At 47.1% G+C, this 124155-nt stretch overlaps 5 protein-coding genes across 8 annotated transcripts; 3 read left to right on the forward strand and 2 right to left on the reverse strand.

Annotated features, from left to right (window-relative positions):
• The first annotated feature begins 3553 nt into the window (after positions 1-3553).
• Positions 3554-13648, forward strand: RAD9B (RAD9 checkpoint clamp component B). The gene is made up of 7 exons (XM_090292352.1): positions 3554-3913; positions 5395-5501; positions 7938-8044; positions 8131-8195; positions 8703-8822; positions 11843-12080; positions 13422-13648. The coding sequence occupies exons 2-7, from the start codon at positions 5498-5500 to the stop codon at positions 13548-13550; spliced, it is 663 nt and encodes a 220-aa protein (XP_090148478.1). The 5' UTR covers positions 3554-3913; positions 5395-5497; the 3' UTR covers positions 13551-13648.
• Positions 13649-18618: 4970 nt separating this feature from the next.
• On the reverse strand, positions 18619-52174 carry PPTC7 (protein phosphatase targeting COQ7). Its single transcript, XM_090291216.1, has 6 exons — positions 51640-52174; positions 32029-32208; positions 25330-25528; positions 21851-21974; positions 20047-20176; positions 18619-19112 (listed from the first exon to the last, which is right to left on the reverse strand). The coding sequence occupies exons 1-6, from the start codon at positions 51872-51874 to the stop codon at positions 19054-19056; spliced, it is 927 nt and encodes a 308-aa protein (XP_090147342.1). The 5' UTR covers positions 51875-52174; the 3' UTR covers positions 18619-19053.
• Positions 52175-63939: 11765 nt separating this feature from the next.
• Positions 63940-65611, forward strand: LOC149996794 (ferritin light chain-like). The gene is made up of 3 exons (XM_090292406.1): positions 63940-63955; positions 64865-65169; positions 65480-65611. Exons 1-3 carry the CDS (start codon positions 63940-63942, stop codon positions 65609-65611), a joined length of 453 nt encoding a protein of 150 aa, XP_090148532.1.
• Positions 65612-68912: 3301 nt separating this feature from the next.
• On the forward strand, positions 68913-90887 carry TCTN1 (tectonic family member 1). Its single transcript, XM_090292372.1, has 15 exons — positions 68913-69200; positions 72459-72579; positions 74258-74388; positions 75392-75543; positions 77124-77211; positions 78623-78732; positions 81846-81866; positions 83987-84121; positions 84598-84723; positions 85096-85181; positions 85711-85851; positions 87073-87235; positions 89243-89368; positions 89817-89961; positions 90800-90887. Exons 1-14 carry the CDS (start codon positions 68981-68983, stop codon positions 89958-89960), a joined length of 1764 nt encoding a protein of 587 aa, XP_090148498.1. The 5' UTR covers positions 68913-68980; the 3' UTR covers position 89961; positions 90800-90887.
• A 211-nt stretch (positions 90888-91098) lies between these two features.
• On the reverse strand, positions 91099-114514 carry HVCN1 (hydrogen voltage gated channel 1). 4 transcript variants are annotated; one of them, XM_090292375.1, is made up of 8 exons: positions 114472-114514; positions 113481-113558; positions 109251-109290; positions 99285-99566; positions 95588-95692; positions 92995-93226; positions 91569-91681; positions 91099-91251 (listed from the first exon to the last, which is right to left on the reverse strand). In XM_090292375.1, exons 3-8 carry the CDS (start codon positions 109269-109271, stop codon positions 91186-91188), a joined length of 819 nt encoding a protein of 272 aa, XP_090148501.1. In that variant the 5' UTR covers positions 109272-109290; positions 113481-113558; positions 114472-114514; the 3' UTR covers positions 91099-91185. The 4 variants fall into 4 exon arrangements, with proteins under 4 accessions (XP_090148501.1, XP_090148499.1, XP_090148500.1 ...); XM_090292373.1 differs by lacking the exon at positions 114472-114514 and adding an exon at positions 114116-114357; XM_090292374.1 differs by lacking the exon at positions 114472-114514 and adding an exon at positions 113984-114032.
• Positions 114515-124155: the final 9641 nt, after the last annotated feature.

Here is a 124155-nt window from a genome sequence, read left to right on the forward strand (position 1 = left end):
ACTTGTATACTTATGTTCTTTCTTTGTTTTACTGTTGACTCAGAGACCGACTCCCTGATTCCTGATTCAGTTACAGTTGGTCTTAGCTGTTAATCATTTCCGGCTGGTTTGAGAGTCCCCAGCTTCTTTGTCGCCTACAGCCATAAGGTCTGGGGTGGAATCCTACTCTACCCCTTCCTTGCTGAGATCTTGGGCAAATTATCTTACATCCCTATGTCTCAGTTTCCCAATATGTAAGTGGAGGATAATGCTAGTACCTGCCTGCTAGGGTTTTTGTGAGGATTCAATGAGTTCTAGGAACTGTTGAAAAGTATGCTTGGAACACGCTCTAAGTGTTAGCTCTAGTTATATTTATTATGATTGCTAATATTTTATTTGAAGTTAGCAGGTAGAATTTTAGGCTTTAAAAAATCTTGTACTTGCGATATTGGCCCAAATCTTTTTCTTTTAATAGTAGGTGCTCAGTAAATATTTATGAAATTAATAAATGTTGATGTTATTAAGTTAAAAATTAGTAAGTTGAGGAGTGTTATCTCTAGTGAGACCGTTAGATTCAGACTGCTGTAGAAAGTTATCGCCCACGTGGACTCTGTTACATGGGCTCTGTATTCAAACCTAGATTCCAATTCTAGCTATACCGTAGGTCCTCACTTAATGTCACAGATAGGCAAATGACATATAGTGAAACCAATGGTACCACAGGCTGATTGATACAAACAAGACTTAAGTCACTGTTGCATCTCATCAACATATAATGAAATGACTTTGATCAAAGATCTGCTGTTCTTGTTAAAAAGCATGGTCTTGGAAAGTTGTTTAGCCTCCCCGAGCTACTGTTTCCTCTTCTGCCCCGAAGGGACACTGTGTGGATCAGAGGTGGTGCCTGTGAGCTGCGCCCCGCGGCCCCTGGCACAAAGGGCCCCAGCGTGACTGCTGCGCGCTTCTCCGCCCCCTCTCAGAGGAAAAGAGTTCAGAGCCAGATGGTCAGCTTTATATTCCCAAGGCCCCACCCGGAAATATCAGTCCCGAATGACAGATACTGAAGGAGAATCACAGATCCTGAGCCGTAGTGGGCAACCACTATCTTATACACAATTTAAGAAATTGTATTTCCAAAAAATGTGGGAACTTGACTGCCCGCTTGGTCAGAGGGTCTGACATGTTGCCTGGTGTCCACTAGGGGGCAACAAACATTCACTAAGGAATAGCGCTCCGCACTGCGCGCCTGCCAGATGCTAAATATAACTGTACTTATATTACTTTAATTTGGCTGTGAAACTTAAAGACTTTTTAATTTGTTAATTTTGCAGTTAAAATTAACAGGTTACTTCACTCTTTTTAAGGTATTAAAAGGACTCATAATGTGTGTTTTCAAGAAAGCCAGCCTTTGCAAGTAATTTTCGAAAAGAATTTGTGTAGTAATACACTAATGATTCAGCCAAGGTAAAGACTTCTCTGTCACTGTTCTCTTTTCTGAGTGTGGTATGGTCACGGAGTAAAGAATTAGTGTCTTAGAGCTTTTGAATCAGTTACTTTTTAAAAAGCTAACACTGGACATGGAGCAATCACTGCAGAATCAAGAGAAAACCTTTAAAAAAAAAAAAAAAGAGTAAGAGAGAAAACCTTAATAAAGATAATAGCAGACCAGCGGTTTTCAGCATTTTTCATCCCACAGCACACACAAACTAATTACTCAGATTCTGTGGCACACCAAAAAAAATAGTTTTTGCCTATGTGACCAAACAAAAGTATAATTTTGACTCATTTCATCAGATGACTATTGTGTTCACTACTGTCATTTTTTTTAACTAGTCAGGCATGGCATGTCTTAAAAATTATTGCGGCACACTGGCTGAAAATCGCTGTGGTGGGACATAACTGCCTGATGGCAGCAATAATAACTTAGTGGCCAAGGAAGTTCTAACAGTATTCCATCAGTAGCTTTCTTCATTGAGTGGTATCAAGAAAAAAATATATTATCTAATAATACTTTGCCTTTATATGATGCCTTCTGTCGGAGTCTTAAAACTCAGCAGAAGAAATTTTCAGCATTTTTGATGTGAACTGATTTTATCCTTAAGTGTTTCCATTTTTCTCTAGAAATGAGTCAGTGCACTCAATTGTTCAGGTAAGCGGTTACATTAAAACTTAATTACTTTGTGAGCCTAAACGTATTTTATCCTTGTTGGTTTTTAAATTAAAAAAGAAGTACATGCTCTCGAAACACATCTACAATTCATAGAAGATGGCAAAAATTTTTAAATGCAAGTCATTCTCCTCTACCTGCCCCCAGTATCCTACTGGCAGGGATAACATCTATTAATAATTTGGTGTATATCATTCTGGCTCCTCTTCTGTTTATAGTTGTCATGTTAAATTTATAGCCAATCTCTGTAACTCTCCCTGGTATTACGGTTATCTTTTTCCCCCACCTCTCAAATTTATATCACATTCTAGATAAATATTTCACATGGTTTTTTATAATACATATTATACATAGTTTTTTCAAAGAAAATATCGCACTATTGTCATTTGGCAACCTGCTTCTTTTAGTTTCTATGTCAGATCACCGTAATCAGTCTTACTCTTTTCAATGACTGTGTAATTTTTCCCTCTATGACCTCACAGTAATTTACTTACCCATTACCCTCCCCAGCTGATGCCTGAACCGCGGATAGTACCGAACCCTATAGGCACTATGTTTTTTCTTAGACACACATACATACCTATGATAAAGTTTAATTTATCAATTAGGCACAGTAGGAGATTAATAATAATAACTAATAATAAAACAGAACAATTGTAACAGTACACGGCAATAACAGTTATGTGGATGTGGCCCCTTGTTTCAGGTGCCCCCTTGCTCAGGTCTTCGTACAGGCTCAGCTCTTTCGGGCGCGTTATGTTGCCATCAGTCAGAATATGTTTTCTGCTCGTGTCTTCCACCCACAAATTTAATGCCTTTTCCATCTTAGCCAAGCACTTACCATGCAGTTGGCCATAACCTTTGCAGTTAGAGCTGCGAGCGCAAGACTGGCAGGAATTTCTTTTCCTCTTTACAGCTTCCCAGATAAAGCTTTGTTCTTACCATCGACCTTAGCAACCTCAGCACACAGCTTTCTCTCTCTCTTTGCTAAGTCCAGGAGAGCTTGCGCCCTTTCACTTAAAGGGAGCCCTTTACTGCTTCTCTCTGGCCTGTCTGAACTGCCGCATCACTGCTCTTGCTCTTTGGGGACATTATGAAGGAAAATAAGGGTGACTTGAACACAGGCACTGTGATACTCGACAGTCAAGCTGGTGACAATTGAGACAGTACTAAGTGACTAACGGGCAGGTAGCACATACAGCCTGGAGACGCTGGACAAAGGGATGAGCCACATCCTGGGCAGGACAGCACCGGGTGGCATGAGATTTCATCACGCTGCTCAGACTGGCATGCAATTTAAAACTTACAAATTATTTCTGGAATTTTCCAGTTAATATTTTCGGATCGCAGCTGACTGGAGGTAACTGAAACCGAGGAACGTGAAACCTCGGATAGGGGTACCTACTGTGTTGGTGAGCAGTAGGTTGTTGCCCGCGTTTTACTACCAGAAAGGAGCTGCCAGTGCTCAGGCAGTGCAGGGGGGGTCTCTTGCTGTGGAGGAGATTTCCCCACGTCTCGGAGCCTTAAAAACCAGACATTTAGTACTTCGTGCTAACGAAAGCAGCTTACCTGACGGGGGGCTGAAGTTAATCCCTCGGCCAGGACTGTGGTCTCATCTGAAGGTTGTGGGGGTCATTCTGAGCTCGCGAACATTGTCGTCGGGGGGCCTCGGAAGATCCACTTCCCGCTCGCCCGTGTGGCTCCTGTGGACCTCAGTTCCTCACCAGGAAACCTCTCGGTAGACTGCCTGGCTGTCCTCCCAGCATGGTAATGAGAGACAGACAGACCGACCGACACTGATACTCTCAAGATGGAAGTCATGGTCTTTTTATAACCTAATCTCGGAATTGCTTTCTTACCATGTCTGCTATTTTCTCTTTGTTAGAAGGAATCCTATCAGTCCAGCCCACCCCCGGGGGGAGGGGATTAAATAAGGGCAGAAATACCAGGAGGTGGGGGTCACTGGGGGCCATCTTCTAGGCTGCCTAACACACATAGAGTCCTTAGAATTGAAATTGCTGGTTCAAAAGCAAATTTTAAATTTGCGTACATACTGACTATCAAATTGCTATCTGGAGAGTTTGTACCAAATTACATTCCCACCAAAAGTGTAGGAGAATCCTTCTAAATAAAGCATATGATCAATCTTTAAAATGTTTGTCAACATAATAGGTAGAAACTGATATTATTAGAGTTCTTTGTTGTGTCTATTTTATTACTAGGGAGTTTGAGCATCTTTTCATATATTTATTAGCAATTGGTATTTTTCTTCCTTTTTGAATTTCACACTCACGCTGTCATATTTTGTATCAGGTGACTTGGTATCTTGGACAACATCCCCCTTATCACTGGAGAAGTTTCCAGCTGAGTTTGTAGGTCTTCCTGACATTGTGGCTTCAGGAAACGCTGCTGAGCTCATGTCTAGCATCAGGATAATATCAACCTTACAAAAATTCTAAGGATCTCTTTTTTATCTACCAACACCTCAATTTCAAAAGTAGCTCGGAACTTATAATGTAGTAGAAAAAGACAAATGACCTAACTTAAAAACAGGTAAAGCACGTGAATAGACATTTTTCCAAAGAAGATGCACACATGGCTGCTAAGTGCAAGGAAAGATGCTCAGGACCATTAGTCTCTAGGGAAACGCAAACCAGCAACCTGAAGTCTGGGACTTGTGTGGTCTGGGAGTTATATATTAATAAGGTTGGTTTTGAAAGGGAGCACAGGATGAAAGGGCATTTGGGGTGTCCAGACAGCCTTGAAAGTAATAGTTAATAATCCAGGACAGGTAACAAAGGGAAAGAGAATATAGGCAGCAGGCAGCCTGCAACCTCCACCTCTCAGCTGGGCCTCCGGCACCGGCCACCCCAGTTCCGTGAGAACAGCTCCGTTTTCTACTGTCTCCCTTAGGAGGATGATCCCAGGCCAATTAAAAATAGATACTTGTTACGTACAAAGAGAATTAGAGACATTTTCTGGTGTTTGGTTTATCCTGCAGCTTTCTCATGTTTACTAAGAATGTGTTTTACTATTCTCTTGGCCTTTAAATGAAGTTACAATTATTAAATATACTAAAAATATAGCAGCTCATATAGAAGAAAGAACATATAGTCCTCTGGGTGAATTTTTCTAAATCTAGGCCAACTAACCTATTTCTTTCTAGATTAAAGATTTCAGTCCCATTAGAAAGCTGTTTCTTTCTGTTTGTTTTTCAAATAACGTCGTATTTTTATTACGTTTCATAGAGTGCTTGCTGAGGCCATTGTGTTTTTTTCATCAAGTCAAGAGGAAGTTACTCTTGCTGTTACCCCACTGGAAGTTTGCATTAAGAGTTCTGATGAGGAATCCATGGGTAAGGGTTATTTCTGTCTGTCCTGGTGCTTTGATGTAACATTACTTCCTGGCTTTCTTGATTCCTAACCATTCAGTAAGTATTAGTGACATAATATTTATTTTTTTCTAAAAAGCAGTACGATATAGAAACATCATTAAAAATTTTAAGAGATCCAATCAATAATTAAACTACTTGGCTTTGAAATTCCGGTTGTTTTAAAATTAGGAGAATGGTTACTGATAAAAATATTTTTACAGTTAAGATTGTAAGGTCTGTTTCTCATCCTTTATCATACTTCGTGTTTAGTATAAAGAAAAATTAAGAGGCCAGTAGTGCAACTGAGATGATCTTTGACTACGTAAGAAAAAGTAAATTTGAATTAGAAACGTAAGCTATTCCGGACAGCAAATACATAGGGCAGAAAACGTAAGTGCTCCTCCACCCTTCCAAGAGTTATCTGGATGGAACGGAGAAACGAAGGCGTGATTAAACCAGGAGTTGTGGCACCCGGAAAATCCACTTGGGTCTTTTTGGCACAAGCTGTTTGAGACCCCCCTGACCTCGGGTGATTGTGTGTTGCTGGCACTAAAGAAGGAATACAAAGGGAGGGGCTGTGTTACTTGAAAGTGGAAAGCCAGGAGAGCCAGGGGTTAGGTGGGGTCAGATGACTCTTGCAGCGTTTAGTTTGTGCCGGGTTCCGTTCTAAATGGTTTGCGTGTCTGAATGCATTTGCTCTTCCTAACCTCTCTGTGATGTAGGTGCTGTGATGATCCCCATGTTCCATCAGAAGAGGATGCTATTAAATGAAGGAGATTATGAAATAGTATGCACAGTATTTTGATATTTTTTTAAATGCACCTAAAAATTGAATAAAATATTAGGAAACAAAATTCAACACCTCATTAAGGAAATTGTATACCATGGCCATGTGTAATTTATCCTTGAAATGCAATATTGGTTCAATGTTAGAAATTCCAGTAACATAAAACACTATATCAATAGGTTTAAGGGAAAAAATTATATGATTATCTCCATAAATGCTGAGACAGCCTTGTAAAATGTGTAACATTTATTCTTGATATAAAACACTAAAAAATATAGGAATTGATGGACACTTTAAAATATGATTAAATATATACTTTTCACATATACCAAAGCCAGTATCTTACTTAGTAGGAAAAGACTAATTGCCACTAAAATCACAGACAAGGCAAAGATACCTCCTGTCTCCTCTATTATTAAAAATTGTACTTGAGTTATTAGTCAGTGCAGTTAGATGCATCAATTAAAGGCACTAAAAGACCAACCATTTCTGTTTGCAAATGACATAATAATACACCTGGAAACTCTAGAAAGTCAATGATAAAAACAAACTCAAACAATAAAATAATTCAGGTAGCAGGATATAAAAGACGAAGAAAATGGCTTTCATATATACAAACAATAGGAGTGAGAGAACATAATGTTACAATAGCAACAGAAAGATGAAACACCCAGACATGAGCAATGGCTTGAAGCCCATGCGCAGCTCTAAGGAAATGCTGGTGCCTCGCTGACAGCCAGAGCTACCAGACGCCGACGTGAGAACGGGGCCTGTTATGGAAACCTTCGCTTCGCCGAAGGGCTGACGTTGGGTCGGGTTTCCCGAACAGGCCCTGCCTGTAGATGTGGTTATCATTCAGGGGCCTTGTGTAGCGGGTTTTGTTAAAAATACTGAATGATATTTAAGTTATATATGAGTGAAGAAGAAAACAGAGGATACGAGTCAAAATATAATAACTTGGTTCTATATAAACTATATTTATAAATAGTTCCCTTTAGAATAAACTAGTTTTTATGGTATTCTGGTTATTTCATTGTATATAACAAGCCACTCCAAAATATAGTGGCTTAAAATCATTTATTCTTACCTCTCCTGGTTCTGTGGGTTGACAGGGCTCAGCTGGGCGGCTGTCCCTTAGGGTCTCTCATGCGGTTGAGGTTGGTGGCTAGGTCTGGAATCATCTGAAGACATCCAAGGTGGCCCACTGACCTGGTAATTGGTGCTGAGAGCTCAGCAGGATTGGTACCCTGAGTACCTGCACACGTGTGGCCTCTTCATTAACTCGGACTTCCTATAGCAGGAAGTCAGCATGGTGGCTGAGGTCCCAGAGCAGGGGCAGCAGGAAGGAGGAAGTGGAGAGAGGAGAGAAGTGGGGGCTGCTAGCCTGCAAAGCCTGGGCTCAGAAACCAGCACCAGGCCACCTCTCCATACGGTACTGGTCAAAGCAGCCAGAGTCCGCCCCCCAGATTCTAGGAGAGGGCAGGTAGACACAGACCCCACCTCTCAGTGAGGGGATGTCAAGGAATTTATGGCGGCTCTAAACCTACCAGTTGGGCTATGTTTTTATCTTCACATTTAACGAATACCTCTGGAACTAATTTTATTCTTTATTTTCCTACAATATTAAACAGATTTGAACAATTCTGTACACAGTGAGATGTTTGTGGGTCCAGATGAGTTTGACTTCTGTCAAATTGGAGTTAACACTGAAATAACATTTAGCTTCAAAGAACTGAAGGTAAAGAACAGTTTGTACCAAATGAAAGATTTCACTGGTCGTTTTGAAGAAAGATTTCACATGTTTTTTTCTCCTTTTCCTTTCAGGGAGTGCTGATATTTTCAGAAGCTACACATACTCCTATATCCATTCATTTTGACTTTCCTGGGAAGTAGGTCCTTGGGAACTTTTCTGAAGTTGTTTCTTTTTCTTTTGATATATAGCAATAATAAAACCATTTGAATCACTTAAAAATTAATTCACTCCTCAGGAATTCCTTAACCTTACTAGAAACACTTACCAAACTAAAGTTTTAAAAGATGCCATAACATGGTGTTTTTTAATTGGTATGTGTCCCCAGAGTGAAAACATTTATAAATTTGACATGAATAAATAGCCTAACTATAAAATAATACACGGCTTATCCAAGTTAAATCTCTGAAACTATGACACTTTATATGATATTTCGAGCAAGATTGGATTAGGATAGATGTGTTTTATGAGGTTAGATCTGATCATTCTAAGGGCCCTTTCAGCTCTTAGGACCTTGTTAATTTGTGAAAAGACAAAAGGACTTTTGCTGTTTTCTTTTACTCCTGAGTTAGGTATCCTCTTCCAATGTCTTCCCAGTATCCATCAGAAAGTGGCTGTAATGTGTGCTCTGACCTTGCCTTTTTAGGCCTGTGGCTTTAAGCATCAATGGCATGTTATTGGAAGCAAACTTTATTTTGGCTACATTGGCCGACGAGCCAAGCAGAGCATCTTCTCCGCAGTCATGTCTTTCAGAAAAACAGAAGAGGTAAGGCCATGTTCTGACATCTTTACTGGCTGGGAAAAGGCCATTACAATTTATTCTGAAATAATGCAGCGGTATTAATTCAGGAAGCAGGAGAGGAGTAACGCATTAGGTCAGAAAGTCCGAAGGAAGCAGGCAGAGCTTCGGTAAGACCTGACCGTAACAGAAGTGTCAGCAATCTTGCTCTAGATGTTTGCTTTTTCTCTGCTGATCACGTCCATTTGTGATAGTTGTCTTTTAGGAGTGATACGGTGGTAAGGCTCACAGGGGTGTCCCCTCATACCTAGAGCTCTCTTCTCAGACTGAGGGACGGCCATTGTCCTCCTCTGTCTCCTAATGACCTCCTTTTTGTGGTGACGGGGGCCCTTCAACTGTCAAAGCTGCATAAAGTTACTATGGGAGTCTGGAAAATACAGAAAAATACAAAGAAAGTCAACATCGTCCACAACTGCACTCCCCTAGAGAGAGCCACTGTTAACATCTGGCTCACCCTAATTTCTTTCAGACTTATTTTGCATGTACTTGTATTTTTAAAATATTTTTAAACAAGATTGAGGCCATACAGCATATGTAGTTTTTTATCCTGTCCCGCCCCCCGAATAGTATATTGTGAACATGTTCCAGTATCACTGATTATGGCTTGGCAATGTGATTTTTAATGCCTATATAGAATTTTGTCGTACAGATTTATAGTGATTTATTTGACTTCTTTTCTAACTTGGCCCTGTTACCATAGCACAAGACCATCTCATGCACACTAGGTTGTTTACTGAAAAATTCCAAAATGTAGAGAGAATGTCTAAATAATCATATATGTAAATCTTAACTTTCAAAACAATTACTTCCATATTATTTCAGTATATTCCCTAAAGCAGTGTCATCATTGACATACCATATTGTTCTATTAGTTATATAAAAATATACATTTCAAAGTATTCAGGAAGCATTCAGGAAGCCGCCGATATAGGCAATGCACGAGGAATGTATGAGGGTATCAAGAAGGCAACAGGCCCAATCCCCTCCAAGATCGCCCCCCTTAAGTCCAAGACAGGTGAGGTCATCACTGACCAGGAACAGCAAATGCGGCGGTGGACCGAGCACTACCTCGAGCTGTACGCAACGAGGAACACCGTAACAGACACTGCTCTTAACGCCATCCCAGACCTACCAGTCATGGAGGAGCTAGACACCCCACCTACTGCGGCAGAGCTCGGCAAAGCCATCGACCGCCTCGCTTGCGGGAAAGCACCAGGAAGTGACGGAATCCCTCCAGAAATCCTAAAGAGCGGGAAACCAGTCCTGCTACAGCCGCTCCACCATCTACTCTGTCTCTGCTGGAAGGAGGGTTACATCCCCCAGGATATGAGAGACGCCAACATTATCACCATGTACAAGAACAAAGGAGACCGCAGCGACTGCAACAACTACCGGGGCATCTCTCTCCTCAGCGTCGTCGGCAAAGTATTCGCCCGGGTCGCTCTTGCCCGCCTGCAGACCCTTGCTTCCCGCGTCTACCCAGAGTCCCAGTGTGGCTTCAGAGCTGGCCGCTCAACAGTGGACATGATCTTCTCCCTACGCCAGCTGCAGGAGAAGTGTCACGAGCAGCATAAACCACTCTACCTCGCCTTTATCGACCTCACGAAGGCGTTTGATCTGGTCAGTCGAAGCGGACTCTTCAGCTTGCTACGGAAGATTGGCTGTCCACCACATCTGCTTGCTGTGGTCATGTCCTTTCACGACAACATGCACAGCACGGTGTCCTACAACGGCGCAACCTCTGAGGCCTTCCCAGTCAGCAGCGGAGTAAAGCAGGGCTGCGTCCTCGCGCCTACGCTGTTCGGAATCTTCTTCTCCATGCTCCTCCAATACGCCTTTAAGGACTGCAGCGAGGGTGTCTTCATTCACACCAGATCCGATGGCAAGCTCTACAACCTGGCCCGTCTACGAGCCAAGACCAAAGTCAAAGAGGTGCTCATCCGTGAGATGCTCTTCGCCGACGACGCAGCTTTGACATCACACTCCGAAGAGGGACTCCAACAGCTAGTCACTTGCCTTTCCCACGCATGCAAGGAGTTCGGACTAGCCATCAGCCTGACGAAGACGAATGTTATGGCTCAAGGCACGGGGACTCCCCCATGCATCACCATCGACGGATACACCCTGGAGGTTGTCAACGACTTCACTTACCTCGGGTCCACCATCTCGAGCTCTCTGTCAGTCGACTTGGAGGTCAACCGGAGAATCGCCAGGGCAGCCACAGTTATGGCCAGACTGAACCGGCGAGCGTGGAACAATTCCAGCCTCACTGAGAAAACCAGACTGCGCATCTACCAAGCCTGCGTACTCAGCACTCTCCTCTATGGCAGCGAGACGTGGACCACCTACGCAAGGCACGAAAGGAAACTCAACAGCTTCCACATGAGGTGCCTGCGACGCGTCCTGCATGTCGCCTGGCAGGATAAGGTCCCCAACACCGAGGTGCTGAAGCGAGCCAATATGTGCAGTTTGCATGCAGTTCTTAGCGAGAGACGCCTCAGGTGGCTCGGCCATGTCAAAAGAATGGATGCAGGCCGTATCCCCAAAGACCTCCTCTACGGCGAGCTAGCAGAAGGCAAGAGGATGACAGGGCGCCCAAAACTGCGGTTCAAAGACATCTGCAAAAAGGACATGACACAATGCTCCATCAATCTCAACACATGGGAAGTACAAGCAGACGACCGCCTAGCCTGGAGGCTCGCGGTCAGGCAAGGTACGTCACGCGCGGAGGCTGCGCGCAACGAGGAGGCGGTCCAGAAAAGATCGAGGCGGAAGCAGCGTCAGCAGCAGCAACAACAGCCATCTGCCTTCACCTGTAACATGTGTGGCAGGGATTGTCACTCCCGAATCGGACTGCACAGTCATTCTCGGCGGTGCAGATAGACTCTCAGGAAGCTACGCCATCGTCTCTCGAGACGGACGGCTGCCGACGCCGACGACATTTCAAAGTAAACAGTTCATTCATTTAATCCCTATAAATACCGCAGGCCAGATCTGATCGCAAGTTCAAAGGCACCTGGTAAAAAAGATAGCGAGGCCACTGGGCACATCTGGAGAAAAGCAGCACCCAAAAGGCCTTACCCTGGTGAGACTCTCAGGAGCGTCTCCGCAGTGGGAAAGTGTGCCAGTCCTGTAACGAAAAGAGCTCATGCGGACGTCAGGGAAGCACCAGGAAGCAGCGTCAGCCCCGTGGAGGAAGAGCCAGGGTCTCCGCGTCTCAGGAAGGTAAAAGGGAAACGCTGAGGGGCAGGCCCCTCTCAGGCAGACATTCCCGTCATCAGGCAGCCTCTGTGGGCTCCCCGCTGCAGCCCACCCCCAATCTCCTAAAATTAATTTTCTTGCTGTTTGGCAGTGGAGTAGAGCGGAGAAGGGGCTGGTTACAGAGCAGGCAGCCAGGGCGACACTGGCGCGGGGTGGAGCCAGGGCAGTTGGTGGGCCGGCCATGCCCGAGAGGCCTGTCGGCCGTGCCAGCAGCCGTACTAAGTATCTTGGCATTTAAGGTATTCAAAGCGTTTTAGGAAGGAGGGCTAGCAGTTTAATTTTTAGAAGATAACTTGAGCTGCAGCCCCTGTATGAACGGGGACAGGGAGGCACGTGTGGGAGCTCCGCTGTAGCCCCTGGTGGCTGAGATGGTGAGTCCTTAGAGACGGAGCGCAGCGGCCCAAGCGGACAGCTAACTGAAGAGGCAACAGCAGGGCACGGGGCGGGGGACGGGGGTTGAGTAAGGGAAAGCCGGGCAGTAGGGTGCCGCTGGCACCCAGCGGGCAGGGGCCGGGGAGGCCGCTCAAATCCTGCAACGCGCGGCTGGCCCCCAATATGAGCAGTGCGGGGCTGCGGAACCCCGATTCCAAGGCTGCGCAGAGGAGGGCAGAGAGCCACCAGGGTGTGGCAGGAGAAGAGGGCCGCAGTGCCACGTGGGGTGAGGACTGAAAATGGTCATCGGCCCAAGAAGCTGGTGAATTTTGGTGACGGCGGTAGGAAGCGTTTCCGTGAAGCCGTGGGGTCAGGAGCTTGTTTAGGAGTAAATAGGAGCCTGAGAACACCGGGCAGCAAGCGTGGGCAGCCCCGCAGCAGCGGTAAGGCAGGGAGGGGGGGCGGGGGGCCCTTTGCTGTATTTTACAGACAAGGGACATCATTTTTACGTGCTGACATGCCTGTCCCGTAGAGGGCGGCGTGGGAGGGGCTGTGAGGCCGCGGGGGGGGGGGGGGAGGACTGGCTTTAGCTGGGCCGGCAGCATCTGTCGCAGGAGGGGGGAAAGGGGAGAAGCTGGGGGTCGGGCAGAAGGGCCTGCAGAGCCCGCCCGTGACTCCGGCCCCGCAGCCCGGCGTGAGTTTGGATGGCGCAGGCGGGGAAGTCAGAAGCGGAGGACTGACCCCACCCGTGCGCCTCGGGGAGGGTTTTGTCTTAGAGAACGCTGGTCCGGGACGAGGGGTCCGAGTGCCCCGTGAGCCGTCACCGCCAGTGAGGGGGACCACGCTGGCCAGCTTCCCGGGGGGCTGCTCCCGGGGGCACCTAGTGAGAACTTGTGCTTTGAACGAACAGCGCGGTTTCTTCTTTCCCTCCAGTTTTCGCGCATATTCTTTGGAGCAGTTTCTTCCGACCTGCGAGAACCCGGCCACAACCCTTTCGACAGCCTGGCAACAGCAAGTGACAACGAAGAGGACGTGAACAATGGCAGCTTTTCCATACTGTAACGCTCAGTGATGGCTGAGTAAGCCCCCCAGCCCACCCATGTGGCGCTCACACCTCAAACACGTTTTCACGCTTAGCCGGCATTGTCTGGGCGTCCTTGAAGGGCAGGGTGCCTTCCGCTCCTCTCTCCCGGCCACATCGGGCACAGCGCGCGTCAGGGGTCTAGCGTTTGCTTTAAATCCTTCCGCTCCTGAGGGGGCGGGAGAGTCTTCTGTGCGGGGTAAGGCTCATTAGAATTCTGAAGTTCAATGCATGTTCACACTAGAGCTTTTAGCGTTTTCTTCGCCAGTTTTGTAAAGGAATTTAAACTTTCCTCAGCAGCCACTTGGAGTGCGTCAGTACTGCCTGCAGTTTTGAGACTAGCAGTCGGGCATCTATCTTTGGATCTGATTGCAAACACGAGGGTCTGGGGCTTTCAGACATAGTAAAAGTAATGCAGGCTCTTCTCACGCCATGACCTTCTTGTCCATTGTTTTTTATGTTTTGTTAAGATTTTAAGTAAAATAAAAATATATAGCTACCCCCCTCACTTTGGAGTCTTTTTATATACTGTATAATTTTGATAGCCTTAAATTATCCTAATTTTCAGATGTGATTTTCTACAGTGTGATGCAAAAAAAAAGAGAATCTAATGGGAGTGATGCCAAAAACCCGTTTCTGAACGACCTGACATAGAGCACTAACCTCCACGTCAGGACAGCCTGGCTCTGGAGCAGAACGAGGCGGGAGAGGAGCGTCTGTTCTTTGCCTCTAAGAATTAGCTCGTTACCTGCACGGACTAAAACATCTGGCACCAAAACACTGTTACGTAATATCTTACGCTGCTTGCCTCTCCCTCCCCCAAACCTGTTTATAGTCTATTCTAACCTGACGAACGAGGCTTCTGTAACATCTCATTGTTAAGTCTTTGTGAAGCCCTCGGATTCCAAGGAAATGTTAACTGGCAGGCAACTGCACTCGAGATTTTGTGAGGAATTCATAAACAAAGGTGGCTGAATGGATAAACTTTGGAACTTTGGAAAGACTTCTAAAACCAGAATGAATTTGGCTCTTGTAGCTCAGTAATGAGTCACAGCTACCCACAATAACCTAATAAAAACTCAAGTTCATCCCAAAGTGTTCCGCAGTGAATGAAAATGGGCTTTCACCAAGCTTTTTGTGGAAACTGGTGATGCCCACAAAATTTCAAGAGGCCCTTTCACATGCAGACTAAAGATATATGTATCTTATACTCACACTGATGATTAACACTGGACTTGCCACATGCCTGACAAACGGAGATGACTACCCAGGGGACATTTATACACACGAGTAACTGTGACCTCCTTGCTGAGGATGCCAGTCTCTGGTTCACCCATGGAAAGGGGCGGGGGGGGGGGGATAGGTCTGTAAAGATAGTTACACTGTTAAATTGTACTCAATGTGCATTTTAGAATTTGGGTACAGAAAGCTAAATTTAAATGACACCCGATTGTTCCGTGCTTCACCCCATACCACGTAGAAGGTGCAAAAGCCTTCTCAGCTAGGAAACCATGTGTGTTTTACATCCAATGATCAGTCCATTTTGACGAATTTTTGAGGAAGCCAAACTGATGTGGTAAACCAGCTGGTGAAAAGCGCTGAGGTGGATAAACCAGTAAAAGACACAGTGAAAGCTGTAAAGTATGAGGTCTCTCCCAGACTAGCTGACTAAGGGGCCCAGAAATGTGCACTTTGATAGAGATAACCAAACTCACTGTCAAGGGTCGGTGTCTTAGTCAGTCACTATTCAAATTAAAAGTACACAGATTAGTATAAATACTATATTTATTAAATATCTTTACAGTTTATTTAAATGTATTTACAGAGCTATTCCTGCATAAGTTATATTTCAGACATCCAATTCAGGTCATTGCCTCTTGGGTAAGACAAATAAATGATAGTCTCAAAACAGAAAAAAGCAGCTCATTAGTATATACAAATTCAAATCTGCTTCATTATTTAGCCATCTCTGCCACAGACTACCTGCTAACAGTTAGAATTTTGACATGGACACTGTCGATTTTTAGTTGAGAAGTTCAACTTTACAAAGAATTTAATTTTTTATGAATAAAATCCAAATTTTTGTGTGTCGTATCTTCAGTTTTATAAGCAGATTTTGGTTTTGTTTTGTTTTTTTCCATATTGTAAAATTTGTTAAATGCTAAAATGTGATCGTTTCCAGAGAAATTGGATGCTGTAGCTTCTACCAAAGATAGCCGGTATAAGGTGACAAGGAACCAAGAACTTATTTCAAAGGACAAACATTTACCATTCTAGCCAATCTTGTTCACAATCTCCAAAATGCTCAAAACTGACTCAGTCAATTCCCACAATTCCTGCCTTGTTACTTGATGTGGTAGGTCGGTGGTGCTGAAGGTGATACTGAAGGCTCCTGTTCTATCCAGAACAAATGCAGCTGATAGGAGACACTCCCATCATGCAAAGCTTGAAATCTAGCTGCTAATCTAGACGCAGCCCAACCCCCAGACACGCACACCTGGAATGGATTCTTTTGTGACAGAGTGCCCATCAACCATGTCAAGCCAGTACAGTAGTTCAGGACGGATCACTTGTTCCCCCACGTCATTTCTTCTTTCCATTTTTAAGAGCCTATGGACTCCATATCTGTTGGGTAAATTTTTTTCTGTGCGCAGGCAGCTTAAGTTCACAGGAAGAAATAAGGTTCTGATATGTTTAGAGTGCACATTTTAAAACAGAACAAAATAAAAATTTCAAGCATGTGATAAAAATATTGATTTTTTTTTTATAATACAGTATTGCTTTATAAATATAGATGGAAAAGCTATAAATTTTACTGGTCTTTGGTGCATCCAGAGAGGGATAAAGAATTTGCCATTTGTAAATTAGAAATCCAAATTCTCTTTTGTTATAAAAGTCCATTACATGAGGCAAGTGTGTGTGCGGGGCTGTTCTATACCGCTTGATTTAAAATACAATGAACACACACATCAAGTTCAGGATCAGACACACCAAGCGGCATATCTCAGTCACACCCCACAGACTCGAGTCCTTTAACCTGGAAAATTCCACCATGCATCCAACACAGCCTCTGACCACTGGCAGTCATAAAATTAAGTGCATAACCCAAAAAAGACAGGGAAAAGAGAAAATACGTTGTGTCTCTATAAATGTACAGGCCAGGTCCAAAACCAGTTCCACTGCGAAGCTCGATTCTTGTCCCACTAATTTCAACATCACTGGAACAAACATATTGTTTTCTTACAATAGTTTCTCAGAAAGGAAAGTTGATTAAATGAGTTGTGTTAAAACCCTACCAACCTAGCTTTACAAAGATGGTGTCTGACGGGTTATATGGGAGCAGAGAAAAGCCGGTGACTTAACCAGCTCTACCAGGAATCAAATGTAGGCATTGGAAAATTAATGCAAAATATATCCAGATCATAGGCTCCATACCTCTGATGAGAAATAATTAAAAACCCAGTAAAAGAACTAATGTCATCAGCCCCAGTATAAATGTACTCCTTCCAACAAAACCCTTCTGGATGCAACTTTCTTTACTTTTTAAATACACAGACTGCAAATAGTTTGTGCAAAATAAATACCCCGCCACTTGCCACTCTGGCTTCCACGTTTTATCACAGCATGATGGGTTCTTGTTACTTAAACCGTCTCCCTCCACATCCCCATGTCCTCTACCAAAGAACTGTTTTGTCAAGTTAGGGTAGTTAAGGCATTCTGACATTAATTAAAGGTGATTCAAAATAGATATTTAACATTATGCCAATTTAGGAATAGTAGATAAATTACTGAACGGCTTACAAATGAATAACTCATTCTTATTATAAATGAAATGCCTGTTACAAGCATGATGCATTGAAATATAGTAATGACATGTACATGGTACATGTTAAACAATTTTAAATAAAACAAAAGCTTGACAGTTACTCAAATATACAGTACAAATTCACAAAACAAAATCTTTAAAACAAGTTGAGGTAACCTCAAACGTAAGTCCTAATGCACTAAACCAGGGAGTAAGGATCTCCTTTAGCGAGACGGCGTGTGTTCCCCACCAGCAGACGCTCACCAGGCTCCCTGCATTCTCAGCTACACATCAGCGTTACCTGACTTATATAGAAAACATGGCTTTAATTTAAGGATGGCTAAGTATATATATTTTTCTACCACCAAGTTAATGAAGGAAAAAAACTGACCCCAAAATACATGTCTTTACAGCAGCTGACTTGTACATGAACCTTAAGAACAAGTTAGGGTTTGCAGGTCACAAGAGCACTGACCGCGGGCACATCTGCGAGGGAACGACACGCTGCAAGATGGCTATTCGGAAACTGTAAACATTAAGCCTGGGTCAGAACCCCCTCTGCTTCTGTGCAGGGCAAATGCAGACATCGGGTCAGCGCCGGTGTTCCTCGGGGACGCTTGGGCCCCTGCCACTGCCCACGGTGCTCTTCCCACACGGACTCCCCAGATTTGTGCACGCTCTACGGAAAGCAGGGCTACTCACAAAAGGTCTGAGTGAAACTAGGAGTAGCGTGACCATCAAAGCCCCCAAATTCAAAGTAACCGCTGTCCATTTTCAACCCAGGAGGCCGATGGGCCTAGAGCTCCCACGCAGGGGCGTCATAGCAGACAGCTGGGAGCAATTTCAGCCATAATATTAAGCTTCTTGGCTTTGAGGAGCTAACGATCTTGAGTAATAGTTCCACTAAAAAATTTTGGTAAAGGGTTTCCCCACCCCTCCTGCAGATCAGGCCACCAGCCTGTGACTTGGACTAATCAACAAACTGCCAAAACTTTGATCACAGGATCAGAATTAAGAATCTTTTAAAAACCATGAAACGTCTGCATCCGTAGAATTAAATTGAATTTTTCTTCCAATTTGTAACAACAACAAAAAAATATCCTGGGATCAAGATTTCATAATCCAGAGCAATGTTTTAGACCAGAATTATAAGCCCCCTAAAAAGTCGGAGTTTATAATGAAAACACAAAGCCACGCCCGATCATAACAAAGACTGTATAGTACACGTGTAACATTTCTTTTGATGAATAAGGTATGTTTCTAGTAGATGTACCATAATATAGAATTTGTTAGACTTTTAAAATCCTTTTTACACACTGTAATTCTGAATTCACTTTACCAGCATTACTCATTTTCTTCAACACTTCAAGCATTTTTGAAAAGTAATAGCCATTTTGGCTTTAAAAACCTCCATCCCATCATGGAAAAGACAATGAGAAGTGAAGGTCAATCTTCAAATCTTGACTCTCTTCCAAGCTGCAGGCAGACATGAGCTGTGAATGACAGCAGTGGTCTCAACAAAGATCTCAACGGGGTCTCAGAAAGACGGGCAAAAGGCTTACATCACTGGCTTTGCGATCAGTGGCAAAGAAACGTGGTCCTGCCAGCAGGATGCGCACACGCGGCCGGGGAGGATCGGGGGGGACGGAAGGAAAGGCAGGAGTTGACACCGAGGTGCGTCAGTCTGTGTACTCGGCCACTATGGAAAGAAGGACGGTGATGTCATCAGGCTTTCCCCCTGAAAGGGAAAATGCATTCATGTATGAGTAAAGAAAAACTATCTGATGAAGAGAAAGAAACAAAAACACCAAGAAATTCCATGTAATTTAATTGAAGCTTAAAAAAAGAAAGACATCGTCTGGTCTTTACAACGAGGGCTGTTAGAATGGCCGTCAGCCCTTCTGTTTACAGCGATCACAACAAAGACAAAACCTGATTAAGATCAGTTCTGCCGGACAAGAACTTACATGCTTCTACCCACAGTCCTAATCTGGACAAACATGCCCACTGTTTTGAAACTGGAAACAGCCTTGTATGCTAATGTGCTTTTTTCCTGGAGGGCTAAGAAATGCTTTAAGGTCATAATACTATAAAAGCAAGAAACTGACCAACCCGGCTCGCTGATACGCCACCCCCGCGTCATCCCAGCTCCGAGACTGGGCTGCTGGCCTGCTCGCAAAGTTATATATCACTCAGCAGAGAGAAGGACCCTTCCAGCAAGGGTAGTTGAACACTGCTTCCCTCTTCAAAACCTGCTGTGGCATCTGACAGGCAAGTGCTGTCGATGAGTCCCACAAAGCCAGAGGAAGGGAGAAGGGAAATGTCAGACCCATGAAGGGCAGAATGTTCAGCTGCTGGGAATGCCCAGCCCCACCCCAGGCGGAGCTTGGAGGCCTCTGGGCTCAGGCCCGCAGCGGCAGCAGGAAAGGGCTCCAGGTGCCACTTGCCTGCTCGGCCCCCGAAGTGCAGCTCTGAAGGGCATCCTCTGCGGGGAAGAGAGATGACACGCACGTGGCTCTGTCATCCAGGGCGAAGGCCGAGGCCAGTCAGCGCCTCTGGCTTGCAGCCAGGAGGGGCCCCTCCGCTCTCGTTCACCTCGCCCCAAAGCCCCGAATGCCTCCACCTTACCATGTGCCCAACGCGTCCCTGTGACCTTCCTAAAGAATGCTTACCTCTCACATTCAGTCCGTTGTCACATGCAAACTGTGCGAAAGGTGACATGTAGTTTGGGTCATAGGCCAGCTCGTGAGCCTGCTCAGCGATGCTCCTCGCGGTCTGCTGAATACTCTCATAATTTGAGTTCTAAGATGCAGGACGAGGGAGTTATTTTTACCACAGTACCTCACATGCTTTCTGTATTAAAAGTAAACTTACAAGCATCACTTTTTAAAACAGCGACATTTACCCAATCACCGTTCCCAGCCCCTCAGGTTTATTCCGGGCGGAGAAGGCGCTGAAACGCTGCCGCCGACCCCACCCCCGCCCCCCCAAGTGAAGAAGACCGCAGGGCGGCCGCACACAAGGGCATCGGACGTGGTCACTAGCTGGCCTGGGCCCTGGCGCTTGAGCCTCCATTTCTGCGTTTTGTTCCCATTTGAAGTTCTTAAGGTATTTTTGCTGAAATGGGATGAGACGGAAGGGCGAACGCTGACAGCACTTCAGGGAGGAGCCGAACACCCCCTTGCTCAGGGGCTCCCTAAGGAAGGGCCGGGGGACCCTGCCAGAACGCCAGCAGCACCACAGAGCCCGAGGAAAGGCTCCGCCCCGCTGTGTGACCTCAAGTCACGCCCTCACTCTGGCTGCTTCAACGTCCCCATCAGCAAAGCGGGACGGGAAAGGAGACGCACGGTGGCTCTAACACGCCGAGGCTCCGGGCAGTTCCGGTGTGAGTAACAGGCCTCCGCTGCAGTGTGCGTGGCGGGGAGGCCTCCCCCGGCCAGGCCTTCTAAGACAGCGGCGCGCTCTGGCCTCTCTTCCCTCTGCTTTTCCTTCTCATTACCACCAATTACAGGGAGGGGCAAAAGGAGGTCTGCAGGTGTCCACGTGGAAAACAATGATACTCGACAAACAATAATACAAGCACAAACTCTGAGTTTTGCACACTCACAACTATAAACCTGCTTTTGCCCACCCTGTAAATATCTATTCTTTTCTCTGCTATCTGCTTGCCTCCAGTAGAAGCCCCAGCAGGCAGGAGGCACACCACCCTGTCACCAGGGTACAGCACCACTACATGTAGGCACCTGGGGTTCACTGAACCCCACAGACGAGGCCTCGTACTCAGGGTTTCATATGCACGGTCTCCGTTAATCCTCACCATAACCCTATAAAACAGGACCTTCTGTACTCCCATTTTACAGGTGAGGAAAATATTGCTTAAAATGTTTAAGAAAGTACTCAAAGTTATACTGGTTAGTGATAAAGCATGAGAAGAGACTGCCTTTCCCCAGAGTCAGGGCTTTCACAAAGCCGAGAGAACATGGGAGGACTGGTCTTCAGTCCCCTCCCGGCTCCGAGGGGCCAAGTCTGAACTGTGTTCCTGCTGGGACAGCGCCGCTCACAGGGAGCCCCGGCTGCCCGCCGCCCTTGGCTGGCTTCGGTGTGACAATGTCCTGTCTTTCCCAGCTCAACAACCTGCTGGCTTTGTTATGAGAATAGAAGGAGGAAAGGACCAGGAGCCAACACTATGAAATACCTTAAAATACAATAAAAACACAAAGAACACATTTCTGAGCTGGACTTCCCCTGCCTTTACCACCCTACTAAAAGCCTGCGTAGGAAGCCTTTTCCCAGCAAGTTATCCATCTGTGGATACTTCCATTTACAATTGCTTGAAAGATTAGAACTATTATTATTTTCCTATATCCACAAAACAGTTCTTTTTACAACTATAAAAAGAGTTAACGCAATTGAATCAAGAAAACTCGACTGCCCAGAGAGGGATATTATTTCCAAGCCAACCTTTGAGTTAATTACCTTTAACTTTTTTAGCTCCTGCAAGATCATATAATCAGGCATGTTGTCAAAGAGTCCGTCTGTCGCTGTCAGGATAATGTCTCCTAACTGGACATCAAAAGATGTGCTATCAGCAGCATCCGGGCTGTGAGAAGGACAGGGGGGGGACAAAGTAAAGAGAGCTCTTTAGAGATAGGATTCAAAGTTTCCAATAGGCACTCTGTTACAGTGTGATCAGGCTTTAAGAAAAACTAATTTATAATAGGATTCAATAATAAAAGCCAGGCATTCTGAAATCCCTAACCTTGAAAAAATTAATCAAAAACTCTAATATAAATATTTCAAAAGCTGAAGTGACACTCCCAAGTAAAACAGCGTGGTGATCAGTCCCGTGGTTTAAAGGAGGCGGATTCTGTTCTGACTCAGACACCAACATGCCTCTGGAATCCTAGCGCAAATGAGTCTTCATTTCCTAATTCTTCAGAGCCACATTCCATCCTCTCTTACTCATTTTCCACTCTTCAGTTTCCCTGCAGACCTGACTCTGGCTCTAGGAGGCTGTGTTCCGGTGGAGTAATAAGTGAGCACCGCGGAGGAACGCACGCAGACCCCGTAAGAGCTCGCTCACGGAAGCACCGGCGACGCGACAGCACCGGCAGGTGCCAGCACGCCACCGTGACACCACGGCAGTGTCGCCGAGCGACGCTTCCTCCGGCAGAGCAAGGCCTGTGCGTGTCCCAGGGCTTCCAAAGTGCTCCTCACGCATGAGTCTTTATTTATTAGTATGCCTGGACCACAGTAGGTCTTCCACGTGGAGTGACCAAATGAATGAAGAAACAAAGTAACTCCCGCTTCAGCGTGGGGGAGAGACAAACACCGGGCCCTGCTGTTAAGGAAGCGGCAGGTACAGACAGGGAGGCCCGCGTCGGTGGCTGCCGGAGGAGAGGGTGCGTGGCTGGGGCAGGGGCAGGGGGTACCTTCTGCCTACATCTTTTTGTATAAAACTTTAAAAGAAAGACAGGGAGACTTTTTTCCTCTGACAAAACCCGATGAATGCAGACCTAAGAATGGGGGAAAACCGAGGTGGGGAGAACAGGAAAAGATCCAAAGAGTGAATGGCCCCGAGAGGCTGATTCTCGGCCACGTCCAAAGGCCAAATTCACTGTTTCCAGGCCTCAAGGTGAGGGAAAGGTCAGAGATACCCGATAACCTGCCTTAACCTGTAATTAGGGAACAAGAGCCAGAAAAATTCATACACTGACCCAGAAGGGAGGGGCCAGAACCAAAGAACCCTAAGCTTGACAGAAAAAAAACCAAACCTGAAAAAAGCCCCAAACCTGTGTAAGCGACATGTTATAACATTTGTGAAGAAAAGACTAACCACCCACGCATGCCCGCCAGGGATTAACACGAAGCGCAATGTGGACATTTCTGGTCCATCGTCTCCTGACGGGGGAAAGCCACAGCCCACCTAAGAGTTCTGTGACGGACCCGTCAGGGAACAAACCAGCTTACACATGCATGCAGCAAGTATTTTGTAAGAACAGCTACTGAAGGAAAACCTGTAAGTTAAGGTTAAAACAACAGCTCACAGATAAGACGGATTAGTAGCTAAGGAGAAGATACAGCAGGGGAGAGACGGCTAAAACGGTGGGGACCGGGTTGATTCATTCTGCAGAGCGAAGAGAAAGCTGTCCGAGCTCTTCCCATCTGCTCCGTCTCTGGAAGCTAATCAGCCTGCGGAGGTTTAGATTGATGACCGGGCTGGCCCCGAGGCTCCATTTTATGCTGAAGTTTTCTCTCCCCAGGAGCGTGCTCTGCTGCTCTGCCGTGGGACTCGCTACCATTGGACAGGCTGTCCTCTTCTCCCAGCGCTCCTACCATGAGCTTGGTGTTCTGCCAGCTGCAGTTCTGCCCGTTTTGACTGAACATACTGTGCTGCTGGAAACTTTCGCCTGCACTGAAACGCGAGATGAAATCACATGCTAGCAAGCCGTCTCTGGGCTCCAGGGGAAGCAGCCGCCACCTCGCCGGCGGGGAGGCCGAGTGCTGCCCTGCGCCAGACTTCCCCAAAGGGAGCGCGTGTGCTACGCCAGGGCTGCTCCAGCGCCCAGAAGCCAAAGCGAGAAGAATCAAATAAAGGAAAATGAAAACACTGTTCTCCAAAAACTGTTAGCTGAACTTGATATCTACAAGGCCGTGGGGGTTCTGAATTCTCCCGGCTCCAATATGCTTAATATTAATGTGTATTATAGCCAACTGAAGAAAGGCCCATAATCAAATAGTCTTCCAATTATGGTAATCTGTCTTAATCTGAAAGTAAAAATGCTTCCCTCTCTCTAGGAGTCCACAATAGACTTTCGATGGGCAATACTGAATGCCTAATTAGACAGTATGTTCATTCCAGTTTAAAAGATGGTAGTAATTATTTTATCCTAGCTAGGGCTTAAGATCTGGCTTTATAAGAACTATTAAGTAGAGACAACAGGCACCTACCAGAACGCTTCTATTTTTCTAAAAGATTTATTACCCAGTTAACAACATTTATGAATCAACGATGTTTGTGCTGGATACTATAAGGTTGTTATAGGCAGTGACATCTGAAACTGTCTTAGCCATAGTCTGTACTCTGATCTTAGAGAAGATAAACTGCAAAAGTTGATTCAAAAAAGCGCCAATGGTCTTGAAAAGCACTCTAGACAATTTAAAAATGAACGGAGGGAAGGTGGCAGGAGAAGAGACCATTGCAACAGCATCGTCACAGACCATATCCAAGACCACTTTTGATTCCATTTCTTGCAAGTTCTACCTGATGCACGTAAGAGGAAGCCCTGAGGATCAGGAAGTTTTATTCTGATAAATAAAGCAAGATGCCAGTTTGCACTCTTCCCTAGTAACGTATGCAAAGTCTTGCACAGACAATGGCATACATGAACAATGACTCATTTATCCAGCACAATTTAACACACGGTATGTACCACGTGGTCTTGGAAAGAAAAACGATATTCTGTAAGCTTGAAATAGTATCGTCACAGTCTTGTCAAATTATTGGGAGTTTATCAGAATTCAACTTGGCTACAGTATCAGGTTTAAGCAAAATATCTTTAAGATTTTATTTACTTATTTTTAGAGAGAGAGAAGGAAGGGAGCAAGGAGAGGGAGACAAACATGATGTGTGAGAAGCACACTGATCAGCCTCCCACCGGCCCCCAACCAGGGACCTGGCCTGTAACCCGGACATGTGCCCTGATGGGAATCGAACCCACAACCTTCTTTTCTTGTGGGACTACGCCCAACCCACTGAGCTACACCAGTCAGGGCTACACAAAATATCTTCCGAGGTCAATCTAAAAGGTCTGCCTGATTAAAAACATTCTCTATGTGCCTCCTTTCCTCCTGTGAGAATGAAAACTGTCTATCTCCACCGTGATTAAGGGGAATGGGCAGGAACCTGTGGGTGAGCCACGTCCCATTCACTTAATGGTGAAAGGGGAGATTACCTGTCACTCAAGACAACTCCCTCGGCTTCCGGTGGCGCGATTGAGAGCTGGAATGGAGTGTTGAAGTAATGCTGCTGCTCATCTGATCGGTGGACGACTTCACCCCCCCTGACGACCAGGAAGCCCGAGTCGCCCAGGTTTGCCGTGTGTAAGCGGTGACTGGTTCTGTCCAGCACCACGATGCAGGCAGTACTGCTACCTAGAAACACAAATGGTCGCTATTCATTTTCTCTTTCCAGGCTGCATTTGTATACACATTTTATCAAATTACCCCAAGAGCGACATGCCATAATCTGCACCTCCTTTGCTTAAAAAGGACCTTTCTTAATTATGCTCCATGTTGCCAACAAATGTCATCGATAACCTGATCAGGGTCCAATGGTGGGGAAGAAGGGACTGGTACGATACACAGTAAGAGGGGCCACTGATGATCTGAATTCTTCCATTTGCAGAGACAGAAAACAAAATGGCTGCTGTTTAATCACATTATTTCATTTCAGTAGTGCTATTAATCTATGCCAAATGCTCAAAAGCATGTTGTTGAAATATTAAGCTTTAATACTTAAATGCCAGAATAAGAATGTTACATTTTTCTAACATGTCTCATTAGTCACTGGCAGGAATCCTTCTGCATGAAATTCACTAACATTTAAGACAGGGCACGTAACAATTTCTCACCAGATTTCCATCTGTTGAGGTCATGAAGAACTTTTACTGGGAACTGACTCACTATGAAGTAACAAGACTAATTTTCCCAGGTAGGTTACGGAATCAGCCTGTTCACTTAGCAGAGACTAACGTTCAGTTGGAAGGTACCACATTCTAAGCAGAGAGCAGAAGGCCTCTGCACACCTTTGCAGCACCCAGCTCTCCTGACCTTCCCCAGAAGGAAAAGCAGTTAGTACAATTAGTAAGATCACTTTCAAGGACTAAAACTTAAACCTACATCTAAAGAGAAAGGTAAAATAGAAAAGTAAGCATCTACCAAGATCTATATGAAAAACGATCACCACATTACTAACCACTCTGTCTATTAGTTCAACAAGAATCAAAAGAAAAGAATGCATGGTGCTGTCAAGAGTGTAGCGAACATGGCCATGCTCATTACGCAGTGGTGAAAGAGTAAAACTAAACCACCTTTTAAAAAAAAGATGTCATTTCTTTATTTTTAGAGAGGAGGGAAGGGAGGGAGAGAGAGAGGGAGAGAAACACCAATGTGTGGTTTCCTCTCACATGCCCCCAACTGGGGACCAGGCCCACAACCCAGGCATGTGACCTCACTGGGAATCGAACCGGCGACCGTTTGGTTCGCAGGCTGGCAGTCAATCCACTGAGCTACAGCGGCCAGGGCAACAACCTTTTTAAAGGGCAATATAGTCCTGAAAAATGTGCATAACCACTGGCGAGGATTTAATCTAAAAAAATAATTAGAGATGCAAATACGACTTAAGTACAAGAACACTGTTTAAGATCAGGAAGAACTGGAAACAACCTCAACATCTAAAATTAAAGGTTTGGTTAAATAAATTACAGTATATCCATATAAAGGCAGGCTATATGCTGTCACATTATACTTAAAGCGTATTTGCTTAAATAAATCGGTTTGCCTGTGTCTGAATGCTGGCTCTGCCACTTGCTAGCTGTGTGACCTGGGGCAGATTACTTCACCTCTCAGTGCCTCAGTGTCCCACATCTATAAAAATAGGGACAACAGTAATTACCTAATAGCATTGTTTGGGAGGATAAAATTAGTTAAATTATGTCAAACACTTAAAACACATAGTAAGTTTTAGCTTTCTGATAGCCAGTAAATTGTTAAAGGAATATATCTGAAAAGGAAAGATGATAACTTAAGTTACACAAGCAGGTTACAAGCTAGTAAAGTCTCATTTTTAAAAAAGTGATGTCAAACTTAAAGAACTATACATCATAAAGAGCGAATTAAAAAAAAAAGCAACAGTGGGCAAAAGTCAGACTGTTAGGATGACAGTTAAAAAGCAAAATGAAACAGAATAAACAGGGTGTGGAGCTAGCTGTGCTCGACCCCAGTGCGCCATCGTTCCCCAGCTGCGTGACCGCCAGCAGGCACGGCCCGGGCTCTGCCTGGGCCTCAGTCCCTTTCCAGCACAGTGGGGAGTGAAGTGCCCGCAAACCCAGCTCACGGTGCTGTCGTGAGCACGCTGTAGATTCAGTTTGTCACCACTATTCTGTGCACAAACATACAGAGAAAAATGTCAGGGAGCATGATCACTAATTTAGTTTTTTGCTATTAATTTTTTCTAAATGAAAATGTATAACTTAATAATTCAAAAAAGCTCAAATACAAGCATTTGCCTCATCATTATGTTCAGAAATTCCACTCCCTTGTTCCCACAGTGTATGTACAGGTAGTAACCTGACACTCTAATGCTAAGCTGTCTAGTCCTGATCCATTAAATGTCAGTGAAAAACACAGGTACTGTGATGAACCGGAAGTGCCGTCAGACAACATAACCTACTCTACAGCTTACATTAGAGCTAAAACTGCCAACTACCCTTCCTTCCTAACTCAGTGCAGAGAAACTCCAATCACTTATCATTAATAGAATCATTACACAAAAGACCTTCTGAAATATGATGGAATTAATCTGAGAACAAAAACAGTGACAGATGAGCAGCACAGCCCAGAAATTCTCGCTGCAGGAAAGGCTCAGGCTGACTCGTCACTGCTCACTGATAACCTTGAGCCACCCTTTTGCTACCCTTCAGTCAGTAACCTGCTGAGTGAGGACCAAAACGTCCTCGTGAGTGAAGGAGCTTCAGTATGCAAAGGAGTACCAGCAAGGGCAAGCCCAGCCGTATAGAATCATCTGGGCGTGGAGTACTGGTATTCCATTTAACACGGCAAGTCTATAACACGGTTAGAGAATTGGGGACACCCCCGTATAACACGGCACGTCTATAACACGGTTAGAGAATTGGGGACACCCCCGTATAACACAGCACGTCTATAACACGGTTAGAGAATTGGGGACACCCCCGTATAACATGGCATGTCTGTAACACGGTTAGAGAATTGGGGACACCCCCGTATAACACGGCACGCCTATAACACGGTCTCGCTCTCACACGGCAAGAACTGCTGGTAGAAGAAGAAACCGATGCAGCAGCTTTGGTGGAAGTGACACCTGGAACGCGCCAGGGTAACTCAGGGGACGACAGCGCCGATGAAAACGGAGACGTGAGACAGTTTCCCCTAAAAGTGTAAAGAAAGGCCTCGATGTAGCCGAACAGTTTGTCGTGCTTCTTACGTGACGGTCCTTGCCCTGACAGGGGCACGAAGTGTAAGAGAGAACTTCAGAAGTGTTAGCACCGTCTAAGGAAATTTATAAAGATCTCTCGGCTGAGAGCAAGCAAGCTAAAAGAAGATTTTTTGCAAAAAGTAGAGCATAGAAATCAAGATGACGCTGAAGGAAGTTCAGAGGACGAAGGTGTCTGGTCACAAAGGAAACGCATTCGGTTACTGGGGCTTAGTAGTGATGATGAAGGAAACATTACTCAATCCATATTAATAGGTAGTACTTTTGATGAAAATGCTTTAATAAAGATTTCTCTCAATTATAAAAATACAGTATTTTTTAAATTTTTCGAACCTAAGCCCCGTTTCTGTACCAGTCCTTTGTTTTGTATACCACGGATCCGCATAGCACGGCACGTGTTAGGAACCTGACGGCCGCGTTATACGGGGGCTCCCTGCGTACACCCCTCCCCTGCCCCTTCCGGTTACTGCGGCGAGTGTGGCGCAGGCCCTGACAGCTGATGCCGGGAGAAGAGCTTCTCGTTCTTAGGCGTTTGCAGAGGAAGAAACAGGCAAGGAAAGCGACGGCGAGAACAGCAGCGATGAGTGCTCCGATGCTTGACCAATCCAGACAGGCAGCCAAGCAAACCCCTCACGCTAGAACGGGAATGTTTTTATCATCCCGCCTCTGTTTTATAAACCACAGCAAACAGAGAAAGGAATGACCCCTCAAATTTTTAAGAGATGTTGGCTCCCTAAGACCTAAATTTACTTAAGGGTTTCTGAGGAAATATACAAGGGGGGACCCTCCAAAAAACGGAATTACCTTCTGGAGGGCGGGCGTCTTGTAGCACAGGCTTCCCCCGCTAGGTGAGTGTTCTAGGAACCCGTCTGGACCAGTGCGCCGGCTGGTGTCATTGTGTTTGGCTTCAGTGAATTTTTTTAAATAATTTTTTTAAAGATTTTATTTACTTTCAGAGAGAAGGGAAGGGAGGGAGAACGGGAGAGAAACATCGATGTGCGGGAGAAATATTAAACCCCAACTGGGGACCTGGCCCACAGCCCAGGCATGTGCCCTGACCGGGAATCAAACCAGCGACCTTCCGTTTCACAGGCTGGAGCTCTGTCCACTGAGGCACACTAGTCAGGACAGTAAATTTTTTTTGAAGGCTCTTTCAACGCTTTGCCCATTTCACGGTGGGTGATTTACGCGCACACCTGCCCACACCCTGCTGAGTGTCCGGCAGTTTTTGACCAAAGAGTGGCATGACCCCCATACCTCACCCTCTCTCTAGTCACCTGAGCTTGCCCTGAGTGACTTTTTTTGTGCCCCCACCCAGCAACATTTTTTGTTTCCCTGATGAAAAAAAGCCCTCGAAGGGAAACGCTTTGCTGATGTGGAAGAGGTGAAACAGAAAACGGCAGAAGCATTAAAAGGCACCTAAATCGACGAGTTCAAAAACAGTTTCAAGCCACGGAAAAAACGTCTCGATAGGTGTACTGCTTCAAAAGGAGGGCGCTTGGAAGGCAACTGAGGTTTACACATGTAAGAATACACAATTTTTAATAATTTAAGTTCCGGGGCTTTTTTGGGGGTCCCCCTTCATACATCAACAATTAGCCTGTGATGCTAACCCAGTTCTAAAAGCAGCTAGGTAGTCTCAAGAAGTAAGTGGTTACTGTTATCAGCTTGCCTTTTATACTGGTGGTGTTAAAGGCTTTGTAGCAATTGCTGGACTGAAAAAAAAGATTACCGAATCTTGTAAATTATCATTATTTGCAATTAATATCTGAGGTTCAGCAAAACTCAGCAGTCTGTGTTTACCAAAAATGCTTAAATTTAGTTACAAACAGCTTAGAGATATGTAGATTAGGTAAGAAAAGAGTACATATATGTCCAACAGGGTAACAAAAGATTATTTCAGTATATCTTATAGGAGAAAAAATTATGCAGGTCTCTGGAATCTGTGTCTATAGGCTGTCTATTAGGCGGTGTTCTGCAATGCCCTCCTCCTCAATGACATGTTTCTGAGTGCTGCAGGAACCTTTCAGTCTGTTCCTCTGAGGAGAAGGGAGGGGCAGGGGAAGGAAAGAGAAAAAGAAAACCAGGGTCTCTCACTTAACATATGAAGCAAGGGGTCAGAGGTTAAGTGGCTTGTCTAAAGTCATATCCAAGTCGACAGGTGCTAGAAATAGAATCTAGGATGTTTCACTGTGCCAGGCAAGCTCGAAATTGCATGTCCAAAATAGCAGATTAAGACAAAGTGGTATATTGAAACCTCAAGGCAAGATTTTTCTTCAGTTAGAAAAAAAACAAGCTGGTTAAATCACAGCACAGAGGAGACAGAAGACGGTCACATGATGAAAAGAACCCCTTCTTAAGAAGGACTTATACTGAAGGCAAAATTCTGCAATGTGGAGCTCTACATTAACACTGAACAAAGGCTGATTTTAAACGTGGACGGTGACTGGGAGAGAGGGCCTTCTAGTAACCAGAAAGATGCTGGCAATTAGCAGAAACTTAATAACACCCTTTCTGAAGAGTCTGCTTAGAAGGCTGGGTACGTTTCCAGGAATCCATTTAACAAACAAATGTGGAAGCTTGGCCAAAGGATGCTCCATTAGCACACCAGATAAACACACTAGGTATTTGTCCATTTTCTAATACAAGATTAACAGGGAGTTATTTTGTGCCATGCTATTTCACTGACTAATCAGCTAATTGCTATTAGTCTGGGATATCTATCTGCAACCTGAACTCCCCACAGGTAATCAACCGAATTTTACATGCCAGACCTCATCCCTTTCCTCCTCCCTGGGAAGAACCACTATCCTGAATTATACAATCACTTGCTTTTCTTTCTTATTTTATCATATTTGAGAATCCCTAAACAATAGAGTTTTTTACTCTTTTATTTTTCTGAACATGAAATAATATGGAATCAGACTGTTAGATGGTATTCTGCAATGTCCTCTTTTCCCTCAACATGTTCCTGAGGATTACATGCAGCTTTAAATGGTCCTTTTCTAAATGCATTTTTCTACTACAAATGGACTTCTAGGTGGTTCCTGGTTTTCTGCTATTATAAATAATGCTGCTAAGAACATTCTCGTACCTACTTTTTATACACAGATGTGTAAGAGTTCCTCTCATGTAGAGTACAGACCAAGGAGTAGAACTGCTGGGCATACTATCTGTTCATCTTTCACTTTATTCTATAACTCCAAATTGTTTTCCAAAGTGGTTGCACCTTTTATATTCTGTATATAAAAGCAGTAGTAAGTATTTTGTAAGTAAGTAGTAAGTAGATTCTCTATCAAACTATGCTAAAAGCTAGGCTGGCTAAGTAATTGTCTCGGTTTTGTTGCTAACCGTCTCCTGGGCATCTTTTGAGAGGAAAACACACAGGATACCCACTTACCAAGCAGAGGTACTTTATTTTGCAGCAACTCACAGTAGCTTGTGGTGAGGATCCCAATGGGGTTACTCGGAACAAACCGTCCTTCTTTCACTAACCGTTCACACGTTCGCATTAAAGTCCCTGAGAACTGAGACGGATCAACTCCATAGTCTCTCCACCCTCCTACACCATCTGCAACCCCTAAAAAAAAAAAAGAAAAAAATTACATTTAAAGGATGTTCTTACCAACTTCTCAGGAATTCCTACTCACCTGACAGTTCATTTTACTACATACCAATTTACATATTTACCCTGAAAGTCGGAATAAAAAGCACTCAAGGTGAATGTATTATATAAACACTACTACCCCTAAGCCGTATTCTCTACGCAGAATTTGATTTGCCATGGACTGACGAGTAAACATGTGAGCTACCACAGGGTGGCATTCCCTACCGGCCAACAGTTCAATTTTAGCAGGACTATCCTCTTTGTATTGAAGTATGCGTTATTAATTTTTGTTGTACAAGGATGAAAAAAATGATTTTTTTAAAGAAGTACTGATGCTAGTGACAATGCAACTGACCCAGAGTTTGCAATCATCACAGATACCAAAAGTGGCGCTCTTCCAGCTTCAAATAGTAGTCAGAAACTGTAACATAAAGAACGAAGTTAAGAGTGTATCCCATTTCCTTTCTTCTGCCCTCAGAGACAACCACTACTACCCTGTAAGGGCTGAGCTTTCTGATATAATGGCCAGTATCAGTGGGGCCAGCACTTGAAATGGAGCTGATCCAAACTGAGATGTGCTCTAAATACAAAATGTACACTTGATTTTGAAAACTTGGTATGAAAAAAAGGGTAAACTATAGCATTAATTTTTATAGTGATTGCATGTTCAAATAATATTTGGGATATACTGTGCTGAAGAAAATACATTATTAATTTTACCTGTTTCTTTTTATTTTTAGTTAATGTGTATAGTAGGACATTTAAAGTACCCGTGTGGCTCTAACCGTTTCTATTGGAAGCACCGATAGAGATTTTCACGAGTCCATAGAGCTGTTGAGCTCAGTGTGTGTGAGGCTCCTTTATCAAGAGGAAACTAGTGTTCAGGAAAGTCAGTAAGATATCAAAGTTGGCATCATACCATCTCCCATTCAACCCCTTTGCAAAACACCAAGCTAGTTGTTCAACATTAAGGTCACTTGTGTACTAAATTTTTAAAAACTGAGAGAAAAAGTCAGATATATACATTATTAAGGTTTTTAAAGACCATATATGAGCCTTTCTGGAATGATCTATAATAAATATTAGTCCTGGCTGGTGGGGCTCGGTGGATTGAGCGCTGGACTGAGAACCGAAAGGGCGCCAGTTTGATTCCTAGTCAGGGCACGTGCCCGGGTTGCGAGTGGGCTGGGGACATGCAAGAGGCAACCAATCAGTGTTGTCTCCCATATTGATGTTTCTCTCCCTCTTTCTCTCCCTCCCTTCCCCTCTCGCTAATAAATAAAATCTTTTTTTTTTAAATAAATATTAATAGTAGTTTTGAAATAAGGGGCTAAAAGCAATCAATGAATAACTGGGAGATTTTAGTTTTTACTTTATATTGTTCTATATTATTTGAATTTTATTTTTATAATGAGCATGTATTTTTATAATTAAAATATTAATTAAGAATTTTATAACTTTTAAGCTTTCTGAGCATTAAATACAGTCCCCACAAACACATTTACATCTTTTACACATTCAACTCTGACACGCATTTTAAAGAACATAGTTGGTACAAAAGCAGTAGAGCGCCTGTATAAGCATAAGCATCCCTGAGAAACTGGCTTAATGTGAAATGAACACATGAAACTATTTTTCTGATAATGGCATTTATCAAACAAAAATGAAACACATCCTGAGAAAAAATAAGAGGAAACAGAACTGGAAGACCGTCAAGTGGGTAGCAAATAACATTACTATTGGGGCAGCAACTTCTCCCACCTTTTGTGGCCAACCAATAAGCAAAATTTCACTCTGGGGCAATTCCACATTAGTTGTTTAGATAGAATGTCCGGGATTTGTTTCAAAATAATAGGGGTGGGGGGAGAAGCGATGGAGAAGCAGATGGAACAAGATGGCCATGAATGGGTAAACGAAGGTGAAAGACACACACTTTATCTCTCTACTTTGATATATATTTGAAAGTTTCCATTACACAAAGTTTAAATAGTAATAAGAAAAAAGATTCTTCTGCCTGCTGAGAGAAAAAGAAGGGGCGAGTCAGGAGTCCCAGCTGCGCAGCCGTGGAGCGGCAGCAGCGCAGTCGGCCTGCAGGGATTCGATCCCGCGTAACCGCAGGACGCCAGGCGGCCTGGATGGGGCGGGGACGGGGCAGCAGTGACGGGGCAAAGAGAAGCATCAAGGACGGCAGGGCTACCCCACCCTGAAGAAGTACCGCTTTTTTACCTTTTTGAAGCAACTGGGAGAATGTGTGGAAATTCTTAAAGAGATTTAAGGTAGTTTATTTAAGACAGTTCTTTTGAGGAACTCTTATATCACCAGGGGTACGTACGATCTGACGATGGTTTTAAACACAACAATCTGCGTTAAAGCAGAGAATGCAATTAATCCTTGCAACTCCATCTAATGAATTATTCATTCTTTTCATACTGCCTGCTCAAGGAAAGAATTTATTCTTAACCAGTCTCTGATCTAAGAGCCACAATTAACTTTAAATACAAACTGGTTTATCTACAAATGCCCTTCACAAAGAAAACCATTAAAATCTGAGATAATGTTGAGAGTTGATCCTGGCACTCACTAAATAATCTGTCAGCAGGTTATAGAGTTCGACCTGACACAGCCCTCCAACATAATCAGATTTCTCCCAGAATAGAGCGCAACCTTTCAGGCACCTGTTTGCTTTTATATGGGAAAAAGAACTCGGGCAAAACTCCTTTGGCTATAACTCTTTAGGGGAAAAGGAGATGTCAAAACTATATAAACTTTTCAATATAGCTGGGGGGGCGGGAGCCTTAGCATGCATATATAATTTACTTACAGAGAACAAGTTATATAACATGAAGAGTCATGTTTGGGATTAGAATCAGGCTAAAACCAGAATAACTTTCCACATGTACATTTGAAACCTAGTTTAATTCATATTAGGCAATTATTTCTACAACCAAATGAATACTTCCTCTTTTGCATAAGCAAAAGTTTCAATCCACAAAAAGAACACCTTTTAAACAGTGGAAATGATCCAGATACAAAGGGACATTTCATTTAAAGGTAAAGAAAACAACTGTTAGAGGAGAAACTGCGTAAGATACCAAAGATATCAAACAGCAAAGGCCACAGAGAACACCAGGAAATAGAGGGCTGAGGGAGCCCACCCGAACTCTGCGACGCTCACCTTCCAGTGGGCAGCTAGACCACTCCCTTGCCAACAGCTCCCCGTTAATGCTGCTGCAGAAGGTCAAGAGCAAGCAGTTAATGCTTATGGGCACTGCGGGAATGGAGCAAGACGTGCTTCCATCGGGAAGTGGCTTTCAGAATAGGCCCTGGACGTAAGTTAGATTTCCACAGACAGGGAAGAGTAATGAAAGGAAAAGAACGGCAGACAATTAGGTGTGACTGAGGCCTGTGTGAGCGGGGAGAAGGTGAAATATGGAGAGCAGTAGCTGAAATTGTGGAGACCCCAAAACTGCAGACCAAGAACTTTAACCTTCATGCTGTTGACCTGCGCTATCCAATACGGGAGACACTCGCCACATGTGGCTACTGAGTGTGAAATGTGGTCAGTTTAGATTGGATTGTTCTGTTAAGTGCAAAATACACTCTGGATTCTAAAAACATAATACCCCCACCAAAAAAAAAAAAAAAGAAAGAAAGAAAAAGAAAACGTCTTAGTAATAGTTTTATACTGAACATGCTGAAATATTTTAGATATATTGGGGTAAGTAAATTGAAATTAACTATTTTCTTAATGTGGATACTAGAAAATTGAAGATTACACGTGTAGTTTACAATATATTTCTACTGGACAAAACTGCTATAGATAATAAAAAGTCAATAAGGTTTCTGGATACAAGTGATATAATCCAATATACATTCATATTTTTCATTCTCACCTGAGGATATGTTCACTGATTAGAGAGAAAGGGAGGAAGGGAGAGAAAAACATCAATTGCTTGCCTCCCACATGCGCTCTAACAGGGGATTGAACCCGCAGTCTAGGTAGGTGCCCAGACCAGGAATTGAACCTGTAAGCTTTTGGTGTAAGGGATGATGCTCCAACCAACTGAGCCACCAGGTCAGGGCCCAATCTAGAAATACAAAGGAATAAATAACAGAAGACACCAGGGCTCTATTTTCAATAGGTTTTACATCACTAGGTTTCTGAATTTCAGGGATCAGTACTGAATGAAAGATTCCCCAGATAGGAAGGGGGGGAAATGCCTTCAGAAAATTTTGAATTCTTTCTCTGGTACGCTGAGTTTCAGGTGCTAGCAGGGCATTTTTGAGGAAATGTTCTGTATAAAGTCAGGAATTACAGTCCCACAGCTGGGAAGGCAATCAGAGCCAGATCTCTGACAAAGATCCGAAATTGACACCAGAGGAGTGGATGAGATCTTCAGGGAAAGTAGAGAGAGTAATAAATTCAAGAAGTTCATTCAAGGAGATCTTATCTTAGGAATGGGAGTTCCTGGCCCAATAGCTCATTTGTGAACTGCATTCTTATTCTAGGCATCAAATTACAACCGCAGATATGATAACTGATTAAGTTTAAGGAACAGCCAAGTAATCCAGTGTGTCGGAAGGATATAATTTCTTTCATGGCCATGTAAATTACAGTATAGGAAATGGGGTAGCCAAAGAACTTACACGCATGACCCGTGGACATGAGCAATGGTGGGGGCTGCTTGGGGGAGTGGGCAGTGCTGGGTGGAAGGGGGCAAAGGGGGAAAATTGGGACAACTGTAATAGCATAATCAATAAAATATAATTAAAAAGAAAAAATTTTCTTCAGAGGTGAAGAGAGGTGAAGCTGAAAAGGTGTGCGCTGAGTTAACTGGAAAGGCTTTGAATGCCAAGATAAAGAGTTTGTATTAAATAGAGAAGCTATTTCCTTTAATTCACTGTAATCATCTTATGTCTCCATTAATAACATTCTGTCAGCACACAATCTAGTTTAAGTGTTTCCTTTGACCCAAAATCCAATTAAAAACATTATTAGATTAAGATAATGGTTACATATCTCCCATCACTGAGCCAAGAGACTGAAGGGAAACTGTAAGGCACAAAAGTTTCCTCTAGTTGTACCATTTATATGGAAATGTCAGTTTTATGAAGTGGAAAATAATCAACTAGAAAATACTTATGATTTTTATATAATATTTTATGTTTTCCATGAACTTCTTCTAAAGTGAAAAGCTAAGAGAGGAGAAAAAATAATTCTGGTGTATCTCCCATCACTTAAATGTATCTTTTTTTTTAAAGAAGATTTTTAAAAATTATTTTAAAATGATAGTTACAAGAAAATTCTTAGGAGTAACAGCCTGTTTTCATTTTTCTAGTTAACAGAACCCTTTCTTTCTTGCTGCACACGGCCACCTAACTACGGTTGCACGGCGCCCTCCTAAAAGCCTCGGAACCAAACCAGCAGCACCCGGAGTCTCTGGCACCGTGGCCCACGATTAGCCATCAGCCTGAGGGTTGCCGTTCTTCCTAAACCCTCCAGACTACACTGATCTTCAGATTGACATGCGATTAGTTACAAAGTCAACACTTTCCAGAAGAAAGTGATGCCCAGGGAATGCTCAATTTCAATTTTAATATCAGCATCAGTGAAGAAAAATTAGGCTCTGGCATAATTTCAAACATTAAGCAGCACCCCAAGGTAACAGCTTTATTTCTGCATCTTTGATGATCTTCAAGCATTTTACATTGAGACTCACCCTTTAATGGAGAAAGACGGTTCTATAGGGATTGTTTTTCTATCAGTGAAACATCTATCTACTAGGATAGGTACTTGATAGTGAATTGAAACTCCAGAGGAGAAGCTGAGTAAGAATCTGGTTGGATCACAAGAGTTGAGTAATAAAAAGTCACATGAGATCCTCTGTACTCAGAAGGATAAGAATCTGGTTTTACACTTTCTGCAGCAAATGTTCATCTAATGAGGCAGCTGGTCAGGCCGTATTTATTGCAATGCCACAGCTGGCTTCTTTTCAGATGCTGAGGCTCTTCTTCAAATCTATAATCTGGTGTTCTCAAAGTCAACCTTATTTGTCTAGAGGCATCACAACATGAAGCTTTATAACTAGAGAAAAATGAGATCAGAATATAAATTCAATTTCTACCCAATGGAACAGATCACATTTGTATCAATATTTCTGAAGCCTCAACTATTTGGGCATTAAGAACACTCCCCTGTGATTCAGGACTGTGAAATGTATCTGCAAATAATTATCCCAAAGGGAACAAAAAAAGCAAGATTACTGAAAAAATGTTCTCGACAGTTGAGTTATTCAGAAAAGTACAATTTGCTTTGACTAACAGTCCTTTCAGTTCTCTAGAGGTGAAATTATATAAATTATGATGTTCTTCCTGCTGTAAGGAGCAAGTGATATATTTCCTTTGCTTTGCAAGATGTTTCCCCAAAGCAACCACTCCACATTAATCACAATGAAACCTGCATCTTCTCATTCCCCTGAGACCAAGTCTATGTCAAGAACTCAAAACCTCAGCAGAACAGCTAACTCAAAAGCTGAGGCAATGTATGTGAAAGAGTGGAAAGGAGGAAAGGTCCAACCCCTGGATAAAATGCGTAAAAATGGAACCTATAAGTAAAACTCAAATTCTGCTTAAAAAAAAGAAAAGAACTGTCCAGGACAATTAACAAAACTCAAATATGGGCTCAAAGCAGGAATAAACAGTCCATTTTACAATTTAGAATTTGAAACAAAATACTATTCCTTGCCAGCTTAGTAAACATGGAATTACTCAGTAATCAATCAAGGTAAAATGCACGCGCACACACACACACTCTCATACCTAGTGCCCAGAATACGTCATTAACTAGAGATGGTAATTTCTAGACTATTCCGGGCAGTTGCTTTGTCTTAAAAAGCAGTGAAAATATTGTAAAGAGGATTGAGAAATGACTGCATGAAGGCAAAGAAATCAAAGTGTCCTTCTAACTTTAACATGTTCTGGCTCAACTGCAGCTTGGGGACCTTGAGTATCTTACTGACTTGGATGTGAATCACTGCCACAGGCACTGCAGAGCTGAAGGTGAAGTCACAGAAAAGGTCACTCCTTTGAGATGCAATAGTATCTTCCTGAAATGTTAAACGCTATGAGTAATGCTTTTTGGACAGGAGGAAGCACCAGAAAAACCATTCGCAGGTCACACTTACGGCAAGTTATGAACAGTCGAGATTCTGCAACAGTTAGAGTGTTACAGAATTTAGGGCTCCTCCTATTAATGCTGAGGCTTGTTAGTTTCTAGATATGAGGAAATGTTATATAATACCTAATAATTCAACATTTAAATAAGAAAGTAACAGCAATTAAAGTCCAGCTATCTGATGGGTGCCTATTTGTATTGGCCCTTTAGGCTAAGAGAAAATTTTTCCTGTTTATGAGATTAGATCTAGAATTCTGGTCTTAAAGGTTAACCTAATATTTATAACAATTAAACTGTGTATCCTTGACCTACCCCTTTAGAGGATACTATTTACCCCCTGCTCTCTTCACCCCCTCTACAAAAATAAGAGCTGGACTTTACTAAAATACTACCCTCTGGAAGAGGTTAGGAGTCACATGTTGCCCCGGCTCAAAATCCGCCTCTTCTTCTTCTTCTTTTTTTAAAAATGAGAACATAATTTCTTTGAATAAGTCAACCAAATGCAGAACACTTAATTTCTGAACACTGATTATATTTCCCCTACATACTGTTTAATTAACTAGTGATCTTTGAGTGGTAGGACAGTAATTTGTTTTCCTTCTTTTCGTTTTGCACTTTCCCGTTTTTTGGTAATGACCACGTTACCTTCATGGAAGGGATGACAAACACTATAAACCAGTCAGAAATACATTTTACACTTACATTCAATATTAAAGTTACTCAACATATTTTATTGAACATTTCCTATGTGCAAGACGCAGGAGGCAGCTACATATAATAAGAGGCTTCCTGCCCACAGAAACTTAAAATCAAGTGGTAGTGATTGTGGTACCGGGGAGTCTGGAGAGGTTTAAGATAAATGGCTATGATAAATACTCATCAATAAAAACAAAAGCAAGGCAGATCAGATTACATTTAGCTGAAAGAATCAGAAAAGCATTGAAGATAAAAACCTGAGTTGTGGGGAAAGAGGCTGAAGAGACAGGCGTTTCTGGCAGCCCCCTGACTGACCACTGCAGACACAGTACAGATACAGGTAATAAGGTGAGGTTAGAGCTCTAGGAGCAGAGAGGCCTGTCCTCCAGCTAAGTGTCTATTACACCACTGCCAGCAATCAGCCCAGGCTCCCGCACTGCAGGAGTTAGAGCTCTTGGGAGGTCCCCGGAAGGAAGGGGCTGGCATTAAGCCACCAAAGTCAGTGTTGCCCATCGACTACATCAGGAAGGTCTGATGAGGCCTTCATTTGCTCAAATCAAGGGGCTTTGTCCAATCGCTTGCCTAAGAATAGCTAATAACTAAGTCGCAGGCAGACTCGGCAAAGATCACCTCTGTAAAACAAAGTTTAAAATGATCATTTCTGACTTGACAGGCAGTAGGGACACACGGGGCAAGGACAAGGCAGACAGGTTTGGAGCCAGATCTGGGTTCAAATTCTAGCTCCAGGACTGGTGTTCTTGGGCAGCTCTCTATGTCTCAGTATTTTCACGCTAAATGGGAATAATACCACGGACCTCACAGGGCTGATGTGAGGTACAGGAACAGTGTGCTGACAGTGCCTCCCACAGCGCTCAGCAGGCAGCCCGTGTGCAATAAATGAGAGTAACGCCCGTCTTTAAGAAAGACCAAACAACTGCACACCGACCAATGTAGCCTGTAGCCCTCAGAAAAGAAGTCTCTGATCAGCGTCTGTAGGCTGTAAGCTCTGCAAACGCTGGTCCGTAGTAACAACCAAAGGACAATCCCACTCACAGACAGTATATAAAAGACGAGTTGTCCATTCATACTTCCCAGTCGCACATCCGCCGCCATTCAATATTCCATTAAACATTTAACAGTAACATTTTCAAGCATGAAGGGACACACATATTTGCCTCCAAGAAAACACATAAGGAAAGAAACAATTCACTTACACTCTGAAGAAATGAATTAGTTTTCTTTTCCCAGAATTGACTCTGAAGTAACCTTATTTAGCAAATGTCTCTTAAATGCCTGCTGCCTAGTACGGTTCCGATTTAAAGTTTCTCATTTTTAAATAGAAAATCTTAAAACAGCTAGTAACACTTAAATGGGCCTGAGGTCACCACAACAATCGCAGCACCTCTGTCATGCCTTTCCCCTCTTTCCCCCTCTCTATATTGGGCCCTCTGGGGTTGAGTTTCTTTCACACTGAGAATCATCTTCTCATCCCCAGGTGCTGGCCTGGTACCTGGCACAAGAGTCCTCCATTCTGGCTGCACACTGAGATTCCTGTGAGTCAGAACGCCCAGAGAAGGCCCGGGGCTTTTCAGCAAAGTATGAAAGGCACCTGCACGGCAGATTCTAAGGAGACTCACTGCCGGGACATTCAGGACTTGGTGAAGGCCAGGGGGACGCAAGCATTCCTGAGCCCCGTGATTCTGTCTCTGAGAGCCTCTAGCACCAAGCAATTCCAGTCTCTATTCCCAAACTTGATCCTTCTCTTGTGTTTTCTAATCCGATTAATGGTTGTCCATCCCACCCACACCTCAAGGCTAGAAACCTTAAGGAAGCTTTCAGATGCAAAATCTCAAAATCAACTTCAATTCCTCTTTTTCCTGGTCCTGTGGATGCTTTGTCTGCAGGCCAACTACTTGCCACTGCCCTAGTTAAAGCCCTCTCTAGCAAAGACTATTTTAGTAGCTCCCTAACTGGTCCTTGGCCTCCTGTTCTCCCATTACACCTTCTATCACCTTTTTATTTTTTTTTTAACAAGATTGCTTTGTCCATATTACTCTTCTAGTCAAATTCCTTCCATGTATACACAAGTACAGTTACTTGTATATATAAAAACATTCTCTAGAAGGACACACAAGAAACAAATAACACTGGTTCTTTGGGGAGAACTTTGCATCTAGAAGACCAGACTGATAGAAAAACTCCACTGTGCACCCTTCTGAATTTTGAATACCTTTCGAATTCTGGACCATCTGAACGTGCTGCCTCTTCAAAACAACCAAACCAAACCAAAAGTAACAAAAGCAAAAACACCTATAGCTTCTCACCAAAAACCAAAACAACACTCAACTGCTTAACATGGCCACTGTGACCTTCGACGATTCGGTCTCGATCTACTTCCGCACACCAGTTCTCCCCCGTCCTCCCGCTGCCCCCCGCCAGCCCGAACTCCTCTCTACGCAGACGCAGCTGGGGAGTGGGGAGTCCTCCTCTGTGCTGTGGCTGATCCCTCAGTCCGAGAGCCTCATCTACCCATCTCTCGCGGCCGGCTCCGCGCTTCCACGGCACCCAGTGGGCGTGCGTCCCTTTACACCGTTCCTGTGCGCGTGTGCCGGCCCCACCGGCTACGGAACTGCGGGGCCGGAAACTGCTTCGCGGTCGGTCTTCGCCACAGCCCCTGGCAGGGGCTCACGGCGAACCCCCAGCAAACCGTGAACTCAGCCGACGGTACTCTCCATGCCAGCCAGCAGCGAGAACCGCAGGAGAGTGAGCCCGCTATCTCATCCTCGGGCGGCACGAGGTGCGGGGCTCCAGGGCGCGCCCCCCCCCCCCCGTCAGCAGCAGGCTTGATGGAAAGAGCCTGCAAGGCGGTCTGGGGAGGACACCGCTGCCAGCTTCCCGGCTGCAGGCCGCTGGCCACACGGCCTCTCTAAGCTTCGGTTCTGTCGTCTGTGAAGTAACGGGCAGGAGGGCAAATTCTCTCAACAGGTGCTTCCTCTAACATCTAAGATTCTGGGATTCTACGTCACACTGCAAGAAAAGGGACCCTGTGTTAACCACAAAGATGTAAAAGTTTTTCTCTTTTAAGCCTATAACAAAAGGAAAGTCAACCATTTTTCAACTTGAAACTCTGATAAAAGTTATAGATTAGTATTAATTGACCTCAGTGAGTTCAAATCTGTAAATAACTGAATTTGTATGTGTAGAATGTGTACACAAAACACACTAACCTTGTTATCCAAAGGCCACTGATCGATTCTTCAGCGAATTCAGAGTACATGACCAAGAAAAACAACGAGCAGAGCAAAGCCACCGCCAAGAACCGAGAGAAGCGGACTTGTTCAAACAATGCACACACAAGACATCGCGGTTTACAGACTGTCCCATTTCACAGAAACAACGATGACCGCATTACCAATTAGTGGTCACCCTAAAGGTCACTGGCGGAAAAACAGAAGCACTTTTTGTTTGCTTTAGTCAACACAACTAACCTTGTGCACTCCCCTCCAACGACAGCACAGACTAGTCCTGGTAAGTCAAAAGCCTTGCTGGATGATGGCCTCCTTGAAAGATCAAAATGTACAGCCATAGTAGTACAAAAAGGAAGAAATTCCCTCTCTTTTCAAAACAGTCTTTTAATGAGTAGAAGAAGAATCAGTGCAAACATGTGTTGTAATTGGCCTGAGTCAAAATAGTACTGGGTCCTTCAGCAGAAAGCACTCTTTGTAATAAGTCACTTTTGTAGTCTCTGGCAAAGGTTTTGCAGACATTTTGTAGTCCTTGGGATTCATACCAACAATTCAATCAATTCTAGAACTGCTCAGCAGCAACAAATGTATTCACCTCAGAAGTAACTGTTTACGTTCTATCCCTGCTTAGGTGCGCACCAATCAATGCTTCTCTCTCACATCCATGTCTGTCTGTCAGTGTCTCCTCTCTGTCTCTCTCTCAAATCTATAACATATCCTTGGGAGAGGATTTTTTAAAAACTGTTTAAGAACCTAGTGAAATCATAAATTGTCAAATGTGACAGTCTCAAAATCAACAAGAAGCTTATCAATAAGGACAACTTCACAGCAATTAGAAAAGTATAAATTAGCATAACTTTTCCAGAGAAACCTATGCAAATATTTATATCAGAAGCCTTGCAAATGTTCATAGCCTTTGCCTCTCAGGAACTCCTCTTCAAGGAATTTATCCTCAGGAAATACTCAGATGCAGGCATATTTACTCTAGTATCTAGTAATCTTGTAACAGGAAATTGGAAATAATCTAAATTACTAAAAATAGAGGACTGGTTCTATAAATTAGGGCCTATGCTTTCAGTGAAGCACGGTGAGTTGTGCTTATCAGTACAGAAATACACTCACTTCACAGGACATAAAATGACATCACAGAGCAGAACATATTAACCCAATCTCATTCAATAATGTGTATCATACAATTGCACATACATAAAGGCTGAGGAAACCACACCCTATGGCTGAGTTATGAGTTACAGGTGTTTTATACTGTGCTTTTCTGACCTGTGTTACTTTTTTATACATTTATATACACAAAAGCATTTATTTTAAAGCACTAGACATGGAAGCAGGAAACTTAGGTTCAAGTATCAGCTATGTTACTAGCTGTACTGAGTTTACTGATGAGTCAGTTTTATAGATGAGGAAACAGACATAGATTTAGCGAAGAGAAGAGCAGTTATTTCATAGTTAAAAGATTAAATAAAGGCCCTGACCTGGTGTGGCTCAGTTGTCCTGTAAACAGAGAGGTCACTGGTTTGATTCCTGATTGGGGCACATGGCTGGGCTGCAGGCTCTGTCCCTGGTCGGGGCAGGTGTGAGAGGCGACTGATCAATATTTTTCTCTTGCTCGAAGTTTCTATCCCTCTTTCTCTCTCCCTTTCCCCTCTCTAAAAATAAGTAAAATTTCTTTAAAAAAAAACAAAAGATTCAATAAAATCTGAAGCATTATATTAAAGCACTGGTAAGATGAACCATATCTTGTGTCAGATATTGAACAAATGCTAAGACAGTCAGAGTGAAGTACTTTCGATCTTTAAGAAAAGCTTCTGAAGCCCTGAACACATGAAGTGGAACAACAGATGCCTCTCTCTCAAAAAAGAAATCAATAAATATTTTTTCAAAAAATAAAGAAAAGTTTCTGTTGCCCCCAACCCCCACCCTAATCCACCTAAAATCCTCCTTGGGATCTTATTTCAAAGCATGCTAACATCTTTTCTTTTTTTAATTAAAAAAAAAAAATTAATCCTCACCCCAGAATATGTTCATTGACTTTAGGAAGGAAGGAGGAGGGGGAGAGAGGGAGACATCGATAGGTTGCCTCCTGTACGTGTCTGGGCTGGGATGAAACCCGCAACCTAGGCATGTGCCCTGACCAGGGATGGAGCCTGCAGCCTTCTGGTGCATGGAATGACATTCCAACTAATTGAGACACTTGGCTAGGGATCATTTTTACAATTTTAAACTAAATTGGAAGAGCTGTGCCACTTGACAACTCAAGTTTAAATGAGTGTGTGGGTTAACAGCCCCGTACACTCTGCAGTGGGTTGGCTTTTGCAAAAACTTTTGATTTATGATGCAATTCTTTGAATTGTGTGACTTGTTTAATAGGAAACAAATGATTTTGGATCTCAGGGAGATAGAAAACTATCAGATTTTTAAAAATATTCAACAACTCCCAAACAAGACAGATCACTAAGTTTTATTACTAATGACACAAAAGAATCCAGGGCACCAATTCTTAAAATGACACCAAAAGTTAACACAAACTTTGAAAGGGAAATCACAAGGCACACCATTTTTCAACTGGCTAGAACTTCCGGTTTGAAATGTCAAATTCATTTTGAAAGAAAATACCTTATAAGTTACTCTTCCAAAGCATTTTCCTGAAAAATCTGAACCTAAAGTCCCAGATGAGGCCTCTCTAAAACGCATAGGGACCAATGTAAAATGAACTTGACATTTAGCTTGAATTTGACATAAGCGTTTTTTCAAAGGACACAGTTGTAGGTCAAATACTCTGACCTGGCGTAGTGGCTCTTGCGTCACACAGGAGTACAAACTCCAGTTGGAGACGGTGCGGCCATTCAGGTTATGCATTGCCCAGTTTCAGAGAGCAGCGCTGAAGTTCAGGGAACAGCCTCCCCTCTCACTCAATTCCCTCCACCCAAAATGTGGTCCCACCACAACCAGGAACAGCTGCTTCCTACCTTCTGCTATAATTTATAGCCCTTTACAAAAATAAATTGTTTGAAAAGAATAAAAAGTCATGCTTTTAAAATTTAACTACTTGCTCTACAAAAAAGATTCACCTAGGATCCTTTAAGAATATATTAACAAATTGAAAGAGAAGCTGAAATTTAGGAAAATTTAAAACTAAGTTTGAGAATCTCTAGATTAAACATGGTGAACAAAACCAAAATAATATCGAATGTAAACTATAATAGAAAAAGTTAAAAAAAAATAACTTGCAAAGGGAATAAATCTCATTCACTGCATGGCTTCTTAAAAAAAAGACTGGGAACAAAGAAAAAGTAGCTGATAGTATAACAAGTCAGGAAATGACTTTAAAAACAATGTGCCCTGTAAGAACCTGTGAAAAGTACAATGTACATATAGCAAAATGCGAAAAATATCAGGGAGCAGGAGTTTGAAAAAAACAGCAAAATTCCTCTATCCATCAACTCTGTAACATTACTTATTACAGAATGACAGAGCAGTCAGAAAACTCAGACAGCAACAAGTAACATTTTTTTTTTTTTGGCCAGTAGCTTCTTAAGCCCTGCCGTCCCTGAATTCTAGAAGGATCTTTTACTACACCCATAACGCTCACACTGGGGTAGGAGTGGGGTAGGGTGAGGGTGGAGGGATTGAGCAAAAAAGAGAAAGAGAAAAAACTCATGGGCATGGACAACGGTGCGGTGACTGCAGGAGGGCGGGGGGATGGGGGGTGGAGGGGGTACTGTGGGTGGACAAACGGTGGTGGAGGGGACTTGCCTGGCGTGATGAACACACAATACTGCGTACAGATGATGTGTTGTAGAGCTGTGCACCTGAGACCTGTACAGTTTTGTTAACCAGTATGTCACCCCAATAAATTCAATTTAAAACACACACACACACACACACACACACATATATATATATATAAGGTACTGCCAGTCTTAGAATTTACATAACTGATTGTTGCCATTTAAAAAATACTTCCCTTGTATAAAATAATTATATTAGAACTACATAAAAATGTATTAAAAACTATAGTCCTCCCAAACTCAGAGTTATAATATGACTGGACAATGCCATTTGTAGGTACACACCCAAGAGAATGGAAAATATATGTTCACACAAACGCCTGTACACAAATGCGTCACAGTAGCACTATTCACAACAGCCAAAAAGTGGAAACTACCCAATGTCCATTCACAGATGAATGAACAAAAGGTATATCCAGACACTGGAATATTATTCGGCCATAAAAACAATTGAAGTACTGATACATTCTATAACGTGGGTGGAACCTTTAAAACATACCTAGTGAAAAATGATCAAAAGATCACATATGATATGACTCTATTTACATGAAATGTCCAAAACAGACAAATCTACAGAATCCGAATCGACTTTCTCTTGCCAGGGATTGAGAAAGGGGAGACTGGGGAGTGACCCTAATGGGTAGGGAGTTTCTCTGGGGCTGATGACTATGTTTTGAAACTAGTTAATGGTGGCAGTTGCACAACCTTGGGAATACACTACACACCACTGAATTTTTTTACTTTGGAAAGGGAGCGATATGGCAGGTGAATTATACATCTTAACTTGGTAAGACTGAAATCCAGCTAAGGGAAATTCCAAAGAGGACTTCTTAAAAGGCTGAAGCTAGTGCCCAGACATGCTCTTCCCTGGTGACTACCTTCTTAGAAGGACAACTCACTTTCAGACATGGAGGTCCTACCTAATATATTGAAATTATCATGCCTGTTGGAAAACATCAAATTTTACCTCATCTATCCACGTCCTACATAGTTTTGATCTGACACTGTTCATATAATCTTTATATCTTACAACAACTACTTGTAAGACGAGTTACTCACAAAAACACTTGGCCACAATCCTGACCACCATCAAAATCAGATCCAAAACCTTCATTTTTTCCAAGGTTTCAAGTTAAATCAGTCTTAAATAAACATCCCACGGTTTTAGAAGAATTACTTTACCACTCAATATTCGGAGATCAGAATTAATACGGCAAAGACCATGCTGTCATTTTTTAAAGAAGCAGTTTCAGTAAACTGTGTTTTAGGAGGCAGGAGGTTTTGCTGCATTTTAGCCATGAGTCACAGAGTGAAGGAAGGAGTTGTAAACACACACACACACCCTTCAGCAGTTAGAGCATCAGAAGGACAAACAATACCAAAGGGCAGGCTGATTTTGAATTCACCTATGCTGTCAAGAAAACTCAGCTGGGGTTGTAATGGGAAGGACTGGAATGGGGAGCCTTGCTGCTAGTCCCAGTTCCACCATTAACTGTGGAGTAACCTTAGCAATGTCACTTGACCCTCCGTAGGCCTCTGGTTTCTCAACAGTAAAATGAAAGAGCCGGACTCCAAGGTTACTAAGCCTTACAACTCTTGACAGGCTCTGATTCCACTGTTAAGTAGCTTAGGGCTGTGGGAGCCCGGCGACTGCACACCGGGCAGCGCTGATCCTTTGCGGACGTAGGGACCCACACCACACAGAGGAAGAGAACTGCCCACCCCACGGGAGAAGGGAAAAGAAAGGTGCGCAGAGTGCCTGCTGGTTCTGGTTTACTCCCGTTGAACCCAATAAAGAGAAAGCACCTTGGCCGGTCCTTCAGGGGGGAGGAGTGGCTCCTATGTCTCACCACACCCATCGTGGTTGGTTTTTCCTAAAAGAAATCCAATGGGGACTCTACAAAAATGCTGTCAAGTACCAGTCAGTACTTTTAGTCATTGCACAACTAATGGGACAGATCAATTCGAAATAAAACAGCTTCCTCTTATTAATACAGAAATAAACAGCTTTCATTCCACAATCAAGCAGCCCTGGATGACCAGTGAGTCCCACAGATTCTTAGCAATAAACAGTGGCAGTACAAAGAAAGTGAACTAGCTATAGAACTAGAAGGTTCAAAGCACTAAGTTTCAACCCAACATCATTACCCAACATAACCTTCTGAACAAAGGTTACAACTCCAACCTCCAGAAAAAAGCAGTACTAGAAACTCGCTGCGACTCGTAACCTCTTTCACGGCGAGATAATCAGGCCTGTGATGACAGAAATCACCATCACACGCTCCGGCGTGCGGAAGCCAAAGAGCAGACGAGGCCAACTCGGAAGTTGTTTCAGGTGGCTCCCACGGCGGCCTCCCAGCAGAGCTCCTGCCGAACGACAGGGACGTCCCACAGAACCTGTCTCCCCGATTTGCACACATGCACACACGCGCACTCGCTTGAAAGATGGCTCTTTGTCAAACATCGCTGAAGATGCCTGGCAGCACCCCTTTCAGGAGGGGGGATACAGAGGTGTGGTTCTTAACCTGGTCCCCACACACAGACCTCTAGACAGGACGTGGATGGACTTAAGGGGTCCATGACCCTGAATGAGCCCCCGGGCACTGAACAATCTTCAGAGGCTGTGAACCAGGCAAAGTTATGAACCACTAGTTTACAGCCAGATATAAAACAGAAGAAATCCACTGGCGGTGCCCACGTGAATAAGACAGGAAGTAATGCCTGTTGTTTGAGGTGCAAAATAACAAAGGGTGCCCTCGTTTCAAAACAAAACAATACAAAACAAAACAAGAAATGCTGACCTGCCGGTCAGGAGTCCTTGGGTGCCAGAGAGTCACCCCCCGCGCCCGCTAGTCCGGATGAGGACAATGAGCTGAGGGCCTTGCCCCAAACCACAGAGCGCGGGCCGGGAAGCTGCGAAGCTGACCACCAAACAGGACGGTATGTTCATGCTTTTTTCTGAGGGCGTCCGACCAAAGTGTCACTACTATTTCATAAAGGCCGGCACACGGCAGGTCCTGAGCGGCTCATGCCCGCCATCCCGTTGCACGGTGACTGCAGTCTGAAAGCGCAGCCCAGGTGACAAACCCCCGAGTGACGTGCTTCCGAGTGTGACGGGAAAGACAGCCGCCGGGAGCCGCTTTGGAAAGACCCCGAGGCGGGCTCGGAGGGACGTCCGATTCGCGGGGTTTCAATCTGCAAGCGCCCCAGCCTTCCAGGGAGCCTGTGGCTGCCTCTCCCTTTTAAAGTGACCATCAGGAGTGCTGCCTAAACACGAAATGACTTCTTCAACCCCGTAATGGGGTCAGTCGTAAAATTAAACCCGAGAACCACCTTCCCCGTTCCATGTCCACAAACATTACACGTTGTAGAAGCAAAGATAATAGGCAGTTACTCTGAGTTCAAATTAAAAAGTAATTAGGGTCATAAAAAGTTACGGCGCCGTCTGTTCCACTGCCAAACTGCGCTTCCGCGTGTGACACGTAGAGTCACGCCAAACCCAATCTCACCTGAGCAGTGAAACCGAAGGGACACCTGAACCCCAGTTCAATGACAGCGCGTCCTTCAAGTTCAAAGTGCTTTATTGGGAGAGGGTTAGCGGCGCACGGCCCCGGGCACGCACGCGGGCTCTAGAGGCGCGCCTCCCGGTCAAGTGTGGGGCCAGCGGTCAGCCTCTCCCGCGAGCGAGCTCGCGTCCCAGCCTCCCGCCGCGAAGGCGACACCGGAGCAGGCCTTGGGGAGCACCTGTGGCCGGGCAGCCCGGAACCGACGCTCCAGGCTTTCTCGGCTGCAGTCCGGAAGGGCTGGCCGAGCTCGGCGGGGTCCAGGAGCCCCTCTCCCACCCCAGGGGACCCCCGAGTGGGCGAGCGCAGTTTGGGATTAGGCACTGCCAGTGCTTTTCCGCCGGGCCAGCGGCGCCCACGGGGAGGCTCGGGAAGGCGAAGGACGGAGATCGGGTCGCAATCGAGGCGGCGAAAGAGCGCCGCGGGGCAGCCTGTCCGCCCGGGATCCCGCAGCCCCCCGCCGGGCCGTGGCGTCAGGGGCACGCGACGGAGCAGGGATCCCCGGGACACGCAGAGGGAGGGAGAGAACAGGAGCGCTGCGGAGCCCGCAGGTGCCGTGGGGCGGGGGCGGGGCGTGGGGGGGGGACGCGGTCTTCCGGGGCCGGCACAGCCCAGTGACTAAGAGCGCGGCTCTCAACTCGCCCGGGTCACAGGCTCAGCCTGGGTGACCTTGAGCACGTGGCTTGGCCGCTCTGCGCCTCAGTTTCCTCGTCTCTAAAATGGGGGGTCGGTCAAGCGGAAAACGAGCCTCGGCGCGCTTGGCACGGCGCCGGGCACGGAGTAAGAGCTCCCGACGAGCGAGCTACGATTGGCTCTCGGGCTCCGCTCGCTGCCCAGAGAAACGGGGGAAGCCCCGAGCAGGGGAGTCCCGAAGAGGCGGGCCCCGGGCCGGGGTGGGAGACCCGCGCCAGGGCACTCACCGAGCACGTCCGCCGAGCGGTGCCGGGCCACGAAGCACGCGTCGTCCCCGTAGCACGCACCCTTCTTGAGGAGGCCCTTACGGAAGTCCTTGCCAAAGCCGCAGCCGGCCGTCACCAGCCCGTAGTCGCCGCCGCCGCCGCCCGCGCCCCCGCCGCCGGCCCTGGGGTCGGTCTGCGAGAGGCCGCCGAGCACGGCGCGGGCCACCAGCCGCCCGTACGAGAGGACAGAGAACATCGCCGCCGCCGCCCCCCCGAGGAGGCGGGGGGCACGGGGAGCAGGAGGACGCGGAGGCCCGGAGCCGGCTCTCTCCTCAGCCGCAGCAGCGCCGCCGCTGGGGCGCTCCTCAGGGCGGCGCGCAGCCGCTGCCGCCGCCCCTGCCCGACGCGCGGGGGCTCGCACACGTTCCGCCGCGCGCACCGGAGCCAGAGCGAAGTCAAAGCCAGTGGCACCTCCGCCTCAGCCCGAGTGGGGTCCCGGCTGCAGCTACCTCTGCCGCCGCCATCTTCCGCTCCACTAGCGTGTTCCGGGCCGCGCTGGGAGCACCGCCCCCTCCATGGCCACGCCTCTAGCCCCGCCCACTATTCGCGGGTTATGCCTCGGCCCCGCCCCCTAGGCTCGGTGCCCTATGCCGTCACTGAGGTCGAGTGTGCGCACAGGGTGTGTACGCACTGTCTCCTGGGAGTTGTAGTCGCTTTTTACTCGATCGCTTAGCATGCAGGGTTTAAGAAGATTCCTCGACGCAGGATTTAAATTACTGAGAATTAAGGTTGGCTGTTTGAAAATTTTCTCCCGTTTTAGCAATATCTTTTAAAGGCTCTCGTTTCCAATGATGTCATCATTTCTTTAAAGAAAAACCTGAAAGAAGCTAGGATCAGGTCAGGTAATATTATTCGGTAGTATAAATATTAAGAAACTGAAGTACACAAATCTAGTGATTCCTCCAGAATTTATATACTGGAAGGGTTGAGGGGCTGCAATCGGGAAAGAAGAGCCGTTTTGCATAATATTTAGGAAAATTCGAGAAATTGTTATATGTCCCCATCAGAATGGGGGGGAGGTGAATGGGGCGGGTAGTGATGGAGATTCAGGCACAGCCACTGCAGGTATGTCACAGACAAGAGTTCCAGACTTTGTAGATGGTTCTGCCAAATTGAAAATAAAAAATTCCAGGCCCCAGATTTCTTTGCCCCAAATCTTATTTTCTGAGAATCCACCCGCGGGTCTCCCAACCTCTAGCTTGGGTGCCCAGAGAGGTCACACAGCACCAAAGGCTTGCAAAGACGACGCTTTTTCCTCTCTCCTTCCACAGCTGCCAGCTCTTCTTGTCAGAAGACTGCCCTTGACATAAAGATAGCCCCCTCTACTTTTTTTTAAGCTCTCAGCCCACCCCTAACAAAGACATCACAGTAGCCTTTTCCAGATTTTTGTCTTATTTTAAGCAGCCTTTGTCTGAAATTATTTAAGTTGAATAATAACTAAATTTAATGGGGAGTTTGAAATCTAATGGGAAGATTTGCTCACCAAATGTATGTAACATGTTTTTATATGTGTATAAGTATACATTCATATTACATACCGTGCCTGGTGGTGCTGTACACAATCTAGCATTTGCATCCCTCCCCACTCCATTTGGTGCCATGTCCCCTTCACTAACGGCTCTAGCCATGCTCAAAACTTCCTTGGGGCCTTTGTTCTTACTCTTCCTTCTACCCACTCGAATGCAATTCCATTATCTGGACATTTGGGCACACAGTAAATGCACAGTTAAATGAATGAAAGGATTAATCAGTATTTCACAAGATCCTAAGCTCCCCAAGGGCAAGAATCATTTGCCATTGTATGATTAGAATCTAATGCAATCCCTGGCAAGCAGTAGGGGAATTTGTAAATGTTTGTTGAATAAAATAAGGAATAACTGAATTGGAACCATAAATAATATAAAAAATAATGTTTGTTGAATAAAGGAATGATTGAATAAATAGGGTTCACAAGTAAAATAAAACTGAGATTTAAGGCAAGTGATCCAATTTGGAATAACTTTTAGTTTTATTGAAACATAAATACATATAACCCAGAAAGAAGCATTGGTTCCTTTTCAGATCACTTTTGACAGAGCTGTAGTTAGTTCTGGGATTCCCATCTCACTCTTCAAATGATTCTTTTATTATACCTTTCTTAATACATCTAAAGTCCTGCCAACCATCCACTCAAAGCACATTATTCTGTTATTACTGTCATCATTAGACACTTTTGCAGTTCACAATGTGCCAAAGTACTCTATGTTTCTGTCCTTAAGGGTTTTCATCAAATTTGGATGGAATAAATCATTTCACATAGTGAGCGGCATTTCCTCAAACATGTAGACCAAAAAAGTTCACTTACTGGAGAGACGAAATAGTGATCCCAAGCATGCAATCACACCTTGCTATTTCTTATGGCCCACAAGAATTGGAGAGCACCCAGAAGAGGGGGTGAAGCCTTGAGGATCCTCTACTTGGCATTTATGTCTATGCCAGCTGTGCTAAAGGTAGTTCTTTCAAGTACACACACCACGATCAAATCCCAGCCAGGCTGTCAGGTAATTCTACCCCAAGGACAAACTTTTTAAAATAGCGTGTCAACCTCTATTCCTTGCCACATCAGACTCCTTCAGACTGTCCCTGCCTTTCATTTTCAGGACATATATTATTAATTTCTGCGTTACTCACAAGAACCGGTTGGATGAGATGAGCAGGAACATAAGATGACTGTGAAGCTGGTGACCTCTGCTCTGACGGGGCTGCTGTTTTAACAGTTAAGTGATATGGGTGCCTTGAGTTTCTTGCGAATGAGTTTTCCTGCAAATGAGTTGCTCCTTTCTCAAAGCTCTGTTGCACTTTTTGGAAAGGAGAGGAGACAGGGCCTCGGGTTTCCTTGAATCATTTATTCCAGAGCTAACTTTGAAAAGTTTCACCATCGTGGGGGAGCCAGGAGAGGGTACTTTGAAGAAATCATCTTTCCCTGTCCTTTCCCAGGAGCACAATTTACTCTTGACATTTTGCTAGACTTAAAAAGCCCTACGAGTCTTCTTCCTTAACAGAGTTACATTCTTAACACTTCAAGGATTCCTGGGAGGTCAGTTGTCACTCTCGGTGGTGAAGAAGTGTTGAAAATACCATCTGTGCTTCGAGGGCACCTCTATGGCATTAGGAAAGGGCTTTGCACTGGAGTTACCCACAGCTCCTAAAAAAAGAAAGAAAGAAAAAAAGGCATGAATTCCCTAGTGAGATTTTCTGCCAGACTGGCACACTGAACTCTTCTGATTTCTATTTGTCAACCTATTCAAAAGTTGAACTAATTAGTTTATGGCAAGGTTTCTTGGCCTTGGTATTACTGACATTTGGGGCCAGATAATATCTTTGTTGTGGGAGCGGGGGCGGGGAGGGGGGGTTGTCCTGTGCATTGGAAGGGGCTAAGCTGCATCCCTGGCCTCTACCCACTAGATGCCAGTAGCATGCCTCACTTCGTAGTTGGGACAACCAATAATGTCTCAGTTATTGCCACAAGCCCCATAGAGGGCAGAATCACTCCCGGTTAGAACCACTGGGTTATACCAATGCCCTACAAGGGAACAGATATTTGGCAGAGTGCTTGTTATGGCCGAGGCTTTCGGCTAAGGACAGAAAAGCAGTTGTGCCTTTATGGCCTTCACAAGTGTAGTAGGAGGGTTAAAATCAAGTACATATACAGAGAATACAAGCACCATGGGTTGAAATAAAGGTGTGTGGGGAGGAAGATGGGACCCATTGGGGCCAGAGAACACAAGGCACCTCAAAAAGAGGTGACATTTGTGAGAGACCTGAATGGACAGACAGAGATGTGAGGAGGGGGTATAACCATTCCAAGAGGAGGAAATGGAAATTCACCAAATGCAGAGCATTTGGAAAAGAACAAGTAGTCTAGTGCAGCCCAGCCTTAGGGTTTGAATGAGGAATAATGGGAAATGGGGCTAGGAAATTAGTTTAGGAACTATTGGTCCGTAAAAAGAATGAAGTGCGGCTATATGCCTGGACATTGATGAACCTTGAGAACATTATGCTAAATTAAAGAAAATAGTCCCAAGAGACCACATATTGCATGATGCTATTTATATGAAATGTCCAGAATAGGCAAACTCATAGAGACAGAAAGCAGATTTTAGTGGTTGCCAGGGGTGGGGTTAAGGGGAGTGGGACGTGACTACTAATGGGTGTGGGGTTTCTTTCGGGGGTGGTGACAATGTTCTGATATTAGATAATGGTGATGGTTGCACAACTTTATAAATATACTAAAAAAAAATTATTGAACTGTATGCTTTAAAAGGGTGGATGTTGTGGTATGTGAATTACATCTGAAGAAACAGTTTAGGATCTGCTGCAGAGGGCCTTATGCTAAGCTGAGGATATTTAATGCTGGAGACACCAAAGGGGGCGGTGTCACCAAAAGCTTTAAATATATCAGTAATAATGATAAAATAATAAATAATATTATAGAGTATAATAAAATAATTATAACGATAATGAGAATAGTAATGAGAGTGAGAAAACAGATACCAGAGGTTGAGCCCTTGGCTCCTGCTTTTTACCTTATCATCTGCTCTGACCACCTGTTTAAACACAAGACCACCCAATAGTTTCATCTGCGGTTTTCTTCGTCGCGTACTGGACTTACTTTGTTTATTGTTTGGCTTTTCCCTGACTAAAATGGAAGTTCCACGAGGGCCGGGGATTTTGTCTGTTTTAGTGACTACTTTATCTCCAGTGTCCAGAGCAGTGCCTGGTACATAGTAGGTGCCAAGCAAATACCTACTACGGGGATGCTGTTGATCATGTACAACAAGCTTCTGATTTTCCAGCTGAGGAACGGTGGGGAGCAACGTGTCCCTCTCACACGAGGTTAGTGGGCGGAGCTGGGCTGCACTGGAGGGGTGTCTAGGCGCTCTTGGTGACGTCCCTGAAACGGCCCTGTGAAGGAACTAGCCATATGCTGTTCTTCCCATTGGCCTTTCTTGTTTCGCATCGTGTGTGATGGTCATGCTTTTCGCACCTAGAATCCATTTCTCCGGGTCTCTGATAACAGTATTTAAATTCTCCCTGGAGGAATGATTCATCCAGCACCTCCCCTGGCTCATGCAGATTGGATGGAACTGGACCAGAGGGGGAAATAGACGACCCAGCTCTGACCAATCAGAACATGGCATTCTCTTCCTCACAGTGATTGGTGCAGAGAGAAGGCACATGACCCAGGCTGGGCCAATGAAACTCCGCGAGGGGATTTTTGCTGAAAATATCCAGGAGACATTCTCGTTGGGGTTTGTAAACCGGTAGAATGCAAGCTTGGAGCCGCTTAACGGCCGTCTTTCCTCTACGTGGGTAGAGCCCGCCTGAAAGTGAAGGCAGTGCGGAGGGAAGCAGAGGCCTGGAGACATCCATCGAACCCCTGCTCCCGGTCTTATCTGAAGAGGACCAGGCCCTGAACTCCTATTAATTCCCTGCTGTGCTTGAGTCGCTCTGAGTTTGACTTACAGCGCAGTGAGGCCTGACAAACACATCACGTGATCCAAGTACCATGGCTAGTTATTGAATCAAGAATAAGGCCCCGAACCAAAGGCAGCTGTTAGAAGGGAACTTTTCCTCCACTTATTTACATGAAGAAGAGGGAACTTCCACTCCTCAGCGGAAAAACTGCTGAAGGACAGCTGCTGACCTCTTCCTTTCATGCTTTCATGAGATGAGGAGTGATTTGTCTGGCGGGTTTGGGAAAAGATGCTAAGCCTGCTGCCCAGTCCTTTTCTCTTTGTTCTTTCTCGCTGCGGCCTGACATTTGGATACTCGTGTTTCCTCCTCCACTTTGGGGAGCCTGTTCCTACGGAGGAAACTTGCAGTCACTGGGTGAATCATGTGATCCAGAGGAGGACTGAGTGCATGATGAAGCCATGTTCCCCAATCAGCCTTATCAATAAAGCTGGTACGTTTAAGCTCTAGCTGCCTGATTCACATTGTACGTCTACTTCTCAGTGGATTTAGGATTTGGAAAGGCTGAGAAGGGTGTAATTAATTATTACATCCATAACCCCCCAACATGTTAATTTGCTCTTTGGAAAACTTTGAGAGGCAGGTATGAGGACTGACATTTGGGAGCTAAAATAACACGTGGAGATCAAGTTTCTGATGCAGTCAGGGTTCTAGACTTAAAGGTAATTGTGGGTCAAGTAGGTTCTTCACCTGGGCAGTCTGTGACAGGTACAGTTTATTCAGCAGGATTTTTAACTGGCTGAGACCTGAGTACAAGGGCCTCCGGGGCAGGCCTTGACCTACCCGTGTGGGCATGGCTTTGACCTCAGCAGGCAGCTGGAACAGGGATTAGGTTATTGGGGGAAAAAAACCCTTCTGTCCCAGGGAAGGCATATCTTAAAGAGGGTAGAACTTTAGCTTTCAGATGTTTAGGCAGGTTTTTGTTTGTAATCCATCTGTCAGCAAAACTTCAGGCTGGACTTTATACAGCAAAGGCAACTAAATCATTCATATTTCACAGCTCATGTTGGTGAGATTGTAGCCTTCTTACAGTGTGAACATGGTGTGGGCGGATGCCGCAAAGCTAGCAGCCCTAAATCTGTTCTTCTGTCGGTTGTTCAGAGCTTCCTTCAGGGTCATTGACAGGACCCATGGAGGCGGCTGATCTCTTGTCCCGTTCAGGTGGGCTCTAATATGTTAATTGCAGAAGCCTTGATCATGGCTTTGGATTTGGGAAGCCCAGGCTCTGACTCGACCGGTGAATGGAGGTGTATTTTATTAATGAAAATAAATAAGAAGGACAGGGTCCTTATTATATAGGAGATACTTTTTTGTGTGTGTGGGTTGAGGTGGAGAAAGCTAATGAAAACCCAAAGGCTAAGAAGGCTGTTAATGAAGCTCTGACTGGAAGACTTAGTCTCTGGGAAAGAGTTAGCTGAGAAAATCAGGGAGGAAAGAGGTTGTTTTTAAAAATATGCTTCTATCCTGGTACCAGACTAGCACCTATGGAAGAGTGAAAGCCAAATAAAGGAAGACCGGCTGCCTGAACTGGAGGAGGACAGGGATTTTTAAAAGCTAGACCTCTGACCTTAGTAGACAGACCAGACAGATGGAAAGAGAAATGAGTTTTTGGAGGCTCAGGCAGGCAGATATTGACAGGGAGGAGAGACTCAGGCATCTATGGAAACTTGAGAAGAAGCTGAGGGAATATTACAGATTAGTGGGGAAAAATTATTTGTCAACGGTGTGAGGATGTCAGTTTTCCTTCTGGAAAAAAAACTAAATTGGATCCTTCACTCACACCATATAAAAGAGTAAATTCCAGAAGTTCAAAGCAAATCTTTAAAACTTAGAATACAGAATATTAAGATAAGAAAAGACGGCTTCAATAATATATAAAATCACACATACAAGAAGCTACCAATGATGCCTAAATAAGTGGAACAACAAATTGATGTTTCTCTTTCTCTCAATAAATTCACTAAATTAAAACAATTGCTTTGAAGTTAAAAGTTCATCGGAGTGGATCAAAGATCTGTACATGAGAGCTACAATGATAAAACTCTTAGGAGAAAACTTCGGGGAAAGTTTCAGGACGTTGGATTTGGCAGTGATTTCTTGCATATGACTCCGAAAGCACGCGCAACAAGAGAAACAATTGCGCTGTCTCCCTTACGCCCTGGCCTCCCCCCTCAGCTCCAAGGGCCCTTCTTCTGCTTCTGTAACTTGTTTCCTGTGCAGGCCAGCTGGCTCACTTCTACCTCTGTAACTTTCTAAATAAACTTTCTCTTATAATTTGAAAACAAAAACAAAAACAAATTTAAAGAAATAGATAAATTGGAATACATCAAAACTGAAAACTTCTGTTCATGAAAAAACATAATAAAACGAAAATGCAATCCATGGAATGGCAGAAAATATATGGAAATGAAATACATCTCTACGTTCATTGCAGTGGATCAAAAAGCTGTGGTAGAAACTTAGCTTTTGCGACAGCATGGATGGACCTGGAGGGTATTATGGTAAGTGAGATAGGCCAGTCAGAGAAAGACAAATACCACGTGGTTTCACTTATATGTGGAATCTAATGAACAAAATTAACAAAATAGAAACAGACTCATGAATACTGAGAACAGACTGACAGCTGTCAGAGGGAAGGGGGGAGGGGAGCTGGGTGGAAAAGGTAAAGATTACGCAACAAACAAACCAACAAACCAGGCAGACACCAGTGTGGTGATTGGCAGAGGGAAAGGGGGTGGGGGGAGGTGAAAGAGGACAAAGTGGGGATAAATGGTGGCAGAAAGAGACTTGACTTTGGATGCTGAGTGCATTATGCAGTCTGCAGGTGCTGTGTTACAGTCATACACTTGAAACATTGGTTTCAATGTTTCGTTAACCAATGTCACTCTAATAAAGTTCAAATAAAAATGATACATCTCCTAAGGGATTAATATCCAGAATATATTAGAAACTCCTACGACTAAAAAAAAAAAAAAAAAAGATTAAAAAATGAGCAAAGGCCATGAATAGACAGTTCTCCAAAGAAGATACAGAAATAGCCAATAAATACAGGAAAAGATGTCAACATCACTAATAATTAGGAAAGTCCAAATCCAGATTACATCCTTTAGTATGGTCACTATAAAAGAATTAAAAAAAAAAACCCCACAAAATAACAAATGTTACCAAGGATATGGGAAAGTTGGAATGGAATGATTCCTCCCATAGTCCATTTTTTGAAATAGAAAGAATTATGCCTATTTGGGCTGAAGGGAGGGGGATTCTAGGGGAAATTTTACATGGGCTTTTCTTTTTATTTCTTGCTAAAGGCACAAATACTCTGTCCCCACCGCAGGGGATTTCTGTCCTCTGAGTATGACAACAGAAGGGAATGCAATTCAAAAGTTCCTTCCTTCTTTGTGAGCCTCCGTGACAACGTAGGGCTTTATTGCTAATTACCAGGGATGAACAAAAGTATGAACAGTGTCAAAAGTTAAAACATGACCCCTTCAGATCGAGAATGAACAGGTCAAAAATTTATTCAGCTCGTTGAAGAGGAAACAGTAAAACTGATTCAGAGAGCATTTTGAGGAAGTAGGAAACTGGTTAATCTCTGCAGGGTAATACACATATCTGGCACTGATGCTGGCATTTACAATTAAGTTTTATTGGAACAGACACACCCATTTGTTTACATATTGTCTGCATTGCTCTACAATGAAAGAGTACGAAGACAACAGGGTGGAAGAGTGACAGCATATAGCCTTAAAGCCTAAAATATTTACTGTCTGGACCTTGACAGAAGAATTTGCCAACCCCTGCTAGAAAATTAATTCTTGAGTAGCTCGTTAATATACTAGATGATATCAAAAGAATAGCCCTGCCTTCTCTTCATCTTATTTCCAAATTTTGGGTAATTTTGTTTTTCAAAAATGAGATGTCCGGCTTAACATTTTGGGGGACATTCTGTGAGTTATCTCTGGCCTATAATTCCTAAATCTTCCTGTCCGCCCACGCCAACACCCCCTTTCTGCATTGGTACGGATTTCAATGCCTCTTGGTCTCCCCAACCCTCCTCTTGGAGGGTGGAGCTTATGAAAACCTCCTTTTAAGCGCAAGGAAGCCTGAAAGATTATTGGTATTAAGTAATGATCTTTACAGAGTCATTTTGGCTCAAGAGGGCATTCAGTTTCTGAGTAAAGACTCGAATTAGGGCCCTGCCTCCTACATTCATCTGAAAGGCCTTCTTTGAGGTTGTGCCGGGAGGCCCTCGCTGCTTCGTTAAGCTGCTTCAGATCTGCTGCAAACTGTCGAGTTCTAAGAAGGCAATGACACAATGTGCTTGGTCATTGTTGTTTCCCTGGTTCCTGGGTTTAGGAGTTGCTCAGCAAATATTTGTGCAGCGAATGACACAGGCTTTTCCTCCGCGGGGTCAGCCGTGTGACGTTTTGGTGACAAAAGGCTGCCACCTGCAGGGAAAACGTGGAACTGCAAGATTCAGGACTCGGCACGGAGGGAAATCCAGCCAGGTTCAGGGCAAGAGGCGCTGGGAACCAATTGCTTTCCTTTAGCTTTACCCAGAATTAATCAACCTCATTTTGCCCTTTCGGGCTGAGGAACCCTGCACCTTTCTTGAGTAACATTTTTAAGCGTTTGCCATACTTAATAAGTGCCCAGCGCCGTGCCACGCGCACACCAACCACTATTACCCCCATTTTATAAACTAGGAGTCTAAGCCCAGAACGCCCGAGGTTACACTACTAGCAAGCGGCTCCAAAATGTGTGGTTTCAGTCATTTCACTACACCACCGCTCTACGCCTGCGTGGAAAACGTTCACATGAAACACAGAGAAACAGGCAAGTTCTTGCTGCTCTCTCCGGAAACACTACCGAAATGATAGGAAAGGGGTCTAAAAGGTCTAAGCCCGCAGAGAATGGGGGAGACGGTGGCTGCTCACCAGAGATGCCAAATCCTCTTGGGAAGAGAGAAAATGGGCGGATGATTTCGCTGAGGAGACAAGCCTTAGGTCTTACAGAAGGAGCAAGCCAGCCGGAGCCGCGGAAGCCCAGAAAGACTCGGGAATCAAAGGTCCCAGGTACCTGGGCTGAGAGGTGGGACTGAAAACAGATCATCAGTTGTACGTGTGCGAGTATCCTCGGAACTGTTAACTCCAGGGTCCCCTCTGGTGACTCCTTGCCTTGATACTTGTAGAAGACCGGGCGTTTATTCTTTGGTGAACTTGAAACAGAGCCGCTCAAGGTCCAGAGAGAGCGGTCAGAGAAAAGGGTGGAGATGAGGAAGGGATTCAATGAAAGTGTGAAGCAAAAACATTTTCTTACCTGTTTTTTTTTTTTTTTTTTTTTAACAACTATGTGTTTGATGATAGTATTTGTATTGTTCTGAGACTCAGGACTATCCTAAGTGTGCATTTTGGGAAAAAGCAAAAAATAAATTATGCTGGCGTTGTTTGAAAAGCAAGTTTTACAGTGTGGGAGAAAAGAAATACATATGTAAGATCAATATGCTTAAGTAAAACCTCTCTAGTTTTGATTTTTATTGGGAATATCAGTATGATGGATTTTATCAGAGAGGTTAGGTAACTTCCTCAAGGTCATCCAACTAAAAAGGGGTGAAATAGGATTAACCCAGACTAGTCTTGCTCCAAAGTGTATGCAGGTGGCTCAGGGCAGGAGGACCTCACTGAGGAGATGAAATTTGAAGGCTAAGCAGGAGCAATAAGTGGGCCTCTCTCTTGATCTCTGGAAGATCTGCTTACCATGCCCAGTAATCTTGGGCTGATCTGGAAAGATTTTGCTTCTGAAATGTCAAAACTGAGGGCCAACCTCCAAATCATTGTGACACGTGACCAACAGAAATTTAGCCAGACTGATCTTCCTATGCCCTCCCTTTAAATAATTTTAAGAACAGTGAGATGTATTTTCACAAATTCCTCAAAGTAAACACTTCTTATAGTAACCACAGAAGACGACAGTATTCGTTTGAGTCTGATTTCTTTTTTAGACTTGAAAAATGTCCACAAGTGTTAAAATCTGCTTTCAAGTCTAGTGGAAGCAGTAGATGGAGGGCAAGGCTGGCAGGGGCAAGGAATTTTGCCCTAATTTTTAAATGTTCTCCATCATAGAACATAGGAATGATACGGTTAAGAGAGAGAACATTTGCTTTGTAAATCTGTTTTATTACTGTGATTATTTAATTAAAAAATTAGTCTTTAGTTGAAAAGTATCTGCACAAGAGGTTAAAGTCCCTCTCCTTCCTTTCTCTCCCCCCAGACTGTCAGCAATCATCAGCTTCATATGTCTTGAAGAGAAGAGAACATTTGAAGAGGAAATTTTTGGCTGATTCATGTTGGGAGGGGACAGAAGTTAAAATATGACTGGTATTTTATTACCCCACTATAATAAACAGCTGCCCTTCGAGAGAGAGCAAAGCTTGCGGCTGGATTCAGATTAGAAGGACTTCCATTATTTATTTTAAGGAATTCACAAATGATCTCCATAAAAAAAAGAGAGGTATCAACTTGAGTCTTTGTCCAAACAGACCTCGATACACTTTGTCTTTTCTCATCAGGCTGTCTTCCCCACCCCACTAATAAACTGACAATAATGTAGAGTTGGGGATTCTAGGGGCTTGGAATTAGGGTTTGGTCCATCCAGATTTTTCATACTATGGCCACAATAACTCTTTAAGTTTTCAGGTCATTCCAATTTTTGCATTATCTTCATAACTACATGCATTCTTGTCAGACCATGGGTTCCTTTCTGGGTATGGGAAACATGCTTCAACTGTGCGAGTTGATGATTTTGACCTACACTTACCTAATCTTGTATTTGCTTTTTTTCGGTTTCCACATTCTTTTCAACCAACTTGGGTTTAACAAAAGGTACATGCATCAAAACAAGCTGTAGCAGAAATGCCTGCCCCCATGACAGGGGGAAAAAATGAAGCAGGTTCAGGCCTCAGGAAGACTTCACTGCCCTGGCTGGTGTGGCTCAGTGGACTGAGCACTGGCCTGTGAATCAAAAGGTCACCGGTTCGATTCCCAGTCAGGGCCCATGCCCGGGTTGCAGGCCAGGTCCTCAGTTGAGGGTGTGCGAGAGGCAACTGATCGATATTTCTCTCCCTCCCTTCCCCACTCTCTGAAAGTAAATAAATAAAATAAAATAATTCATTAACAGGCTGCCAGTAAGGGGTGAATGAAAGCAGAACTACCTGTGGGTCCTGAGCACAGTGATGAAAACATGTTTACAACGCAGAAACAGAACTAGAATGGGGGGTGGGGAGCAGTGCTGCTCAGTGGCACCAGGAGGCCAGCTTACTTCCGTTTTTACAGGCTCTTTGTCTACAGAAAAATGAAGAATTCAATTCTTTATTCAATATTTAACAAATGCTTCTGGCATCCCAAGATTAAAATGCGATGTAAACGTGCCATTACCAGGTGACTGAATTTCTGAAAAGTCGGCTAATAAAACCACAGTGAGACACCACCACGCACTTACTAGAATAGCTAAAAACAGAAGCAGAATGGACAGTCCCAAGTTTTTATAAGCCGGTGGGGCAACTGGAAATCTTACACATTGCCGTCCTCGGCTGTGTCTCTTGCTTCAGTGGGCTTTGGACGGAACAGCTCCAGGGAGGCCCCTTCTTTCCAACCACCTCCAACCCCTTTTCCAGTTCCCACCTTCGGGACCACCCCAGCCATCCTGAGCCTCCGAGACCAGCCAACACCGGCTTTTGAGCTTCATCCCTCATTGCCGAACAACCATGAACTCCAAGTTTATCCGAATTATTCCGAGGAGGAGGCTGCTGTCAACCACCGGGCCAGCCTGCGTCTGCGGGCCTGCCACACCTCCCTCTCTCTGGGCGTCTATTTTGACCGTGATGATGTGGCTCTGCAGGACGTGGGTCGCTTATTCCAAGAGGTGGCCAAGGAAGAGCCAAAGGCGGATTTCACGGCGGGCGCACCGGGCACACGCCCGGTGCCCCGACTTCTGAAGGGCCCCGCAAAACCCCAACTTGACACTTTTTTCTAATGACACCAAGTTTGGTTTCATTACTATGCTGCATACAATATGGTTAACAGGTATTTTTATTTTCCCTGTCTCTCTCTCTCTTTTTTTAAGGGGCCCAGTGTTTTCTTCTGCGGCCGGGACCTCAACCGACCTTAACCTGCCTCTGGAAGGAGCAGACGGGCGCCGAGTGTCTCTTAGAGATGCAAAGCCACTGCGGTTGCTGCATTCTCTTGGAGGACATGGTGAAGCCTTTCAAGATGAGTGGGGTGACACTCAGGATGCCACGGAAGCCACCTTGGCCTTGGAGGAGAACCTGAGCCAGGCCCTTTTGGATCTGCAGGCCTTGGGTTCCGCCCGCACCGACCCTTGGCTCTGGGCCATCCTGGAGAACCACTTCCTGGAAGAGTAGGTGAGACACGTCAGGAAGGTGGGCGACCACCTGACTCACCTCCGCAGGCTGGGGGCCCCCGGGCTGGGCAGGGCAAGTGTCTCTTAGGAAGGCTCCCCCTCAAGCCAGGCTAAGAAGCCTTTGGAGCCAGAGGCCTTTGAGGGGCCCTGTCTGGCTCCTGCCTGAGCCTCTCCCTGCAAGTACTGGGGCCACTTTGAACCAGCCTGGAACCCTCTCCCATGCATTGGACCAAGTGGAAACAATAAAGCTTTTTGCAGAAAAAAAAAAAAAAAGTTGGAGAGGATGTGGAGTTGGAACTCATGCACTGTCGGTGGGAATGTAAAGCGGCGCAACTATTGTGGAAAACAGTATGGGTATGCCCCAAAATTTAAAAATAGAATTAATATGATCCTGCAATCCTACTTCCTGTAGATATCCAAAGAATTCAAAGCAGGATCTCGAAGAGATATTTGTACACCCATGATTCTTAAAAAGCCAACTAGTTTATTCAAACTTCAGTATGGTCCTGTAATAGAATGCATGTCTAAAATTGGTAAACAAGAAAAACTTTTTAAAATTCCTGTGTGTGTGTGTGTGTCTGCAGCCATATTTATTACTTCATTTTCAGAAAAGGTCAAACTTGTAAATTTGAGACCTTTCACGAATGCAAAGTCTGCTTGAACAACCTTTCTGCTCTCATAATGTTTTGGAAAACACTTGAAGCCCCTGGTACTTGACGTGGGCAATGGGAGGAGGAGAGAAGTTGAGGATTATTTTCTTCTGGGTTTGATTTAGAAGTCAATTATTGGATTGCTCACTTCAGTCAAAACAGTTGTATCAATCCTTTGCCCTCACACAACCTTGAGCTCCCTGTAGCTCTAAAAAAATCCGTTTATAAAGCTTGATGATTCTGCCTTCCTATTTGTAAAATATTTGGCTCAGATGAATAGAGATTGATGGATACACTTAATCATAGGAAAAACTGGATACTTAATGTTAGGCAGTTTGGAAGCCATGACTTTAGCAACAATAATAACCAATTCACCCCAGACCGCAGGGAAGACCAAGACAGAGTGGTTTAACACTGCCTTGTAAAGCCAGCCTTAGCTATTTTTCTTCCCAGCTACTTCCGTCCGCGGGTTTTCAGGCCCCTCCTATGCAGCAGCTTCCAAGTGCAAAATTCCAAAAAGCTGAATTGTCTCCGTTCCTCCCAACGTTGGCACAGACTACAAGAAACTGAGAATGCCAATAATCCCGGAGAAACAGATGGACTTTTTTAATCACAAACATTTACGCACAACCCAAATGTGGCAGTTTTGGACAAAATATGGAAATCTTAGCCCTTCCTGTGTCCTTCTGTCCTAATGAGGGAACCTACCAAGGCCAGAGAAGAAGGAAGGGAGAAAGGATCATCTGGATTGAAAGAAAAAAGTCTGGCAGATTTGGATCGCCTGTAAAATGAAGTTTTATTGTTCCCAAGGTTTGCAAAATGGATCTGAGTTGATGCCACCCTCATTTTGATTTTGTAAGCTGTCATAAAATTAGTTTGGGGCCTTTTACCAAGTGTTGGAGATTAGACAAAAGGGATGGTGAGATTACTCCCTGAACCATAAAGCATAAAGACAAAAATGTGAGCGCTGAAGACCACTTTATCAAAATTTAAACCAACAGCCTAACATTTCAAAACAGAAAATAGGTCAGAGCGAGTCACCGATACTAAGGAATGGGAAAGAAAGTACCTGAAAATAAAGAGAAGATTTAAAAAATCCAACAATGTGTTGGATTTAGAAGCTATGAGGTGAAGATTTGGAAAATATAGTTTTTTTTTTGTTTGTTTGTTTTTTTTTTTAGGGCAGCATTACATCAGTTATTAAAAGTCTTGGTCCACGCCCTGACCAGATGGCCAGGTTGGTTGGAGCCTTGTTCTGCTGCCCCTGAGTTGCCCCGACTGGGGCACATACAGAAATCAACCAATGAGTGCATAGGGGGATGGACTGGCAGGTCGATGTTCCCCTCGCTCCCTAAAAATCAATCAATAAAAATTTTTTTAAAAAGTGGTCCAGAAATGCAGTCAGATGCTAAAGCAGTCCTTTGTAGGAAAAAAAGGGGAAGTATCGGTATTATACAGTTATATTTTTATACACTTTGGAATGCCTCAGGAAGGTGCTAAAGATGTCACTTTGATGATTTAGCTTTGGTATGTAAACTTAATAAACTAGGTATATATAATACTGTTTGGGCATTCTTCTGAACTCGCCAATGTGTTTCTGCATTAGTTTGACCTGCTTTGACTCCCTGTCTTTGTGGGGTGGCCTTTTGTGGTAGGAGACCTGTGGGACTCAGCGGTGCTGTCTCCTTGACCTCCTGAGCTGGATGCTCTTGGGGTGCCCTTGATGCTGTTTATGTGAGTGCTCTGGTTGTACTTGGGGTTTGGTGGCTGTCCCTTCCTTCCTGGGTGGGCTTTTTCCTCCACCCGGCTAGCTGGCTGAGAGGCACACCACCCACCAAGAGTTGGCTTTAACATTTAGCTTTTAGCTTCTCATATGGTCTGAAAAGAGGTTATTTCCGGAGGAATGTGCAGGGAAGGAGGAGCAAGGAGTCTTTCTCTGTAAATGTGTTTCTTGAACAAATACCGTATGTTTAAGTATTTTGACATTTACTTCTGGATTGTAAGATTAAGTAGGAAGGTCATAGCCAACATCCCCAGGCTGGAGAACCCCTATACATAAGCCAGTTTAGAATGCAAGGGCTTCCCTAAGGCTTGTGGTCTCCACGCCATTTTCTACAATTACGGTAGAATTGCTTTTAAGACGTACTGAACCGAAGTTATCTGGCACCCTTCCGCGACACATCTACAAAAAAGGCAAAGCAAGTGTTGACAGCGTGGCTTAGAGAAAGTACAAGGATGGTGATATCATCTCTGGTGCCTTCAAAAGTCCTTATTTAGTAGCGTTGGGAGAGCGGTTCCGAAATTTCTGTCCCCTCACTGGCTGTGTCAGGACATTTGTTGAAAATACTGGTTCCTGGCCGCTGCCCTAAGCTTACTGACTCAGAATCCTCTGAGACAGAACCTGAAATCCGAATTTTTTAAACCAGCACCGCAATGGGCTTGCGAACCACAGGTGGGATACACACCGGCTCCTTGTCTCTCATTGGTCTCACGCTGCCTCCCTGTCCTTAGCGGCCCGCCCCACCCAGTCCAGGCTCCGCCCCTCTCGCCCAGGCCCCGCCCCTCGCCGGGGGCCAGCCCCCTCGCCCAGGCCCTGCCCACAGTCTCCGCATTCTCGCGTGGCCTCGCGGTACACTTCCCGTGATGCCCCGCGCCAGGCCACCGCAGTTGCTTGGCAACACCGTGTCACTGTCGCTGGCGGCGGCGGGTGCGACCAGGCGATGGGGCCGCGGGGTCTTCCTCCGCTCCTGCTGGTGCTCCTGGACTGCTGGGCCTCCGGGAGCGCCCAGGCCGAGGCCACCCCGGCAGTGACGACGGAGGGCCTCAACTCTGCGGAGCCAACCCAGACGACTCTCCGACCTGCCCTGTCTCCTAGACCCCCCGGGCCCCCCGGGGCTCCCGGGCCCTCCTCCGGTCCCAGGCCCACCCCGGTCACAGACGGTGGGTACCAATGCCAATTCCTGGGACCCACAGTGATCCATCCCGGAGGGTAGCCCTGGTAGGGATGTAATAATAACGATGGCTGACGTTTATTGACCATTCTGTGCAAGCATTCCTACGTGTGTCCGAGGCATTCTCTCAACAGCCTTGAGAGGCAGATGCTGTCCTTGTCGTACAGCTGAGAAAACCGAGTCTCAGAGAGCGTAAGTGGGACAATGGCAGATCTTTGAAAGTCCTTGGCAGTGGTCCTGGACAACATCAATGCTGAAGGAAATAATGAATGAAGTCCTTGTAGCTTTGCGGCCAAAGATGAAATTAAATGGAAAGTTACTGGACAGCTGTGAAAATTAAATGCATAGGCTGCACTGAACTTTTCACTTATAAAAAAGAGATGCCAGAAGTTTAGCTTGCTAAATGTGACAAGGTCAAGGCCCGTATCCTTATCCACTGATTTGAATTATGAAAACTCAGGATTCCTCCTGTGTTTAGTTGGAGGGGAAGTTATGAGATGAGGGGTTATACCCACTAATTAGGATTCATCTTTAGGGATAATGAACATACTTCTCAGAAAGTGATCTAATCCTGGAATTAAACGTTTATTGAGTATAATCAGACTTGATGTGGATGACTTCAGGGGATGTCAGTGATCCCAGATTGAGTGCAAAGTTGTTTGAAAATGCATTTTTCTGGGGTGAAGTTTCATAGCAGTGAGTAGTTTCTCAGAGGTTTATGATCTTTAAGACAATAACAAAAACGTTAAGTCCTCTGACTATAACCCCAATAGGTAGGCAGTATTTTTTCCCTCCCTCCTTAAGAGAAGAGGATCTTTTTTCTTGTCTTTTATATAAAAAAAAGATATTGAATAAGGCTCAGTATTAGTGAATAGGAAAGTCATCATAGGCTGAGATTCTGAATCATTATTTCTCCCAAGGGCCTCCTTTATAAATTCAGCAATCTGTAAGAAAAAGTGCAGCGAATGTATTTGCTATTTCAGTATATAAAAACTAAACCCTTTTATATTGAAACTGTTGATCTGATGAATTAGTAGGGGAGTTAAATTAGTGATAAGTTGGGGACAGAATACAGCAGAGTACTCAATGCCTGAAGATTCTCCTAACGTTTTTGTACTGGGTTATCATTTATCTTTGAAAGTCTTCCAGGGATTTTCTCCCCAAAATGAAGCTATTCTTGAACCATCATTAGTAGGGTATGTGTTCAGGGCTGTTTTTTCCAATATGGGATATGAAAATGCACTTCCTCTTTTTATTTATTTATTATCCTCACCCAAGGGCATGCTTATTGATTTTAGAGAGAGGGGGAAGGGAGGGAGAAAAACGTCAATATGAGAGAGAAACACTAATTGATTGCCTTTCATAAGTGCCCCGACCCAGGACCAAACCTACATCCTGGGCATGTGCCCTGACCAAGAATCAAATGTGTGACCTTTTGGTTATAGGATGATGCTCCAACCAACTGAGCCACACCGGCCAGGGCACACTTTGTCTTTTTAAAAGGATCTCTCTTTAGACCTGTGAAACTAGTGACGATGATAATAAATGACAGCTAACATGTACTAACTGCTTACTGTGTAGCAGGTACTGTGATAAGTGCTTCATCTGTGATATGCTTCATTTGATCCTCATTAACAACCCTATGATGTGGGTCATGCCTATTTTTCAGGTAGGTGAGTTACTTGCCTGAAGGTAGGTTACATCCCTGGTATGTGTGAGAGCGAGAGGCTGACTCTTGAGTGGAGAACTGGACAGCCATTAGCAGGACTGGTAAAAGGTGGAAGAGCAGAGTGATCATTTTCATCGTGAAGCTGAGCTCTGTTCATTAGCACCCCGCTCTGTGAGCCGCGCGTGTAGATGTTAAGAGGTGCGGGAGAGCAGCTGAGTATCACTTAGACACTAGGAATGCTCAACAGATACTTGGTGGCTGATTAAGGGCACTCGTATCCTGCATAGACACCTGTTTTTCCTACGTGGCATTACGAAACACCATCGCTTTGTCCTGAGTAGTCTTATAGCTACCTACAAGGGTTTTAAGTTTTGGAAAACAAATCAAGATTGTAATTTTAAGCACATAAGGCAGGGAACCTAAATATTCTTCATTTTTTACACTAGCATGCGCGAGTTACATTATCATTTCACTAAGCACATAGAGGGGTCCTTGGCTAGAGAGAAGCAAGTGAACTTAAGGGGGATACTTCTTGTGTCTCAGACTAAGAAAAGATTGTGTAGTTATTAAGAAAACCTTCCTCTTCTCCTTACCCATTTCTTTTTGTTATTGTACCATTTTTTAGCTACATTTTTCCAAAACTCATTTTTATTGTGAAATAATTCATGCACGCAAATAAGAACGTTATATGGGCTCTGTGCTAGCATTCACTTGAGATCCTTTTTTGTTTTGTTTTTGCATGAAATCCTTTTTTGAAAAAAGAAACAAAACACTACAGGTAAAATTGAAGTGCTGATCTTATTCCCTCCTCCCCAGCAATAATTACTACCATAAATTCAGTGTTTATCATTCTTAAGCTCTGCTATTTCTTTTAAAGGGGTTTCCCCCCCTGTTTGACAGAATGAAATAGGGAATTAAAAAATCCAAACAGTCACCATTTAAAAAAAATTAAGTTACTAAGAGGGGAGAGTCCTACACCTCGCCATGCTTTATTGTCTAAATTACCAAAGATATTGCTAGGATCCCAGGCATGAAGCACCTGAGCCAGGTTGATTCTTGGCCAATAGCCTGTGATATGGTCTCAGCTTCAAAGCTGCAAGTGATACCTGAGAGAGGAACAAGATTGAGAACCCTGATTCCTGGTTGCCCTAAGTGAGTTCTTCCTCCGAATCAGAATCCTCAGCAGAGGAGGTTGGGGATCTGCAATACTAAACCGGTGGTACGGTCGGGCAGGTGGTTTGGCACTCTGGTCCTTAGGCCTGTCTCAGATACCGGCATCGCCTGGGAAAATGTTTGAACAACACGTGGCTGGGTTTCACAGTCCGTTTCCCACATCAGAGTCTTTGTAGGGGGAGCACAGACGACTTCCCAAGGGAGTGAGATGATTTGTCACTTTGGGGAAACCCCAGATTGGGGGGTGCTCTAACTGACTCATTTTCACCTCACACATTTCCCCCAAAGGGCAATAGCAAAACTCAGATGGCCGTCTGTGTGAAGTGGGTGTTTGGTGCCTTGCAGTGGCAGGGGGCAGTCACCACCCGCTGGTTGTGACGCTGGGAGCCTCTCTCGTTTCTGCAGTTGCCGCTCTGTGTGGCTGTGACCTGTCTCCAGCACAGTGTGATGTCAGCTGCTGCTGTGACCCCGACTGCAGCTCCACGGATTTCAGTGTCTTTTCTGGTTGCTCAATCCTGGTTGTCATGTAAGTGTGTGACACATGGCCGTTTTGATAAAATTGGACCAAGGTTAGAAAATTTTGAGACAGAATGTGAAAATTCCCCCAGGCTGAAAAACCCAAACATGATCTCCTGAATGTTGCATCCTTCAGAAGCCACACTGTCCAAACCAATAAGTGGGGGAGTATCAATCCCTTATCTGTATTCCAGCCAGGTGGGAGTGCAGACAAAAGGGCAGGGAGAGTACTTTTGAAAGAGTATAATGACACCTCTGTGTTCGGAGACTGAATTACATTTCCCTTTGATTTGTAAACAGATAATGTGTCACGGTTTTGTGTCAGTGAATTCGTTTTATTTATAGCCTAGGGTGAAAGGTCTAGTTTAATTTTACAGCTTTTGTTTTGGACATAGTACTTGTAGCAATAAGTTAAATAGATAGGAAAGCTTTGTTTATACTTTTCTGATATGCAAATCTCCCAGGGATTCTCAGAGTTCACATTGTATAGGAGAATAATGGAAAATGACATTCCCAGTCTATACAAGGTAAAGGAATAATCTCTTCTGAATGATCTGTTTCTTGTAATTCAGATTTCAAAGCTTTTTGGAATTTAAAAAAAACCAATAGCACTTAAAGAAGTTAATTTATTCTGGACGGGACTAACATATTCAGAGAGAGCCAATTTAAGTTTAACCTTGTAGCAATTTGTAGCAATTGATACTTAATAGATTGAATGCTTTTTGGAAACATAATGTGTTTTTCCCATGAAAAAAAACCTATTTTATTGACAAATGGGAAATCGAATCTACTTCTGATATTATAAAAATGCTTGGACAATGGGATGTTGTAGTCAGATTATTTCTTCTGGCTACCTGAACTATAGTAAAGTTCAATCTTTGTTGAAAATCATCCTACTTGCCCTGGCTGGGTAGCTCAGTTGGTTAGAGCGCGCGCAAGAAAGAAACATCAATTTATTTTTCCTCTTATTTATGTATTCATTGGTTGAGTCTTCCATGTGCCCTGACCAGACATCAAACAATGAGGTCATTTAGTATAATATTGCAAAAACATATTTGATGATGTAAATATTGGGCAATATATATTAAGTGAGAAAAGGCCTCAAAACAGTATGTAGGATATGATCCCATTTCTGTTATATCTGTATCACCATATCACATCGGTATCTGAATCAGATTGATTAGGTTTTGTGACGTCCAGGATTGGGGGAAGACCTAACTGTGCCCTCACTTCTAAGACCCAAAAATTCCAGATGACTTCACATTTTCTTATTTTCATAGACCTTTGAAGAGGGCTTTTTTCTAAAGAAAAGGAAATTTGGATCCCTTCTGAAAACTTTTATAAAAGTTCTGCAAATTTCTATATAATTGATTCTGTCAGAGTTTGCAGGGCTCATTTAAATCAAAATTATACCCTGATTTAGATCTCATACTTGTCAAGATTTCCTGGAAGGTCATTCTTCTTGTCTTCCTGTTTTCCCTGTTAAAGGAGAAACTTTCAAATGCCAAACATTTTAACACTGAATAAACTAAATAAAAATGGACTCAATTCTAGAATCACACTTTCATAAATATCTCCATGTAGTTGTTAACATAGTGCACAGTACAAGCGTCTGACAGTTTTAAAATAATCTTGCGAAGATTGTGTGCGTAGGCCTTAAAACTCTGTATTATTTTTTTAATTTTCAGGGGTGATAGTCAGTTTTGTAGCCAAAAAGCAGCCATTTACTCATTGAATTTGACAACAAACCCGCCTCAGAGAGTATTTAAAATTGTCGACCAGATCAATCCATCTATTTTCTGCATTCATATTACAAACTGTAAGTATGTGATGGTGATATACTTTGCGAAACTCTGAAAAATGTTTTTCTTTTAAAATATCTGTGATGGAAAAATGCCCAGTTTAGCTAGATTTAAAGTGATCATTCTGTGCTTTGGCTAGGGTGTGTCTTCTGACGTCATTTCACAGGTCATTGCAAGAGACTTTATAGACCGGTGGGCACACACGTTTTCTTTAAAAGTAAAGAAATTGCAGTTGACTTTTGAAATCTCATACTTTATTTCAAAGGTGTTTATGGTATGTACATGTACATAGGAATCTAGATTTATTTAAGTATATGAGGGTTTTTTCCCCTTTATTTCCTCTGGGTTTAATGGTTGAAAATCAGGTTCAGCTTTGGTTTCAATTTCCTTTTTTCTCTTTTATTTTTACCTAAAATATTTGCATGAAAACAGGATCTTTATTTTTATCTGAGTGTTTGGCTCAAATAGGTGTCTAGATCCAAAGCACACGTAAAGTGTAAAATGTTATTAATATCAAAGATCAGAGACACATTTATGGTCATATCAGTTAGACTTTATCATCTTTTCAGAATGTCTTCACGTTTTGGCTTTGTTCCCTTATTGGTGGAAACTTGGGTGAATCTCTGTGATTTGTAACCTGGAGGGATGACTGGTCCGTCACTGTCACACTCTCTGACATAACACTGGCCCAGCGAGCCTGTTCCTTCCACCTTTTCCATAAACAGCACGTATTCTCCCAGGCAGCGGAGGGGGCTGTGTGAGGGTGGAAATGGTCTTTCATTCCCACAGCCGTCTGGTGACAGCGCCCCCTTAGAGGTTTATGTAGCAGACTCCCCAGGCCATGGGCTGGAGAAAGTGACTGCCGTCTGCCCTGCTGGGTGTCTGTGGCTTTAGGAACCATTGTGTCCACACTGTCAGAGAAGCAGGCCAGGTCTGAGGATCCTGTTTATCAGATTCAAGAAACCTTGGGGTTAGGACAAGGGTATTTGATGCTGATTTTAAAACTTTTTCTAAAAACAGATAAGCCGGCATTGTCCTATATTAACCCAGAAGTGCCCGATGAAAACAACTTTGATAAATTGATGAAAACGTTTGATGGTTTTTCACTGAATGCAGAATCAGATGTTTCTTTCACAGACGAATCAGATGCTCCAAATACAACCAAATACGAGGTGAGCCAAGCACCTAAGTCTCTTCACCCTGTTGCAGTTAGTTTTTCAGTATGTTCCCAGTAAAATCAGCTGCCTGAGACACAGAATTCACATTATAGGCAAAACAGCTTAATTTTGTGCCTACAAATCAAAGGTCATGAGAGTTACAGTTGAGTAGCTGACTTCTAACATGGGGTCTAACGTAATGCATTCTGGGGTAAGCTTGCATGCGTCTTTGCAGAATTCTTTGTTCTTCTCCACCTCAGGAGGTGCAGCAGCGTGCTGGAGGCATGTGCGGGGTGGGGGGTGGGGTGGCGGGGGCGCGGTTCCCGGTCCTCTTCCTTCAGTGACAAATCTGATGCATCTTCCCACGTCAATATCTAAGTTACCATTTCTTAAGCGTTTTCCACGTGTCAGCCACAATGCACAGCTTTCTGGGCGTCACCTTGCACAGCCCAGTGAGGGACACACCCCACTGTCCCCGTGTAACTGATAAGAAAAACTGAGCATCTCTACACTAGCTCTGAAAGTAAATTGTTGGAGTTACATTTTACAGATACATTTTCCTTCTCTCTCTCTACATGTATCGTCATTTATTATTAAGCTATTCTACTAATAACAGACATTCATTTCCAGTTTTTGCTATTATCAGTAATCCATGATAAACATTTTTATAGATACATGTACAGTAGTCCCTCGTTATATCATGGTTCACTTATTGTGGCCTCAGTGTATCGTGGGATTTCAAAAAAGATTATATTTAATTTATCATGGATTTCTTGCTGTATCGCAGAGTTTTGCGGTACTATATATGTATGTTGTTCAAGTTACATAGGTTTAAGAGTGTAGAATACATGTAAGATTCCTAATTCGCAGAGGGGTCTGGAACGTAATACCCGTGATAAGTGAGGTAATACTGTATCTCTCTCTGATCAAATCCTTAGGGTATGTTCCCATAAATGGGTTAATTTGGTCAAGATGAGTGGAGATTTAAACTACTGATACCCGCTTGCCCTGCAGAAAGATTGCAGGAGTTTACACTCCCAGCTCCAGGAGGGGAGAGGGATTGTTTCCACGCATCCTTGCTGGCACCAAGGCCTCTGGATACTTTTAAAGTCAAGAAAATTAGCGGTGTGCCCAATAGCTGCACGCTTTGTTTTGGATATTGGGAAACATTGTCATGGGGTTTGGTTTTGGGAAGGAAGGCATATATCAATATAATGATATTAATGCACACTCTGTCTGTTATTTACATAAGTGTTGCTAGTGCAAAATAATTACTTCTCACCCCTGTCCCTGGCCACTAAGTTCATGTCTGCAGAGGCAAACACCTATGTCAGCTTCTAATGTACCCTTCCAGAGGATTCTTTAATAAAAAGACCTGCAAACACAGTAACATGGATACACAGAAATACACACCCTGCAAAGGAAAGGACGGGCAGTGAGATGCCAGCTCCATGAGGGCAAGGATCATATCTGTTTCTTGCTCACCCCTGTGTGCCCCGTGCCTGGAGCGCTGCCTGGCACGGAGCAGGTGGCCGGTGAGTGTTGAATGAACGTCTTAATGGCATCGTGACAGCCGTCCGCTCTTCTCTCTGCAGTACGGCGCTGTCCTGCAGACTTCAGACTCGTTTTTGAGGTTTCCTTCTCCCCTTACGTCATCTCTGTGCACCGATAGGAACCCTGCAGGTAAGACAGCGGGCAGTTTTCTTTCTCCTTAAAAGAGTTTGCGTACTCAGCTTCTCAGCAGCCATAATTAAGCAGCCTCCATAACTAGAAACAGAGTCTTAGAGTTGAAAGACGCGGACTCCTTTCCATGACAGGCAGCCACTGCCTGAGCACCTGTAGCCGCTGGGAGCCCCCCACCTGAGCAGCCCCCCCGGCTGTTAACACCTCCAGCTGCGGGCAGGCCCCTTCCCCACTGGGGCTGGCGCTCATCAGTAGCTCCCATGTCTGCGTGTTAAGTGTGTTGTCAGGTGCCTCTCAGGTGGGGCTCCTGTCATCGTTTAGGCGAGGGAGCTGAGAGACGTGCAGTTTCCTGCTCAGGCTCCCTGCCGGGCTGGTGCAGTGGGGCTGCAGCCCACGCAGCCGCCTCCCACGGGCCCTTCAGAGGCACTGCAGAGCCGGGGTGCAGGGGGGTGCAGTGGGCCCAGCTCGGCCCTCCGGAAGCAGCCTCATCGAGGAGCCAGCCGAGGAACGGACAGTAGCCTGTGGCCTCGTGAAGCATCATCTGACACATGGAGGAAAACGTCTCCCGTTGGGAAGATGCTCAACCTCGATCACAACAGGACCAGTATAAATGAAAACCAAACGGAGACACCGTTTCCGGCTACCGGCCTGGCAAAGCCGAAGAGAAGCAGGCTGCAGAGAAGCAGGCCCTCACCTGTGTAGCTGGCGGGGCCAGGACTTGGTACCACCTCCGCGGAGAGCAGTTCAGCGACCTGTACGGAAACTGCGAACGAACATGCCCTTTGACCCAGCTGCTCTCCTAGGAGCTGGTGCCACGAAGCTCCGGCCCACATGAAAAATAATAGATTGTAGCATTGTTTGTGGCAACAAGGCTAGGGACACCTTTAAGTGTTCAATAAGAGGGAACCAGTTGAATAAGTTATGGCAAATCTCTAGTAGAATACTAATTATTCCTTAAAAAGGGAAGAGGAAGCTCTTCATGTACGGACAGGTTGAACTCCAAGATACATTCTTCAGTGAAAAAAACAAAGGGCAGAATATATATTGTGTATTTGTTTCCAAAAGGGGAAAGGAATACTAAAAATATATGTATACACACCTTCATTTGCATAGAATATTTCCAGAAAGATACACAAGAAACTTCATGCTGACTGTCTCTGGGGCCTAGGGGCACAGGGGCCTGAGAGGGACTTCTCTCAACACCTTTTGGTGCCTTTTGAGTTTTGAATCATGCGAATGCATTACCTACTTTAAAAATAATTTTTAAACCCTATTTTATACGTGTTTCATATCTGTGTCACAATTTATTTTGTGGTTTTACTTAGATGACAGCTTTTTAGTTACCATTGGACAATTCAACGTGTTCTCTCCTCTTTTTAATTTTCCCCCCTGCGAATGCTGTGACTGCCAGCATTTCTGGTGAACCAAGCCGTCGAGTGCACCCGAAGGATAAACTTGGAGCAGTGTGAAGACGTGGAAGCCCTGGCCATGGCTTATTACAGCAGCCCCCAAATTTTGAGGGTAAGAATGATTTTGAAGCAAAGCTGATTTTTTAGGTTTGTTTTCTGTTCTTTGTACCCTTTTGAAATATGATAAGTATAGAATAATTTCAGTACATGACTGACACTCAGATTTAAAATTTTCTCCAATTCTTTGGCATACTGATACCAAAGATACTGGAAAAAAATCACTTGAAATAATTTATACTTTTATATAGTTAGCTCATATTTTATTGTCATTCATTTGGATGGTAAGCAACAATGTCTGTCTCCTGAATAAAAATAAAATTAATAAGCAAAATTTTTAGAAATTATAAAATGTCTGTGACAGAACTAGACCAGAAAAGAATAGAAAATCCTCGTTATGGACACACGCTGCATCTCCCTCCACAACCAAGAAGGAACACGACTACTTCAAAACTAGAGACAACCAGAAGTTCCAGAAAATCGAGCTGCATGGGAAGTCCAACAAAGATATAAAGAAGAAATACTCACCCAGACAGGTCAGAGGGACGGAGCCAGAGCAGAGAGGATGCGGTGTGGCGGTGGGTGGCAGCAGCGGTGGCAGCAGGCTGGCGGAAAGCAGTCACAGGTTTTAAAAAGTAGGGAGGGACACCTGGGGAGCACTCCCAGCACCAGATCAGACCACGCAGCCCACAGTCCCAGCGCTGGGGAAAATCAAGCCTCATTGCTTCTGACTGTGCAGACCAGTGGGGGTTGGGGCGGAGGCAGAAACTGCCGGTCTCTCAGCAGAGTCTGCTTGTTTAAAGGGCCCCTACGGTCCTAGAATGTCTGCAAACCCACCCACTCTGGGAACGATGACCAGGGCAGCAGCTAGAGGGGCACCAGTCCCATATGGAAGGGGGAGAAGTGCCTGGAAAAGGGGCGAGTGCTGGGCAGGTGGCATTGTTCCCTCTCAGACCCCTCCTCCACATACAGTGCCACAACATGGTGAAACGAGTTGCCCTGCACTGATGAATACCTAAGGTTCCACCCCTTACAACGTAACAGGTGCAACAGCTCTACCTAAGACACAGAGGCAAACAAACACAGGAGCCTGTTAAGATGAGAAGACAGAGAAGTATGGCCCAAAAGAGGGAACAGAACAAGGTTCCAGTGGGAGAACAAAGCAATGAGGAAATGGCCAACCTAACAAACAAGGAGATAGCCAACCTAACAAACGCAGAGTTCAAAACACTGGTGATAAAGATGCTCACTGACTTGACAGATATGCTTAAGTATGGCAGACGAATAAGGGAAGGAGTGAAGGAAATGAAACGAAGGAAAATCCACACAAAACCAATGGAGAAGGGAGGGAAACCAGGGTTCAAATCAATGATTTGGAACATAAGAAAAAAACAGTCAACCAGTACAGAATGAGGAAGCAAGAATTGACAAAAATGAGGAGTGGTTTAGGAACCTCTGGGACAACTTTAAACATACCAACATCCGAATCATAGGGGTGCCAGAAGAAGAGGAAGAGCAAGAAATTGAAGACTTATGTGACAAAATAATGAAGGAAAACAACCTAATTTGGTGAAGGAAACAGACATACAAGTCCAGGAAGCACAGAGAGTCCCAAACAAGCTACCCAAAGAGAACTATACCAAGACAAATCATAATTAAAATGCCAAAGGTTCAAGATAAAGAGAGAATCTTAAAAGCAGCAAGAGAAAAACAGAGTTACCTACAAAGGGGTTCCTATAAGACTGTCAGCTGCTTTCTCCAAAGAAACTTTGTAGGCAAGAAGGGACTGGCAAGAAGTATTCAATGTGATGAAAACAAGGACCTGTAACCAAGATTCCTCTATCCAGCAAAGCTATCATTTAGAATAGAAAGACAGATAAAATGCTTCCCAGACAAGTTAAAGCTAAAGGAGTTCATCATCACCAAGCCCTTATTATATGAAATGTCAAAGGGACTTAAGAAAAAGATCAAAAAGATCAAAAGAATCTAAAAAATAAAAACAAAAACAAACTAAGCAAACAACCACATAGGAACAGAATCATGGGTATGAGGATCATTTGGAGGGTTATCAGCTGGGGGAAGGGAGAAGGAGAAATGGGGAAATGGTGCAGGGACTAAGAAGCGTAATTGGTTGGTACAAAATGATAGGGGGGAGTTAAGAATAATACAGGAAAGGGTGAAGCCAAAGAACTATATGCACGACCCATGGACATGAACTAAGGGGGGTGGGATTGCTGGAGGGGAAGGGAGTTACTGAGCAGAGGGGAGCAAAGGGAAAAAAATTGGAACAGCTGTAACAACATAATCAATAAAATATACTTAAAAAAGAAAGAAAGAAAGAAAGAAAAGAAAGTCCTGGTTATGGTTGGCAGATGAAATACGCAACCGGGGAAGGACAGGAATAGGATCGTGGCGAAGGCAGAGCGGCCGCGGCGGGGAGGAGCGCCCCTTTTTCCGGACGGAAGCCCGGACCGGACCGCATCACTGCGGGAGGCCGCTGGCCCATTGGGCGGGTGACGTGCAGGGCTGCAGGGGCAGAAACTGTCTCCGATGGTTAGAAGCCATGTGACTCTTGTGGAAGCCGGTCTCCTGACTTTCTTGGTCGCGGGTGGGGGGAGGGTGGTCCCCGGCACCGGTACTTATCTCCTGCCCCCCCAAAGCTGCCGGTGTCCTCCTGGGGTGGGTGTCTCCTGATCGGGGAAGGGAGGCTGAGACCCTCGGAAAGAGCTCCAGCGGCGCCGTGGGCGGGCGTCGGGAAGACCACGCAGGGGCTGTGAAAGGGACGCTGCCCCCCCAGCCAGCACGCACGGGAGGGTGACGGCCGGGACAGCAGCCGCGTCCTCCTCGCAGGGCGGCGCCGACGGCCACGTGGAAAATCCCGAATAGCCACCCGAAGCGCAGCGGCTCCCCAGACCAGCCCCGTGGGGCTGGGTTACTGAGCTTCCGTCCCCAGGGGACCAGGGCGGGAGGAGGAGGGTGACGTTGCCTCTTAATGGGGACATAGGGACGAGAGGGTGTGGATGGCGGGTCTTGATGAAGGATGTTCTCTTTTCCTCTGTGAAGTCTTTAATAAGGTGCTCATGCCCTGCAGCCCACCCTCTGAAAAAAGCAATAAAAACGATTTGTTGTTGTATTTAACAAAATTTGTTGTTGTTTTTTTCTGTCTAGGTACCTAATTCAAGAACAAAGGTAAGAGTATCTCTTACTAGAAGGTTCGTTTATGATATACTGTCTTATTTCTGACAGTATTTTATTTCTTATTTCTGAGCTTCTTGAAATGAATATGCTTATGATTAGGAGGGTACCTTACTGCCCCAAACGAACGCACTTGTCAAAGGCAAGCGGAAATGAAACAGGGAAGCTCCTTCATAGATGACCCTCAGCAATGAGTGTGACTGGCTTCTGTGCTTTCCCGGCATCCCCTGACATCCTCGGGCCTGCTGTGGGGACAGCGGGCCAGCTCCCGAGACGCTGTCCTGCAGCGTGGGAGACACAGACACTTCCCCAGGGACTGCCCATGCCTGGGTGGGAGGTCAGCGCTCAGTGCAACCTCAGGGGCTGAGTGGCCTTGTCGCCGCCAGCCCAGGGGCTCTGTCAGGCTGTGGGGAGGGGACCACATCTCTCTGTGGATACCTCTGAGAGGAGGAACGTCTGTGCCCTCTGCCTGCCCTGAGTGTGGGCGATGGCCTTGTCAGGCTCGCCCAGAGCCTGTGGGATTGGCCTGCCTTCTGCAGCTCAGCTTTGCCATTACTTCCTTGTGCAGCATGCACCTCAGTCCCCTCCCCCCGGTGTCAAGCGATATGAGCCTTGATGCACAGGACACGCTCTGTGCAGCGTCTGGCACACAGGAAGCACTAGGGACAGTGGTGCCTCCCGTGATTGATTTCATTACGTCTCTGGACACAAATGTGTGTGAGGTTGTGATCTGGAAGGAAATAGTCACGTGGCTTTGAACTTGACACTCCTGTGTGTGGGCCTGGCTTTCCTCATCTGTGAAGGCGTTTTCAAATTTGTTTCAGTTATAGGGCTTCTTCAAAGATAATCTCGAGCAGAACTCGCTCGTGTGTGGGGGTTGAATCCAAAGCCCCCGGGTGGAGTAAGGGTGGGGGCCGGAAATAGTCCACCTGCCCGGCCTCTCCCTCTCTCCTGTTTGTTTCCTCCAAGGAATCCCATGGCTCCCAGGAACCCAGGTTGAAAATCACTGGGCTAGCTCCCAAATACCTCTAAATCACTAGAAAGTGCTTTGATTCTGCCATTCAAAGCTTGAAGGTGGGGGCAGTGGCCCTTCCATGATGTGTCCTGAGTACTAGGGCGGTGCGGAGAGGTGCGGGGCACTCAGTGGGCTATGTGTTAAGTGAACGCATGACTAGGGGAAAACCTGTTGTGAGAAAATAATGGGGTGTTGCTGACAGGCACGTAGTTCCAAGTGCTACACGTCTCTGTAGCCCGCGGTCATCTCAGCAACCCTAGGAGGCGGGTCCTGTCATTGTCCCCTCTGCCACATGAGTCACAGATGAATTACGAGCCTGAGGCTAAACAGCAGGGAAGTCACAGAGCTGGAACAGGAATCCAGGCTGTGTGGCCCCAGAGACGTGACCCTGGACTAGCTCTTCTGTGCGCCAGGCCTTGAGTTCCAGGTTTCACGCACTTCCTCCCCATCCTGTGGCCGCGCAGTCAGGAAGTGCTAGGCTGGGGTTTCCAGCTCAGATCTGCGGGAAGTTAAAGTCTGTGCTCTGAAAGGCAAGCTAGTAACCAACAGCAATTTCTTTAAGTTTTTCTTTTAAGTAACTTCCAAGATCTGTCCCCGGCAACCACTGATCTACTCTCTTTGTAGATCTGCCTATTCTGGATATTTCATATAAATGGAATCATTTAATATGTGGCCTTTTGTGTCTGTCTTCTTTCACTCAGCTTCATGTTTTCAAGGTTCATGTATGATGTATGGATGAATAATAGTCTTTTGTATGGATATACCACATTTATTTATCCATTCATCAGTTGATGTACATTTGGGTTGTTTTTGGTTTGTGGCTTTAGAAATGCTTCCGTGAACATGTGTTTTCAGAGGTGGCCCCATTTGAAGTTTTGGTTGTGTGCTTCTCAAGTATTTTCTCTGTGAATATATATATATTTACATATAACTGTCTATATTCACAAATATGGAATTATAGATATGCCTGTTGTTCTACAGAATGCTTCTCCCTCTTCGGCAGTATATCAGCGGAGATTTATTTCAAGTGTTTTGTTACTTTAAGCTCTTCACCTCTGTTGTCGTGTCTTCAGTAACCCCGGACTTTCTCACTTTGCAGGTCCCTATCACTGTTCAGTCCATCATCATTCGGTCTTTAAATAAAACGCTCACCCGGCTGGAAGACACAGCCGTATTGAAGCCGGCTCTGGTTGACGCCGGGGCTGTTAAAATCTGCACTAACATTGTTCTAGAGGTGGGTGCCCGGTTTGGCTTTGGGAGCTCAGTCTGTTTGTGGCAGACTCAAACTGCACGGCCCCGAGGGGTTTACCTGGACGCCTCTGCAAGGGGCTCTGGCCCCCCTAGGCCGCTGCTTGCCTTCCTGCTACCCCAGCGGAGGGCGCGTCTTTGTCTCTGAATTAATCACATGCGCTTTTTCTCCATAAACCTAGTGACTTACAAGAATACATCTGCAGAGACAGACTGATTATGCTCTGCCCAGACCAGCTTATTGGCACTTAGGTAACTGGGTACAGAGACGCTCCAATGACCCCGTTTGCCAGCAGGGGTGATGCTGAAATAGCATGTCCCATAACGCGGTTGGAGAGAAGAGCTTCCAAAGTGGCGAAACGGGGAAGCGTTTCCCTCCCGTGTATATTTTATTTGAGTTATTAATACAGCTACAGAAGTGTCATGGGAACAGGTGTGTTGGGGGTGTCCTTTTGTTTTTAGGTGAAGTACAGCCTCACATACACAGATGCAGGTGAAGTAACAAAAGCTGACCTCTCTCTCCTTCTGGGGACAGCTAGCAATGCAGCGGTTCCACTCCAGCAGAAGTTTGAAATTCATTTTATTCAGGTAAGTTTGATCAGCTTTGTACAAGTATTTAACTGCCAAGTGAAAAGAAGTCCTCACTTGTTAGTGAAGAAAGGAATCTCAGATGAGAAGCCTCCCCACGTCCAGCCCTGGCGCAGCCACGCTGGCAGGAGCGTGTGGCGTCCCTAAGGACGGGGCAGAGGCCGGGTGTGTTTCCAGGGGCCCGAGACTGGGGCGCTCTTGTTCTTTACAGCATGGAGAACGCCCCCGCTCAGCAGGCGGGTTCTGAGCGGGGGAGACCTTCTTTCATCGGTCAGCAATCCCAGATTTCATTATGAAAAGCATTTCATTTCTCCCCTGCCACTGCCTTTTAAAGTGGGAATTACCTGAGGACATTTCTGCATTGTCTTCCAGCAAAACACAAAGCCAGTTCCTCTTAGCGGGAACCCTGGTTATGTTGTGGGCCTCCCGCTGGTGGCCGGATCTCAGCCTCACAAGGGGTATCCTTTCTGGTTCCGCGGAGGAGGCCGAGTTCCCTGTCTGGGTGCGTGGGCCGCACTTCTCTTTAGCACCGAGGGCCCTGTGGGCTGGAGAGACCGGTCTCGGCCAGAGCTTCCTCTGGGTGGTTCTGGAGGGGAGGGCCTGGCAGCACAGCAAAGGGGGCTCCTCGGAGACTGGAGGTGGGCAGTAAAACAGTGTGACCCAGGAAAGGGTCATTGTTTTATCATGACGAGCTTAACACAGAAAAGCTGACACTTAGTTGTATTTCATTTCACAGAGACTCCAACAAAGTTAGTGACTTTGAAAACTTGGAATCAATTCTGAAGGGTTAGTTACTGAAAATTTTTTCTTCTGAGGATCAGCTGATCAAGGAAAACAGTCATAATGATTTTTACCCTCTCCTGGGAAATAGCCAGCAAAGTCCCAGCGGCCCAGGGAGGAGATATTTGGGTCTCGCTCAGGTCTCATGTCGCGCACGTGACACTGTGTCCTGAGAATCAGATGGCTGTCCCTTAACTCTCTGTGAAGGTCTGGGATTGTTCAGACCAGGAACAGATATGGACAACTTACCATTCTTCGTAGCACCACAGAGCAAGACTGCTTAGCAGTGGAGGGGATCCGGACCCCCGTGTTATTTGGTTACAACATGCAGTCTGGCTGTAAACTGAGGTAAGGGAGTAGCTGGTTTCTATTGGAACTTGTTTGGGTTTATCCAGAAACCAAACGTTCTTGCCCTCCCCCCGGTAACCAGCCGTCTTCATCAGCGGACAGATGCCTGCGAAAGCCTCAGGTGCCTTCTGATGGTGATTAATAAGTAGCAGCCATTGTGACAATACCTTGTCCTCGTTTGGATTTCTAACTTTAATTCTCGGAACCATAAACCATGTGTCATGGTTCAAAGGAAGACTATTCCACTTATTTATAAAATCTCAAGGCTTCGTATTTTTGTTTTTAAGGTGGCATAGCGCTTACGTCACAGCAAAAATACTTCCCCTGACCATCCTTCATTTCTGAATTTTAATACACTGTACGCAACACAACAAACCCAGTGACAGGAAGCCCAAGCGTGATCTGTCTTTAATTTACCTTTTTATTATCAAACGTTTGTATGATGTAAAATGTCAAAGAGCTCTGCATGGCTTGTTATAAGAACAGCAGTCCTTACCCTCACTTGTTCCACCCCAGAGGCAATCGTTTTTAACTCTTGTAGATGATTTTTTGGAAATTTACCCCCAAATCTTTAAATAATCTGCATAGAATATCTGTTGATATTTCAGATTTTTAGATCGTTCCTAGAGTTCCCACGATGGAAGGCGAAAATTGGGCCCTTTCCCTTCCGTCCCTCCCCAGCCCTCATCCACTTACTTTCCCCCCTCCCGCCCCCCCAGGGCAGGTATAGCATTCGTTTGGTTAGACCAGCACTCACCTGTCACATGACTAGTTTTGATCCCTTGAGGCCAGCATTTCTCAAAGGGGTGTCTATGGAACACATTTCCACAAGCTGCTAATAGAGGTAGGTCTATGGTCCAATGTCCGGGAAATGCCAGATAAAGTTAAAAACATGAGTCCTTCCTGTGGGACTTCCCGGAGCCTTCGGGAGGCTGGTGTGCGCCCGGAGGGACACGGGCCTGCCCCATCGTCGGGCGCGGGGCCACGGAGCCTTCTTGCACGGAGCCGCGGGCTGCGCTCAGTGCGGGAAACGTTGTTTTGGACTCATGTCCCCAACCAACCAAGATTTCTCAGAGTTAGAGACACGTGGCTTCTTCCAACCAGCCCCGCTTTTGCAGAGGGAGAAAACACACAGTGAGAGCATGCATGTTGGGGGGCCTGTAAGAAGGGCCGGTGTGAACAGCAGCCTCGGGCGACCGACCTGTTTTTCCTTCTCCAAAGGCTGACCAGAGCGGTCACGTGTCTGCTTGTCGCGGAGAAGGTGAAGCGCCTGCTGAAGGGCCAGGGCTTCCCAGACTACGTGGCTCCCTTCGGGAATTCCCAGGCCCAGGACGTGCTGGACTGGGTGCCCATCCACTTCGTCACCCAGGCATCCCACGTGAAGGTAAGGAGAGGAGCGGACGGCCTCGTGCTGGTGGTCTGCTCTTCTCCCACTTCCCTTCCTCCCCCGTGGGAGGTAGGTGGCTCTGGGCGGGAACTCGGGCTTTGTTACCCAACGGGCCTGGATCTGGAATATCACTGTTGCCTTTGGCCGTTGGTTTTCTGGGCTTGGGCCGTTCCCTCATCCGTGAGGTGGAAATGACAGCTTTCGCCCCAGTTGCATGGGGCTGTTGAGTCAATGAGGTCATTAATATTCGCGGGGCCTAGTGGTCACTCCCTGATTGGAACCTGCCGCCCATGCCCATCGTGGCCGCTCCTGCTGTCGCTGTGGCTGTCGCGCGAGGCCTCTAGGCCCCGAGGTAAGAGATGAGTGCGGGGACCGTCTCCAAGAGACGGGGACGTGCTTTCATCTACAGAGTTGTCATCCCCTGGTCTGCAAAGCCGCCCACACACGAGAGCTTTCGACTCAGAGTTCCCAGGAGTTTAATGGAAGCTGACAGCCTACAGATAGGTTCCTGCACCCATGTGATTCTTCTGCTCCCTTTTCTTTTGTCTCAGCAGGCAGTGTGGGCTGCCCCCGCCATAGAGGCCTGCTCTCCGCCTCGCCCTTTAATTGCCCCGCTTTGTCTTGTCACAGTTTCTTCAGGCCTTTCATTATCTGCTGAGCATATTTATAGCGTGGGGGCAGTGGGGGTGAGGACCAGCGGACGGGCTCTGCTCCTCACCCTCCCCCGCCACCCCGCCCCGAGACCAGTGATTTCTCAGTCCCTGCTGTTCAGCTGCCAAGTCTTGGCTCGGCTCTGCCACCTCAGTGAACCAGGCAAATTGTTTCTGGCTTCTGGGAGATGGGTGAAGACATCCGTTATTGCTTCTCCTTCGGGAGGAAGAACATAGGTTGGGAGGAGAGGCAGCGGTGGGGACATTAGCTTTGCCAGGGTCTGTGCTTGTCCTGGGACCTCAGGGGGCCTGGGTGGCTTCTGTGCTCAGCGTCCCAGGAAGCCCTCGTGGCGCGACATGAGAGGTTCTGCTAAACTCAGTTATTCCCGCCGCGTGCTGCACCCTCTCCCCCTAACAGGATGCCCAGGGACCTTTCAGCCCGCACACTGCCTAAAGGGCAGCTCCCAGCTGAGGAATTCCGCAGGAGCCTGTCGGGCAGGCACCAGACTAGCCAGCCTTTAGCTTCTCACGCCTCGAAGGGATGTGTTTTTAAAAACCTGTTATGGTGGAAGTTTTTCAAGCATCCACAAAGGCAGACGAGTAAGGGATCCCTTCTGCCCACCAGGCAGCTCCCACAGTCACCACACCTGCCAGCTAAAGAGATCTAAAGGCAGGAAAGAGATGGGGAAGGTCCCCTCCCCTCTTTTTCCCTTGGGGCCCACCAAACGGAGGCCCTGGGGCAGCGGCCTGCGCCCAGCTGGAAGCTGCAGCCTGAACCAGGCGGCCCAGGGTGGCCCCAGCGCTCAGGTCCCCTGGAGGGTTGGCAGTGTCTCTGACAGCCACAGGTTCTGCCTGCACCCCAGCGTAACCCCTTACCTGCCAACTGATGAAATCCGATCAACGAAAAGCAGACACTGACGTTTCCTCTTAGTGCATTTTAACGTGACATGCAATCGGGTTACATTTCTATTAACACCCCCCCCCCCCCGCCCCCGTGCCCTCTTCTCTCCGCAAGTGTCTCCGAGGTGGATGTGAACAGGCGGGAGAAGTTCCAGCCGGTGAGGCCCTGAGGCCTACTGGGCTGGTATCTCCCGGGCAGCACCGCCTCTGTGGGCGCAGAGGCTTGGAGGGGGTGCAGGCCTTGGGCCGTGGGTGTGGAAGTGCTTCGGGGGCACCAAGTGCTTTAAACTCCGTGCCTTCTCTGCGCAGTTCCTGTCTGACTTCTACAGTCTGTGCTCCTGCTCAGAACATCCCGTGATACGTGAAACGTTTTATAATTAAAACTGAACTTCAGATCACGTCTGACTTGAGGTTGTGTAATATTCAAACTGATTCATGGCATTTCGGTTTGTAGGACTCTTGCCAACTCCCCGTGGCTTTGGTGATAGAGGTGAAGTGGACTAAATACGGATCCTTACTGAACCCCCAGGCTAAGATAGTCAACGTGACCGCCAGTCTGACCGCATCCTCCTTTCCTGAGGTAGGCCTGACTTCAGTCCCAAGGCACAGGTTACAACACAAGTCCAGACAAAACTCAAGTGCGACAGTAAAATTTATTGTTTTGTGAAAGGTAACAGTTAAAATGGAAACCATCTGAATCTCCAAACTGGGTGGCAGCCATTATCTTCCCCTTAGAGGAGCGGCCTCCGCTGACGGTGGTTTTATCCGCAGGAGCGCTCTCGTTTGGATTCGCTCGTTCACCTTGAGAAAACTGACTTGTGATTGACACTGATGTGCTCGTTAGGACAACCGAGGTGAAAATGACCTCTCTCGCCCACGTAAAGGGCTGATGAGCCCCCCACGCACCTATCAGATTCAGGAACTGACTGGTGGCGACCGGCGAGGAAGAGAATGAACGACGTCGATCTCTGTGACCCTGGGGACACGCTGGGTGGCAGGGCTTGCGTCACTCGGACTTTTTCTTACAGACCAGCTCAGGAAGCGCCAGGACGGTTCTCATTTCCACGGCGGTTACCTTTGTGGACGCGTCTGCACCTGCAGAACCAGGCTTCCGAGCTCGGCCCACCATCGATGCCAAGCTGCCCTCCGACTTCTTCTTCCCGTTTGTTTGACGTAAGTTGCTAATCAGGGAAAGGAGGCCACGCCTCCAGGATAGAGTGGGTGCGGGGCCCTCAGAAACATCCCGTTTTATTGGACTGCTAACCCTCGAGGCTGCCCCCAGACCAGCACACCCATTTCCCCACTTTGGGAACGTTGTTCTCCTGTGTTTGACTTCTGAGTGGGGCACCATCTGACCGGGGTCCCGTGTGGAAACCAAAGTGCCCCTTCAGGAAGACATCAGAGAGAGCACGCTTGGGAGCCGCATGGGCGTTGAGGGGTTACCCAGGTGACTCATCCCCCGATTTACTGTGGGTTATTATTAAAACAGTCACTGGTTTTGGTTCAGGTTTTCTTTCCTTACCAGGTCCCATTGAAGTGAGTACAAAAATAGTGAAATATTGTATAAAATCATGCAAGCAGAATACAAGGCCTCAGGAGGGGGTCTCCCCCCAGATGTCATGCTAATTACAGTGGCATCTTGGGTCCAATAGACATTTCTGTACCAGACATTTCTGTCGCTAGCGGGCTTTCCCATGGGCGGGAGGGTCTGGGATGCCATGTAGCAGGTCCAAGCAGTTGAAGCCCGGTGGGGGGTGGAAGGGTGTTTATTTGACACATTAATTGTACAGTATTGAGAAAAGTGTTGTCAGGTGGCAGAACGAGGTGGCGCCACCCGGAAGCAGATGCCGCAGTTGGATGATGCAGAGGAGGGGGCTGGGCTCCCGAGAACAGTCTCCCTGGGGGGAACCTGCCATAAGAAAGGCCGTTTAAAACAGCTTAGAAATATAAGAGGCTTTTCTAGAATGGGTGGGTAGCTAAGATAGCTTCCTTTCTTCCTTTTGTCTTTCAGAGCGCTCACGTGAAAGGATGCCTCAGTGTCCATGCGTAATTTGGAAACTGTACATTTGATGAGATTAAATTTTATATACAACCAGTAATTGGCCAGCTTTGTGGTTCACGTCCCAGCAAGAGAGAAGAGTGCAGCACGAGCAAACGCTTATGATGATCTGTGGCACTGTGCGGGCAGGAGTGGGTGGGGGGCTCTCGGCGCCACCAGGGAAGAGACAGGGGCTTCCGAAAGGCTGTGTCCCTCCAGATCCCAAGCTGGGTGGGAGGCAGGCAAGGGCGTCAAACCAAACCTGTCCTCCAGACGGCCCCAGAGGGGCGGCTGTCACTCTCATGGACAGGCGCAAGCCCGTGAGGCGCATCTTCTCTTCGGAGCGGGCGGGCGCACCTCTAGTCTGCCTCCCCAGGAAGCCCACGCAGCTTCAGCAGCTTGGTCAGCCTTTCGATCTCCTGCTCCTGTTATTACAAAAGCAGACACATAACTGAACTGACCTCTGCGCCTCCCCGGGGATGTGACCATCAGTGGGCCCAGGCCCAGGGGCACGGCACGGAGGGGAGGCCGTGTTCCCTGGGGGGTCAGCCGCTGAAGGCAACTGCTGTACTGTCAGAGGGGGTCCCCTGGACCAGAGCGGTGACCAGAGGAGGGGTGCCTGGCACAGCTCTGGGGAGGAGGCCACACCTGAGCTGCCTCTGAAAGGGCAAGGAGGGCCTGGCCGAGGGGAGCACACGGCGGGCGTGGGGCGGGCACCCCCCCCCCCGAGGCGTTTTCTTACCTTCTCAGAGCAGCTGAACTCGAGGTGTTGGATCTTGGTGGCCAGCTGTAGATTTATCTGTTTTAACCTTAACAGTTGCCGCTCTGAACGTGTCTTCACCGAGATAATTATGCCTGAAAAATAATTGAGGGTCTTAATAATATCGGTTTCTAATTTAACCACTTGAAAAAAAAAATCTGTGTTCCTTATAAAGGTGTACAGGTGGGAAGAGTGGGGGCAGACAAGTCAAACAGTCTTCGCTTAAAGGCATCAGAGCGGGGAGGTCCAGGTTTTCCATTTCCGAGCTACAGGGTTGTGACGTATTTCTCCTCAATTCCCATGGGCCGGAAACTCCTTAAAAGTAACCACTGAGCTGATGAGCGTGAAGCCACTCACCGCGGGGCTTGTTCACGCAACGCACACAAGCTGCAGACGTGCGGGCCGGCCACGCTCAAGCCTGGCGGCGCTGGGCACGTCCCTTTCCCGCCTCTGCCTCCCACAGCTGTGGCCCGTCTCGTTGTCAGGCAAGAACCGAAATCTTGGCCCCGCACCCCAGCCAACGTGGCCCTTCCCTGCCTGGTCTCGCTGCGGCCAGGTGGGCCCTGGGGCTCAGGAGGCCGTGACAGGACTGCCACCAAGGCAAGGAGCTCCTTGTCAGGGGACGGGCCTGCCTCCAATGGGCCCCACTGTCACTCAGTCTCCTGACAGTGACCCACAGCCGATCGTGTAGGGATTCCCAAATCACCTGGCAGTGCTTCAAAGATAAGACACCCTACCTGGGCCCACCCCACACCTCTGCATCAGACTCTCCTTTTTAACAAAAGCGTTCATCGAAGGTGACCTGACCGCAGGTCTGTGGCCGGCGTCTGAGCAGCCGACTGCAGGGGCAGCTGGACCCCTAGGCAGCGGGCGATCACTGTGGCACACAAAGTCACAGCAGAAGTGGCGTCTCTGGGACAGAGGCTCCCTGTACAGCGGGCCGTATGAGGAAGCACCATTTCCCAGGTTGACAGCCGGTGTTACGTCCCCGGAAAGCGTCAGGTTGCTTAACTCAGAAAACCTTATAGTTCTCGGAGCCTTCGTCGTGCTAACCAACGCGTGCTGTGATTTCGAAGGGGGCGGAATCCAGCTTCACTGCATCTTTTTGGATCGTGCCCCTCCCAAGGTGGGAGAGGCCTTGATAAAACTCCCTCCAGGGATTAGTCTAACCCTGTCCATAAATATCCAACTCTCATGGAAACAGGGTCTAAAGGAGCAAGGTAGCTCCTCGAAGCATATGTCCAGGTGTCAAGTCGTGGCCACAGAGGTGGCAGGGGGACGCCAAATCAGACCACTTCGCTTTCCTCCGGACGGCAGGGAGGACGAGGAGGCCAGCATGGAGACCGCGACCTGCGGCCCCTGCTCCCACTGTATGCGTTCTGCAACCCGGGAGTGCGGGCGGACGTACCGTTGATGATCCGGGCCACACGCCACAGCCGGAGCAGAATCAGCAGGCCCAGAGCCTCGAACTCGTGCTCCCGGAATAGCAGGACGATGTCCAGGACAAACGAGACCACCACCACGACCGAGTCCAGGATCTCAAACTTGTGGTGGAAGAACTCCAAGCGGAAAACAAATATTTTCAAGGAGACTTCCATCATAAAGAAGGTCAAGATGGCTATGCTCATGAAGTGGAACACCTGACGGGGACAAGGGAGCATGTTTAATCATTAAGCTCGAGGGATAATGAGATTCTGGTCAGCATCCAGGAATCTTAGGAACAAGGTCCTGGGTGTAGTGACAACAGAGACAGCTTTCAGTCAAACTAAAGATAGTATCTTGGTCCCAGTGGTGTTTTAGCTCTGGGCCCAGGAAAGCAGACGCTTTCACAGAACAAACCCTGGCAAAATCAGACAGAGCAACTCCATGGCTGACTTCAGGAGCAGATGCGATGATCAACTCCCCCCACCCTCACACCAGCTAATCAGCAGAGACCCCAGCCCTAGCGCCTTTAGCCATCACAATTCATGGCTTTTTCCCTTTTAAGGCCCATCTGCTGGGAGCTAAGGGGGCGCCAGGTCTTGGAGCACTAGCACACCTGTGACCCCGAGCCTGGCGCCATCCCCTTAATAAGTCCTTGTTTTCTTGGCTGCAAACTCCTGTTCATGTCTCACTGGGCTTTGAGGTGTTCAGCCCAGTAACAAGGCCACGGCCGGGAATTTATCCCGCAAATAAACTCATGTGCACAGGGACACGGTGTAAGGATATTTACTGTGGCATCATTTGCAAAACAAGATTTTTCTAAATGTTTTGTAGGAAGATGGAAATATTCATCAGAGGGGGGTCATCAACTGCATTATGTATCTCCATAGGGAACGCTATACAGTTGTTAAGAAGACCAAGGCTGGGCCATATGGATTGACTAGAAATGGTCACCAAGGTCGATGGTGAGTGGAGAGTTCCTAGACCTTGATTTATAAATACTGGTCTTTACTAAAGAAACAGTTTGCATTCCGGGGCAGGGAAAGTTCCAAGTCAGCTGGGACATCATCTTGGGCCTGAAAGCAAGGAAATGCTCAAAGACTACAGAGTCATGTCAGAAGGACACAGCGGATCACTTTGAAGAGGCTCACAGTGACCAAATTTGGGACAATTTGAACATGGAAAAGCATGACTAAGATTTAATACACTGAATACATACACAAAAAATCCGTGAGTCCATAGTGAGGGGTAAATGCACACCCATGCACTCACACAGGAAAAAGAAGAAAGCTCTCCTTTATTAAAGAACACCAGCTACCGGATGTAGAAGGAAAGACAGAATTTGAAATCAGCTTGCATCCCCTCATTGTAGTCCCTGATCCGCCAATGCTCACCAGTGCATGCTATTGGGTTATTAGATATGATGGAATTGGTAATGTTTAAGGTGTGATAATGCCGTTATGGTTCTGTAAGAGTATGACCTTCTTTTGTATATCAAGGTATTTAGAAGTGAAGAGTCCTGATGTCTAACTTGCAAATGGTCAGACAATAATATATGAGTGTATTTGTGGACATATTGAGATATAAAGGAAATATAGAAAAATATATATTTGCCATTTTTTCGCAATAAAAAGTTAAGGAAAAAGAAGGAAAGAAAGGCACAAGACAGTGAGTATTGCAGGTATATTACTGATTCTGTTAGAAAAATAGAAAAGAGATTCATCCATCTACGGAAGGACTGGGCCTAGCCACAGAAGAAAACCTAACAGCTGCCTTTGGAAAGAGGCCACAAACAGGAAGGATATTTATTTTCTTCTATCCCTGCTACACTTGAAAGGATGTTTTCACATTAGCAATCAAATTTTGTTTTTGAAAAAAGGCATGTCCCCATTTTTTGTTTTAAAAAACGGCTATCCCAGCCCTGGCTATGGACAGAGCACCAGCCTGTGATCCAAAAGGTCGCTGGTTCGATTCCCAGTCAGGGCACATGCCTGGGTTGTGTGCCAGGTCCCCAGTTGGGGGCATTTCAGATGCCACCAATTGATATTTCCCTCACACATTGATCTTTCTCTTTCTCCCTTTCTTCTCCTCTCTTATTTAAAAATAAATAAAAATTTTAAAAATTATTTTTAAAAATTAAGAAATGGCTCTCTCCCATGTTACTGATGATGGGTCACAAGTGATGCATTTTGGGTGAAGGTCTGGGAGGGACTCAGGCAGGAACTGTGAGTCAGGGAATTAATATGGCACATCGCCCAGTGGCTCCAGCCGAGGGACCCCATCAGCACATCTACAGAGAGACAGCGTCCTGCCTCTCGGGGGCTGGAGACAGCACCCTGCTTCCCCTGGTCAGAGACACGCTACAGCTCTGCCATCTGGGATAGCCATCGCGTGACCTGAGAAAGTTTCCTGCTTGTACCTGTAATTTGGAAAGGAAGACATTTCCTCTGCTCTTTGACTAAAAGCACCCAAACTGCTCTCTCATGAGGCCTCCAGGTGGGTGATCTCTGCCCCGCTGCCCCCGCCTCCCCAGTGCAGATAACAGAAGTGAACTGTGTTCAGAGCTGCCGACACCCTACCATGGCGGCATAGTTATTCTTGTCGGGCTGGATGATCCTCAGGTCCAGGATGAGCTCAGCCAGCACCAGAAGGGCGTCCAGAATGACGAGGCAAATGACGACGACCTGCGGACCGAGGCAGGAGTGAGAAACCGTGAGACCGAAATCGAGATCTGCTTCCCATCTTTAATTTTGCTGATTGATTTTTCTTTAGAGAGAGAAGCATCGGCTTGTTGTCCCACTTACTTATGCACTTATTGGGTGCTTCCTGCATGTGCCCTGACCAGAGATTAAACCCTGAACCTTGGCGTATCAGGACGATGCTCTAACCAAATGAGCTACCTGGCCAGGGCCCTCATCCCATCTTTAAAGGGCAGGCGTGGGAACAGCTGGATGAAAGCACTCAGGGAAAATGCCAAAAACGGGAGGCTGATGACCATAGCCCAAGCACCCTGCAGGGAGCCCGCTGGGGGCCGCTTCTCTCCACAGAAGCAGCAGAAGCGCCTCCACTTCCGTGCCGCCTTCCCGGCCTGTCCGCCCCGGACCAGTGCCAGTCCCTGGAGCGTCTCTGTACAGCTCACTCACTGACCCATCGCTTCTCCTCTGTTTCTCACCCGTTCACTGCTTCTCCGTCTCTCTCAAAGCAAACTAATTCCTAAATGGCAGAAAATAGGTCATAAAGTTTCGACACATTTTTATTTTTCTAGTTCTGTGAACCGCCCTTGCTGGGGTAAGCCCAGAGAAGATGCTCGATAACTAAGTAACAACATCCAGCCTCAGAGCTTCTCTGAACTAAACCCCGCGCCCACAGGGCAGTCCTGTTTGTGAGAGGAGCCACACACCCAGAGGACAGCCCTGAGAATTCCGGGAGGCTGGCTAACCCCAACCCCTCCCCTGGCACACGCGTGCGGGTGGTGCGGTGGCCGGGCCCGGGCCCGCTCCCAGTGCCGCCCTTAGCCTGGGCCTTGCACGCAGCTCCCAGTACTGCTGAGCCTCAGCATTAACTCTAAGCCTCAGTGTCCTGCTGGGGAAGAGGGGGTTGGTCACACTTTCCACCCCAGAGCGACAACGGGAGCATCATGTGAGGTGATGAAGGGAGCTTGGCACAGACCCGGCCAGTGAGCGGGAAATAAAAGCACAGCCCCTCACCTTCCTGCCTCTGGCCCCCTGGCTCCGGGACCCTGTCCATCCCCGCTGTCCGTGGAGGCCCGACACATCCTGGATTTTCTCCCTTGGTTGTGTCATCCCATATGAGAAGTGACAGCAGTAAACTACACCTCCTGTCCCCTTGGCCACCTCAAACCATGTGGGACAAGTGGGGACTGCATCTAAGAAAGGGATTCCAGAATGTTCTTGTATGCTGATTCTCCCGACAGCTCAAACCCCCGAACCTGTGTGCCCCGCTCCGAGGTGGCTTCCCTGCTGCTGCTCTGAGCTCCTCTCCAAATCTGGTGACGTCACCTCCCTCCTGTCTACACTTAGAACCTTCCATGGCTGCCCGCTGCCCAGGGAGGATGACGTTCCAGGGCCTCCTCTCTCGCTACGCGGTCCCTCTTCTCACCATACACGTGCCACATGTCTCAGGTCCTGAACCGTCGCGGACACTTGGCCACCTTGGGCCCTGAGCCACATGGCCGTCGGCCTGGAAAGCTCCCCCTCCCATCCACAGCGCTCACTTCTGCCCAATCTGCAGGCGTTGGGTGGAACGTCCATCATCTTCTCCACCACAGTCTCCCTCCCACCCACAGTCCTAGGCAGGTGTCCCCTGCCCCAGGGACCTCTCACAGCCCCCTCTGTTGGCCTGCTGAGGGCTTCTCTCCACTGGTGACCAGCATCTGTCTGGGCACTTCCCGGAACGACCGCCCCGCTGAGCACAGACCTTCCGTGAGCGAGGCTTAGGGGTGCTCACCCCACATGCCACTGTACCCTTGGCCCACGGGGACTGAGCAATGATGGAGAGGGGATGAACAAACCTCTCTACTTATCTGAAGACACTGGGTCTTCTTTCTCCCCCGTACAAGTGTGTGTGGGGGGCCCCAGCTCAGGGGGCCAGCCCAGCCCATGTGGCCTTGTGGACTGAGTCAGGAGAGGGGGGGACCGCCCAGAGGGGCGTGGCCCAGGGCTCCCCTTGCAGCTGGAAGGAAGCTGGCTCCTTCCTTCTGCTCCTGAAATTGAGGGTTTGGGATTTCAACTCCAACAACTTAATACCACGTTTCCCTTCCTGTTACAGCTGCCGAGGCGAGCGCTGTCCTGGGTTGGAAAAACACCCAAAAACACCCAAAAAAGCCCAAAATAAATTTTTCTTATTTTGCCCAGGAACAAAGTCAGTGACGGGAGAGTCAAGGGCTGCTTCTCTCTGCTTCCAGAAAGGACGTTGGCTCTTGGTAGGACCTAGATTATCTCCATCCAGGGTCCCCCAAACGGCTCCATTTGGCAACTGGGCAGAAACGGGGCTGCGTGCTTCCCCGATGTCCCTGGGCCTCCTGCATTCTCCTGGCACTCAGACATGCTTCTGGATACCTGCTTGCCCACCTCAGGACTGGGGGGTGGGTGGGGTTCAGCGGGCTGGCCAGACTCAACCTGAATTTTGTCCTTCAGAGTCAGGAGACGTGAGGACAGATCCTGAGCTCCGTAGAAAGTTCCATTCCCTTTGCTATTCTTTGAGGCCCACCCCCTGGTCTCCCCATGAGCACACCGGGAAGTCGGCAGGGCATCAAGCCCGGTAGATCTCTCAGGCATCAGTCCACAAAAGAAGAGACGGAGGCCCCATGGCAACGGGTCAGTGAGGCATGGGGCCCTCCTGGCCTTGCTAACTCAGGGCTGGCAGAAAACGTTTGCTGAATAAACATAGGGATGTTTTTTCTGCCTCCGATGTTTGCCCTTTAATTTACCTCGTGAGTCTGTGTGGTACAATTTGCATAACATAAAATTTACCATTTCAAGCGTTTTAAAGTTGGTGTAAAGTTCAGCAGCATGAAGTGTATCCCTATAGCAGTGTAACCGTCACCACTGTGTAGTTCCAGAACATTTTTTTAAGTCCTCACCTGAGGATATGTTTTTACTCATTTTTTAGAGAAAGAGAGAAACTTCAATTGGTTGCCTCTTGTATGCACCCCAAGGACTGAACCCAAACCCACAACTAGGCACGTGCCCTGACTGGGAATCGAACCCGTGACCTTTTGGTGTATGGGATGACGCTCCAACAAGCTGAGCCACCTGGCAGGGCAGGTTCCACAACATTTCTGTCACCCCAAATGAGAGGCCTGGACCTACTAAGCGGTCACCGCCCACTGTTCCCTCCCTCCAATATGTGACAACCACCATGCTACTTTCCGTCTCTACGGACTTGCCGGTTCTGGACATTTCCTGTCAATGGGTCACTTAGTACACGGCCTTGGTGTCTCCCCGTTTCCAGGGTTCAGCCGGGGTGTAGCAGGTGTCAGCGCTTCGTGCCCTTTCGCGGCTGGGTGTGCACAGACCACATTTTGTTTATTGATTCATCAGATGATGGACCCTCGGATTGTGATTCATTCAATCCCTGACAACATGGGAACTGCCCTGGGTGCCCAGTGCTGTACGAGTGCCTGGCACATGCTCAGTGCTCGGGGGACATTGAAGCAACGAATGAGGCAGCAGCACGGATGGGCCCCCATGGGGGCCTCGTGACTCTCAGCTGACACTGGGCCCCACCCCGGGCGTCGGGCCTCTGTCCACCTACCTGAAACCTGTGGGAGCTGAAGAGCTTCCTCAACTTGGCCCTGAAGTCTAGGGGATGCCTGGGCGTGGAGGCAGGGGCCGCCTCTGGGTTCGCGGCTCTGCCCTCCTCGGCAGAGGCAGGGGCCAGTGGCGGCTGCTCCTCCTCTTCCTCTTCCTCCTCTTCATTCTCCCATTTCTTATAGTTGAAGTTCCAGGCCTGGTAGTCGTCGCCGACAACGGTGAAGTGTTTCAGGAACCTGCTCATCCTGTTGGCGGAGGCCGCCTTGGTCCTGCGGGTGACTGTCTAAAGGGAGGGGACAGAGAGTGAGCGCTCAGGCAGGGCGGCCCGCAGAGCCCGCCCAGAGCACTCGGACCCCGTCTCTCCGGCAGGCAGCAGGGCCCAGGCTGTGCCGGGCCCCAGGGGTGACGACAGTCCCAGGACTCAGAGCACCCGCGAGCACAGAGACCATGAGGTCACAGTGGTTTCTTGTGCTTTTATTTTTGGAACCCAGGTTCTCAGTGCCAGTGAGCGCACAGGAAGCGCCAGATGCCATCAGGCCTGCCACTGTGGTCTGGTCGGCAGTAACCAACGGGACTGGCAGTGCAGCCCAGTGACAAAAGAGACCCCACGGGCCCCCGTGTAAAGACCGGAAGAACAGCCTCATAGTTCAGAGACATCACAGCCTGAAAAACGAGGTGAGAGTTGGAGCGGGGAGGGACAATCCAAAAGTAAAAGTACTCAGAGTTTCACAGAGAAGTGAGCACCCCCCCCACCCCGCTTCACACCACCGATCGAGCCTGGAAAGGTGAGCAGCAGAAGGACTTTTCCTGGGTTCAGCCAGGGCTGTTTCAAATACTCTGTGGACAGTTGTTTAAAGAAAGATCACTTCAAAGCAAAAAGCAAATGCCCCGCCCCTCTGCCCAGATAACACATATTTTATAAAGTTCAATAACGAGACTTCCGGGTATGTGGTCAGAGGAACAGGATTGAGAGCACCCAGAGCAGACCCAGGTCCCCATGGGAATGCGGGGGTGACGTGGTGGCAGTCCAGGGCCGTGGCAGATGCCGGTGAGGTTCAGTAAATAAAAGACCTCGATCTCACCCCACATAGAAAAAAATTTTGGAGGCGGTAGCATTAACATGGATAAATGTACTTTTAAGAAACTTGAAAGGTCTCAGAACAAAATACAGACAATATCCTCATGACCTCAGGACAGGGGAAGCTGGCCTAAAGCAGACGCGAAACCCCAAAAGAAATGGGTAGACTTGACTCATCCGAACTAGGAGCTTTTATATCACATGCACACCCCTACAATGTGAAGACACACACAGATTAGGAGTAAATACCTGCAAGGTCCTTAACAGACACAGATTTAGTATCCAGAATATCTAAAGAAATCTCACCCCCAAAAGACAACTCCATGGAAAACTACATCGTGGACATTCACAAGCAGCTCACGTACGAGAAAACGCAAACGGCCAAGACGCTCGGCATCACTGCTACTTGGGAAAATGTGAGATGGAGCAACAGCCACACATTTTTTTCACTCCTCAGACTGTCTTGGTTTTCAAGTCTACGGCAGCAAGGGTTGGAGAAGGCGTGAAACAGGGGGGTCTGCTACACACTAAAGGTAAGAAGGAACGGTGGCGCCGCCATTTTTGGAAGCAAGATGGCATTGTTGCTCTGCCAAGATGAAGTGGTGCATCTCTTTTCCATGATCTAGTGATTCCATTCCCAGAGAGGCTCCCCTGCCCAAAAAAGGACTCGCCCACATGTGCTCGAATCAGTGACATGTTCAAAAATGGTCACCATAAACGTTCACCTAAATGGTGGGAGATGGAGGAATGAAGCTTCTCTCTTTGTGTGATGGAATACTATACAGCTGTTAAAAATGAACGAACTATGTGTCTATGTCACTGAGGACATCTGCGTGTACCCGCTCAGCAGTGCTGAACACAGCAGATCACTCCTTTCCCCAAACACTTCCTTCTTTGGCTTCTGCGATTCCACACTCTCCTGGTTTTGCTCCTGTCTCGGGGGTTGCTTCTTGCCAGTCTCTCTTGCCAGATGCCTTTAGAGGAAGACCTTACGTTTAAGCATTTGCATTCCCAGGGCTCAGGCCTGTGACTATCCCTCTTCTCCATACTACGTTCCCAGGGGGTCTCATTCAGCAGCATGGCTTTGGAAGCCTCTCTCCACTGAGGATGTGTTAATGTTCAATACTATCCCTAATCCCAACCATCCACCGGGACTCCAGCCATGATACCGGTTGTTTATAGGACATCACCGTTAGTTACCTAACATCTATCTTTTTCATTTTTTATCCTCACCCCAGGGCATGCTTCTTGATTGTAGGGAGAGGGGAAGAAAGGGAGAGAGAGAGGGAGAGAAACATCGGTGTAAAAGAGAAACATTAGTCGATTGCTTTTTGTACACGCCCTGACGGGAGACTGAGCCCACAACCTAGGCATGTGCCCTGACCAGAAATTGAACCAGCAACCTTTCAGTTTACAGGATGATGCTCCCACAAACTGAGCCTCACCGGCCAGGGCCCCAACAGCTATCTTAAACCTTGCATGTCCAAAACAGAATTATTCATTCATCACCCAAACTCCGTTGATGGCATTTCATTTGTCTGCTTCCTTAGACCAACGACCTTGGCATCCTTCTCGACCCTCCCGCCTCTCACGCTCAGCATTGGCCCCCAGCAGCTCGTTTTCTTGGCTCCACCCTTAAACCACCTTCCAAGGGAGGCCACCACTCCCATCCCCATTGCTGTCCCTGGCTCAGACCAACCATTTCCTGCCACCTCTTGCGGGAGCCTCCCGCCTCCTCCCAGTGCCCATTCTCCGTACAGCAACCGGAAAGGACTTCCTGAAACACACATGAGACCATGTCACGTGCCCTTTCTTGAAACCCTCAGATGATTTTTCAGCAGCCCTAAGTGCCTCTTCCTTGAATTCTCTTCCCGGGCACATCGGCATGGCTCATCGCTTCTTCCAGGTCAGGCTTCTGCTCAGATGTCCCCTCTTCCAAGAGCTTGTCTGGACCCCACCCCCCGCGAAGTCGCACTACGTTCCGCTTGTCCTGCTCCATCGATCTTTACTGCACTTACTTCTGTCTGAGGTTATACGTGGACTGGTCTATCCGTTTATTATCTGCTTCCCCAACTAGACCCTGAGCCCCACGAGAAAGAATGGGACTTTTTCTGCCACTGTGCACCCAGTTCCGGGCACGTAACAGACACTCAAAAACATTCCGATATTTAAGTGACTGAATGAACATAGTCGTGTGGTTAAATCTTTAAGAACACGTTGAGTGTGAAAGGGAGCCCCTGATTTGAGACTTCCTCAGGTGCTAAGAGACCCAAAGGGAGCTGATGGCCATGTCATAGCCTCCCGAGAGTGACCCTTCTGACTTCCCACCCGCAGTCCTGGCCTGCTGGCTCTCCTCTCCCAACCCCACTGCCCACCTCCCCCTCTGCCACCCCCTGAGGCCAAGCCTGCAACACCCTCCGACCCGTCTCTTTCTACCCAGTTCTTCCAGCACATTCTCCACCCAGCAGCAGCCTGAGGGGGTTTTATAAATCCTCACCTCGGACCACAGCACCTGACCACATCACTGCCCCCTGCACTGTGCTCTTTGAATAAACATCCAAGACCCTTCCAATGATGTCCGTGGCCCTGCAAGGTTCGGCCTCATCTCCTATCCCATGACCACAGCCTGGCTGTCCTCTGTCCCTCCCATGTGCCAATCCCCCGCCCCCCGCCCAAACCTCATGGGGGCTCGTCCCTCAACCAGGAATGTCCTCCCCACTCTGAGCGCAGCCCATGCTTACTCATGCTTGAAGCCTCAGCTGAAATGTCCCTTCCTCAGAGTGGCCCTCCGTGACCCCTGAAATCTAAATCAGACCCCTTCTGAATTTTATAAGCTCTCTTTATATTCTTTATTGTTCCTTGGGGAAACCCTTATCACAGTTTCTAACTGGACCTTTTTTATGTGCGGCAGTTTATTTATTACTTTTCTCCCCACACTAGCGTTTACGCTCCATGAAGGCAGAGTCTGCGTCCCCAGAGTCTCAAGAGACACCTGACTTAGATCAGAAGCCTCGTCCTGTTGGCTGAGAGCTCTGGTCGCCTGTCTCCCTTGCAGGGCTGTGGCTTGTCTCGGGGGAGGGAACCCCCATCGCTTGGTTCCCAGGGCCAGGCTTGTGGCTCCCCGGACGCCCTCCGGGTGGCTGCTGACCATGTTTTCCCCAAACACCTTGTCTGGCAGACGGAACGCTTCTGGGCTCGCCTTCAGCGTGGTGGGAGCCCGCGGGTGCTTTGCAAAACCACATTTCTATTTTTCGGGAGAGGAAACTTTTCTTTCCGAAACCTCGCGGTCAGTAAAGAGGCAACTTTTAGTAATTTGGGATGAAAATATTTACGGCGCCCAGCAGAGCAGAAAACAACTCCGGTTTTAAGTAAAAAAATCTGTCATTTCAGAAGCAGAAAAGTTCCAGAAAAGGGCAAAAATATAGTTCATCACGAAAAAGTTGTGGGCCCCTGAAACTCACCCCCCGGCCTGGACTCTCCGCTCTAGCGGAAGGAAGGACTGACTCAGGCGGACAGAAGGACTGACTCGGTGGGTAAGGCCGAGCACCGGCCTGGCCTGCAGCGGCCCCTCCGCAACCACGGCTCTCCTCCTCCTCTTCCTCCTTCTCACCTCCACCCTTCCGACTTCATTGCCACCCACGGACGCTTCACTTCTCTGCCAGTGGCCGGCCGCCGGTCTCTGCAGCCCCCGGACCTTCATTCACACAAACGGGTGGCTTTCCTGTGCGGCCTGAGCTACGCTGAGTGGTTTCTGCCACTTGCAACCCCAAGAGTCTAGATGAGTGGAGTCCCTGGCACTGGAAAGAAACCCCGTGCCTGTGTCCCCCCGTCCCTGCCCCTGCCCGAACCCTTGCAGTCTGAATATATCCTGACCCCCCTCTCCCTGGGGTCGCCTTCCTATTAAGGCCACAACCGTGGTTCCCACCTGCCTGACCATACTGCACCCTGCCACACTGCGGACTCGGTTCTTCCTGACGCTCCCGCCTCTTGGTTTTCCTCCTGCCTCAGTGTCCTGTCCCATGTCCCTGCCCCCACGCCATCTGCAGTCCTTGCGACCCTGACCCTGTCCTGGTGCAGGGTGACTCTCCACCCCTGGTGGTCTCAGCACCCCTGAGTTCTCAATGCTGCTCACGTTTGAAGTCTCAGCCAGATGTCTGGTGTCCTGCCCGGTCATTAGTTTGCTGTGACCCAGACTGAACGAACTTCTCATCTTTTGCCCGATACCCAGCCCTTCCGCCATGTCCCCCTAAGGCACAGCACCACAGCCCCCCTGCTGCCCGAGCCCAGAGCCCGCGGCCGCTGCTGGCTCCTCTCTCTCCCTCGAGTGCATCGGTGTCACTCGCCCTCTGTGACCGACAGGACGCCTGCCCCCATCCTTTCTCCACACAGTGGTGGTGGCCGGAACCCCCTTTCCCCACTGCCCGCCTCGCTGTGCCCTGCTGTCACCCAGCCCCCACCAGTGCGTTCAGGCCCCCTGACCCCCATGCCTGCCAACCGCCGCCTTCAGGACAAGGGAGAGCTCTCTGGGTCTCCCCAGGCTCTGCCTGGTCCCCTCCCTGCCTCCACCTGTCTCACCCCGGCTCTTTCAGGCCTTACAGCCATCTTGGTTTTACCTCCCTCTTTCTATTATTAGTTAAAACTAATTAATTAATTTGCTGCTGTTGTTCTATTACAGTTGCCCCATCCCCCTCACCCCCCCGCCATGGCTCTGGGAGGCCTCCTTTAACCCCTGCTCTGGCTGAGGGTCCTCCCTCTATGTCCCCACCACACCCCTTCCTGACGAGCCCCACACACTTCCTCCCTCAGTCACAGGAAGGGGCTCTGCAGGTATCTAAGAGAGAGATTAAGGAAACCCCGCGGAAGCCACCCCTCAAAGACGATGGATTGATGGCTCGGATGGCCTGCTCCTCTTTCACACACGACAGGTGTTGGGCCAGAACAAGGACTGCCACCTGGGAGAGAGCCAAGAGATAAGAAAAACAGACCCAGAAGGGACAGAGCACACATGCTCTTGTCCTCACAAACGGCTATTTTGGGGGGCTCTGGAGCTCATCAGTCGGAGGGGGAGTCCCTGTGAGCTGGTCCTCCAACAATCACAGAAAAGGGCGCTTTTTAAGAAATTCAGCCGATTCCCGATCCCAGGGCCCGATGTCTTTAAATCCCCCATTTCCCTGTTCCCCCTCAGAGCTCACTTTTGGGGACCTGATGTGCTTATAATCAGACCCCCACCCCACAGCGCCAAGACACAACAGCAGGGACATCTGTTACTACTCGTGGTGACTGGTATTATTTGTTATATGAGCAGGACACTAAGTTCCTTAAAGGCACCATTTCATTTAAATTCCTAACAACCCTCCGAGGCCCAGGCCATAATTTTGCGTGTTGGTGAGGGAGGTGACACACCCTAAGTCACGCACGTGGAAAAGGACAGAGCCAGGATCTGCCCCCTGGGCTGTGTGACTCTTTAGAACGCGTGGCCGAGAAAAGGCCAGGCAGGCAGTCCCCGGGCAGCTGCCTGCCAGGAGGATGTAAGGGGTTGAATGGAGGTCGCCCTAAAACTCACAGCCCCCTGGGACCTCAGAGTGTGACCTGACTTGGAACATGGGTCTTTGCAGGTGTAAGGAAGGTGTCCTGTGTGACTTCAGCTGGCGCTGGGCTTCCTCTGGACTGCACCCCGTGAACCTTTCCCTGTGCTGATTTTCGCATGGGTGCTTCTGCTGCAATCAGTCACAGCCATCAGTGAAGCCGTATGCCGAGCTCTGCGAGCTCCCCTAGCAGGACACTGAACCTGGGGTGGCTCGGGGGACCTCCGATGCGCTTCCTTCTTTAACCCTCTTCTCTGGCTTCCCACTGCTCTTAAAAATAAAGACTTGGGTGCTTTCCAGAGGCCGGGCCTAAGCTGCACGCTGCAGCCTCTGCCTGCCCACCCAGCCTCAACCTTCACCGCCCCCCATATCTCTGCTCAGCCCTCGGCACGCAACAAGCCCCTTCAACCACAGGACCTCCGCAATCTTCCTCTGCCTGAAATGCCCACCCCTCTTCCTCTTGGTCATTTACCTTCTTTCCCCCCTTCAGGAGGTCTCTCTCAAGCACCCCAGCTCCCGGAGGCTGACCAAGCACCCCCTCCTTTGTACGCATGCAGGGCCCCTCTCTCCCCCGCCACGGGATGCAGGTCCACTGGTTTGTGTGACTGTTGGGAGTCTGTCGCCCCCATCAGGGCAGAGACCAGGTGGGTTCCTGCTCAGGTGCTATCCTGCGGGTCCCCACTAAACACACCTGGAAGGCTGACTGCACCCCCGGCAGGCAGATCCCCTCCCCCAACCCCAGCCCCCGGGGAATCTGTGTTCTGAGGAATGCCTATTTTTAAAATCAGGGAAGTCTTTAAATAAGCGTAACAGTTTTTCCTTTTCGAGGGTGGGGAGGAAGTTTGAGGTTCACAGAAGCAACCACGGGTGACAGCTGATCGGCTTTGGGGGAGGGGGTTGCTGCGTATAGGCTGAGGGGCCGGACTGGCCGCCAGGTGCCCCCCCACCGCCCAGAGCCCACTTCAACACTCCTATCCTTTCCCTGCAAGGTCAGGGTCCCTCCTGTCTTGATAAGAGTCTGCCAACCCAGCGAGACGATGATGAGGCTGGAGGGATGCACGTGGGAAGTAATATCTCCTGCCGTGGAAAAGGCAGTGATGGTAACTGGAGCACCTGCCATGTCTGACTTCTGAGCAAAGCCCTTTATAACACACTGCAAAAACTCCATGAAGTGGGGGCTGAATCTCCAGTTACAGGTGAGGACACACTGGGAACAGAGAGGCCAAGCGGCACGCCCCAGGTCACACAGCCAGCGAGAAACAGCTCGGTTTCTGACCCAGGCCGCCTGGCCCAGAGCTGCCTTCTTTTGTTTACAAAAGCACAGAAAGAAAATGAAAGCACAGGAAGAAGAAAATGTGATCCAGCTACAAATGAAGACCTAGCCCAAGTGCGAATGAGTCATCTGGGTGACTCCAAACCCCAATCCCTTAGCGACATTTTGGGCCAAAGGACAGGCTAAACGGAGTTCAGGGCACCCATTTGTCTTGCCTCACTGTCTAACCAGTAGCTCCTCATCCTGGCTGCACATTGGAACCACACAGAAGCTTTAAAGGACCCCAATGCCTGGGCCCCAGACCCCAGGATTGCGATCCAGTTGACCCGGGGGTGGCCTGCGTGTTGGGGTCTCCCATTTGCAGCCCAGCCGGGTGAGGAACGAGCCAAAGGGCTGTAAGGCTTTCTAGTCCCCTGGCTCCGAGGCTCCCCAGAGGCAGCTGGTGACATGCAGTCATCTGAGAGGAGGAGCAGGTCAGCTGATGGGCCACCCACCCAGCTTCTCCTCATGATCGTCCCCAGCCCCCGAGTTTAAGTGTTGCTACGGTCAGGCAACCTGCCAAGTGCTTTCTGTGCACAGTCTTGTTTCACCGTCACCACAACTGTAGCTGGGAGTTGCTGTTCCCGTTTTACAGAAGAGGGAAACCAAGGCCCAGAGAGGCGGGAAGGGGCAGAGGGAGATCCTGGGAAGGGCAGGTGTCCCCAGCCTGCTCAGCCCCTCTCAGCAGAGTTGGCTATAGCGAACCAGGTCTGAACCATGGCTACAAATCCCACCAGTTTCTCCGATAATACAGTTGTTTTTCTCTCAAAAACTAGGCGAGCTGGAAAATTACAAAGCTCCTAAAAGCAATCTTCTTAGAACAGCTTTTAAAAACACAATTAACTTCGTTAAAGTACTGAAGGAAACTTGTTCTCTGAATCAGTTAAGAGGCTTATTTGCTGCAAGTGGTCTTGGCCCAATCTGCATTCCCCAGCTGCCCACGGTGCCGCTGGGCCAGCCCAAGCGGCCCCCATGTGGTGATAAACAGGCTCCCGACCCCCAGGAGGGCCCCCGGGTGTGCCCCTGGTCTGCATTCCAACCCTCTGCTTCCCTGCAGTCCGCGGCCTCACACCCACCCCATCCCTGTGACAAGTCTCAGAAGCTCCCTAGCTTCACGCAGACCCCAAGTCTTCTGGACCCCGACCCCCAGCTTTACCTGCTGCCATTCACCCCACTGAGCAGACAGACCTTTACCCTAGACCAAGGAGCAAAAGGAGATAAACTCATAATAACCCCAGACACACCAAACTTATCACCTATCTGTCTTACCTGCCTTTCTCCCTAATCTATGTTCTTCACAGTCATCATCAGAGATTACAGACAATTCTGTATCCTGCTTTTCCCACTAGTCACATGCATCAGACTTACTGGTACCTTTTTAATGGCCGGGACACTGACCAAGGACTCACCGTTCCCCCGACTGCATTTTCTGGTTGTTCCTCATTTTTGGCACCTTTATCACCAATTCTAAGACCACATTTTCTCACATTGTAACATTTGTGAAATCTGAATGTTTTACAATTGACCAGTTTCAGTGCCGTGTCCCATTATATCAGAGTAAATGGCGGCACTGGCTCTTCTTCTTCATAATATGTAAATAACGGTGCATCTACCGTCCGCGGTGCCTTCAGTGCTAAGAGATATGGGGCCATCCATTAACTGCACTTCTCCCTCTTCTGGGTGATTTCCTTTCCCATACGTGAGATGACCAAGTTTTTTTCCAGAACAGCTCTGTGGGTTGCCCCAGCCCCTCCGTGGATTAGGCGTGAGAGGATTTCACCACAGCCTAACCAGCATCGAGCATGGCCCCTTGCTTTTTTTGGTTTGTCTGATTTAATAGAGGGCTACAGATGAAGGAAAGTATAAGCTGTCTCCATGGGCCTTTCCCTGATTGATAACGACAACTGGAACTCACTGGCATTTTCCCTTTATCCTGGGAGAAGCGCCACACAAGGACGTTCTTAAGGCTGGGACAGCCCAGAATCGTCTTACCTGTTCATCCCTCGCCGCCATTTTCCTGTCGTCTCCGGATCTGGAAGAGAGCAAAATGTTTGTCCAGATCTGTCACCCCGCTATCATCTGCCTTAGCGTGTGCTTTGCAACACTTTCTTACACATTTTTAAAAAATATTTTAAAACTTGATTAAGTGTCAGAAAATAGTAAATAATAAAGCTCCAAGTGTATACAGAAGGACGTACATCCTGAGTACGTACCCAAAAGAAGTGAAACAGGTGCGCAGGCAAACACACGTACACAAATATCCACGGCCAAAAGCTGGAAACAACCCGCGTGCCCAGCAACATATACACAGGTACGTAAAAGACGTTACAGCCATGCAATGGAACGTCATCCAGTCGTAAGAAAAACAAAATACTTTTTATAATACGTATATATAAATATCAAGTTATTGCTATACACCTGAAACGAATACAGAACTGTATGTCAATTAGACCTCCGTAATTAGTTCTTTAAAAAATGAAGTATCAGCAAACCTCTAAAACATTACGCTAAGTGAAAGAAACCAGACACAAAACATCACAGAGGACATGATTCCATTGATACTCAATATCCAGAATATGCAAATCTGTAGAGACAGAAAGCAGATTGGTGGTTGCCAGGGAGCAGAGGAGAGGGGGGATGGGGAGTGAGAGTTTAATGGGGATGGGGTTTCCTTTTGGGGTGATGAAAATGCTCTGGAACTAGATAAAGGGGGTGATTGTCAATGCACTAAGTGCCACTGAACTGTTTATAATGCTTAATTTTGCGTGAATTTCACTCCAATTAAAAAAAACAAAACCAGACATACAGATTACAGTGTTGAAATTGCTCTGGAAAGCAGCAAAGAATCCACCTGTCCACCAGCAGGCGTCTGGTTCAGTCAGTTAAGGTGCATCAGAGCCGTGGGAGACTCTAGCGCTGTTAAACCCTAATATGTGTGTAGGGAATGATCCCACCTATGTGAAAAATATCACATATGCGTCTTTAAAATTCTGCAAGGGTATAGCCAAACTCTTCACAGCGGCTGCTGCTGGAGAAAAAGGGAGTGACTTGGGAGTAGGGTGGGTATTTTTTCCTTCTCTCAGCTTTTGGATAGTCTGAACTTTTACAATGACTATGTGTTACTTCTTAAAACTTATTTTTAACATAGTGACACATGCATGTAGTAAAAATTTAAATAATACAAAAAGCTACACTATGACAAGTAAGTTTCCTTCTACCCAGTCTTCCCAGAAGCAGCCACTCTTACCAGTTTCCCATGTAGCCTGGCAACCACATGCATACTTACTCCTTTTCTCTCTCTTTTTTCCTAAACAAACATGCGTCTAACCCTCTGCTCGGAACCTTGCTTATTTCCCTTTAGGGTGTGGGAGGCTGGATAATGGCCCCCTGAAGACACACACTTCCTGAGCCTATTCCTCAGAACCTATAACTATGTCACTTTACACAGCAAAAGGGACTTTGCAGATGTGATTAAAGGCTCCTGAGACCCCCCCCCCCAGGTGGATCCAGTGTCATCAGAAGGGTCTTTATAAGTAGAGCAAGAGAATCAGACACAGAAGCAGATGTGATCACAGAAGCTGAAGGTTGGAGTCCGAGGGAAATTAGATAATTTTATGCTGCTGGCTTTGAAGATGGAGGGAAGGGGTCATGATGCAAGGAATGCTGGTGGCCTCTAGCAGCTGGTAAAGGCAGAGATACAGCTTCTCCCCTAGAGCCTCCGAAGGGACGCGGGCGGCCCTGCCAACACCTTGACTTTGGCCCACTGAGATTGCTTTTGGACACCTGATGCTCAGAACTCTAAGATAATACATTTATGTTGTTTTAACCCACAATTTGATAATTGGGGTCATTTGTTACAGCAGCCACAGGAGACCAATGCATTATTATCTCAGAGATCTTTGCATATCAGTGTGTTCAAGTGCACTGCCTGGAATGATGGCACAGAATTCCCCTGGGAGAGCCTGTGCAGCCCCAATAGTGATCAACACGTAGGCTGCTTCCCAACCTTTTGCATGTCCTTGTGTTCCAATGAATAGCCCTGCACACCATGTGCTACTTTTATAATTTAAAAAAAATTACCATTTTGGAAAAAAACTTCACAAAGACAAAAAAATAAAAAAACGTTCTCTCTCTCCCCACAGTACCGTGCTACTGGCCCCTCAAAGAGTTTCTTGCTGCTTGATTGGCAGAACGGTTTCTGCAATCAGCAGTTTGGCTCCGTGTGCTCCCGCTCCAGCCCCTGGGGGCCCTCACCCTGCTCACACGGGACAGTCTCAAGTGGAACCATCGTCACAAGGGAAGGTGAAGGGAAGAATTAAGGTGCCTTGAAGACTTTCTTCCTTCACAAGACAGGAAATAGAACGAGGGCATACACTGAAAAAGACCCAGCTTCCATAATTCAAGCAACACAAAATTCAAACCTATCCTGGCTGTCCCATTAAAATAGATAAATAAAAACAAGAACACCCAATGCGTATAGGACTGTAGGAAAACTTGCACCCATTGCTGGGGATAATTTTTCTAAACAGCCATCTCTGGTGGTAAGTGGCATGTACCTTCAGAATAATCATATCCTTGACTTGAACAATTTAGGAACTTTATCTCAAAAAAATCCCTTGATGCAGAAAAAAAAAAAAAAGAAAAAAGAAAAAAAACCCATGCAATTTAGACAAGAACATTTAAAGCCAAGTTGGTGTTCGGGCCAGAACCCGGAAACGGCACACAGGCTCCACTTTAGGGAACAGCTCAGGAAGGCAGTAGGCAGTTAGGAGCAGTGGCAATTCTGAGGTCTGTGCAGAAATGTGGAAAGAATGCTGTTAAGCAATGAGACGTAGGACTCTGATGGTTACACACACTGCTTGCAATTGTATAGAATCACCAGAACTTCTACTATGTGCCCAGGATGGTGTCAAGGTCTCAGGAATCTAAAGTAAAGGTCGGGGCCCTGGTGGGCTGACCTTTCAGCCAGGGAGACAAATGGGGAACCAAGGAAACACATAAGCAAGGTAACATTAGCCAGGCCAAAGTGTGGGAAGGAAAAACAATAACGCGACAGAGAGCAGGCGAGTGTGGCTCCTGCAGTAAGGTGGTCAGGGCAGACTTCTGAGACTTTATGGTGGCCCTGAATTGCAAGGAGTAAGTCACAAGAAGATGGCAGGGAAGGACATTCCCAGGAGGATGAGGAGGAGGAGCACGTGCCAAGGCCCAGAGAGAGCAGAGAAGTCAGCATCTCCAAGGAGAGAAGTGTGGCTACAATGGGTAGTGAAGTGAGAAGCAGGGGGCGGGAGAGGAGAGTCAAGACCCAAGCAGGCCCCCTCAGTGCTGAGGATCTGGGGGCGCTGAGGTGGGCATGGCTGAAGGCAGAACGTGCAGGGGCTGGGGGGACAGACCTCGCTGTGGGCCCGGATGTCAGGACAGGGAGAAGGGCAGGCAGGGAGCAAAACTACTCTGGGTTTGCTCCTTCTTGCTAAACCAGCGGTGGGGGAGGGCTTGGGGGGTACAGAGCGGTTCAGGAATTGTGTAAGCTGCAGCCCAGAGGCTTTCAAACCCTGGCTCCTACCTGCCTTTCCTACGAAGGGCCACAGCAGGGAGAAGTTGTCACCCCCAGCCTTGGTCTTACTCAAGAAGCTTTGGCTGCCGGTGGCGCTGTCCGGAAACACTGCAGATCTCAGATAGCCCTGCCCGACCTCAGGGTAAAGGAGTTCAGGAGAGGGTGGTGCTCTCAGTGGGGCAGGATGGGGATGGGGATGGGCATGGGGGCGCTTACGGCTCGCTCCAGGCGCTAGGCTAAGCCTTCCTACCAACCACGGCATTTAGTCTCCTCGGCAGTCCTGTGCAGTAGTTACCATGCCTAACCCCATGGGACAGAGAAGGAAATCGAGGCACAGAGGTGAAGTCCCATGGCTAAGCCCACCAGAGCCCCCTGTGTTAGGGGGAGGATTTAGTAAGGCCTCGGAGGTCCTGGAGGGGGCTGCCCCGCTCTCCCCGCTCCGGAGTATAAATAACCTGCCCCAACCTGTGTTCTTATTCCTGGAACCCCTCACCCAGGTGAAAGATGAGCTGCCCTGGGGGTTCCTCCTGCAGGGACAGGCAGGCTGGCTCATCTCAGCCTCCGTGGGGACACCGGCATGGGCGTGACCCCCACTTCTCGCCCTGCAGTCTGGGGCAGCGGTGGGGCAGGACAGGGATGAGGAATAATCGGGTTTAGGGGTTCACACCAACCTGGGTGTAGGTTCTGGTTCTGCTCCCTTTGTGGCCCAAGGCAAATGGCCCGGCCTCTCTGAGTCCTGGCGTCTTCACCTGTAAGAGGGAGACGAGGATGGGCCGCCTCACCTGTCGCTGCCTGGCGAGCGGTGAAGTGAGGGCACCTGGCCCAGGCGCCCGACCAAAGGGAAGTTCTTCCTGTCATTCCGCCCATGTTCGAGGGGCGAGAACTGAGGGCCAGGGGGCTTCTGTCCCAGGTCCTGTGAGTGTCGTCTCACGTGTCCCCCCCCCAACCATCACCCCAGCCCCTGCAATGGACTCCGGTGCCCCTGGACAGGCAGGGGCTCCGGGGCACAAACCTCTGCCCGCGCGCGCTGGGAAACGGGCACCTGCGGGCGGGCCGGGATCCCGCGGGTCCCCGCAGGGTGGCGGGGCCCCGCTCTCCCGGAGGGCTCGGGCTGGGGCGCAGGGAGAAGGGCTACGCGCCAAGACGGGGCGCCTCCCGCCCCGGGAGCACTTACCCCGCGGGCCGCTCGCTGCAACTGCCAGCGCGCCCGGCCCGGAGCCCCGCCCGCCCTTCCTCCGCGCCCCGCCCGCTGCCGCCCCGGCTCCGGCTGCGGCGGGGGTCTCGGGCCCCTCGTCCTGGTTCCTACCTGCCTGTGGGCCTCCCTCGTGATGTCCGGCTTCGCCCCAACCGGCCCTCGCGCTCCGCAAGCCCGAGCCTGGCCAGCGCCCCCCGCAGCCCCGCGGATGGACAAAGGTCCCGCCCGTGGAGCCAACCGCGAACCACGAGACTCCGGGCCCCCACGAGCCCGAGAGAAGCGGTGGGAGGAGGCAGCCACTTCCTTCTGACGGCGGGAAGGAGAGGGCCGCGCTGGGTCCAGCCCCTTCCCCATCACACGCGCTCCGGCACCGCGCCTGGCTGCTGGCTGCCCAGCCCGCCCCCACACCTCTGATCACCTGGTGGGGGGGGGACCCCGAGTGGCCTGGCTCGTCCCCTGCACAGTACCTGCCATGTGAGCAGGTGGAGGGTGAGAGGAGTGTCCCAAGGGGTGGCCAGCCTTGAAGCCGTCAGGACGCCCCTGGAGTGGGGCTGAGGCTGGAGGTACTGAATAAAAAGGGGGTGCCCTGCTCCAGGGATCCGCCGTGCCTGCAGCCCTTGCTCCGGCCGACCCCGACGCACTCGCAGGCCCTGTGGCGAGGCCCTCGGCTGTGGGCCCTCGTCCTTGGCGCAGACTTCCCAGCGCTGGGTTCACACCTTCGATCACTGCTCACACAGGAATCAGCTGTTCCGTGAGCCCAGGCCTTTCCCAAGAGGCCACGGGTCCCAAACTTCCAAAGGCAGAAGCCGTGCATTCTGCACGCCTCTCTGCTCCTGAATTAGGTCCCCACCGCTGCTGGTGACAAGTGACCACAAACCTAATGTCTTAAAGCAAGAAACAGCTCCGGAGGTCGGAAGTGGAGGTGCTGGCCCCGCTGCGTTGCTCCTGGCGGCTCTGGGGGGACCGGTTCCTTGCCTTTTCCAGCTTCCAGAGGCTGCCTGCGCCCCTCTGCTCCTGGCTGCATCACTGTGACCACCGGGTCATCATCGCACCCACGTTCTCTAGAACTGACCCTTTTCTCTCCCTCTTAAAAGAACCCTGTGGTGACATGGGGCCTATCTGGCTAATCCAGGGTAATCTCCCACCTCGAGATCGTTGATTTAAGCACATCTGTAAAGTGCCTTTTTTCGGGCAAGGGAGCTTATTCACAGGCTCTGGGGGTGAGGCTGAGGGTGTCTCTGGGCCGCCAGGATTTTGCTATCACAGGACTGCTGTTTCCATTAGCTCACACCACCCAGGCCGCCTGCCTCCCACCTCTGGCTGGGGAGCTGACTTTCTTGAAACATCTTGTTCTGATTGGACTTCCAGTCTCATCTGGTGGTCACAAAACAGTCCCACTCCGGTCCTTAAGGCATGGTCTGGTCCATTTTAAACTTCAACCCCCAGGGCAGCTAGACAGAGTGGAGAAGACCCGCGGGCTTGTTCTTCTCAGTCCCTTAGGAAGAGGGAGAGGGAATGCGTGTCACAGAACTGCCCACCTAGAAGCTGTCCTTCTCTTCCTGTTGCTTTGAACAATTGCTCTTGCCCGTGGTTGTGGGTTTACTACAGACAGGCTTCGACAGGCTGCAGTCCTGCCCCGGGCTCAGTCCTCTGGCTGACCCCTGCTGGAGGCATCACTCATTTTTCTTCCCACGTGCTGCCTCTTTGCCCCATAGTGCAGTGGTCCCGAGAAAGCCTGCAGCTGCCAGCCTGATTCACCTACGCCCTGGAGACTGGGGCCACTAGCAGGAACCTATTTCCATGCTTTTTGGGAACCATCGCGGCCGGAGAATTTAGTCAAGTTCTCAATATGGCTGTCTTCACTGAAATCCCTCCACTTAATTTTCTCAGGGGACAGCAAAAGTTCTGTTACATCTTTATCCCCAGCACAGAATGCGGCACATAGTAGGTGCTTTACAGCTCATGATGTAATTATGCATAATAAGAGAAGGCTGCCCTCCATCACTTCTAGTCAACACGGAACTGAAGATCCCAGCCAATGCAATAAGACAAGAAACAAGAGGCACAAAGACTGAAGAGAGAAAAACTATCATTCGCAATCAACGTGATTGCCTACCCAGAAAATGCAAGAGGCTCAGCAGACTAGTACCGGATACCGAATGCCCTTTCTCCACCCTTTGTATAAGAGGAAGGAGCGGCCCTGTCTCTCAGTGAGGGAGGTGAGGCCAACAATCCTTAGGGCAGAGTCACTTGCAAAAGAAAGAATCTAAGAGGTGCATAACCATGGATGATAAAAAGTAATCCCATCTTTATTTTCATTAACCTCTAACTGAAATGTATCATTTCCTTCAGTTATGGCTGTAGGCAACGGCTGTATTAGCAGTACCCAGGACTCTGGCATCAATCAAAATCACAGATGTTTTCAAGTCACGATACAGTATTAATACTTGTAAATACCTCAAAATATAATTTGTATCACCACTACATGATATTACAATAGTTATTAAATCGGTCTTAGTTCTTACAGTTTAACCCTTTGAGTGCCAACGTCGCTGTGAGTGACGCTGACACATTTTCCCCAAAGTGCCAGTGTCGTTCCCAGCGACTCTTTTTTCGATGACTGTGAATGTAAATAACAATGGGATAATTCGTATTTTATGTTCTGTTCTCTTTTTTTGTACCTCAGGTTATATATTGACATAACTTTTTCTCATGTTGATTCAAATTTCGAATTTTTACGCTTGTTCAAATACTGACATATTGTTATAATTTTTACTTACATTTTAAATGGTCCTTTTAATTTCATTTATGTTTGCAACGATCATTGAAACTCTATGCAGTGTGCATGATAAGGAAGCTTTTGCTAATGGACATTTTCATTGCTTCACAGTATAGCGCAAGCATTTTGTTTATAAACTGTTTTTACTGTTGTTATCTATTGATATATGTCTCTAGTGTGAATGCTGTTTGTGTTCATTTTTTTTGTATGTTATGAAGTTTTTTTTCAAAAATTTATGCAATATTTGGCATACTTCTTGTTATCCATGTTGCTATGTGTTTTTTCAAATTATAATCATAGGTTTTATATTATGCCATATATTATACTTCAAAAGCCATATTGAAGGAAAGAATTTATTTTTTCTAAAATAATTGTTATAAAATAATTTTAATGCAATAATTGTTTTTGCTAAATTGCATCAAAGAACACTGCTTACAAAAGAAGAATGTATTTATGTCATGAAATTTTCAGCTAATTATTATGAATAATAATGTTTTTATAGACATTTTTGATAAATTCTGCGTCTCTCAGCAAAATAGCCTGGCATTTCTCACACGAATTTCAGCAATTACACATGGCACTCAAAGGGTTAATATGTTAACAAAGAATTTCATATATTATTTCATCACAATTAAAAAAATAATCCAATGACTTCATTTCAAGATAACTGGTGTCATTCATAATTTAGTACACTATTTTATGCATTTAAAACATTACCTTGAGAAGAGGACCCATGTTACAAGAAAGATTAGGAACCTTCGTCTTTAGAGAAAGGATTTGTTCTCTGGCGTGGGCAATGCCAACACAGTTCTTCTGCCCAAAGGCGCCCCCTTGGCCCCCTCCCTTCGCATTTCTTACCATGGAGTAAGCTCCATGCACTGTCATCACTGCTTTGGAGGTCACGGAGCGTTCTGAGGAAGATCGGAGCATGGCCTTTGGGTCTGGGCCTGCTTGTGCCCCAGAACCGCGGGCACCAGGCCGGGCACTGACCACTTCTGGCTTTGCCCAGTGGGAAGAGAGAGGGCTGCCTCTGCAGTTTTGGTTCCTCCGAGGCAGTGTTTTCAGCGGCTGCAGCCGACCACTTCCCTTTCTGGGGAGAAAGCCGGGGCCCGGCTCTAGGAGGATGCGTGAAAGAGGAGACAGAATTAGGCAAGAGCTCAGCCGGGGCCAGGGCAGGGGCTCTGTTTGGATTCCCCAGAGTTGCGTCTGCAGTCTGGGTCCAGAGGCTCCTTTCCCAGCAGATATGAGTCATCTTCGGCAGTGACAGCCACACCAGGGTATGTGCACAAGGCCTGCGTACCCATGTGTGATAACGCAGCTACGTTAAAAGGTCACGGCTCCCTCTGACCCGCTTCTCTGGTACTCAGCGCACACCTCGGCTCCACAGTTCAGAATCATGTGGAGGAGCAGAAAGAACGTAGGGAGGCGGCATCAGAGGGAGTTGGGTTTAAATTCTGGCTGCATCCCTTTCCCTTGCTACCTGGCTGATCTTTCATTAATTTAGCAAACAGTTTCTGAGTGCCAACTATGTGCTGGGCAATGAGAAAATAGAGGTGAACACCTCCTCTCTCTCATCAAACTGACTCTATCGAGAGGCACCCGAAGACTGAATTACAGTATTATAAAAGAAGTGACCAGGGGGTTGTGGCAGAGAATAGCAGTGGGGACAGAGATGAGGCCCCACCAAAGCAGGACGGTCGGGGGAGGCCTCTCTGTGACATGTAAGTTAATACCAAAAGCCGAAGTGGAGCCGGCCGTGCAGAGAGGGGAAAACCTTCTGAGCAGAGGGATGGACAGGATGTGCAAAGGCCCTGAGACGGGAAGTCTGGCCTGGTGAGAAACGAAAAAGAGGCCAGAATTGCAGCCCCGTGGCAGGCGGAGGGGAAGAGAAGTAAGGCCGGAGAGGAGGGCAGAGGCTGCTAAGAGGGGGTGGCGTTCATGCAAAAGTGGGGGGAGCCATGGGAGTTTTAAGCAGGGGGAGAGGCACAGTTTGATTTTTTAAATTGTAGTCAGAAACACATGATACGACTTTACCATTTTAACCATTACAGAGTATACAACTGGCAGCATTGAGTATATTCAGTGCTCTGCAAGCTTTATCGCTCTTCAGTTTAAGGACCTTTTCACCACCTGGAAAGGAAACCCCGTATTCACTGAGCAGTCACCCCCCTGCTGCCCACCTCTCGCCCTAAGCACCCACCGCTCTGCTTTCTGTCTCCGTGGATTTGTCTCTTCAGGACACGTCACACACTCAGTGGCCTCCCATGTCCGGCTCCTTTCGCTCAGCACGTTTTTAAGGTTTGCCCCCATTGTAGCAGGAGTCAGCGCCCCATTCCCTTGACGGCTGAAGATTCCATGGAATGGATAGATCACGTTCGGTTTATCCTTTCATCCGTCGACAGAGTCTGATTTTCCAAAGATAACGCCGGCTGTTGGGTGGGGACTGGATTATGAGGATGGCAAACAGAGAAGCGCCCGTGAGGTCATGGCGGCGGGGACTAGGATGTCCGGAGTAGGGGAAGAAAGAGGGCACGGGCTGGGGATGGGCCTGCGGGATGGAAGAAGCAGACGGGAACTGTGGGCGGGTCGGATGTGGAGGGGAGGAAGAGGCTGCTGTTACAAAGCTGGAGGAGGCTGGGAGGGGGACAGGTGGAGGGACACCCTAGCTGCTTTTGATCACGTTCGGTTTGAACTGTAGAAGTGCCGGGGTCACTGGGCAGTAGGATTTGAGCCAATAATTTGGCAGAGAGCTTTGGGGTGTGATTTTGTGAGAGAAGAAATATCTATATTTGGTCTTCGTCCCTGGCTCCTGGCCGGAGCTCCTAAAGTCCTTGCAATTTCTTAGGTCATAAGAGCAATAGGACCTTCTTTTCCTAAAACACAGGGAGAGGCGAAAGTCGGTTTACAGTTGTTCGTATGTAAAATTATACAAGAATAAATAAATAAGAATATCATAAACTGTGTTTTGTGTACTTACAACTGCAAACTCACTCCCCCCCACCCCGGTATTTGGTTTTGTCCCCAGCCCCGGAGCGTCTTGTTATTTACAACAAGGCCCTTTCAACCACACTTGAGTCGATGATAACGAGGTGACTTTTGGAAAGTCCCTCAAAGGATGAGGGGCTGCTTGCCAGTGGAACCAACCAGGTGATTAGAGGGTTGGAATTTTAAGTCCCCACTGACCTCCTCTGCGGAGGCCGAAGGGGCTGGATGCCGAGCTAATCACCAACGGTCATTACGTCGCGCCCGTGTAACGAAGCCTCCATTAAAAACCCCTAACTGAAGGGATTCAGGGACTCAGGGAGTCCGGGGTTGGTGGGGTCATGGAGGTGCGGGGTGGGTGACACACCTAGCAAATTACTAAATGCAAGGAGGGGGGTCACGGGAACCTCTGATTTACAGCGGCTCAGCCGGAAGCACCGGGGACAGTCTGGACTTGCACTTGGCGTCTGAAGCGGTGAGGCACTCTTGCGGGACTGAGCGTTTGACCTTTGGGGTCTGTGCTGCCTCCAGGCAGTCTGTGTCAGAACTGCTCGGTGTGGAAAACCCACACATTTGTTGAAACAAAAGTAATGAGTGCAGTGAAAAACAGGTTTTTCTTTTAGGGGGTGTTGCAGACCACAGCCAGGCTGAGATCTTCCCCTTCAGAGTGTAGGCAAAGGGGCCCAGGACTGAGCCGGAAGTGGAGCAGGTGAGGAAGGGGCCCCACGGAGGCCGAAGAATAACTGGGAGACAGAAGGAAAAACTGAGCGCATGTGGTGTTCTGGGAGCCGGGGGGAGTGTGTGGAGGAAGGCAGAGGACGGAACGTGGGCGACGCTGATGGGATGGGTGAGGAGGCAGAGAGGGGAGGAAGTGGGGCAAAGACGCAGAAACCACTTGCGCCCTGGCAGGTGTGGCTCAGCGGACTGAGCGTCGGCCTGTGAACCGAAAGGTCGCCTGTTCGATTCCCGGGGAACATGCCTGGGTTGCAGCCAGGTCCCCACTTGGGGGTGCACGAGAGGCAACCGCACATGGATGTTTCTCTCCCTCTCTCCCTCCCTCCCTTCTCTCTCTGAAAATAAAATCTTAGAACAGAACAGAAACCACTTGTCCGCCCATGAAGGGATGAGAGGGACAATGGTGGGGGTGGGTGGGGGGCCCAGCATGAGAGTCCCCTGGCCCAGCTTGGCACATGGTCTTACTGGGGGCCAAGTGCTATGCTAGGCATCTTGTCCCCATGTCGCCAAGAAGGTTGAGGCTCTGAAAGGTCACTACAAGGCCGCACAGTGGGTGCTCCCCCTGCGGCAGGAGCAGGGGGTGCTGATGCTTGTGGGCCAAGCTCTCCAGGTCTCTCAGATCTTTCCAGCCTACAGACGTGGGCGAGACCGAACAGCAGGACGAGGGCAGCGGACACTGGAAACATCTTCGACTTCTGTGAAAGAGGCAGGATCTACCCTGAAGGACTTAGCGGCGTCACCTTGTTCCACCTGCTGGCACTCACAGAAACTGCTCTGGACACATGGGTCTGCCCCCCGGCCAGCCTGACCAAGTTCCGCCAGACGGGCTCCGTGCCAGTCCAGGAGCAGACCAGGAGGGACCCCCCAACTTCTCTGCACCCAGCCGATCAGTCCAAAGCCGAGTCCAGCCTTCCCTGCCACTGCGTTTCAGGAAAGGGCCTGTGGCTGAAAGCTCTGGCCAATGAGACCTGGGGCAGGTTAAGGGGGCTTTTGGGAAGCTTGCTCTTCCCAGGAGCACAGCAGGACACGGCCCCCCTCCTTCCTCCTGTCCAAGTCTGACGTGAGGTCAGGGCTGCGCCCCTGACCCTGATCTGAGGGCGAAGCGCGGGGTGTCACCGATCACTGGCCGCAGCAGCCACATGCATGCCCCCGATGATCGTTTGGGTCAGTGGCTGTGATTCACTGCCAGGAACGCCCAGCCCCCACTCGTGCTTGGACGTTTGCTGGGCGTTGCTGCTGCTCAGTGCCCATCACTTCCTGTTCAGGGAACGAACTCACCCGACGGGGTCCTGGTGTGGAATTCTTATGGCGGGACAATTGCCCAGCAAATCAAGATGGCTTTTTAAAAAATAATAGTAATACACCCACCCAGTAAGTTACTTTCTACATCAAACTCTGATCTTAAAAGGACTTGCAGGTGGTAATTTTAAAGAATATAAAGTGAAAAATAATTCCCAATTGAAATGTGATCCAGGATCAAAAAATGGAACTATTCAAGAGAAAACTGACAGACACCTGAATCCTAAAGGGTCTGGGTGTAAGTGCTGGTATATCTGACTTCACAGAACAGCATGAAAAACAATGCCAAAGCTTCAACTTAATTAGATTACTGAAACAGAAATGCGTTTAGGAGGCTTGGAGACACTGAACTACGGAGAAAGACCTTCTAAGATCCCCCCTCATTAAAAGAACTGAAAGGCGGCTAAATGACCTCTAAATCCTGTTTGAAAAAATACACTACAGAGCTGGCATGAAAAGGATTAGCAGACTGGTCCCTGAAAAGTAGAAATAAGAAACTTGAACTCTGAGAAGCAGGTAAAGGCCTCTACAAAACCCTGGAGACCCTCGGCTGTAGTTTTCACAGCTCTCTGGGGTGAGGGTGTGGGGGGGTGGTGAAGGGGATGAAGTTGGGAGAAAAATGCAGAGGCAAGAAAGGAGGGCTAACACCCCACTGCACCCCAAAACCATGAAATGGGAATTGAGCATGTCAACATGGATAAAGCGTTTAAAAATGTTGAAACTATTCACAGAATACAGTGTTATCATTTTCTTTGATTATATAAATGCAAAAGCACAGGTCGAAGTTTTGAATGAAATAGTATTGACCTGAACAAGGTCATGGATTTTTAAAAACCTTATAAAAATGCACCCGTTCAAGGTCACTAAAGTGTGCACTGAATAATTTGCACTGCAGTCGATCTTCAAACTGCTGGGTTTTCCTGGTGGGGTGTTAACACTCAATGGCCCTAAAACTACAAAACACGGGGGCAGCCCTGAACCCAACCGAAGCCGCGCTGGTGAGCAACTCGTCAATCCGACCCACACTGGGTCCCGGCGTTTTGTCACATGCCCTGTGCGGCCTCCTGGGGGGAGGGATTATTTGAGGGCACACTGCCAGTCCACGCCAGCTCTCCCTTAATCGGGTTAGCACTAAGCACGAGAAGCAGGATGCTGGCCTTTGTAGGTGAGCTGTCAAACATGGAGGGAGGCGCTTTTCCTGCAGGGAAAGAGGGGAATTTGATTCCTCTGAAGGCGCGTGCCGCTGGTGCATGAGCCCATGTCCAGCAGATGGCGTGTGAACCTCCGCCAGCCCGGGCAAGAGCATCCTTTGTCCCGCCTACCCTCCCGCCACACCTACCAACGAGCCGGGTTTCTGCCGGAAAGGTCAGGCAGCCAGTCTGTCCAAGAACATAATGACTGGTTACGTTCTGTTCACCAGCCCCGAACAGCTGCTATGTGGGCTGGTCCTCTCCGGGAAACACGGTGTCAGTACTGTGCTAACTGGCGGGCCAGAAGGAAAAAGGAACATGCGTTTTTAAACGGCTCCTCCATTCTTCCTTCAGCTGCACCGCACACACATCTTGGCTGAATGCTTAGTCCAGTCCTGTATTTGGGCTCGGCCAGTATTGCTATCAGAGAACCCGCTGTGGTGCGATAATGAATTTGAAATCTACCCAAAAAACTGTGTCTTACAATTTAATCGTTAGAATTGTTCTCCATTTCCGAAGTTTGACTTTGGGCAGCAAGAATACGTTCTGAGCGCCCTCTGTGCCTCTGCTGCTCCTGTGGTACCTACACACTGGTGATATCAGGTAGACGCCTGACCCGAGGCCAGTGGACACAAGTTGTTTTCTGGTGGCCCTCCCACCACACTGAATGTCATGTCCTAACGTTAAGACGACTTCGCCTTTCTCAATTCTTCAGACTTAAAAAAGTCTCATTGGTGATCACTTAGTTTTACATAATCCTTCCATTTCAAGTATTGCACAGTGCCTTGCCATGATTTCTGAATATTTTTGGAATTACTTAAGACTGTTGTCATACCGATTCCTTTCCAGTATCTGCATGCCTTCTATTTTTAAATTCTTACAAACTTTTGTAAGCTCCAAGTTCTTCCTAAACTTATCTAGGCGATAATCTATTTTCTATTTAATTGTTGCCCTTTAAACTACTTGATTACAAGCTTTCATAATAAACGGAGTGAAGTCATTTACTTAGTCCTGTAACAGTGGGGCCAAAGGAGGTTAACCGCTGTACGGGAGTTTATTCTTGTATCAATCACTGGACTTCCCATACGAACAACTGTAAACCTACATTTGCTCCACCCTGTACTTGTACTTCACGTAACTGACAAAATGACACCATCCTCACAACA

Source organism: Furipterus horrens, unplaced genomic scaffold, assembly GCF_987537825.1.
Source record: "Furipterus horrens unplaced genomic scaffold, mFurHor1.1.pri manual_scaffold_11, whole genome shotgun sequence".
Taxonomy (NCBI): domain Eukaryota; kingdom Metazoa; phylum Chordata; class Mammalia; order Chiroptera; family Furipteridae; genus Furipterus; species Furipterus horrens.

Bases quoted from the DNA above. Each gene is read 5' to 3' on its own strand.
- LOC149996794 (XM_090292406.1), top strand. The intron at 65,170-65,479 runs GTGCCCCGACTT...GGTGACACTCAG, and splicing joins GCGCACCGGGCACACGCCCG to GATGCCACGGAAGCCACCTT.
- PPTC7 (XM_090291216.1), bottom strand. From the start codon at position 51,874: ATGTTCTCTGTCCTCTCGTACGGGCGGCTGGTGGCCCGCGCCGTGCTC. The intron at 32,209-51,639 runs GTGAGTGCCCTG...TTTTTTTTTTAG, and splicing joins CCGCTCGGCGGACGTGCTCG to GGGTTGCAGATGGTGTAGGA. The intron at 25,529-32,028 runs GTAAGTGGGTAT...TTGTGTTTCTAG, and splicing joins AAATAAAGTACCTCTGCTTG to GTAGCAGTACTGCCTGCATC.
- HVCN1 (XM_090292375.1), bottom strand. From the start codon at position 109,271: ATGGCGGCGAGGGATGAACAG. The intron at 93,227-95,587 runs GTAGGGTGTCGG...TGTCCCCGTCAG, and splicing joins AGAATAACTATGCCGCCATG to GTGTTCCACTTCATGAGCAT. The intron at 91,252-91,568 runs GTAAGAAAACGC...TTGTAATAACAG, and splicing joins AGTTCAGCTGCTCTGAGAAG to GAGCAGGAGATCGAAAGGCT.
- RAD9B (XM_090292352.1), top strand. The intron at 8,196-8,702 runs GTAGGTCCTTGG...TTGCCTTTTTAG, and splicing joins CATTTTGACTTTCCTGGGAA to GCCTGTGGCTTTAAGCATCA. The intron at 8,823-11,842 runs GTAAGGCCATGT...TAAATACCGCAG, and splicing joins CTTTCAGAAAAACAGAAGAG to GCCAGATCTGATCGCAAGTT.
- TCTN1 (XM_090292372.1), top strand. From the start codon at position 68,981: ATGGGGCCGCGGGGTCTTCCTCCGCTCCTGCTGGTGCTCCTGGACTGC. The intron at 84,724-85,095 runs GTAAGTTTGATC...ATTGTCTTCCAG, and splicing joins TTGAAATTCATTTTATTCAG to CAAAACACAAAGCCAGTTCC. The intron at 89,369-89,816 runs GTAGGCCTGACT...TTTTTCTTACAG, and splicing joins CCGCATCCTCCTTTCCTGAG to ACCAGCTCAGGAAGCGCCAG.